At 39.2% G+C, this 144,179-nt stretch overlaps 2 protein-coding genes across 3 annotated transcripts; both read right to left on the bottom strand.

Annotated features, from left to right (window-relative positions):
• Positions 1 to 36,605: 36,605 nt before the first annotated feature.
• On the bottom strand, positions 36,606 to 123,353 carry TMEM245 (transmembrane protein 245). Of its 2 annotated transcripts, XM_049830428.1 has the most exons (18): positions 122,733 to 123,353; positions 112,835 to 112,952; positions 111,512 to 111,613; positions 110,469 to 110,576; positions 104,542 to 104,754; positions 99,161 to 99,330; positions 94,211 to 94,234; positions 87,615 to 87,719; positions 86,242 to 86,324; positions 83,963 to 84,053; positions 83,062 to 83,160; positions 79,677 to 79,808; positions 71,821 to 71,943; positions 65,237 to 65,382; positions 48,638 to 48,738; positions 47,041 to 47,215; positions 44,011 to 44,205; positions 36,606 to 42,996 (listed from the first exon to the last, which is right to left on the bottom strand). In XM_049830428.1, the coding sequence occupies exons 1-18, from the start codon at positions 123,351 to 123,353 to the stop codon at positions 42,951 to 42,953; spliced, it is 2,652 nt and encodes an 883-aa protein (XP_049686385.1). In that variant the 3' UTR covers positions 36,606 to 42,950. The 2 variants fall into 2 exon arrangements, with proteins under 2 accessions (XP_049686385.1, XP_049686386.1); XM_049830429.1 differs by lacking the exon at positions 94,211 to 94,234 and having other exon boundaries at positions 122,733 to 123,312.
• A 9,906-nt stretch (positions 123,354 to 133,259) lies between these two features.
• FRRS1L (ferric chelate reductase 1 like) lies at positions 133,260 to 143,344 on the bottom strand. The gene is made up of 5 exons (XM_049830434.1): positions 143,040 to 143,344; positions 141,180 to 141,264; positions 140,559 to 140,697; positions 137,102 to 137,348; positions 133,260 to 136,634 (listed from the first exon to the last, which is right to left on the bottom strand). Exons 1-5 carry the CDS (start codon positions 143,251 to 143,253, stop codon positions 136,462 to 136,464), a joined length of 858 nt encoding a protein of 285 aa, XP_049686391.1. The 5' UTR covers positions 143,254 to 143,344; the 3' UTR covers positions 133,260 to 136,461.
• Between the last annotated feature and the right edge of the window lie 835 nt (positions 143,345 to 144,179).

Here is a 144,179-nt window from a genome sequence, read left to right as displayed (position 1 = left end):
AAAAAAAAAAAAAAAAAGCCTCTTGGAGTAGTCACTCTGAACATGTACCACACAACAGCAAAAGTATTCCAGCATTAGCTTTCAAATTTTACACTGTCTGCACCTAAGGGAAACCTGGAAAAATAACAGTAGACTTGTTCCTGTCTAAATCACCTACTTAGAAACCAAGACATACAGCAAGGGATGTCTAGGGAACACAACCACATACAATATTTATACGTCATTCATCTAATGAGAACTTATCCGTAAGGAAAAGGGCACATTTTTAGATTATATTTTACCGTGAACTTTGGGCATCTCTGATCCCTTCCAATGTAGGACAGGCTGTTTGCTGGGAATAGAGAAGATTGCTTTCAAATGGAGAAAAATGAATTTGCACACAGATCTGAACATAAAAGGGTGAAGCCCAACAAGGAACATACCCTGAAGAAATTCTTGGGAGTCTATTAAGAAGCCAACCCACCTGGCCTCTTCAAAACCTTTTCGTCCTTCTTGATCTCTGTAGGGAACTCGGATGTCTGCTGGCAAACACCGCTGAAGACCACACTGCCAAGTCTCATAGCTGGCAGCTGTGGGGTTCCTACAGGACCATTAGAATTTGACCCCAAGCTTGCTAAGTGCTGCACAAATGGCCATCAGCTGTCTGACCAGCATATGGGTCACAGGGGCTTCTCATTTTGGGAAGAGAAGAATAAAATTAAATTTTAAAACGTGATCTGCCACAAGGTTTTTGAGGAAACGGCTTCCCTGATGTGCAAATCAGGACTAAAAGGATAGACCTTGTATGTCCTTCTGTTGTACTTGTTCACCGAGAGGACAGATCTGTACCTTGTGAAAGGCATAAGGAGAGCTTTGTAAAGTAATATCAGTGTATTCCCATCTGTCACTAGTATTCAACACCAGTGGTCTAGGCTAACCAAAGGGATGAGCTACTTAATAAGGATTATTTACATAGACTTTTCAGGTATGAGTATGCATCATTTCCCACTGGAAGAACAGCTGCTTCCCTCAAAAATGTCATGTGTGCAGCAAAATGAAACCTCTTAAGAGTTGAATAGCCCTGTTGCACTCTCTCTCTCTCTCTACACAGATCTATATATGCACTATATATGCTGTATATATTTTTATAACTTAAATATGTTGCTTTGTTGTTGAATAGCTACAATAGTACTCCATAGTACTTTTTGGACAACAGACAGGATGATTATCTGTATTTCACAGGCAAGGAGATAAAGCTAAGCATCTGCCCAAGATCATGCACAAAGTCTGTGGCAGGGCTGAGAACTGAACTCTGGGCATAAAAATATCTTTTGCCTGTGGAGGGAAAACCCAGAACGTTCATTTTTCTAACTCTTAGTGAAGAACAGGTGTTTCACTGATGTAGATTTGATAGACCAATCTATGCCAGGAATTACAATAAGATTCAGATCCAGGCCAGGACAAATCATGTCCTGTCTACAGTTGTCAAGGTAACAGCAGCCTTAGGCATTCTAGCTACAGAGGAGCTCCGTTAACTCCAAATTCTTCCCTTCAGGAAGTACTTCTTGGCTGGTTTATGGTCACACTGTGATATACTCACCGATCCTGCTCTGAAGACACCAAGTGCGTTCAATTTGCCAAAGAACAGCAGCACTGTTGGAAAATAATTCACAGAACCTATAGCTCAAATATCCTACATGCTGAAGCCAAGAGCTACATGTATATTTAAGCAGCAGCACGAGGGAGTGCGTTTCTTGGTAGGAAAGCCTGAAGTCCTTTTCTATGTATGGAATGCCAAGGAAGGATCACAAAGCTGACAGAAAAGTTACAAGGCTAGTCTCCTCTGTAGTCAAGGAAGAGAGACGGCTTTCTTTAGAGTATTACTTGGGGGTGGAGGCAGACACTGATGAATGGAGAAATGAAACAAAGGGTAGCAGCACCAGAATACCAAAATAGCCATCGCGTCAGTAACAATATAAACCTAGTACCATTACCAAAGCTCTCAGCTCTTTGAAACAGGAAACTACAGCCTTGACGTCTTTCAAAGGTTCAGTCACCTAAAAGACATGGGACAACACGCTAGGAGAAGAGACCCTCAGGTAAGTGCAAGGTCACCAGATGGTAGAAGAGCCACATTACCAGGTGGTGACTAAGGCACATGCTGTAGCTTCAAAGGATTTCCTTAAGCCTGGATCTTGGAGTGGAGAGACTGCTCCCTAGTCCTACTGCTGCCCTGTGGTCCATTCCTCGTCCCATGACCAGGCGCTGCCGCTCAGCAAAACATAGATCAAACAGCAACTAGCACAGAGCCAGGCTACCGTGCTGCTGTTGACCTTGCAGCAGGATAAAATAAGACCAAGGGCTGACTGTGGGATGATGATGCTCATGCACACCATCTGGCTCATCCAAACCACACGGTGTACGGGAGAGGTCTACTCCACTGATCGGACAGTTCATAGGAGACAGGTTTTTATTCTATAAGCTGCCATATCCCACATTCCCTGACACCCAGACAGTGATGCTGCTGCAGGGTAGCAGTGCTGTTCAAGGCCTGTTACTCTCCAAAGGGGAGTATTTTCTTTCTTTTTTTTTTTTTTTTTCTTCTTTTTAAACTAACTGCATTTCTTTCAGCACAGACACAGAAAATTCATGTCACTTCTGTTTACACTTAACTCTCAACATAAGGTCAGTGCTTTGGGATTTGGGGTTTCATGCAGTCCAGGGAAATGCCTGCATGTTTTGTTTATTTAAAAATGAGAAGATTTTTTTCCTCCATCAGGCTTAGTATTTTTTACAGCTTATTTATACAAGATGTTAATGATGGCTGAGATTTAAGCTGACAATGTCTCCTTAAGTTAAAACTAGGTAATTCTACAGTCTAATAAATTTCAACATTCCTACAAATATATGAGCTTCTCCTTCATACCAGGACTGGCTTGACTTTGGTAGTCTTTGAGAAGGTCATCAGATTCCTTTACAAAGCTGATACAGAAATGGAGAGCCATCCAAAAGCTGGACCACACCTTGAAGGCAGATCTCACTAATATGATGAAAAGGAGCTGCTTTCCAGCTAGCGTCAGTACGAATGTCTTTTCTTCTGTTGCCAATACAATGGAAGTAATACTGGTAATATCATTCTTTAAATGGAGATAGTTCAGCAGGTCAACAGGGAAACTGCTAAAAAAAAAAAAGGCTTAAGAACTAGCGAGAATATGACTGATTAGGAAGACCGAGTTACTAAGATACAGCTGCTGTTTAAATACGCCCAAAGAGAAACTTTCTGGAGAGTACCTTTATGCTGCTGTAATGTTAACAGACTCTCTTAGTTTACCACCATCATCACTGGTGATGGCATTATTGCATTCATCCTTCATCCATGGTTCTTTCACAGAGGAAGAAACTGAGACAGATAGGTCATGCAAGGCCAGCATCAGCAATGTGAACAAACTAAACGCCTTGTGTCCTCACCCTGTTCTCCACCTGCCTGGTACACTCCATGCCACAGGTAAGAGCAAAGAGGGGCCTGAATCTGATACAGGACGCATCGTCTTTCTTTGCATCCAGTCACACAGGGCAGGAAGGCTACCGTTGCCTGTTCCTTCTTGCCAGGTAAATATGGAGATGCTATCCTCGGTTATTTGGGCATAAACTGCTCAGGTGATGGTGCCCTTTGGCCGAGTCCTGATGTTTTTGCGTTCAAATCTGTCATTCCAGTCTAAATCTTACGTGCAGCTGCCTACTTCAGAATGAATGGTCTATTTTAACTTTCCAAAAATAAGTATTCACATCCTTTAAAAACATCTAAGCTATTTGCCCTGCCAAGGTCTTTCCCTGTCTCCTTGACATCTCTTCCTGCATTGGGATGTAGGACGAAATTCTCTGCTCCTTAGAAAGGACTGGGAAGAGCTAAAATGCAACAAGAGGAAGGGGAGCTGCATCTTGCTGCTTTAAAGGAGTGTCCCCCCACTGTCTGTAATTTGTCCTCGAATCTGTCCTTGCTCTTTGCTGCCAGTCCCCTCTGGCTTTAGCAGAGCTCTGCTGGCGAGCTTCCAATCATTTACAGGAATAAGAACTTTAAAAATAAAATAGGAGCTTTGATCAAGAAAGAAGTTCAGCTAGGAAGGAAAAAGGGAAACACAAACACTGACAACTCAGGCGGAAAGCAAGGCAAAAGCAGGTTCATTATGGGCTGACAGACATTTCTATGCCCGCTTGCAAAGCCAAAACCCTCCCTGCTGCTCATTCTTCAAAACGCTCTGCATTAACAGTGAAAACTATGTTTTGTTTTCACCTCTGGCTTCCCTCCATGTGCCAGCATTCTTTGCTTTTTCAATTGCAAAACGTTATTTTGCAGGAGCTGTCAACTGTACTAAACTCTCTGTGTGTGCATGGACACGTGCACATACATGCACATACAAGCATCAGTTCTTCAATTTCTGTTTATTCATAGCCAATTCTTTCTCCCTTTCCTCCATATATTTATGTCTTAGTTTGCTGCTGCTAATGGAGAGATCTCTTGGCTATTTTTCTATTATAAAGGAGGTAACAAATCCGACATGACAAGTTAAGAGTACCAGCCACCTCCCAAATTTTTCATGATACACACAACCTAGCACATTCTGGATGACACATAATCACAAAATCCTCCCTCAAATTCTAAACATCCAAAGCGACGTCCACGCAAGCACCTTGTTTGTGTTTGTGAAATACTCCATACGTGCAGTCTGCATCATTCAGGACGTCCAAAAATATCTGTGCTCAGGGTATTCCCCTGAAATGCAGACAGGGTGAAACACAGAGCAGCTCTGTAGACTGCACTTCCAATAGCTGGGGTATTTATATCGCATTCACTATGTGGGGATGGGTCAACTGGCTGTTGGCAGGAAGGTGGTGAACATCTGGAGCGCAGGTCTGGTGGGGAAACCTTCAGGCCATAGGTAAAAGCACTCCTATCAGTATATATTATTAACAACAAAAATAGAAACAAGGTTATAGTAGTTCTAATCTTCATATTTTCTCAGCTCAAACCAAAAATCTACAAATGAACTCCCAGTGCCCCATCTTGAGCCCTTAAAAAAAAGACAACTCAGTAAAATCACTGCCACATCAATTAAAAACACAAGTGAATCAGAGGAAGATTTTCCTCAAAGTCATAAAACTACAGGGCTCATGTGACTAATTCTTGTGTTTGTTACACTTTCATATTGTGTTTTGATATGGAAAGGAAAAAAGCAGACGTAATCCAAAAAGAACACAGTGCCTTTCAGAATCTCAGTCTTGAGACACTGGAAGGATCCTTGGAAGGGTGCTCTTTCTTCAAATTCAAACACATGATTTGACCTGTGATTATTTTTTTTCTTGTTTTTGTTTTTTTTTACATTATTATGAGAAACCTAAGTTACAAGAAAGGAAAATTACGGCAGAAAAAAAAAATAAAAATCAGTGAAAACAGCTACAGATGCTGGAAACACAGGTGGTTTTAAACCATACCGCATTTACATTTTGACAATTACCTTTATACCCTAAAGTGAATTTTTACTGCATATGCAAATTAAATCAATAAAAATTGCATGTGTCTGCTCCGTACTGTATTTTGGAAAAATTTTAATTATTGTGGAAGTATAACCTACTCGCATACTTCAATATTTACTATTTTAAAATTACTACATACATATATATGGATGAAGGGACCTGTTACGGGCATAGAGCTCATGTATTTTAAAACCAGAAATGACTACTAGATCATTTACTTCAATCTGCTCTACAATAAAAGCCTGTCAGGCCTGCTTCAACCCAACAACTTATATTTTGCTATTGTACATCTTGCAATAGGGCATCACATCCATTCTTGAAAACTTCAAGAGCCTGTCAGTTTATCCCAGTAGTTAATCACTCTCCGTGTTAAAAACACGTGCACTGTTTCCCAAACTCAACCGTTTCTCTCAGATGGAGTTTGTCTGGCTTTAACTTCCAGCCTTTGCTTCTTGTTACGCTTCTCTCTGCAAGATTAAAGGGCCTTTTAAAAGCCCAGCATTTTCTTCTCATTAAAGTACTTGTGAAATTCACTCATCTAGTCACCTCTCTGTGCAATAAAGTTAACAAATGGAGTTCTGGAAGTCCTTCACTGGAAGATGTATCTTACAGTTTTCCAGTCATGCTTTGCAACCCTTTCTCCACTTTTTCAATGTCATTCTTGAAGTGTACGCAGGAGAACCAACCATGCCATAACAATCATCTGAGTGTGAAGCCATTATAATCTTCCATATTTCAATAAACTCCCACCTATTTTAAAAGTAACAAAACCAAGGCACTGAAAAGGATTGGCTCAACTCTTTGAAGAGCAAGTATTACAAGCAGGATACAAGTACAAGAATGATCTGCTCGGAGACCCAATTCTTGTGCCTTATATACGGCTAAAACTCATGCCTCTGCTACAGCAGCTACCAGGTGATCTGGTACAGCGATTCTTTCCAGCATTCGATGGGTCTGTATTAGGGACAGTAGCAAAGAAATCACAGAATTAGAGAGCGAATGACTTTCCCTCCTCCTTGCTAAGCTGCCCAACAGAGAATTTCTTTCTATTCGTGAGAGACAAGCTACATTGGGTTAGAGTTCAGGAGCAGTTAAGACAGGTGGTTAAAACCAGCAGCTCATTCCAACCCCCAGCCTTCCCCCTCTTGTGCACTGCTGAGGAAATCCTCAGCACCTCCACCTTCCTGCTCCCCAAAGCAGCACGAGCTACACCACCCTGTCACGTTCACCTTCACGCCCACACCCCACCAGATTCAGTCATCTATATCTTATCAAGGGACAACCTCCAAGTACAATGAGAACAGACCACTTTCAAGGAGGTGTAAATGGCAGACATTCAAATCTCACCCTTATCTAGATTTACACACAGTACAGAGGAAGTTTTCCTAATAAAAAACCCAACTAAACAAATTAAAATTCAAATATCCAAAAAATACCAAGTAGGAGGCAGGAAATTGTGAATGGGAAAACTTCAGCCTAAATAGTCATCCGTTATAAATAAAAGCGAGGCAGTCACAAAACACCTCACAGACTGTCATTAGATTCAACTGGGTTGCGTCAAAGATTAAGGCGACAAGAAAACTGCATGTGTATAGACGGTTGTAAGCGATCCTGTTTTCTACCCTTATGTGACCACGCAAGGCCCGGTTACGTTCCCAAACTATTTCTTTTGGGGTCGGGTGGCTTCCCCAGGGGGCTGGAGAGCTGCTAGAGGAAGTTCTCACAGCTGAGGGATACCACCCAATTCCCGCACAGAGTTACAGAGGGTTACAGACGTGGTATTTCAGATTCCTAGGGCAATCGCTCTTAATTTTTCACATCTTTCCTTCAGCAGAAAATGATATCGCAAGGTGACAGTGCCCTGGTGCAGGAATAGCCAGTACATCCACCCAGAGCACTGTTGCTTTCCAGTTTTCCGCAGAAATGCTCACACTGAACAGAAATTAGCTGGCAGCTAAGAACATGCATGCCAGTTATAATGTATTAGTTCCTCAAGCGGAGCAGCCCTGATACCAGGGGTTTTGTTTTGTGTTTGTTTTTAAAACAAAACCACACTTGGCCAAGTTTTCATTCCATAACCAATAAAACAAGAAGGCACATAATATTCTCACTACCTTTTTGCTACAGGCACTCACAGCCTGTATTGGTATTTGTGGCTGCAGTGCAGAAATTGCTCCTACAGCTTAACAACCATCCAGCTCCATGGAGAGCTGAGATTCAATTTTCTTTCAGCCCACCCTGTTGGATTCTTTACTCATAGCTATGCTAATTGCTGTGCAAAATCTAGAATGGGTCTTTGCTTCCCTAGATGTCTACTCTACCCTCTCCTTCCCACCCCCCATCCCTGCATCTCTCTGGCACAGAGGGAACATGGTCGAATCCTGCAATTTAGAAAAGGTTATGAAATGGGCTGTAGGGATTGGTTTTTGTGGAAGTGCATCTAAGTGGTAGAGAGAAAGACATTTAGAAAATCATTAGCTTCCTTTTAGGAGTCACAGGGTCATAGCAAAGAATCTTGGGAGTTCACCACTGGCAACCCAGCAATGGGACCAGCACTCCAGGACAACGATACATGTCTTTCTAAGGCAGGACAAGCCACAGGAATTCAACCTTCTGCCAAATGATATGCAAGAAATATTTTCTTATGTGGGTTCAGAGAAGAAAATAAAGCACAGAGAAGAACGTGTCACTGCAACACACTATTCAGCCTCTGAGGAACAAAAGACAACCAATTAAAAAGATAACGTCACGACAATAATGACACGCCGGAGCGTCTCACTTTCAGTTGAAACATCGCCATTTAAGACCTCACCCTGGATGTTCTCTCCTCATTGGTACTTGTTCACAGGGTTCAGTAGTCATAACGCTTGATGGAAGAAAACACCATTTTTCAGAAAAGTTTGAAATTTTCTCCCCAAATAACTGCCTCCAGCCTAGCGAAGAAGCTCTGTATTCTACCCAGTGTACACTACAGACCCGTAAAAAAGCCTCTGTACAGCTCACGGCACTTAGATGAATGAGGGCTTGTATCTCTCTCTGCAATGGTGTCTCACTGACTTTCCCACTCAGACAAGTGAGATGTTGCCCATAGGCACTCCAGGCATACTGGAGACAAATGAGACTCAAATCTAATTACTTTTGCCATATTACTTTCAGAACAAACAAGCCAAGCCTACAGACCTGCATATGCTGCAAGTCTGTGTGTAAGCACTGCTCCAGCCACCACGCTACACCTTGCCAGCAAGTGAAGCTACTGTTCATGATACAGCATTTGAAAATACGCTGGCTACCAGAAACCCTAAACTTAGAGCCAAGGTTTCGATATACAGCCTCTACAGGCACCCCACACGAGAGAGAAACCCTGATCTGTTACCATAGTTACGTTAGCTCAAGAGATAGAAGCCTAGGACAGCTATATTGTGGAAAACATGGTATGTTTTCCTAAAACTAAGGGCTGTGACTACGCAAGTTGATCCATGTTTGTATAGGGATTACACAAGTAACCTTTTCTTTTGCATTCATAGTGTTCAACTACACAATTTCAATGTTTTTTTAAAAGTTACTGGTATTGTCCCAAGGGCACAGCTAATCACCTCAGAGCCAACTGTCTGCACTTTAACCTGTTGGTCAGGATTAAATTCTATTTCCATTCAGGCCGGGTGGTGGCAGGTGTATGCAATGTATTTTATCTGTCTCAAAACTAGCTCATCATTGCACTTGCCAGTAATTAGCACACTGAGCAGAAGAGACCAGACCTACATGGACCATGGAGATTAAACTAATTACTGCTCCTAAGAAAATTCCTTCAGCTTCCCCCTCCCAAAAGGCATGCTTGCACATTTATGTATGACAGTCAATATTTCTAGTTAATCATCTTCCACAGTGCTATCAAAAGGACGTCTCTTACCAGCATTACATCCACTCTGTTAAATAAAAAGGGATGACTGGTGGTGTGTGAGAGAATTATCACTAGCACGAGAAGGGTATTAGCTTCTTATTTTTATACCATTTCACACACAGAGCTGCATAGTAGCTGGCAGCCAAATTACTCCAGGAGTATTATTCTGGGGCTTGCAGTTAAATGAAGAGGTCCCCAAGAGTTCTCTAGGTCTCCCCAAGCAGCTTCAGAGAAGTTCCGATGGGATCTGATCAGCCAGAACCAAAAAAGAGAGGCCATAAGACGATACAAAGGTCAGAAAATACATCACCTGGTAAAGATACATGCTGGAGTTACAGGTTCACCTTACCGGTAAAATCATTGCAGATAGCTTTTCAAAAATTAAAGTTTGGCCCACAAAAAAAACCTGACCCATGTCAGGCTTTGTTTCTTTCATAAGATCAACAAAAGACAGGTCACAGCATTGCAAATATATTAATCTTTCTCTCCAGAAAGTTAGAAACTTTCTAATAGTTAAAAAAAAGAAACTATAGATTGTAAAGAAAATCTCTAAGAACCACCATGTTCTAACCTAATTTATTTCTATGCTCCCTAATCATAAGTTAGGATACCTGCCATCCCACCAGTGATCTTTATTCAGCCTGAAATACTCCAAAGCCTCCAGGAATATATGGTTGTTGTTCTGTATTTAGTTTTTAATCTATCAATTAAGCTGCAAGGTGGCTATGAAAACAAAGAAGTTACATTTCTACTTACAGGTACAAATTGCTTGAAGATGTTGCAACACTTCCAGTACATCCATAACTGCTCTCAGGTAGGCGTGATTTAGACATTCTCTCACTTCCCTTCAACTAAAAGGGAAGTACGTGAGAAAAATCAGCGTACCTCAATAGGTGCTTGGTTGGTGGTTCGCTAAGGGTTGCTGTAGTTAAATTGCAAAAGCTCAGACTTAACTCAAATTTACACATGATAATTGAGAAAGTACACAATATTGATTTTAGCTTAGTATCTTCTTTCCATCAAAGGACAGACAGAAGTGAAACTTGCAACGTTCTGACCAAATCAATTTAATGTAAGTAGCCTTGAAACATCTCTTTGCCGTTGTGATAGCGGGAAAATAAGACTGTAAACCCAAGGCATATAATAGAAAAAGATGGTCATGCAATACAGTTATTTCCATCACAACTAGATACAGCACTCATGCACGCACTTTTTAACAGCCACATGGTTATCTCATCAACCTGTCAGTCCTCTCCAGAAGTGTCACAAATACCTTTAGAAATAGTACAAAAATACCTACAGAGAGCGTTTCTGAAAATTGAGGCCTCACCTGTCAAATTTGGCAAGTCTCAGAAATAAATACTTCTGCACACCTCTTTAAATATATATATAAGACAATAACTTATGTCCCTCATTCTGACCTTGAGAGGAAGCCAATAGTGTCACAGAGCATTATTTTTATGGCAATTAAGCCTTATATAAATGTCTGTAAGCAACTTCCTTGTCGAGCAATTTTTTTTTTTTTAAAAAAAAGGAGAAAACCAGAACATTTAAGCTGAACTGCTCAGAGAAAGTCAAAACAAAATCTTCCCTGATAATTCCAAAATTTTGGGCTAAATAAAATACTTCCCTAATCCAAATGAAGCGTGAAGAAATGAGTAAACAGCTTCTGAGTTATCCACCATGTAACAAAATACACAAGAGTGATGTTTCTGAAGGTGACATCGAGAAGAATTTATTTGGAGTTTTTTGAAAGCTTTTGATAAAATCCTCACAGAAGCTTTATTTGGAAAAGTCAGTCAGTGAAGCCTCCTCTCATTAGCTCACAGTATGGGACAAAAGCAGGAGAGTAACAGGAACCAAACAGATAAACAGACAACTTCTTGAACTTGAGCAAAGTCAACAGCAAGGCACACCAGGATGATTGCGGAGACAAGAGGTAATTCATGTAGTTATTAGTGAATCACAAAGAACACTGAATTAAGTTTTTGGGTGACATCAGTGTTTTCTAGCTGTTAAGCACTGTAAGAAGCTTTGGGAAAAACCCACATTGTATTAAAGAACTGAGAAGGAAAGTGGCAGAAAGTTTGCTTTTTTTATACATTTATAGTAATTAGACACTAGCAAAGAACAAGCACTGTTCTCACGCAAGTTAATGCACTTGGAATTTTCTGACAATCTTCAAGTCATGACTGTGATAGCAGTGAGAACCGTGGACAGCCTTTGCGGCAACAGATGAACACAACTTTACCCTGAAAGCACCTGGGATGCTTAAGTTGGGTAAGTGCACAACCAATGAAGTATCAGTAACAGACATGAGCAACGAAAAGGATGTCACAAAACGTGTTCGTAGGGTTTGTGATAGTGAGCTAACCCTCACTAGGAGAGTGAGATAAAACATGCAAGTAAATAGCACAGGTGAACAAGTCCCATTTTTAACACTTCTAGACTGGATTAGAACATGTTCATACCTAGATGTTGAATAAACAAATAAAGGAAAGAAGTCTGAGGAAGTCTGTCAGCAGAAAAAGCAGCCTCTAAGGTCTGAACAGCAGGAATGATGCTTGTATTGGGAGCTGCTGGCATTTTGTTCAACAGGAAATAAGAATGCATTGTGACAAACACATTAGGGCTCTACAAACATTCAAGACGAGAGACAAGGAAGAGAAAAGCAAGTCACTGTAATTTGGAGTCCCATGAGCTGCCACCAAGTCAGGTAAGTAATACTGAGCACAACTTGCAGAGGAAACAGCAGTTACAAAAAAAAAAAAAAGCCAGACAACTAGAGTACCCTGTAAAGTTGTCATCAAAAAGGGACACATCTGGAGAATCAAGTGACAATCCAAGACGAAAGATATAGGGCTCAAACTCAGAAAGGTCTCAAACAAGCAACAGCCAGATCTTGCGAGCCTGTAAGCAAAGAAAAGCAACACTGCTCTTGCAGGAAAGCCTAACTGATCCATGGAAAAGCATGAGCCGTATACAGATTGAAATACGCTGATTAATTTAAGGACTGCTCTTTATAATGCCTGTATTTTATTAATTGTAATGTTGCTTGTAAATTCTCATTATCATCACTGCCTGGGAAAGGAAGATACACAGAGCTGTGCTTGAAGATGCTCTTTGTAGTCAACTGGAAGCAGCCATTATGCTATGCATATTACCCCGGGTATAGATCAAACATGAAGGCAAAAGTAGATTGCATGGCATATTTACAAACATACAGAGAGGAAGCTCATCACCTAACACAGGTGCCTAAATTACCCAGATCCCCTTAGTCAACTGCTACAAACGTACAGGGCATTTACTATACATATTACCATAATGTTCTACCAAAAGCAGAGGGAGTTTTCAATACCAGTAAGGATACAAGTCAGGCTACTTCTGCACTTGTGGAAAAATCACAACCAATAGTCATTCCATTCTCCCACTCACACATACACTCCTTTTCATCAGTAGGCCATTAAGCACTGCAACACAAAATAAGTATCATTATTCCTATTCTGCAGGTGAAAAAAAAAAAACCCAAACCCTACACATGAAATTGTTTCACCACACCACCTGGCAAGGCAATGGCAGAAATGGAAATTAAATTCAAGTTGAAGGAATCTTAGTAACCAACACAGCGGACACAGAGATGTATGTCACACTGCCAACTTCAAGTGCTTTAAAACATCATTAAACTAATGCAGAATGATTTTCCATTCCTTACCCCAAAGCTGGATTCAATTTACAGCTGCCATTATCTAGGTTCCCTAGGTCACTTTCAAGCACACTCTCAAGCCTTATTTTTTTGTTTTCAGCTTTTTTAAAAAAAAAAACCAAAACCAAAACCCCGACAACCACTGTGACATTACAATCACAAGAATGGGTAACAATGCCTGCCTTTGGAAAGGAAGAAATGCAATTGCTTGGGCTGGATCTTTTCTGACTGACTTTTTTTTTTTTTTTTTTTACCCTTGTATCTGTTACCTTCTACTTCCATGATTATCTCTATTTCTGTCAACTCTATTACAGAGATTTTGTACATACTAGATTTTTTTATTATGAGGTCACAAAATCAATCTGCTCCTGTGACCTCAAAGAGCAGTTTCACAAACCCTCAAAGGCCTTACCCATCCCAAGCTACTGTTGCCTTTGAAGAAGTATATCAAATGCCATCTCATAGCATTCCTCGAGGCATCCAAGTCTTCCTCTTGTACTGAAGTGGAAGACTGAAGCACTGATCACTCCCTATTGCAGATACAATCCTGCAGGCAAGGACTGACCCAAACTCACACCTCCCCTCCCTCTCCTTCTCCCATCAACAACGTTTATATATTCCGAGTCATAGGATACAGTAGTTGTTACATGGATCTACACCACCTTCCCTCCCCTCCTGTTCACAGCAGCAACATAGCTGCGTCCAGCCCTCTATGCTGACTGAAATGCATTTAAATATTGTATTTGGTACTACAACACAAAGAGATACCACAACTGATGACAATTTTTGCTTGAGGTTCAATACTGGTTCCAGAAAGCTCAAAGCCAAGCATTCCTGATGGTCCTAACTCCTCTAGCCTGTAACAGAAAAACATTTTTCCCTACCGTATAAAACAGAGAATTACAAAAGCCAGGTTCTTTTTCACAATGTAATGGTCAGTTTATGCAGTTGCCAGAGATACGAGGCAGCTGCTCCCCTAATAAGACTGGCATGTATGACTACCCTAGATGCATCCTGTAAACTACTAATTCTTGACTCTTATTTGAAGTTTATTGACTTTTCTTCTTTCTCTCCCTCTTTAAAACATATCAGAGTTAACTGATTCTAAACACAGCGTCAGCCTTCCCCTTTCCTCAACCCTCCTCCTGAAAAATTCGGGAACCTTGAAGTTTAGAGATTCACCACACTGAAACTTGCTGTATACAAAACCTGGATTTCACTTCACTCAAAAACCATCTGTATCTCACATGCATCTTAAAGAAATAAACATTTTATTCTGAAGGACATAAAACATCCCACAAACTTTGCCTCTGCTCTTCAATTCTAAAGATAAATCAAAAAGGGTCTGGTATTACAAAATCCACCCCTTTTCCATTTTTCCACTTCTAAATCCTTTATTTGTGTATTGGGTTTGAGTGGCAAGGGTTGTTTGGGTTGGGTTTTTCTTTTTTTGGGGGGGGGGGGGGGGCTACAGGGTTGGCTTCTGTGAGAAGCTGCTGGAAGCTTCCCCTGTGTGCGACAGAGCCGATGCCAGGCGGCTCCAAGACGGACCTGCTGCTGGACGAGGCTGAGCCCATCAGCAACGGTGGTAGTGCCTCTGGGAGAACAGATTTAAAAAGGGGAAAGAAAAAGTTGCTGTGGAACAAAAACTGCAGCTGGGAGAGAGGATTGAGAACATTTGAGAGAACCAGCCCTGCAGCCCCCCAGGTCAGTGCAGAAGGAGGGGAGGAGATGCTCCAGGTGCCAGAGCAGAGATTCCCCTGCAGCCCGTGGGGAAGACCACGGTGAGGCAGGCTGTCCCCCTGCAGCCCAGGGAGGTCCACGGGGGAGCAGATCTCCACCGGGGAGAGAGGACCCCACGCTGGAGCAGGGGGATGCCCGAAGGAGGCTGTGACCCTGTGGGAAGCCCACGCTGGAGCAGGTTTGCCAGCAGGACTAGTGACCCTGCTGAAGCGGTCTGTGCCTGAAGGACTGCAGCCTGGGGAATGGACCCACACTGGAGAAGTTTGTGAAGAACTGCAGCCCGTGGGAAGGACTCACGTTAGAGGAGTTCATGAAGGACTGTCTCCTGTGGGAGGGACCCCATGGTGGAGCAGGGGAAGAGTGCGGAGTCCTCCTCCCCCTGAGGAGGAAGGAGCGGCAGAGACAAGGTGTGATGAACTGACCCCAACCCCCATTCCCTGTTGCCCTGCACTGCTGGCGGGGAGGAGGTGGAGAATTCAGGAGTGGAGTTGAGCCTGGGAAGGAAGAAGGGGTGGGGGGGGAAGGTGTTTTAAGATTTGGTTTTATTTCTCATTACCCTACTCTGGTTGATTGGCAATAAATTAATTTTTCCTAAGTCAAGTCTGTTTTGCCCATAACGGTAATTGGTGAGTGATCTCTCCCCATCCTTATCTCGACCCGCGAGCCTTTTGTTTTATTTTTTCTCCCCTGTCCAGCTGAGGAGGGCAGTGATAGAGCAGCTTTGGTGGGTACCTGGCCTCCAGCCAGGGTCAACCCACCACAGTTTGTCTCTTGCTATGTATCTGTTTCCTCCTTTCCGATCTCCACACCAGTTCCACTTCTCTCTCATCTGGCCGACATGCTGAAAATAATCACATATTGCCCCCTGCCACTGCTGCCACATCACTTTATCCCTCAACTCTATTATCAAAGTGCTTTTGCAACATGCCCAGCCTTAACCACACAGTTGAGGCTCTCCAGTTACACCAGAAGTGTACCAAAACTGGTGTTGCAGAAATCTTTTTAGACGCCACTACATTGACATTTTACTCACCCCTTTCAGTCACAACTCCATGAGGTCTCCCCTGCTGCACGCTTGGGCAGTGGTCCCACCAAGCTTCAGTCCACCTTCCCTCAGATCCCACATACTCACACTCTTTTAAGTCATATTGATCTGAATAGGGGTCATCACAACACCTGGCAGATCAATAGGTTCGGAATGCAAATCAAATAGGGGGTGTTAAATAAAAAAACCCATGCTCAGGCCACTGAGTAACAGCCAATGAACACTGAAAGGGGGTGAACAAAAGAAATGCTTCCTCCTGAGTTTACCTCCATCTCTGCTTTCAGTAACACTGTCCTCACCCTCCTCAAATAAATCGTTGCCTTGTTCCAACTGCACAAAATGGACTGAAGAGGCCTCAGGGGTAGCGCTCACCTTGCATCTGAAAAACATCAAGCAGATCTAGAGTGCAAGAGAAGGCGAGAGTTGACAGAAAAGGATGTACTTCTGTTTAGCTCTAATTTAAGTTTCTTAAGACCAAACTAACACACAAGTCCAAATACACATGCATGATAAACTGAAAAGTCACTCTTCTAAGAAAATCTGTCACCGATCCCTTGTCTGCTGAAAAAGGCAGTCTAAAGTTGAGGCAAGGTCTGTCCGTAATGATTCCTAATTTTTGCCACACATCGTCAGAGCAGCAGCAGACCGGACCTCCAGACCTGAAGGTCTGGCGGTGCTGGAAGAACCTGGCACACAGCTCTGCCATGGGGCATGTCACTCCCTTGCAGAAGCACACTCTGACTCAGTGCTCTCGCAGCCCCTGCTCACAGAGGTGGAGCCTTTTCTGAAAAACAGACCTCGCAGCCTTGTGTTTATACACGGGCTGACATGCTGGGCCCATTTCTCCCAGTTGAGCTGGGGAAGCTGAATTTGCAATCACACCTGAAACAGCGGCAGCCTTTCTCCTGTCAAGGGCAGAATCACCCTGATGGCAGCGGCGCTTGCAGGCTCCAGGGGAGGTACTCAAACACTTCAGATGCTGCAGCCTAAAAAAATTAGAAACACAGCTGATCACAGAGATAGCTCTTTGGTTAAACACTCTTCCTTCACATTCACTGCAGTGCAGAATCACTTCCCCTTGCCTTAAGCTCTTTTATCAAGTGTTTCCCTAAGGAAATATTTCTTATTACCCAAATCAATATCCACTGAAGTGGATTTAGGAATTTTAAAGGCCTTGATGTTTGCTATTAACATCAACTTGGATAGCTACTCTGTTAAACACACATGCTTTCAGTGGCGATTCATCTGCAAGAGTCTGTGTGCCCTGGCTAGTGAATTTATTTTCCATCAGAACATTCTGTACCAGCTTCTAGAAGGTGTCACTAGATTGTCACTGTTTGTGGCAGGGAATTTTTTTATTAGTAACTGAAAGCATTAGGCTTCTTCCACCTAAACTTACCATCACCCTAAGAGTCCTATCTACTTTGGTTGGCACACGATGTTGGCACGAGCAAATCATCCACAGCGCCTATTGGATCATCATGAAGCATTCAGAATAGAGAATAAAGTCACAAACACTTTACGTAAGTTAAATATCACATTTTTCCACATTCCAAATAAAGAAATACCTCAGATTTATGAAAATGTACACTTATTTTCTTTGTAACCTTCTGTTTACGTAACAAACTGGACTTGTGCCTACATTTTCTCAAAAACAAAACGAAGTTTTATAAAAAGTTACAGTGACTCTGCTCCCCAAATTAGTATGTCTATTAACTCTGCACACTTATGTTAATAATACAAAATATGACTAACACCTAACTCTTAAATAGTTTCACATCGTATGTAAGCTGCGTTCACACATTCGTGCATCTTCCTTCACCAGTGAACTAGCCACAGAGGGCTTGACCTTCCGAATGCTAAAAACTCCTGGCTGCTACTGGACTCCCCCAGTTGCAGGTGCTTAAAAGTTCACAGAACTGAGATCTACAGCTGCATAAAGGGTTTTAACAAACAAATGCATTTGCAACAAGTCATCAAAGACTAGCTACATGCAGGCAAGCTCACGCTGAGGCCACTCTATAGCTAGGAAAACTGCATTAAGCTATACGCATGAATACATACTGCTAAAACTAAAAGTACACGTGAAGATTTTTTTCATTTCTTGTGACTCTGCTGCATCCTTTCTCCCACAGTCAAAGGCAAAAAAGCAGGCTGGATGACAGGGCAGCCTGTTGGTTACAGAAGGGCCACCGTGCTGCATTTAGCTCACAGCCCGCTGCATCACGTATCCCAGGCGAAGATGTTTCTGCAGAAAGCCTCTCACGCCTGAACCAAGGCACAACCCAGCCTAATTCTAGAATGTACAAATGGATGGTCACTGGAGTTAGGTACTTCTGAAGACTTTTAAAAATTTTGGTTCTTAAGGCTCACTTGACCAGGGAGAGACCACATCTCAGCTGTCACATACATAAGTCTGAGGGGAAAAAAAAAAAAAGTGGCTAACTATGCAACAAATGCAAAGCCTGTGCCTCACGACAAACAGGCGCAGAGTGTCAAAATACACATGAAGGACTTAACTTACACTTACAGAGCCTCAGAAGTGTAGACAGGCTTGGGGTGTTTCTCTCTGTATTTCTTAAATCTATCAGCTTTAATTGATTCCAAAGAAAACCTTATCAAAATCAAACCTTACTTCCACCCTCATATATACCTCCTCCTTCACAACGTATAGAAAAATCAAGGCTTAAAGACAGTATAGATGCAATTAACCTTACTTCACCTATCTATTCTGGGAAACTGAAGTTGTCTGTTGAGTTGAACGTATTTAAATTGATGGACTCCTATCTGGTTTTAATCTTTCGAAACTTGCTAAGTTGTTCTTAAATGGTAGCTGACTTATTTACTTCAATCTTTATACAAATTCCCGTCTGACAAGTCCTCGTGTAAAAGAAATTGAAGTTTTAAGATTAAGGAATCTGATAATCTATTCCGGATGAAACATACCAGCTGTGGAATGTGTTCATCGTGTACCACAGATGCTGCCACAATAGAGTTTCTAACTCAGCTAAAATTTGCAGAATTTCACATCCTTATGTTTTATGGTGAGGTTTGTGGTAGCGTTTTCTTTGTTTAGGGTTTTTTAAAATTTTTTTTACATTATCGCTTAAGTTACTTTAATCTCAAATTCTTGTTGCATATTCCTTACTTAAATTTTACTGAACATTTTAAAATCAATATTAAATAGTTATTGCACTGTATCTAATTCGGCAAAAACCATCTTTTATACTAAGAGTAAAAATGTCTTTAAATAAGAAAACAGATCTAGTGTTTTTATATAGCCTTAACTATACTTTGCACTTGTATAAAAACCCCAATCTCTAGAGCAAGTTTAACTCTTCATGAAAGACATACTGAACAGTGATTTGGTTTTCTTCCACAGCACCTCCTCAAAAATCCATTCAATCCATTCACAAAAGCAGAGCATGAAATGTTTTCGGATACTTCTCTGATTTGCTACAGTTCTGCTTTCGCACAATTTTTCAGACAGAGCAAGAGGGAAGCCGAGAGAAGTCTATTTGTGTGCCTGATGATTTACTGCACTTCATGGACTCAGAACCATAGTTTGCTAGCTTTATTTCCCTCGTGAGCAAGGTTCATCTTAAGAAACCAGTACCAGCTTCATCTCCCATGGTCCACAAGCCTTTGACTGGAGCAGACAGCAGACAGCATTTACACAGCAGCTAACCTGCACTGAAGCTTTTTGCATCAGGCAATAATTACTAATTTCATCACTAACTAAAAACTCCCTTAATTCATTGATTGCACCTTGAATTCCTCCCTCTCCTTAAAACTGAAAGCTGCTGACCCTCATTTTAGAAGGAAAGGAATTTTTAAGTTCTGTTCTGACACAGTGCTGGTAAATTACTGTGAAAGGATCACTTATATCACAGCTAGCTGACAGGCAGCTTCGCACTCAACAGCTCATCCTAATGGAAATCAAATCAGCTGAGGGAAGAGAAAAGACATTTGAGACATATTCATGACATAAAAGTTTTGAAAATTTACAGCATAGTGGGGAGAAAAAAACAACACAAGAAGTATAAATTAGGGGGATTTCTACCATTTTTCCATTTCTATCAGTTCCATCATATAATCTCTAGTGAAGGGTATTTGTAACTCACTCATAAAATTTTCTCAGAACTAAAATCTTTACATAGAAAATCTCAAAACAAATTTCATTATCTAGATGCAACTTCAATAACTTAAAATTAGGAACAAATCATTCTTCTTCAAATGCATTGTTCTACTTCTTCACTTTAAAACCTGTTCTAAATGAGGAGTCAGGCTATCCAGTAAACAGGTTAAAACAAAATAACAAAGACCCTGGTTGCAAAATATACAGTTTCTGATACCAAAAGTGAAGCTCCCAAGGAAGGGGGGAAAAATTCTGGAGTGATTGTGGAATGATTTCCCCCCACAGAGGAAGAGCAGGACTGAAGTACCTTTTGGCTGACATTTCGTCAGGCAGCATGTAACTCGATTAGCGCAACGACAGCAAACTGCATACTTACGCTCTAAAAATCTACGCTCTTCATTACACTGATTCAAAGGGATGATTACAAATAACCAGTTGTAGGCACTAGCTGCATTCACCGAAATGGAAAAATTTGCAGATGTTTGATAAACACACAGATGTAATTATCACTTCAGATTTTTCAGCTAAAGCTGAAGAAATTCTTTATCCTCTCTGCAATGCAGGCACAAATACACAACAGCTATGATATTCCTTGGATGCTGCCCTCCAGCTGTTTGCTCATCCAATACAAAAAATCACTTTATTATTTTGGATAAACATACTTGATATTTAAAAAATGTTTTCTTATTTATTTCACTGCAAAGAATGCAAAAAAAAAAAGTCATCTGATCCCTGTTGTCCTTAGATCTCTTGCAGTAGCGTAACAAGGCAAGAGGAAACCAAGACAATTTAACATATAATTCAACTGGGTTCTCCTTTCTCCTGCACCTCAGGACACCCCGTTGCTGAAGGCTGAAATCTGTCTTTTCTGAAAGCATTACTGAGACCTCAGGATTATTGCACACAAATGATATATGTTACCAGCTCCAAGTCAAGTCTCACAGGGCATACCGCACAGTTTCTAAATAACAGCATTTAGATTCATGGGGAACACTGCAAACAGTATTTTAAAACCTCTGACTTTTCTAAGTTTTACACTTTTAAAATCTAACTATTACAAAGTAAATCCAGGGGTTTCTTAACTTTGCCCCTTTATTACTGTTAAAACAGAAATTATAATGCAAAGTTACAGCGTAAAACATTTCTATTTCTGTGCTTTGCTATGCATGCAAAATATATTTTTCCCCTGTCTTTTCCAGAGGTGACACCTTAGGGCTCAGACACGCAACCAAGTCACCATGGGTCCTATGAGCACCGAAAATAGCTGATGGGCATGCTCTAATACCAGAGAAAATGCAAGGTAAGGCAACTCTGCGGAAACACCTTTTATTAAATCAACTTCCCTTGCATTTGCCCTGGGGCTAAGAGCACACACAGAGACATGCAGAGATGTCATAACTCGGTCCCAATCCTGAATGCTTGGCCTTGACAGCGCAACTATCAGACAACTCCATGTTAACTGGATTCAGAGACTGAGGAAAAAGGCAAATATCTCTATCCCTGCCCTCCCCCTAAACCCCCATCATCAAACAGGCTGGGGTCTCTGTAGCTACAGAATTTCTCTACCTCTTAAATTAATTGTTAGAGACAAAAGCAGAAATCTGTAGCCTGTGTCTCAAGCACTACCTACCCGCACAAGAACTTCTCCCCCACCACCAGGCTCAAGCATAGGCTAGGACTCTGCTCAGGCTTAGGAAAAGTAATGGTTGAAGAACACCCTTCCTCGTCTCAAGTGGACCTTTCTTCAAGGATACGTACAAACATGCAGTCAATGTTGTGTTTTACATTTCCTTGTTATAAATCCAGCTAAATCACATTTAGACATGTACAATCTTGCTCTGACTCATTTGCCTTACAGGGCCGTCTATAGTCTCTGGATTCCTAACTTGTCTTCCTCAGGACACAGCTAAGCTCTCCAAAGGTAACCAGGGAGTATCCTACTCAAAAGGAAACTTTCCTACACTGTTTCAAAAACGCCTACCAAGCAGTTCATGTCTTCTCTCCCTTGCGTCTCTTCCTTTCTTTTGGCCAAACACAAGACACACAGTATAGACCAGAGCAGTAAAAAGTTACAGCAACAGCTGAAAACCCAATGAAAACAGTTAAGTACCCTTTCTTTGACAGACTTAAGAATGAAACTGGCAGCAGTGTCACATTTTCTATGAAAAATGTACATCTTGGGGGAGAAATGTTCAGCTGCCAAGGGAATATATGTGTCTATATGGAAAGCTGTATAAGAGTAGACTGAACAGCTGCCAGCTCCATTACGTACGTGAAAGCCATAGTTTAGATTTTAAAAATATTTTAAGACAAGAAATAAAAAATGACCCAAATGCACGCCAGCATTATCTGTTAAATGCTGAAGCTTTTAAGTGACCTTTACCTTCAGATGTTAATTACGCATCAGACAACTCAGTCTTCCAAGTTCCTGCTAAGACAAAGCAAATCAATATAGGTACTTTCCCCAAGAAATAACAGCCTTACTTTACATCAGCATAAGTCTGCTGACAGCACGGCATACTAAATTCTGCAATAATCCACTGAAAGTAGCAGTTTCTCCAATACTGTTGGCTTAAGAGTTAGCCAGTAATTGCACCTGATGAGTATAGGATACTCAGCTGTTCACAGGATGAAACAATTTGCTGACACTGAAGATCATGAGATTGTTATTATTTCTCAAGTGTCAATGAGATAAAACTGTAATATATGTAGATGCAACACATCTCTCCCAAGGTATTTACAGTACACGTTAGAAAGATAATACAGTTTCTCAGACCGCAGTGAGTAATTAGATAAACTCACTTCAAATCGGGATCTTTTCCTTGGGAGTTACTGTTTGTTCTAACGATGCAGACAGACCAGTTTTGCAAAGCACACTTCTGAACCAAAGGAACTACCTTTATTTTCTAGGGTCACTGCTGACTCCCTATTTTACCAAAGCTTTTGGATTAAAGAAGTATATTAATTATATAGTAGACTTGGAAATTCCTTGCTTGATAAACTACTACAACAAACAGTATATTTAAATCCATTTTTTTTCAAATCTATTTGTAAGCTAAGGATAGGATCGGTAGCAATGCCTTTATGCAAAAAAACTTCTGTTTACAAAGTTCAAAGCCTATTTGTTACTTTGCTGATCTAGTACCTTTTCACTTCCAAGACGATGTTGGTTTCCCCAGCAGCACCGTTCTGTTAAGGAGAAAAATGTACCACAACTACAAACTAAGGTAGCCTTTGATTAACGTTATCAGAAAGTGATAATATTGACTTGCAGTAAGGACTGTGCACATTAAACACAAGCCTTAAGATAATTATCACAACATCACTTGTATCCCTCTACTTACTGAAGTCTGTGCATATTTCTCAAATACACATTTCTATAACCGATCATATTACACTATTTCATATCAACTATTGCACTAATCATATGCTGTGCCTACAACCTTTGCTTACCAGTACTCCATGTAACACACATAACTAATCATATTTAATTTCTAGTGGGTTTTTTTGGGGGGGTTTGGGGTAGTTTTTTTTTAACAGTTTGCCTAAAAACTTATTTTAGCTACTGTTCCAGACTGGTCTGGAAGGGAAGGTAGTCTTGAATGAATTTGTTGGTTCATAGTACGTTAGGTATTCCTCCTTACTCCTCACTACATTCCAGACTAGCATATTTAAACTCTTTCTGTACTTGACCACACAGTATTAGTCTAGAGTCTTGAAATGTCTGTCTTTCCTCAGAATCTGCTTTAGGCTGTCATTTAAGTATGAAGCTGTATGCAGAGCATCTCTCCCGTGGTGAACAGCCACTATAGCAATACCCAGTAAAACTGCCTGGGGCTGGCATTGGTGCTGTTCCCTGAGCTTACAGGAACATTTCCCTAATGGAGTCATCAGAAGGACACACAAAGAAGATACCCTGAAGATCAACAGACCCAGAATAATTCCTAGGATCTTCCTTATCAGAAAAGACTTCTCAGAGCAGAATCAACGAGGGTTCTGAGTTTCCGCTGCAGGAAACAAGAAGCTTACTAACAAACATTCTTCCACAGCTTTTGTCTGTTGCTGACGATAAGACAAAATTTATATTTCAATCTGGTATGCCCCACAACATGCCAGCAGTACATTTTTCTCTGCTGGATGACTTTGGTTTTTCTTCCTTATCCTCTGAACTTGGGACAACCAAAAATTTTGTGTAGGTAGTAATCCTCCTCTCAGAAGCTTAACTGATTCCCCCCCCCCCCGCCCCCCGGAACGCAACAATTCCCAGCAAACATTTTGGATAACTGGTGAGGAATATTCAAGTGCTAAGTACAGGTTTGTCAACACAAACATTGCTTCAATATTCAGCTTGGGGAAAAAAAGAGTTTCTGAAACTTGGTCAATGACAGATAAAAGCAACTCTAAATTTAGTTTTCAGGAAAAACACATTTTTAGTTTGCCATTTCTGGTGGGAAATTTTTGCATTTTCACTTTGTGCTGTTTTCCTATGGTTTCACTTCCTGTTTTAATTAAAACTTCATTTTGAAACATCAAAAGTCTTTGCAAGACAATTGTCTTTTCCAGAGAACTGGAGCTCCTAGAAAGAACATGGTCATCAGCGCAGCTGCCAACAGCAACATCAGAACCTGCTAAACATGAAGGTCTTGACAAGTTTCTGTTACGTAAGCTGCCAAGTAGATGTTCATTAGGAATTTCATTTTTAACTGTGCAGTCTCACCCCGCTTCAAGATGGTTCACTCTTCCATGAAAATACATCTGCTGCTGAAAATGGGGTATAGTACGCAGCCAATGCTACAATGCCACTGCTTTTCAGAGAAATGGCTATTATTTGAAGAGCAGCATCTGCTTTTCATTAAGTTCTAACCCGTTCAGGAACCTACTAAGCAGATGTTCTGGAAATAGCAAGTTAAATGGACAACTCCTACAGAATTCAGAAGCATGCCCTCAGGTTTTTTTTCTTCCATTCTCCTTCAACACAGACAGACGTTCTCTGAGCACTACCTACTGGACATTTATGGCAAACATACGTTTTACATCCATTTTCACTGGTGCTTAAGCAACCTTGCTTGGTGCGTGGTTTAAGCCCAGCCAGCAGCAAAGCACCATGAAGCTGCCCACTCACTCCTCCCTCTCCGGTGGGATCAGGAGGAGAAAATATAAAGAAAAGCTCGTGGGTCAAGACAGGGACAGGGAGGGATCACTCACCAGTTACGGTCACAGGCAAAAGACAGACTCAACTTGGGGAAAAAAGCCAAATCAATTTAATTTACTACCAGTCAAATCAAAACAAGGATAATGAGAAGTAAAACCAAATCTTAAAACACCTTCCCCCCACCCCTCCCTTCTTCCCAGCCTCAACTCCACTCCCAAATTCTTTACCTTCTCCCCAAAGTAGTGTAGGGGGACAGGGAATGGGGGTTGGGGTCAGTTCATCACACCTTGTCTCTGCCACTCCTTCCTCCTCAGGGGGAGGAGGACTCCTCCTCACTTGGCCCCTGCTTTGCCGTGGGGTCCCTCCCGCGGGAGACCGCCCTTCACCAACTTGTCCAACGCGGATCCTTTCCTCAGGGTGCAGTCCTTCAGTCACAGACTGCCTCAGCGCGGGCTTTACCACAGAGCGGCAGCCATCTTGTGGGGCATCTACTCCCTTCCATGGGCTGGGGGACACAGCCTGCCGCCTCCCCACGGGCTGCGGGGGCACCCCCTCCTCCTTCCCTGCCCTCGGCACCTGCAGAGGGGTTCCTCTCACACCCCACTCCCCTCACTCACTGCAGGTTCCCCTTCTCAAACCTGTTCCCCACAGGTGTTACCGCTCTCACTGATGACTCAGCCTGGGCCAGCGGCGGGTCCCACCTGGGGCCGGGGAAGCTTCTAGAAGCTCCTCACAGGAGCCGGCCCTGCAACCTCTACCCAGCTACCAAAACCCCACCTCACAAACCCAAAACACTTGGCACCTACACAAAATGGGGGCAACGCTCTTTTGGTTTAGGACTAAAAGCTTGGGTCCTTGTCCTAAAAGCATGTTTCTGATGGAGACCAGCAGGGAATAACTCTTTTCTTATAAAGCAGCCAAAACAAAGAGAGTTGCATCCAGCCCATTTTTACCCAACTGTCAAGCGTCTGAACACCTGCCTGAGAGGGTTCAATACTCTTTTCTGCCTACAGAGAATAAAACATTACTCTTTCCTCTCACTGCTTCCTCCATCTAGAGCTAGGAAGGCAGTTACCTTTCTCAGCTGAAGCTGTTCCTTTGCACACCGAGTATTTAGATAGCAATTAAACCAGAGTTGAGCAGCAGCCTCGGTATAAAAACAAGCTCGCTTACTTTGTATGAAGTTGCTAAGAGAGCAGCAACAAGGATCAGTATCCTCTTCCACACCAGCTGCTCTCAGGAAGAAAAGTAAGCTGAACTTGCATCCCCGATGAACATTTAAGCCACCAGGCTAATTTACAAGGGGGGGGAAAAAATAAAATAATCCCATATATAATGCTGAAATTGGCTGTGCTTTAGAATACAATAGCAGTTGCTTCTCTGTTGGCCCAACAGCCCAAATTCAGACATACAGAGTAGGACGTGCACTTAACAGAAGCAGAGGAGCAACACCCAGTTACAGGTTTGGGAGAGCTCCAGCACACATCTGTTCCTGAGCTGCTCAGCTCTTCCAAGCCTCATCCAAGGACAGATTTTGGGGAACACGGTAATAAAAACAGTAGTCCTGCAAAGTTCAGCTGCCTTGAGGATTAAAATGAATTCAACGGTTCGGCATAGCAGTTGTGATATTGGGCATATAGATTCCAATTCCCTTTCCAGATCTGACCTTTAGCCTGCGCCTCCATTTTGTGTCTCTGAGTGGCCGTACACCGACACACAAATAACAGCTTCTGCTCGTCAGTATCTTATACTTGTTGGCAAACAAAAGCAAAGGAAAAGAGAAACGAAACCCAAAATATAATCAACACCATCAGCGGTCAAAATGAGAGCCCCAGGCTTCAAGCATCTGACAGAGCCTGAGGAAACGCTACCGCAGCAGCGCTGCCAGAACCGTCAGCAGAACCGTGGTTACTTTTCAGCCTTTCAGCAGCAAAAAGGCAGCCGCAAATGCAATCTGCAGTGGGCAAAAAAGGATATTCAAAAACCCCACAGAACCCACGAGGGTGCCCCTTGTGCCAAAAGACAAATCCGGAGGAGACCCAGGAGGGAGATGTCCACATTTAATGGCTGTGTGGAGGAGGTGGCCACCACCATGCTTGGGTTTGCCTCTGCTGATTTTAAAAAAGAATTAAAAAAAAATAATGGCAGTATTACACAAAGCTGAAAAGGCTTTAGTAAAAAATTAAAAAAAAAATTTATTGGATATTAGGAGAAATTTCTTTACTGAAAGGGTTGTCAGGTATTGGATCAGGCTGCCCAGGGAAGTGGTGGGCATCGCGGTGTTGGGTTGACGGTTGGACTCGACAGTCTTAAAGGCCTTTTCCAACCTAAACGATTCTGTGATTCTATGAAAATAGTCTGAAGTGAGAGCTCATTAACTAGCCAATTAGTTCAGACAGTGCAAGCAGCCGGGGGAGCCGGGGAGCAGCCCGCTCCTTCACCTCCTGTAACAGGTCTACCCAAATCATCTTACCGCAAATCCACGTTATCCGCAGGAGAGGTAACATCCCGAAGTCTGTTTTGGATGAAGCAGCCTTGGTGGCAGCAGCTACACATAGATGTAGCAGACGCATGATGTATCCTGTATATAGGTAGAGCACGTAAGAAAAACGTGCTCCACACCAAAATCCCTGATCCCTTCTACCACTGTGCCAATGGCTTCCTCCTTCTTCAACGCAAAGCGTGCGGGGTGGGGTTCTTCAAAATCACTTAGTACGCTGGTTTTGACTCCGATGCTGCTGAAGTACCCGATTAAACTCCCGCCATTTGTAGTGAAAGCACAGCTATATCAATACTGTTTAACCCACCTGGCATTTCCCTCTACCTCATTTTATCTGTGAACAATAAACAATTACCAACAGTCTCCCACTTCTCAGGCTGAGATCTGCTCTTGACAAGTTACCCAAACATCCTCATCTGGAAAGAAGTAAAAGAAAAAGAACTGTCTGGCAGTAGGAATATCCATCTTTTTCTACAAAGGACTCCATGCATCAGCAAAAATGTTCCACTGTTGTGGTTTTGAAGATAAAAATTAGTCATGAGCAAACAGTACATGAAAAGGGTCAGTCTCTTAACAAAAACAGCACCAATGCCTCAGTATCACTTAACTCTGCCTGATGAAGAGGCTGCAGCCAGCAACAGTTTACCCAGTTCCTCTTCTGAACCGGATTTCATAGGGAGAAAAAAACCAAAGCCAACAAAAAACCCAGGCAGTGCCAGTGGGACTTTCCTATACTTTTATCAACTTGGCAAAGCCACAAGGTCATTCTCGTGCACCCAAGAGCATTATGGATTAGATTGCTCCTTCACTGAAGAGCAATTAATACTTGGAGGGCGGTGGACACTACATGTCATTCCAGAAAATGTACTGACTCTGGAAGAAAATGAAGCAGCACCTAAGCAATTGAGAAAACTTGACAGCATTTTCCAGCACCACAAGCAACAAACGTTACTGTTAAGAGAGATCAAGGCAAGGCATCTTTTATTTAAAAAAAAAGACAAAAAAAGCAGAATGTGTTTTCACTCAACATCACAGATATCTATTTGAAAAACTTAAAAGCCAACAAGCTAACATCAAAGCAAAGCCACACAGAGCTGAAAAATTTATGTGGCTTCAGCATGACTCATGGACCCATTTCCAACTCCTAAACCCCTAGTAAAATCACTTTTTGCAACCACCATTTTTGTGATATAATAAAAAGATACATGCAAAGACAAAGATCAGTAGAATGCAATGAACTATCACGAAATTTCAGGTGCTGATCTCGCAGCTGCCAAGACAGCAGGCCTTGCTTATCTTTGCAGACAGCTACAGATGCTTTAAGCACATGAAGGGTTTAACTGAATGAACCTATCCCTATTTTAAGCATGCACAGAATTCTGTGACAAAGGGGTTGTTCTAGCCCCTATTTTTCCATCCTACACAACAGAGGCCATAGGATTTTTTCATTCAGAAACTCAGTTGTCCTGGACAGTGTAATGAATGATTTTAAATCCTCGAGGATGATTAATACCTTCATCAGTGAGATTTTTCCATTGGTTAAATTAGTCTTGAAACATGTGCCTTAAGTCTAGTCCAAATTTGTTTAGAATCGGCTTCCAGCCATCTGATATTTTTACCTTCTTGGAAGGAGGACCCTTTGATTTTTAAATTTGCTTTTCCTTAGAGTTTGATCAGTCCACCATCAATAACCCCTTTCTTGGCTAAACCCCGAAGACTGAGTTTCTTTAATCTCTCATTAGAAGGAAAATCTGTCAGGCCTGAATCACCCTTTTCTCTTGTTTCAGAACTTTTTCTACTATCCAACATCCTTTCCAATGCATGAGCCTCAGGACTAGCCCAATTATTTTCTCAGTTCTCCTATTAATGTCATAGGCGTATACCTGGTGCTATCTTTTTTACACATCCAAGGATCGTATTTGTTTTCACCATCATCCAACACCAAGAATTTTCATCCTGTCAGATGACTAAACCGAGCCATAAATGCTCTAAGGAGGCATTGGCTTCCAAATTATAACCCGCATAACAGATAAACAGATACATAATTCTGAATGCATCACCTTACCTTTGGCTCTATTAATGTATACCTTGTTAAAATGAGACCAGTTTGAAAGGTAACCAGGATTTCTCAGAAGGAATTTCTACCTGTCATTGCAAATACTGGGAGTTACTACATTTAACCTTCAAATAATTACAATTTTTCTTCCTATCTTGATATATATCAACAATATTGTGATAGACCAAGAACAGTTTCTCCACAGGAACCTACCGCAATTCTTTCCAGAACAAGTAGTCTCATTTATGCTTTCTATAGTCACTTGACTAGTTTATAATCCACCTATAGTTTCCGTATGTGTTACCAATTTTTTAATCCTGATGTTATTTTGACATGGTGTTTGTCAGCTCTCACAGGAGTCTACCAGGTCAAGGTCAATCAAAATAGAAGTATTTCCTTAGGCAAGACTTGCCATGTGCGTGACTGCCCAGAAGACAGGAATGCCCTTTATCAAAGGATCATTTTGGTTTAACCAAAGAATTATTTTTTATATTTTGTTTAATTTATAGGAATATTCAGAGCACTTCTACTTTGAAAGAAGGACATAACTGTAGAAATAAGCTGCTGTATCTAGGAAGAAGTGAGTGTCTTTGCTTTGTGGCCATGGATATGGTGGATATTTCCCGGCTGGGAGAACTTAACCTCAAAATCATTTTCTTCAAATATTTATTCCTGAGAGATAAAGAGAGTAATGACATTTGAAAGTGCACAGGCAAATCTGATGTTCTTGTACAGGTACTGAAAAATTTCCTTTTAGCTACTTAATAACTACCAGTGCACGGTAGTTCATTCTGACCAGAGAATTAAATCTATTGGAAGTTTTTGTCACCACAGGACATTCATTTGCTCTCATAAGAGAGCAAAAGTGCTTTGAAGGCAAGCTTTTTAATGCTTGTAAACCAGTGGTGATGGCAAGCAGAGAGTTCAAATTAATTGCCATCTCTTGTAAGAACACATAGCCATAAGGCTGACAATTTCTCAGATAAATATGGGTAGGAAAACATATAGGACTTCATCAATTTGGAATAACTGGCAATACTCCAAAGAGAAAATCAAATATATTTCATCCTTGAGACAAAAAAAAAAAAAAAAAAAATCTTTCGTTTAAGTCTCCACAAAGAAATTGGCTTTACAGTGTACAGGCAGCTTATGGTTTGTCAGGATGTACTGAAAAATGGGAGTAGACTAATCACTGCTAGAATGCTTGCAATAGTATAGCAATGACAATCTAGCTACAACTATCTACTAACTGTATTTCATAAAGCAAAGAAATAACTTATTACATGTCAGTTACAGACCACTGAGAAGCATACAAGAAAGTATTTGACATTCCCAGTGTGTAAGCTTCTGAATTCCCCTGCCACAGACTCAGTTCTTGAAAGTCTACAGCAAAACCAGCATTTGATAAAAGCCAGTAGCCTTGCTCTTCACAGAACAGGATTTATTTGAAAAATTCTGTAGATTATTAACTTAAAGAAAAAAAAAAATATCTAAAGCATATCTGATATTGCTGCTTCCTGAGGGGGATATATATACTGGTTATAGTCTTTTACTGAGGCATCTGAACAGGAAGCTGTGATTTTTTTTTACCTGGTTGAACTGAAATGAGTAGAACTGAATCCAAGAAAAAGTTCTGGAACACCTCAGGGAAAGATGACTTTTTTTTAGGACCTTTCTTTGACAGGGATCTAAGCAACTATTTCCTTTGATAAAAAATCAGATCTAGATTCCCTTTCTGAATTGTACAGACTGTTTTTTTGAAACGCATCACATTTAAGCAAACTCTTACAACAGAAGCCCATAACACATAGTCCTCCTGGAGCATTGTACTGTTCTCACTGCAAGACCGATATCCCCATTGTCACAAAATACTGTAGCAAACTCCCAACCAGCGAACATAAAATAATGAAGTTACCCTTTAATTATCAATCAATATTACTCAACTCTTTTGTCCTATTTTTGGAGATCCACAGACTCGTAACCTGTATGTGGACACCCTCTGGACACATGTTATCTTGACATCTAGCCTATAAAGCCTTCCTGTCATCAGTCCTATGCCAAAATCCCTGGGATGGTTCTGGCTAGCAGAGCTACCATCTCCTAACTTTTCCATCATTAATTTGCATTCTGAAGCTACTGAGGCTAGGTCTTTTCTTGAAAATCCCCCTAGTTAGATAAACCTACCTGGATAAAGTCTCCCTTAAATAGTAATTATAAACCAATACATCATTACAACTCATTAACTGTGGCATGTTAGAAAAGATTTATTATTTAAACTGTAATGGGTCAGTTGTTACCTCTGTTGGTAAAACAGAGGTAGAAGAGACTTACGTGGAAATGTGTCTTTGCCACAGTGCTGCTTGTTAATCTGGTGATCGTGAAACTGTTTGTACCATTAGTTACTCATTAATTGCTAAATCTCTGTATCAAATGCTCTTAGCCTTTCAATCCATAATCCCAGACTGGGGGCAGCAAGTTTAACTCACCAGCAAAAGGGTGAATGCCCCAAGAAACTGCTAAAGTTCAAACAAGCCAAATTTTCCAAAGTATGCCTTTTCTAAACAAGCCCAATTACATACACAGCCCTGACAATGAAGAGAAATTTTTTTACTTCTGAAAACTGAGAAACACGGACTGAGATGCAAAATTTGTAACCTAACCTCTCTCCAGTTCTTAGTGCGATCACAGTGTGTAGTCAGCAACAGCAGCACTTTAAAAAAGATGTGGTCAGTAGGGTCATGCAAAGGTTTTAAATCAAACATTTTTCTCCCATTTAAGAAGAAAAAAAAAAAAAAAAGGCCTTAAGTCAGGCCAGCCAAGGTTATGTGTGAGTTTCTCTAAAACTTCAGACAGCTTCAGCTAAAAGATACTTATCAACAAATTATGAAAGCACCAGAGGTTCTTAAAATTTTATCACAATGGTCTTTTCTCTGCTGTTCGTCTCCTTAAGTAAACAAAAGCAGGTTTTTGCCCAGATAATTTTGGTTTTATTTTTTATTAATAAAAAGATTAGATTCTGCTAAGAAAGGCAAAGTCAAAGCAAAGAGCCTGTTTTCGTTATCTAAGGCATAAGGATTTGATTCCACCTGTGAACCAAGAATGCAAGTCTGTGCGCTGTTCTAGGTCTACAAGAAAAAAACCCCACCAAACAAAAATCACAAACAAAACCCACCCCACGCAGCTGTTGGTACACACTTGGGACTCCAGCTTTCACCTGCATGCATTGCAAGTACCTTCACTGTTTAAAACCAAGTTATACTGAAGGGAAGAGGAACTAGCTGAGGGAGTGGATGGAGATTTTTATAGCTATTACTACAACAATGGTGTAGAAACAGTGGAAGAGTCTAGTGTGCTTCATTTTGGTTGTGAATTGAACAGGGGACCGATGCATTATTCCTGCCAGGCAGACTATCAGCTCTACCGCGTGTGGTCACGAACACAGTTTTGGATGGGGTGACAGCGAGGGCAACATCTCCATTAGCAGCTTTCAATAATTGCTGCTGCTTCCAGGCATTTCCAGCTACTCAGCCTGGTCTCGGTGCTACTCGTGTGTATTCTCGGCTTCCTGCTGCGCTTTGGGACTGTGCTCCTATCCTACACACCTACGCTCAAGCTTATTCTAGCCTTAGCACTTGGGGACCTGGCAGAAATTAAGAATATAAAATAAGGAGCCTAAAAGACCAGTGAGGGAATTTGGGAAACAAATAAAAGTTACGTTATTCCTTTGCTTCATGGCTCCCATCCTATCTTTTTCTCCGCTCTTCTGTGCCCCAAGGCAGCAAAACCCCATGCAACACATTACAAGACAGGGCTCTGGAGGACCTAGAACAGCTGGGGCTTTGTTTGCTTGAGACAGATCGTTTAAGCCCCACATGAAGCTATGCGCTCCACTACAGCCACCAAAACAGTAACCCTTGTGGCAGGTTCTAAGTTTGAGAAATATACCCCTCTTCAGTCAAGCAGAGCCATGAATTAGCTGTCTTCTGCCATTACACACCTGCAAAATGCATTTCTCGTGTCTTCCTTAAAGCAACTTGCAGCCACCAACTTGACCAAAACACTTGCAAGCGTGCATGCTCACAAATTCAGGGAACTGGAACCTCAAAGAAGTTGTCAGGGTCCACCACAGCACAAATAGTGGCAGCATTAATACTGTAATTCTAAAGATTACCTCATATAAAGAAAAAAAAAAGGAACTACATGCTATGATGTGAAACATGAACTTCCTTGTGCCAAGTCATCAGCATGGAGTAGTTTCTGATTTGGGACAGTAGAAGAAAGCTATTAATTGTTTGATACAAAGCTATGTGAAAGGACTTAAACATCCTTCAGTCAAAGGTAAGAATAAACTTAATGTTTCATGTGGAAGCTCAATTCTTTTTACATTTGATATGTTAGGATTACATTATGTATTTCAGTTGCAGCATGAAATTTTATATGGCAGCATGAGATACCATGTTGGTGTTCTTCCAAACTTTCATTCTTCATACTATTTTCTTTGTTATCATTCATTGTGTGTTTGGATTTATGACAACTAGACATACTTGAATGTCTAAGGTATTTTTTTCTTAAAATGCCAATTGCTACTTTTATGAGTAGTAAAGCCAAAAGACTGCAATTGCCTTGTGAACAAGGGACTTTAAAGTTCATGAGATTAAAAAAAAATTTAAAAAAATTTAAAAATCCTACCAACTATTACTTTTCAGCGCAGTTTAATTAAAAAGCAAAACTTAAGTGTATCACTACAGCCTTCTGAAGCAGTAAGAATAAAAACAGTTGAAAAGAATCTTTGGAAAATTTACCAGTGTTCAGTGAAAGTTTCGATCTGATTTTTCAAATGGAAGGCATTTGCTGTGTCTATTTACTGTCTAGGAAGATACTCCAACCTTACAAAGCAAACATCTTTACAGCTAATTGTCCAGACCTGAAGTTTCATAAAACTGTCTCTTACCATCATCAATCTACTCAAAATAAATGCACCTGAACTATATGCTTTGAGTGTACATACACACAAACATCCACGGAGAGGGCATTTTGATATAGGCAGACATGGCGTTGCGTACAGCAGTCATTGGCTTTGGCCTCACTAAAAAGGGAGAGGAAATATTCAAGAATAGATTAGAAACCAACTTAAGAGAAAATTTTGTTCCAATTTATAACACATACAACAACAATTATTTCAGAATGGATGAGAAAATGCAATATATGGTAAAGGCTACTCTTCCAGCTTTAGTTCCCACCAGTACCCAAAACCTGACAGATTTATCTTCCAAGTAGCAACCACCTACTTGCTGGAGGTTTCTTCTCACATTTTAATTAAATGCTAGGAGCTGAAACCATCTGATGGAGGGGCTTTTACCACCCCTTCCCGAGCAATTTTTTTTTAATGCTGAACAAATTGCAACAAGCAGAACTGAGGAGGGAATGGAGAAGGTGTAAGGCCTTCAGAGGCTTGCATATATTCAGTACATGTCCTCCTCAAAAGCGACAGAGGCATTGTAACAAATACTGCAGCCCTGAGTAGGCAAAGCTCTGTTCTGAGGTTGAAAGAGAGTTGGTTTTGTTTTTTTTTTTAAAAAAGGCCATCAGTATGTGAAAGAAATTATTCTCCAAGGCAATCTACTAGAATATAAATTACTGTACCAGAAGATCTTTGCTTAGATTAACAAGCCAATTGAATTCTCCAAAGAAGAAATTTTTAGTTTGGAAGTGATGATGACTTCTTACAATGAAACAATTATCTCTTTTAAATTAAATGTCTGGTCAAGCTCAAAAATACATCGGTAACATATTTCTTTCAGCACATTTTTTGCCAACGTATCTGTCTGATAACTCGTATTCTCTACCCTCCCACCCCCAAAATATTAATGAACAATATTGGACACGTACCTCCTGAACTACTTTAAAGGAACAGTTGAGACTGAGCAATCAGGCTGCTTCACTGGTGCTACATCATTATAAAGCTTTATCTGCTATGAGTGCTGAACAGAACTACTTATTTTCACTTAATAAAAACAAACACTGTATCTACACATTAAAACCACTAAAAAAAACCTAAACGAGAGCTAAGGAGCTCTCGCAGAAGTGCATGTGCTTTGGGCTGCCCGATTAGAGGCTTGTGTCTTGGTTCCAACTTTAAAGGAATTCTGAGCATCTTGGAAGTCTTGCCCCGATTTTCAAAAAAATCATTATGATGTTACTAGCATCAATTGTTAAAAAACCCCACCTTGTACGCACTAAACTAAACGCAGTTTGATCCCTTCAGCGAACTAAAAAGCTATTAGCTAAAATTGACTGTGCTGTATGAATTACTTCAAGTCAATGAGTCTGGTCACAGAACAGTGAGAGGGATGGAAAGTGGAACATCAGCCATACCTCTTTTCAAAAGGTGTGAGCAGTCATGCAGGGAGGATTTGATCACTTTTGCTTTACGGTCAATAGAATGATCTAAAATAATGCTTAGACATTTCCATTTCAGAGGGTAAGCCATAATGGAAGTAACTTGAATCACCTACAGCTGCTGAACGTAAGCTTCTGTAGTGTCCGGACGCGTGGCTGTGTTACTGCAGGCAGCGTAGCCAGTTGCCAGGTGTCAGCTGAACCACAGTTACTGTTGTAGGCACGTCCTTCCTTACCCTGTGGAAAATGTGAAACAAAAAAAAAAGAGAAGTACGGCTTCTCTCAGTGAAATGAAATTATGCTCAGGGACTGCAGATCCACTGCGGTTCGTCTCCGGCAAACCTGTTATTTCATCAGATTAACTGCCACCTTTGTGGCTCATTCCAAAGATTCCATCATCCAAATCAAACTCAGTTTTCTTTACATTAACAGCATTTTATTTCAAAATATATTAACCATTCTGTGCTTACAAAGGACTGCAGTGTGAATACAATATTAAGTTAAAAGCTTCTTAATCCTGCTACAAAAAACTTTTTTATTAGGAAGAGGACTGGTGCATACAATCAAAATTATTTATTTCAAATACCTCTGCAGTCTACATGAGTACTTCTCAATCTTAACTCACACATTTTGTTCTGCCACAGATGGACACAGGGGTCATATTTTCAATATTATACATGCAAAACCAGGTACTGTACCAAAACCAACTATGATAACATTAGTTTAGAACATAGTTCCTTTCTGAAGATATATCACATGTACATTTACAGACAACACTTGCATCAACAGACAATAGAAGTTATTGCTCCAAATCCCCACTGGTTCTGGGTAGGAATGCACGCTTTAGAACAACCCACGCTCTGTAACGCAAAAGATCTGCTGTAAGGTTTGAGTAGCATCTAGCCAGTCTTAGGACCTGATGTCAAAAGTTTCTTTGGATTTGGTTTGGTGAAATTTACCAAAGGGAAAAAGCTTTAAAACCGTCATGCTGAAAACTCTTCAGATATATACACGGATGCTAGAGCACTCACTCTGCCTTTATTACCTTGCAAATGCATCCTGCTGCAAGCAGATACACCCTGGTTCTAACACAAACCTAGCTTTGGTATCGCCACATAGTGCTATATTCAAAGAATAATCTCTAATTCAGTGCAACATGAATTACGTTTGTCCTAGTCCATCCATGTGCAGAGCACATCAAGGATGCATTTACTCGCCAATTAGCAATTCCTTCCTGAACTGGACACACAATTTCAGTATGGACATTCAAAGCATGCCCTTCAGGTCCTGGAATCGATCCCAAAAAGAGGATGAAGCAATACTCTCATGTACTAAACCAGATTCAAAACAAGATACCAGACAAAGCGTGGAGGAGGTTAACAGACTAGGGAACTGAAGACGTATTTCACGACCTATTAATTTTGGCAGCTCTTCAGTAAATGTATGCAAATACTTCCAGGAACAGTAATCTCTTAGCAATGTATTACTAGATGGAAGAACAGCTTTTCCCAACTTTGTATTACAACAAAACAGTTCTAGCCACCCTACCAATATTTGCTTGGCTCCTCCCCAACCTTTATCAAGTAAACATTAATTCTAGAAAATGCTGCTTGTTTTCACTATATACAGGCACTATTTTGTTCTTAGGTATCTTAAGAAAAAAGATAGGACAAAATGTCAGTAAAAGTCTGAATAGGACAGACACTGCTTGTATTTATATAATGCTGCATATCAATATATATACATTTACAAACCCAGTGTAGAATCCCTGAATATGCTCATTACTTCTGGCATTGTTTCTGGTTTTGAAATACCAAGTTCGTTTTCCACATTGCAATTTCTTTTTTTTTTTTTAAATTTCCAATTTTATCACGTAAAAGCAATTTTGGAGAATTTTACCATAAAGCATTAAGATATTTTATTAAAAGTAACAGATAAACAGTATCAGGTTAAAGGTCAAGCCTCCCTAACGTTTTTTAAGAGTTTCAGGCAATTCCAGTTTTGTAGAAATAGAAATAAGAAAGGAATTGCCAAAGTATGCTTCACCACAAAGCATAAGAAATAAGAAACCTTTTGAAGTACAAGCCAAGATAGAGTTTATGAAGATGATGCATCCATGGATTTAAGAGATGCCAGCTGTCACTCAATAAAGATTATTTAATTGGGAAATCAATTTTCTCTTGTAAAATTGCACATTTCAAGGCAAACAACTGCATCCCTAGAAGAATGCTACCTCCATTGTGAAACATAACGAATACTAACTCCAATCCCAACAGCTTTCAGCACCTTCTGAAGGAAGTTGTAGCTGTTTCCAGAGGTAGTATCCATAAAGTTGGCACTATCTGCAGTGATAAACTTAAGCCAATACCATATAAACACAATGTTTGAATAAAGGCAATGTGGGAGCATCTTCTACCACTGATGCAAAGCTATAGAGCCTCAGTAGAGCAATGGTATTTTCCCATCCTTAGTTTATCAGGTCCGTAGGAAAGGCAGCACTCTGCAGTATTCTGTCACCAGTACTATGGATTAGCAGCATAGCAATTCTGCTGCTGCTTTTACTGGGGAACAATTTTATCCAGTTTTGTATTTTCAGGCTTTCTGGAAAACGATGTTTAACACTGCAGCCATATACCTATTTCAGAAGTTACACCAATACCCACAATGTGTAATACTGGAGACAGCATCCAATCTTCCTTACACAATGCTTTTTTTCTTCTTTTGTTTAATTAAAGAGATTATGGGTTTCCTAATCCAATAATCACTGACAAAATACACATATCTTTCTCCCCAAAGCCTCGAAGAGAAGCCACATAGTCCTTGAAATCAGACAAGCCTAAATGTACCCTAGATGAGCTGCGAATACATACCGTTGCGCATGGAAATATCTGACTGCTGTCTCCATTAATTAGATACGTGGATATCAACTTAATTTCTGAAAAATGTATATCATATGTATGACTATAATGTTAAACTTTAAAAAAAAAAAAAAAAAAAGCAATCTTTCAAAATAAGTCATTACTGCTCCCAACTGGTCACAGCATCTGTGTGCTGAAAGTCACCATATTGTAGTAAGGCTGGCAAGATGAATATGTGCCAGATTCTTGCCCATTGCAGTTTGTTGCTTCATGTATTAAATTAAGCCAGTATTTACAGTGACCTGAAGCTAACATGCTGGGCTGTAAACTGGCACACACTCACTTCTGCTAGCTCTGCTACAGCACAGTAATGCTCAGCTAAGGTACAGGAAGGGGAGGAACGGCTAACTTAGTTCAAGAAACAGTTATCGCTAGCCCTTTGGCACTATACTTACTTAAAACAAGCTTGATTTGCTAGAAGAGGATGATAAAAACCAGCACAGTTGTATTTTACAATACCATGAGACCATACTGTTATGGTTTACTCCAATCATTCCCTTCTGAATTCCAAATTGTTTTTGTTCGAATTGAATACTAAATGTACTAAACACAAGTAAATACCTGCTCCTGGAATGATTGTTTACAGTAAAGCTAAAGGCCATCAACTTCTTGCATATAAGCATTATGAAAAAGATGGTCTCTCCCAAGAAAACTTAATGCCGCTAAAGAAACAGGCATGTGAGGAATTCCTGCCCCCCCCCTCTTTTTTTTTTGAAACCCACAAGCCATCTAAAAGTTTATCCCACTTATCCCACAGAGCTGCTGCTTGCTTATGCAGATGAGGCAGTATAACCAGGAACTGGTACAGTACAATGACCAGGAGTCAAAATGACCAGTTTGATTATTTTCACATTAATGTGAGAGTGATCTAAACTAAAGTGTTCTTAAAGAGGCTGTCTCTTTTCAGAAAAGAATATAGATTGTTAAATATGCAAGGACAAGTTCTTGTATTTCTACTGGTAATCAGACACTAAAGATAAACCCTAAATAATCAAGGTACGCTTTTTCATAATGTGGTGTTTTGTTTTGTTTTTCTAAACATGGCAAAATTCAGTGAATATTTCATATTCTAAGAAGGTATTATTGGAGGTTTCGTTTCTTTTCTTTTTGGCAGTATACTGTTACTGTACCACCACGGAACCATACAATTGGTTCCTCAGTCAGGCATGGCACATAGCATGAGCTCCTTAAACTACATTTACTGAGAAAGACTGTACCACGGAGAGTTCTTCATAGCAAGTCCTAGCTGAATTTGAAACAGGAAGCATCGATATGAAGCCTCATTTCAAAGGAGGACAAACTAACAAGACTACATCAGATATGAATTCTCTACACAGAACTATTTTTCTTCATGTTGGGAAAGAAACATTTCAAAATAGCAACAGAACTTCTCAGCTGATTTGGCTGATTGGCCATTATTGAAGATAACTGTGTCTGAAATACCATTTTAATCTTCACAGCAGAGGTCTAAAGGGGTTGGGTAAAGGGAGAGGGGGAAGAATGACTCTTTAAAATTACTTAGTTGAGTACCATAGGAATCTGAAAGATTGTCTCAGAAATAACTGGGATAGCAAATGCGGTCAACAGAAATGCCTTGACCAGTGAGCAAAGAGGAGCAATGGGAAACTGGAAATACATTAAAGATGCGTATTTCTTGCTAGTAATCTTCTTCAAATGCTCTCTACAAGAAGCTATAAGTGAGAACACAACATATCAGTGCAAAACTGTGAACTAAAAAAAAGTAATATAATAAAGAAGTTTCCCAAGTATCATGGTGGTCTCATTCAAGCTGGTTAGAATGTTGCAGGAGTACCTGGGGACAGCCTCAGGTTCTTTGTTGTCCTCCACCCCAGCCAGCAACAATTATAAAAAAGTGTTGCATTAAAGATTTGATGTGAGCCACAAAACCAAGGAAATAAAAGTACAGAATGGTTAATTCAAGCAATACATCCTTCTTATTCAGTTAGTTGGAATTGATGTGTAAGTCTTTCAGAACTTAAACTATTAAATGGGATGTTTCTGTATTTCAATGAACTTGAGTCAAACCACTAAATTAAGCTTGAGTCTGTCCTCCAAACACATACCCGCAAGTTTGAAAGTGTAAAACCAGCATCCTTGAAACGCCTCATTTAAGCATAAAATTTCATCTGTAAAATTGCAGCAGCTAATTTTGAGAATCTGAGGAGTAGGCTATTTGTGTCTTAATAGGCAGCCTGTTTATTGCAAACCTATAGCAGGACTTTTTTGCTTAGTATCAGAGTACCTTCCAATCACTTTCTATGGCAATGTATTTTTAGAAACCATATAAAAATACATGCAATACTGGGGAAATACGAGCCTTCCCACATCTATCAGCACTTCTGCAACTTGAGTAAAACAAACATCGATGTTACAGAGAGCTGTTTGTATACAAATCTTAGATATCCTTATCGCTAGATAAGAACAGATTTTTGTTGCAACAGTTGCATTACCGTCAACAATAAATGCAAGGCATGCCTGTATTTTGTATAACTCATTATCAAACTTACAAGAAACTGAAAGGTGGTTCTTTGGTTAAGCACGTGCATCTGCTACTTTGTACCCAGGGCCTCACCGTATTTGTGGAAAAGCTGTTCAAGTATGAAATTTCTACCAAAAATCCCGCTTCCTATTTATAAAAAGGATCCATTTATAAAGATCCATTGTGTCAAAATATTTCAACAGTCAATACAAAAGGCCTTAAATATCACCAAACCTGCAATTTAAGCAAAATTACATACGGAAGAAAAACACTAGAGGAGTTGGATGCTGTGACCTAGGCAACACACCATTTCAGGCATTTAAGAACTGTTTATTATTAAGATATATCTTAATTTATAAGATATATTTTATAACTTATTAAGATATTTCTCCAGAGGCTTACAGGGGAAAAACACCCAAAATAAACCAAACCAAACCAAAATCCATGCTCTCTCCCCTTCCTCTTTGGAAATAAACTTAAATTTGTTTGAAAAGTTAATTCAACTCAGCCACAGCACTTGAAAACCAACACTGAACAACCCCCATTCAACTTCTTCCTATTACTGGAAGTAGACATGACAATCATACATTCCCTCTGCCTGAATACGCTTAAGGCCTTTGATTAAATTTAGTTGACAAGATGACTCCACTGGGATGGAGGGTAAACAGCAAAATACTATCACATTTCACTGCAAACGAGGGCAAGATTTAAACAAGTCCTCCTATTTCAATAGGAGGAAAACCTACATTTAACAAGTTGCATGTTTACTAATTTCAGGAAGATACTAGAAATACCAGTCTCCAACAACATTAAATTTCAGTGCATATAAGACAGTAATATTTAAGTGTTGTTATTATGAGTTACAGATGATGGTCAAAGGCTCTAAAGAAATACTTTGAGGAGCAGCAAATAAGTATATTCTACCTTCATTTCATGAGTGGTTTACACCTTTTTTCCCACCAGATCAACTGAGAATAAATATCTTGGAATTAGCTTTCTTTAAAGTTACTACAATTTAATAACACAAATAACCCAATAAATAAAAGCCAAGTTAGTTATTTCAGCAGATAAGATAACGACTCCAGTGGATATAGCTGTCCTCTTCACTCTTCTCTTTATGAAGACATAAGGTCTTCAACAAGGCAGTTGAACTGTGTTTTAGTATGCAAAGCCATGGGAAGTAGACATTCTCTCTTGAAGAGGCAAAGTGCACAATAATGTAAGGCCAGCAGACGTTCGAGAAGTGGTTTCTCCTAAAGCCTAAGCTATGCTTCCCTGTGAGCTGCCCCTAGGCACAGCTGGAAGGGGACAGAAGGCCATGGCTGTTATGAACTCAAGACAGAAGACGGATTCTCTAGTGTCGAACAGGTGTGGCACAGCACCTTCATCACTCTGCAGCCATTTTCATCTCCTCAGGACTCTCTCTAGATGACCTGTGGGTGGGGCGGGGGGAGAGAAAAAAAAGTAAGACTCAGATCTGTTGAGTGATTACAAATATCTAGTTTCCTACACGTTAAACAGGAAACAAACACGCATGCAGGTTTTTGCGCGTGCTGTGGGAAGCTCTATCTACAGCATAAACAGAAAGTTTTGGAACATAACAAGTCAGAGACTACAGACAGGTCCAATTAGTGGACCTTTTCTCCTAAGTTACCCATATGAAGGTTGACAACATTATTCATGTGAATGAAGCAAAGGATTATTTCTGACAAGCACAGAATCCTCTGTAAGATATATGTGTGATGAGCTAACCTATGTAATTGAACAAGACAGTAGAGACATTAAAGTGGCTACTGTCATTAATAACTTCACAGTGATTTCCAACTCTAAGTATTCAATTAGGAGTTTATTCATCCCATTCCTTAACCGTACAGTTTAAAGATACGTTTCTATATTCCACGTTCAGTAACTTCAATAAAGAGATTAATCAAAATCACACTTTTAATGGAATAATGGCATATAATGTTACCTCATTTTTTGAATTCAAGTATGTTTATTTATATTTTGCAGTACTGTACAGTAACACACAACAATGCAATATTTGCAGGCAGGCCTCTTATTAAGGACAATGAACACTGACTATTAGGTATACGTGAATAACAGTCCAGAAAAATGAATGTTCAATCATCTCCGAGCGTAACGGCAACATATAAATTATAGGATGCAAAGGTATTATCGGTCAATTTTCTGAAAGAGCCTTCTGTAAGAAGCTGAGAGACATTAAACAAACATTTCAAGTTTTCAAGTTCCAGTGAGTATTTTACTTTACCATAATTTTTATTTCTAGAATACTGGATAGCTGAATCCTCTCCAAAAACTTCAATATGCATGCAGGTGTGTATGCACACTCATATATAAGCCTCATACACACATTCTCTATAACTATGCATACATACACTTATCCATGTAAAAACCTTACACATACATGTAAGACACATAAAACTTACCGGTAAATCTGTAATGGCCACGCTGCTTGTGATGGAGTGGGCACTGAATTTGTTGGACTCACCAACATGGCACTATATATGTTGGAAGCAACCACAAGTATACAAAGTAGAATTGGTCCTATGATGGCTCCTTCCAGTCCCAGGTAATATGCTCCACCAGCTACCGCAAGCCCTGTCAGGTAAGGATGACCACCTCTGGAATTATGGCACAAGCAGAATAAAATAGAATTAAGAACAACAAACAACAATACTATCAATTATAAAATGTGAATTGTTAATCATTAAGTTTTATTAATCTTAGAAAATGACATAGCTAGCTACCGATACCCATATTTACACTATAAACTGCTGTTTGAGTGACTGCACAAATATTCCAAGCTGTATTCTGCGCTGTATTTGCACAAGAGATGAAACAATGTATTGTGGCATATAACGCTGGTAATATCCACAATGGAGTAGCTACTTTCTAGACATCTGCTGAAGAATGTCTGAAGGACTTAATGGCAAAAACATTTCCGTTTTGAAAATGGAAAGATGATTGATTACAAAGACTGTTCATGCTTTATGGTCAAGAATTGTTAAATTTTAAGACAACTAGCAATACGTACTATGAGAGCCCCTGAGCAAAGACATTAATTTACACAATGATAACAACTTGCATTGCATCTTTCAGAGAACCGATAGCATATATTCTTTGAATAAATAGTCATGTCTTCTCATTTTGTTATAAAACAACCCCTCAGACTGAGTGTTTGTTATCATTAGCTTTTAAAGTTTTTAGATGAAAAACCAAACCAGTTTTTTATGAACATATTAATATTTCTGTAAAGTTGGGGCCAGTGGAGCTTTTGATAAGAGCTATTATGGCAGCAAGTAAGCCATGCCATTTTTCTTTTCCATGTTTCAGTTCAGGTGCACAACATGAATCCTATCAACAGCATTTACACAAAACCTGCTCATCATGCTTAATCTTTATAGCTAAAATAATGATGGTGATATGGAATTATAGAAGAAAAGCTACAGTTGAAACTGAGCTCCCAATTTTGAGGAAGCTGCTCTAAATTCTGAGTGTAATAGAGTGAAAATACCAGCTAGTCAGTTTAGAGCTCCAGCAGCTTCTGCCAGGTTTCTGCTATGGTCCTGACTTCCACCCAACTCCCACATTGGCAGTCTTTGCCTTCATCACAACTGTGTGCAGAATGAGACCATGAAACATGACCTATTACATCATACACACCTCAGTCATGTCTTACCTAGATCACACATAACCCACTGGTAGGGTCAGATTGTTTTTCTGAGGGGACAGATTTGACCTTAAAGTTTTATGTTTCTCCAACAGTAGACACATGATTCATTTCTAAGCCTCTAAAAAGTTCAAATAGTTTTTTTTCCAGCATCTGCATCAGTTTAAACGTTCTTCTGGCTAGTTTGCTAAATTAAACAACAGATCACCTGATGAAATAGGACTACAGTCTGCATTTAATGCATTTGGCTAACCCTGCATAACCTAGTTATAGATATTTCAAATAGATTTAATCTAATCTGCAAGACAGAACGATGCTTACTGTTCTATTTAATGGGAAGAATACAATTTTGCTCCACTGTCAGAAAATCTATTCCTGCCACATATTTTCTGGACAGTAAACAGAGCCTGCATCCCCTACAGTCAAAAAATGTATTCTAATAAGTGGAAGACTTATTGGCTGGTTATATAGCTACTAGCCTTGAATTTATCCATGATTTATTGTTGTATACAACAACAACAACAACAAAAAAGTAATTTGATTATACTTCACCTGTTAACTTTAATTCATGCAAAATAATTAATGCCACAGTCCATGAAAATTATTATTAATATTGTGCGTATTATCATTAGGTTCTCTCTGTTCAGTGTAATTATATTTGGTGAACAAAAATATTAATTTCTAACTTAACACAGAACTGAAACACTTAATGTCCTTATTCTACATTAACTCTACTATAATAAACATCAGCACAAATGAGGGACTAGTACCAGCATGTAACTAAGTCTGGACCGTGAAGTCCTCAATTCAAAGAGTTTACTAGGATTGTTTCTGATGATGAGGACTGAAGCAGTAACTAGAAGAGTGCAGCTTTTTTATCTATATTGTACATGGTTGTGAACACGTCTTGCGCATATGAAACTTGGCAGTTCACGTCTTTGCCAGCTCTGTTAGACAGTGCTGCTTTGTCTTCTAGTCTGAACTGCATAAAGGGATTCACTAGATATTTTAGCAGCAGAAAATGTCAGTGGACATTTCAGTTGCACTCAGATACAACTGCAAACGTTGACTTTGTCTTCATAGTCTGAGTTTGTTTCTCCATGTACAAACTCAGAGCTGAAACCAGGAGACACTTCAAGTCAAGAGAGGCAGCCAAACACCTAGCAAGATTTTTCAAGAAATATCTGCCTGCCTCCCACAACACAGCATTGGCTACTGTCTCAGTAGAAGCCTATCTCCAGTTTTGCAGTTTCATCTGTCTCAACATATTTAAAGATCAATCCGTAATCAATAGATTTTTACACTGCGGTATGGTGACACAACACAAAGGCTGCCTTCAAAAAAATCCTAAAATTCTCACAATCCATTCTGAAAAAATTAAAGTATTTTTTTCAGGTCCCTAACTAGCTCATGGATTTCTTGTTTGTTCTGCAGCATCATCTGGCATTAGGTGATGTAAAGGAAAATGCGACACATCTTTAGTCAGTGATTAGATAAAACACAAAGGTACTCTTAGAATTACTTTACCAATTGAAACAGTTGATTTTGCCGACTTTGAGAATGAGTTCAAGACCTTTGGAGTGACAAAGTTCACAGTAAAGAGGGCCGGGAAAGTAAAGGCACTTAGGCCAGTAAGACTTCTTACTATGAGGTGATACCACTACACCTGTTCCTGTGCTTCAAGATACTGTTCTGCATGCTTCCGAAAAGTAAGTTCAATTAAAGGCATCAATGATCATTAAGCATTTTTACAATACTACCTTTAAAAAGTCTTCAATGTACTTACCCTGATATATCTGAATAAATTGCTGTATCTACAAAATAGGTTGGCAAGAGGTGAAAAACCAAGAGCAAAATGGCTTTGCATCCTTGTCCTTGCACAAGCCACAAATCTAGAACTGCAGGGATGGCTGCCCAGTATGTCCCCAGAAACGGCACTGCTCCAAGGATTGCTGCTAATGCTAGTGCACACAAAAGCCAAGGTGAGAAAAAGACCAGAGAAACATACTTCACAAGCATATTTACAGTTAAGTTCTGACAATTTTGCCACACCAGTAGTCCCACTTCTATCAACTCTTATAAATAAGACACTGAAGAAATGCCACATAAGGGTCTTGGTGTTTTATAGCTGTGCTTTGGGAAAAAAAGAAAATTACGCTATTCCCCATACAGAAAAGCTTCACCAACTGTCAGTCATAAGGAGTTACTTCCAAAAGAGACCAATTCAGAAAAATTTAAAGTTATACCGATCATGCACATTTCAAACTTTTACATAACTACAAATTAGCCACTGTGTGCAAGAAAGTATACAAGCAAAAGTCTCATTGTAACTTACTGGATCTCCTGCAGTCAACCGTAATAATGTAGGTAGCACTGTGAGAAACCAGGCGAATAAAAAAATCCATGACTTACGTATTTCTGTCTGCACATGTGCACACACAGGTGTACACCCTTCTGATTATACAAATACCTGCTGTAATCTAAAGTGATGCAGTACTGCTGTCATTTTAATGCAACAGGAATGACCATAATACAAAAAATAATTTAAGGTTTTTTTTCTCTTTCTTGGCCTCATTAACTAGAAAGCAAAAACTTTTAAGATTTTGCATGTAGCTGAAAAAAAAAGAACGATTACCTTCTAGTAGGTCTAATGATTCCCAATTCCTTTAAGATAGGTGTACTTTAGAATACATTCTATTATATCTGTTATATTATTATATCTATTCTATTATTCATTTTCTATTATATTGGGTTTTGTTGTTTTATAGCTTCCCCTTTTGTTTCCTCGTACAGGAATGTACAACATTTTTTTAATTACTGTTGTTATTATTATTATTTTTAGGGAAAGAGGGGCAAAAAAGGAACAGAGGAGAAGATTGTTTCGGTGAAAACTGTTCAGCCATTCCCAAAGCTATGATTAAAGAATTAGAGAAAACCGGAGGCTGGTAATACAGTCAGGCAACAGTACTGAGAATAAGAAGCATGCCTCTATCGTGCCTTTTCATGATACCAAAGCCTCCTGCATTTAAGCATCTTGAAAAATCAGCATCTGGCAACTATGGAAGAAACAAAAGCCATGGCAGGCAGAATGAAGTTAAAACCTGGAAAGACTTGGACTGAATAGAAGGAAGAAAGAATTACATCCACCAAAAGAAAAAGACAGGAGAAGTAAAAACAGCTGGCAGGGGATGTGTTATGAAAATAGAAAAAGGGAAGGCTCAGAGGTAAGGGAGCAATCACAGGGACTTCACCCTACCCACGGCCATTCTCTAAAAATAACTTCAAGACTAATTTTATCAGCAACATTTAATCCTACTGATCTTGCACAATGCATAATTATGTAACATTATCTATAAATAGATTATAATTGTTCAAATTCTTACCAGATGGTATGAAGACTATGTTAATCCCAAATATAGTGTGAGTCAGCCAAGTGTAGAGTCCATAGAACCCAGCCATTTTGAGGGAAGCATCAAATACACCTCTAAAACAATCAAAGAAATTCTGTTAAACTTTATTGGCAATAGGATTCTGGGAACTATAAAGATATACACAAGCTGCTTTGAAAAACTGCAAAGCCATTAGTGCCACAAATAACATAACTCAAAATGTAACACCAAACCCTTTATGCATTTGTTCCCTATGAAAAGAATAAGCATCCATCACATCTGTCATTTAAGGCATTTAGACACAAAAACCCCAGACTGTTCTTTACTGTACAATGGGTTCCAGGCACAAACTCATTGAAAGAAACTGCTCGAGCGTCAGACTACATCCTCCATCAAAAATAACCTTTTATCTGTGAAAAGCAGTACCATTCTACATATGAACTACTTTTTCTTTGCCCTTTTCCACTTCTACCTGTTCGCTCGTTTATCTGCTTACATTTCTATACCTGCTCATTCTCATCGGATTAAAACCACTGGTCTGTGAAGTGAAATAGGCTCTTTACTTTCCTACATACTTACATGGCTTTCCAGATGAAAATAACTGACCACCTCATATTCACTACTGGATTTTAGCCTGAATACCTTTATATTCCTAGCTTTTAGGTTGCTTACTAGGTTACATTACTAAAAATAAAATAGAAAGTCTGGTAATCTAATTCATTCCTGCTGAATCTACATCCAACATGCTGGACACAAAACAAAGTTCTCCTCTCTTAAGTATGACCACCGCTTCATGAGACAGCAAACAGGCAACTAAGTGCTGTATCATTTTTACAGCACTAGTGCACTTAGACATGTGGCGTATCCTATAACTGAACGGAAAACCTGTGCCTTAGGACTATAGTCACAAAAACTATACTCTAAAACTGGTATGTCTCACTATTGATTATGCCAGGTTTTCACCCTTATTTGAGAAAGGCATGAAGTTTCCTGAAACCGCTATTTCAGCTTGGATCTAGGTAACCAAACTACCCCTGAGTTCCTCTCCTCAGACCAGTCCTAACAGTTACATCACTGCAGAACTGGTGGCACACGCACCCTCTTAGCAAAGATAATTGCAAAGTTTGCTGATGTTAACTTCCTATTCTACATTTCATGCTTTTAATTACACTGCTTGTGTCTCTGCAGTTTGGGGAACTCTGGCAGGAGGGCAGAGAGGACAGGAAGACATGCAACAGAAATCATGGAGCCAGATGCTTAGTGGAAAGGTTTTCATTGCACTTTGAAGAAGAACACAGTCTGCACAGAAAACGGCCCTTTCTGGAACTAAAGCCTCTAAGAGCACAGGTTTTTTCCTCTGTTGAGTCAGTAAAGCCTCCTAGAAAAGAAATCTTCTTTGCTATTTAACTACTAAGTAGAATCTTCTCTTCTGAACTACCAGCAAGAATTCCAAGACTCCCAGTTTTTGCTTCTTTGGGGACCATCTTCATTATTATTTCCATGGACAGTTTGCATATTTTTGCCCTCCTTTACCACATAAAGGCACGCATAGATTCCCAAATGACTGCTGAATCAAAATTATCTTATTTTAAATTCAGCCACTGGAAGTTATGAGTGCCTAATAAACCTCACACATCAACACTGTTGTTCAAAATGTGAGATCTCTTAACAGATTAAGTAGGAACAGCTGTTGTCAGCCATCTCCCCCCCCAAAAAAGAGGGAAAGGGAAAACATGGAAAAAAGCAAGCTTTAAAGAATGACCTGAAATAACAACTCCAACCTTTGACAGGCAAATATTATGTGCTGGGTGAAGAAGGGGAAGGAATATTTACAAATACATGGTGGCCTTGGTGAAAAGAACCTGAATGCTCTGCAGTTTATCTAAACTTCTATAATACTAAAATGAGAAATCACAGACCAAAATATATAGAATCTACAGATTTTGAAGAGTGAAACACTCACCTGTATTTTAGTTATAAAAGTAAGCTTCTGACATATTAAAAAAAAAAAAAAGACGAGGAGAGAAGACCCCAAAACCTAAAGACACAGTAAGAATGCTAAATGTGAGTTTGCATTAAAAACTCGAGATGTTTTCATACTTTAGCTACTCAAAAGTCTTAATTTTTTGCATTTTCTCTGACTTTTAATTCATCTCTGCTCTTTCTGAGGATATCAAAGGAGCATAATATTTTTATTACAAGAACCTGTTTATTAATTGAAACTGATTCTGTCAGCCATGAAGTATAAAAATCATATTAAAAAGGAGGGAAAAATAGTCAATCTATTAACATTTTAAGGACACCTTACAGAAACAGAGGGCTAAATACCACTTTAATCCATACATGCAAGTCATCTGTGGTTAGATGTTAAGAAATTAGAACACAAACAATTACAACTGGGTCTTTCACAATGGAAGCCTCCGGGCTCCTGGAGAGATGAAGTGCTATCTGTACGGCAACAATCGCGAGGGTGCAACAAAAAACCCCATCACTTCTCCTGGTTGCACTGAAGATACATTTGTTTGCACTAAACCCTTGTGCTTTTGTCAAACCAACTTCCTCAGCCTTGTTGGTCCCCTAAATCTTAGACCTGTCCCATAGAAAACCCTTTGCACTATAAAGAAGGTATCTCACCATTTCTGAAACTCTTCCCTGGTGACACAAAGTTTTCAACTTTTTTTAACGCCATTTGCCAGAGGTCCTTCCGAAACAAAACCAAAAAGCCCCAACATACCCAGAACAATTTGTTAAAAGCAAGCATTAAATCGGAATATTTAATAGCATCTATGAGAATCCAGATTTTCACATGCTATAATTAAATCTTTGAGTAAATCTTTTTCCTATCAATCAAACAGGAACTGTGGCAAAAATACATCTCAGTTGTCAACAATATTTTAAAACTTTCCTTGAAATATCTCCTTATTTTTCCCATAAAGATGTTTTCTGTACTGTAGTAAAATTAACAAGGTATTAACAACTTCTGTAAGTATGCCCAAAACCTACATTTCAGCATACAGGAGGCGAGGCCAGCCTCTGGCTTGAGGGAAATATCTGAAGTATCAACCCTACTTGAAATTAAAATATCCATCTACAAGTACAGGAAAGACACACTTTTTAAACAAACAGGCATTTTAGATTTTCCCACAGAGACTACAAAAGAAGGGAAGACAGTTTTATTATGGTAACCAAAAGAAAGACAACCACCCAGAAAAATGATTCCAACAGCTAGAATTAATTGCTGTAAATTTAACTATGTTAGGGTGTAACTGTAGAACTGTTTCTCATTCATAAGAAAGCATCCAAAACTGCCATTCTAATTTACACAGTTTTAGCATTTCAGTTCAAGCACAACTGTTATCCTCAGATTAATTTTATTCAAATTTAAATTCAAGTTCTGCCATCGTTTTGCTGCTGTAGTCATGCAGCTTGTGAGAAAATTTTACAGTTAAGTCCACTACTCATTACAGATGCAGTAGTAGAATAACAGAAAAGTTAATCATGGACCAACAGGTATGTCCTGGTCTGATGTCATTCTGCAAGTTGATATATAATATATTTCAACAGCACAATAGTATACACCCCTAAAAGACTGTAAAACAGTACAGCATCTATCTAGCTTCTTGCATCTAGCACACACAACTAATAAACTGAAAGAAGGCATCACACAGTGCTGAGCAGCTGTGAGGTGCCAGTGGTCAAGCGGGAAGCAAGAGGAGGTTGTACCTAATCTCATTCTCCTCCTCTGCTGCTCCTTTGTGTCTGCCTCAACTAGTCAGAAAAAAGCACAGGGGATCCTACTTTGTGGCAAGTGTGGCCCAGAACTCTAAAGTATCTGAAGACTCGTGTTCGTTACTTCTGTCAGAAAAACCAAGAACCATATCTTAAAGTCTCTAGAAATTCATATCCATTTGACTTCACGGTTAAGGCAGCTAAAAAAAAATAATGCCGAAAACACTAGCCAGAATCTTCATCAACAGTATGTTTCAGCTACTCTGCATCTGTGATACCAGATCTTAAAGATGATGTGGTATGCTAGTGCAAATGCTGAATAAATTTATTACCATCTGTAAAATGCAGACCTTCCTGGTAAAATTATGACAGTAAATTAATTTCATCTCTTAATACATTATTGGCATACATACATTTTCCTTTTACATACATAAGAGTAACTGTATGTTTCAGAAATCAGAAAATCCAATTGCTGCTCATGTCTCACTTTTGGCACTTTTGTATCTGGATGAACCACTTTACCTGGAAGAGCTTTCATCTGCAAATGTGTAATTTATGAGCACTTCATGGCAATTTGGTGTAAGGCATACTTAGACATACATATTCCGTTTTACTGAGCTTTGAAAAGCATGTAAAATTAAAAAAAAAAAAAAAAAAAAAAGAAATCAGGGGAGATGGGTCTTACTTCACGTGATTCAGATTAAAAATGAAGAAACTTCTGTCAAATTGTCAAATGTTTCTGCATAGCTGGCCTAAATATTTTTTGTGTGAAAGTTCTTTCTACTTAACTGAAAAGCTAGGGAATTTGCTTGTAGATTTCACAAGGGAAAGTGCTACCTTTTCATTTTATGGGGTTTGTGGGGTTTAGTGGTGTTTTTTTTTTTTCTCTTTTACTGATTTGCCACAAAAAGTCTACAGCTTCCCCTCTGCTTCTATTGAAGTTTACATTAAATGTATGTCCACCTGAATTCAGGTTCACTTCACAAAGCCTGCAGGTAAGGTCTGTTCACCATTAGAGACACAGTAGAATTTCAAGATTTTCAACCTAATGCTACAACAACCCCAGCTGAAAGGAAAGATGTAGAAAAGTGAAGACTCCTGGGATGCAGAACATACCTCAAGCTTCAACTCAGAGCATCCATTTTTTGACCTCAGAGTTAATTTGATTTTCTAGATCTCTCTGTCCCCAGAGCACTGGAGGAAAGAAGAGCATATGGGCTGAAAAGATGAGAATTGGAGTTTCCAGGAAGATTAGAGTAAGTATCTAGTAAGGTCAGGAGAGAGATTTACTGGTTACTATACTAAATTTATAATGAAGCCACTGGCCACTGAATGGGTGCAAGAGTAAAGACTAGACAAAAGTGATATTTGTCTTTGGAAACATTTGCAAGGATTAGCATTTCCCTAAATACTTTACAAAACACTTTATAAGCTGTACAGTGGTTTACAACCCAATTAAAATGCAAGTTTGATAAAAGGAACAGCCTAAGCCAAAAATAATACTAGAAAAAGACAGTATCACTCTTCCGTCATCTTCTTTACACCACTGATGTTTGGTATTTTCCCATATTCTCTAAGTAGACATTACAAGGACTGTACTGCATCTTTGTCGCAAAATCTTCCTGTATACAGAGCTGACTAATTCAAAATGACACTTTAAGAAACTACAGCTACTCAAATTTCTTTTGCGAATACAACCTTTACATCTTGAAAGTAGAAGGTTCAAGGTATAAAAGCAAATGCAATGCATTCCAACCTTCACAGCAGGTTCACAATTCATTTCAAATCAGGTTAACTCAGAACTGCAAGAAAAGAGCCCTCCCGTTCCCCTGTTCTCAAGCATTTATTTCTGCCCCATCCTTCCTCTGTCTACCTGCCAGCACATTCTCTTTTACATGCCACAACAGTTTGTACAATGAATTCAGCTAATACTTTTTTTTTTCTGGGTTAGTTTTAACTAACTAGCTCAGCTCTCTACTCCCCATCCAACTCATAGGGCAGTAGCATAAATAGCTGCGTTCACACCAGGAAAGAAGCCAGCACTCCCGCAGCTGGAGGGCAGGAACTCTTCTTTGCACAGTGTTGTCTTATCCCAGCTGAAACTAACAGCCGCTGTCACCGTAACTTTAAAGCCAAATAACTCATTTTCTTCCTTCTGACACTACCAAGATCTGTTGCAAAAAAGACAAGCTACCAGTGACAACCAAAGGACAGCTATTATCTTAAAAAGGACTTAAGTATTCTACAATGATCCCCCAAATTTCAAGTGATCGCCGGGAGAACACTGAAGAATGAAATGACTCAAAGAAGTTCTTTTGCAAAAAAAAAATCTTAAGCTGTTCTTTGACTTCTTTTAAGGGTTTTGTTCTTTTAGGAATAAAAAAGACCCTCATCATTTTTTAGTTTCAAATTACACATGAAAATAAGCAAAGAGCACGAAGATATATTCCAGCTATGAACGAAGCAGAAGTGGCAGTTAAGTGTTTCTTGACAGAATACGATCATCTCAGGAGCAATATAAATATGCAAACGATTTTCAGAGACAACTCCATGACAAGATTTCAACAGTTTTGCTGTTGAAATGACTTTCTCCTTGGGAATGATACAATTGAACAAAGAGATGTAACAGCTCCAACATATGGAGGCTAGTAATGACACTAATTACATAAAGTGGAATTGTCTAGAACAAAGCACAGGTCCTTGAAATGGTGTAACATGCAAATATTGCACCTCTCAAGGCAGGACAAGGCTCCAGTGACTGCATCAAAACTTCAGACTTTTAAATAGTGGTAACTAGTCTGAAGGACACAGCAGCAAACAGACTTTCTTCTCTAACAGAGAAATGGCTATACGCTCTGAAAAAGAACAATTAACATTTAGTCCAACCTCCAAGAAATTCTAGATCTGATTACTTTTTTGCAATACTTTTGTATTCGTAATAGTCATTAAAAAATAATTATGAATATTTTGGCCTGTTTTAGTCACATATACCACGTAAACTCAGAATTATTCTTCTGAGAAGCACATTTGAGAGCATTAGTGATTTCTGAATCAACTATTTCTAACATTTCCAGATTTTTATCATGAGCAGACCACAATGCTTACTAAGTGCAATACCTAACTATTCTCAATATGGATCATGGAACATAACATATAAAAAGGCAAACTAGTTCAGACTAAATTTCTGTCTAGCCAGCACCCGATCTCCAGTAGAGGCCAGAAGCAGATGCTCAGGGAACAAAATAGTACAAACTTAGTTAACAAGACCCCTGAACATTTTTTCCAGCCTCTATTTCCACCTCAGGGTATATCATGAACCTCATGCAGGCTGTCTATTTAGTAATCCTCAATTAATATCTATACTTAGCCCTGTCTAATCCTGCAAGTTGCTGCAGCTCCAACATTCTTTGGCAAGACCTTCCCCATGTCTACTGCCTGCCGCATCTTTCTTATTTTTTGAAACACATCTTTCATGTTTTACTGCAACACATCTTTCTTATTTTTTGAAACTGCCTGCTTGCTTTTTGATGATCCCAAGATTTTATGTTGGAAGAGACCATGAGCAGTCCAGCCGAGGCATCCTTTCCACACCGGCTCTGACTCTGCAAACCTCAATTGTGCAATGTCCTTTTTCAAGGCTGGAGAGTCCTAACTAGCTCAGTCACGCCTCATACAGAAACTGATGCATACGTTCATTCCTCTAATCAGTCTTGTTGCCCTCCTAGTAGTTTTCTGAGATGCAGGAACCAGAATGGCACAATAATTCAGGGTATAGGCAAACCGCAGACTCGTACAATGGCAGTAATATTCTGTGGTTCTGTTGTCTATGTCTGTTGTAACAAATCTAAATGATTGATATGCCTGGCAGATGTCTTTAAGTATTACAAAGCACTGAGCTAGCATGCCTACCTGAAAATACAGCTCTCGAGTGGTAACAGTCAGCACAGAGGGCATCAGTTTATGTGTCAAGTTAGGACTGGTTTTCACCTGCATGCATCACTTTCATCTACACTACATTTCATCAGTCATTTTATTCCCCAGACACTGCTGTCTTCTAACTGAGTTTGTCTACAATCCTGCTGCAATTCCACAATCAGGCCTCATCCTTACTAGCCCAAATAGTTTTGCAGCATCAGTGAGGTGTCCCTCTCTACTTCTTTTCCAGGACAATTATGAATAGATGGGATAGTAGAAGTCCCTACCTCAACACTGTTATTTACTCCTTCCCTGTGTTTCATATCTTTTTAACTGACTATTTATCCATGCAGAAACCTTCTCTATTATCTTATCGCTACTTAATTTCCTTGAAAGTCTTTGGAAAGAGATGCTGTAAAAAGCCTTTATGAAACTTCAGTAGAACACAGCAGCCAGATCAACTTATTAATGGTCTTGCTTGCTGACCACTTCAAAAAACATGAAGAGTAAGCCAGAACTTCTCTCTGTGAAAACTCGATTGATTCTTTGCAACTAAATCATACTCACCAGGTGCTGGTATGTCCTTAACTTCAGTTCCTACTAAGCTGCACAGTACTGATGTCCAGCTTACATGTCTGTACTTCCTGGGTTCCCTGGAACTTTCTTTTTTAATTTTTATTATGCCCTTGAGTTTTCTTTGGTGAGTTAGTATCATCCACTCTTAGCAATTTGCTATTGCTCATTTTGTCCATTCCTTCTACAGCTTCTTCTACAGTTACTAATTTCTGAGAGACTCTGCTGCAGCTCGCCCATAAGAAGGGTTTTACAATGTGACCCCCTCCACTTACCTTCACAGCAATGAACAACACAGCATCAATTTACCTCCCCCCTGCAACAGCCTGCAGCAGCCTTGTTGTTGCGGAGTACTCCTTGTCATGCCCCAGCCCCCCCCGCGAGCGCTTCTTGCTTCTGCTGCATATGAGAAATGGTATTTTGGTTTAACAGAATTTTGTGGAGCTTTGAGTAAATGAATGAAACTCCCCCCAACCCCTGCTTGAGGCCTATTTCTATCTGCTAAAGTTTATGATCCTTTTGTTTTCTTCATTTAGCTAAAACTTTAGCTTTTTAAAGGGTAGTTTATCATTTCCTCGGCCTTTGTTACTTTGCTGTTCAGCTATGCAGTCAGTCTTCCCTTTAACGTTACTCAAGCCTTTCTTAGCTGTTAGCATGCACTGGCACTGTACAATGAGCATTTATTATTCTCCACACCACTTGTAAGGATGTAATTCTTTTAGATCCCCATTTTAGCTTGAAAAGTTCATCAGTGAGACCAACAGCTAGCTGGACTCAATAAAGCTCAAGATCCACTACATTCTTATATTAAGAAACTCCCGGTCTGTATAGAATATTACCGTTATAAAATTATGAATCACAAGCATAGAGAAGAGGGTATTTTGATTGCTTATGCTGGTAGAGAGAATAAATAATGGCTAGACCTTATAATTCAACCTAATAAGACAAAAAGCAAAAAGGTAAAGCTGTGATGTTAAATCTCTGAAATGTTGGGAAATCCTGAAGTTTTATATCAGCCTTCATGCTGTCTTCTTACATTCCAATAAATCTGTATTTTAAATAGCAGAAATCTAAACAAGGTTATAATAATATACACTGCAACCTTAAATACACACATAAAGAATTATCAGATATGCAACCATAAAATCCTGCAATATATTACACTAAAAATAATTCTTAATAGTATCCCTTTATTCTTAGAAATGCCTAATAGAACATGTCTTCCCTATACTTTTAATAAGTATGTCACCAACCCTTGTCTTTCCATCCCTCCCAGTTAGCTACTAGGCCTGCCTTAGAAGCAAAGAGAAAAACTAACTGGCTGACCTGAATTCCAGATGCAAGTTAAGTGTGAGTGTTTTTACTGATACAGCCTATGTCACATACCAATCAAAAAAGTTGGTGTTGTAGAAAAAGCAGCGCATATACATAATTACATAAGTGCAATAAGTAATTGAAGGACTAGTATCTAAGATGTAATGTAGTTACATTATTCTTAAAGACTGCGTGCAAACCTGCTTATGTGCTTTAATATGTGCACACACACAAATAACCCACATCTATGTGTTTACAGATATCTTCAGTGTTAAACAAACTGGATAGTCACAGAACTGCAAACTACAAAAATGCACTAAGAGAAATTGCTGTTAGAACATATAGAATTTGCCATCTGGAATATTAAAGAATGGCAGCGAATTGGCACTGCCTGATATAGAACACAGAAGCCCTCAGTAACCTGTCAAATGTGTTTGAAAATACACTATGCCAGTCTGCATGGTGCAAAGAAGTGAACTGTTTGTTTCAGCATCAGATTATGCCCTTAAATAATCTCATGAATTAGGGATACTAAACTGTAAAATTCCTACAGGCTTTGTGACATACTTGACCCAAATTATGTGTGTACAATAATGAACATCTTTTCATAGTTTCAGGTAAATTTGGAAAAGGAGTACATGAGCAAATAAATTATTTTCTGAAATTTTATTTTTTGAGTATCTGTTTGTATTATTCTTTGAATAACTTTTTAAAATCATGTGTACGTAAAGCAATATACAGAAAGCTGTGTTTAATAAGAACAGGAATTTTTGATATAAAAGAAACAGAGGTAAAGACAAATCCCTTTTTTTTGCATATGAGAGAATACTTAAGACTAAAATAGTGGTATGAGCAAGTCACATGGTTATTGCTACTAAAACAATCAGCCGATAAATACTACTATCTAGCCCACTAGGATAATAAGGTTACAGTTACTGTCAGTTTGGTTCCACAAACGTACTGAAACATTGCAGCATCTCGTCTAGATTTATAGAATACATTCTACTTTTTTTTCAGGAACTCAACTGAAGCTTTCCTTTCTTCCATGTAATTTAAAATAGTACCTGTTATTCCCAGTTTTAGACTAGAAAATTATTTTATTAAGACAGAATCATTTTCAACTCTATTCCCATCTTGTAACATACACCAGGAGAGCTTATAATGTTTCAGTGAGGTACTGTTAAATGCATTCCTGTAACAAAAAAGATTTCTGCTAGAGATACTCCTGCTACTAAAGAACATATATTGCATGCAAAAATTCAGTCAAAACATAATCAGTTAACAGTTGTCTTTGAAAAATTAATCTGAAAAACATTATTAATGTTGCAGTAAAATAAACAAGATCACACATTTTGCTTTTTCTAAGCATTAGCTTAACATGCTGGAAGATTATTGTTTTCTGTGGGAATTGTATCACCATCTCATTTTCTCCATCATTACTGCCAGGATGCCACAGCAAACCAGCTAGATGTTTAAATAGCTGAGATTTGTTTGGTTGTTTGTTTGCATGGTGGCTCATTTCAGATCTCTTTAAATGTTAATAAATAAAAGTTGAAAAATCAGTAAGAACCTATTTCAGCCATCAAGGCATTATAGGTTGTCTTCATATCAAATCTCTCTTTGACTTTCTGCCAAATTTCAATTAGGGAAATGATTACTATTTCCTCTTTAGAAACACCTAATATTTTAAGTAAGTTTTATATAACAAATGAAAAATCTGATCAAATTTGAGGTGTACGTGGCAAATGAAGAAAATGAAACAAATAATGATAACCGTTCTCAAATTGAAAACAAACAGTACTCATCTTCCTGGCATTACAGAACAAACGTCCACTAACACGTTTCAAGGCATCACTCAAAATCCTGATCTGGGTTTAAGACCATTTCACAATGTAATTAGGCCCCACCAAAATTGAAAGCTGCAGTAACTTTAAGCCACAGCCATACCCGTGTGCATGCACTCATGTGAAAGTATCGCACACACTAAATTGCACTGAGGCCGTGACAACATGCAACTTAGTAATGTGCAATATCTCCACCAGAGCAAGCAGAATGGGAGCTTCAGGGAAGAAGGGTATGGTGCATTCAGGAAGAGAACGACATGCTGCTCAGGGAAAGGAAAATGGTTCAGGCAAAGGTGTGCATGCTACTACTTTGGAGACCTGTGAATTGGAGAATTACTGCTTCATCCATTTGGAGGGGCAGGGGGGCGGGGGAGATGGGGGTGGAAATCCAGGCAAGAGCACCACCTCCCTATTTAAGGGGTAAAGGACGTAATTTTCCTACTTACGCAGTGAGGTAGGTGACTTAAGAACTGACTTGATTTTACAGAACCCTTCTGAACAAAGATAATCTCACATCGATATGTGCAGATCATTTCCCCCTGACCCTCAAAATACTTCTTCGTTAATATAATTATAATTATAGTGAAAAATTTCACTAATATCAAAACCTAAAATTATCTAAATACACTAGACTGGTCCAAGTGGTTCTCACATTTCTAAAGCAAGTCATCTTCCTAACCCTGACTGAGACTGCTGCCAAAAGAATTCCTGCAGCTCAACCTACTCTGGCATAACCCTTCTGCCGCAGTTGCCAGTCCCTTCTCTACTCCCCTTTCTCCACTGGTTCCTGTAGCTGACTTTCAGTAGTTTCAGTGAAAGAAAAACGTGTATTTACTATATTCACAGGCTACTAAACACCACTGCCAGCCAAGGAAGATTCTTGCACACGATGAAGGTGCAATACTACCTTCATATTTCATCACATTTTTGTGCTGATCCCCACTTATGTAATATGGAAAACAGGGGAAAAAAAAAAAAAGAAAAAAGAAAAAAAGGACAGAATGCCAGAAGGGACAAAAGGCAAAGGGCAAATGAAGCATTTATCAAGAAGAAGAAATAGTAATGAAGTATTGCCACACCAATAAAGTTAAAACTTGAGTGAGACAGACCTGAGATTGATTGCAAACCAAAGAAAAGAGAAACAGATAAACCAACTGGTCACAAAAGACCAAAACTATGAGAGAACAGAAACTATTTTGCTACTGAGACATTAGCAGTATTCAGGATTATTACCAGTTTCCTGAATTTTTATTTCCCACCTCATTTGCAGGCAATGACATGGGAAATTCCAGCATGGAATTTGGCACTGTGAATTTTGAATTAGTTGCTTTATTTGAAGTCGCACCAGTACTTCATACATCAGTCAGAAAACCCTGTGGTCATACATGCCTTTGGTAGTGATCTTCCTCCCAGACTTTTTACTGCTTTTTACGGAATCATCAAGCAAATATTGATCTTTCCTCTCCCTCTGCAGATTAAATGCTGCCTTCCCCAAAACACAAATGATCAGAAGGAGCAAAGGCCGTATATGGCAACAAAGAACATACAAGTGCTTACTCTAATCAAAGTTACTCAAAATTGGGAAAACTGATTTATGAATAGTTTGCAAAACTGTATTTGTTCTAAAGTCCAAACACTGTCGGTCCCCTTCTGAAGGATTGCTTGGAGGCTGGCTGTGACAACTGGGACAACTCCATCAAAGGGAGATACCTGGCGCAAAGGCAAACGCCCAGCTTATAAAGAGAATCACATTTGCAACACGGGGAAAGACCAAACCACCAGGAGGCTATCCCTTGTGTTTCCCTTTCCCTCCTCGTCGTGGGAGAAGCCTAGAAAGACTGAATTATGATCCCAGGCTTAGAAGGTCCACACTGAGCAATGGCGCTTCTTGCACGCCCCCCCTCTCCTCTCGGTGTCTAAACTCGTAGAAAAGCTGCCCAACTACCACCCAGGCCCGTACTTCAGACGATCCCTAGCATCAGCCCCACCACCGACCTGAGGCACACTGACCCTAGCAGCTGCCCCATGTGTGGGATTTGTCCTGCTGAAGCACAAGGCAGTGGTCCTCACACCATACAGGAGTTCCCTCCTCCTCTCCATGCCTCAAACATCTGGATGCCGTGCTCACAGGCCTTGCTCAAGTCAGGGTAAATGGCAATCACTGCTCTTTCCTTGTCCCACTACGACAGTCACCTCCTCAAAGCAAGACTCATGTTGGTCCCATGGGGAAGTTTCATCCCATGGCTTGTAGCAGGTAACTCTTGGATTCCCTTCAAATTCTTTAAAACTCCTGCTTTGTTATGACAGCTGAATTTATTTTTTTTTCCCCCCACTAGTGAAGTGCAAGTTTAACATCTGTGGTATTGTGACAGAAACAGTTAGATTCAACACTTGGCTCAAAATAGGCTGGAAAGCAGTTCTTACCTCAATACAGCTCATAAATCAATCCCTATGAACAGAGATCTGTCACTGTCTTTGCAATCTCATCACCAAGGGAGTTCGAAAAATACTTGTAAGATCTATAGCTACTTATAGTCCAGACAATAAAAATCACAACACAGCTCTGATGAGAGAAACTGTAATGGGAAAAGGTCTTGGTTTGATTCTGTGCTTGTTGGATAACAGTTTCAAGTTAAGGGATTTCTTGAGCTACAGAAACCACTCGCTGACTGCCCTCCTCCTTTCCCCCTTCCACTTCTCACAAATAAATAACAACGGACCCAAAGGAACAGACTTCCTTGATTGTATCCAAGTTCCCTAGTACTTTTTACAAACATATTTATAAGTAAAAGAGCAACAGAAGTGACTGACAACATGGAAGAAGAGTATTTTCATGTCATTTGGCCCATCAGCAACAGTGATGTAACTGCATGTCTTGCCAGAAGGATCGCTACCCTCTGACAGGACTAGTCAGATGCGCTCTTAGCTTTGTGCATGTGCTGTGTCCTGCTGAAGAGTGATGGGATCTGGAACACAGCTGGTGACTTTCAATATTTATAACCTGATCTTTCTACACTTTTGGTCAACTTGAGTGCATATTTTGAGGCTGAATTCATATTGTGTAATGCTGTCACAGTCTAATGACAGAAGTGACTACAGAAGTTTCATTAGTTGATAATTCATAATACAAATGGAGCCTCTTCCTCCCATCTTACCACCAAGCATTAACATCCATTTTGCATGCCTTTTATAGATGAAGTGAACAAGCCATTTTCACATTTCTACCCCTCTAGCAACAACTCATCTTCAAAAACAAGACAGCTGCTACTTTGTCACGAAAGAAATGGTTTGCAGTGGCAATTGTTTTTCATATGGCAACAAATTGGGCATGCATAAACTCATGGGAGTTTGTTACTATAATCTTCATATTTACATACTGAAGATCACAGTAAGAATGGAGTGGAATGCAAGCTAATCTAGAAGCATTATGATAAATCCTTAGGTACAACCGAGCAAGACAGAGAAACTTTGAAAGCATTCCAAAGAATTCAAATAAGGCACCAAGTACAGGCTACTCCAAACAAACAAATATGACTGACTGATTCAGGCTACCGTAGTGAACACACAGACTAAGTTCCCTCGCGTATGACAAACAGCTTCACATGCCACATTCTCCCGACACTGGCTTTTGCAGTTACTGACGCATGGTGGCTCTTTCCTACTCATTTTCCTGTGGCTTCTCTAACATTATTTTCTTTCTTTCCACCATTCCAAACTCTGTCAAATATCTTGGGTCACCTGTGTGACAGACCTATAAACTTAAAATTGCATTTAATACAATCCTCCTTGCAGAGTATCCATGCCCAGAGAAGCCATATCCTGGCTTCTGACACTGTTCCCCTCTACCAAGGGCTAAAGAGAACAATTCGTGAGACAAGTTTCAGTTTCTAAATCTGCTCACATTCTTCAGAAGAGACAGAACTGAGATATTAACCACATGATCAATGAAAACTCAATAGCAGTCACTCAAGAGAAGGGCTATTAGCTTTTCGGCAGACTTCCAAATTTGTGGCTGGATTGCCCCTTCATTTCAAATGACTATAGCAGTTATCATCGTTGTTCAAGATCTTACACAGCATGATATAACCTTCTTATTGTTAAAATGTACCCTGAAACAGCTTAATTCCAATAACAGATAACAACACTCACTTGTAAAGTACACCTAAGAACAATGGCAAACATTCGGCAATGAGCCTGGAAAGCAGTTTTAATACATCTCCTGTTTAAAGTCTATTCATGTTTTGTATATATGTGCAGGATGACACAGAAAGCAGTGGTGTAAGAAACAATGGCTGTATAGGATTTAGCATGGAGTCTGTTGACTTTGCCCAGTCCATCAACCTTTTTGAAAAAGTGAGCTATGACTTAAACACCTTATTTAAATTCCATTTATCACATTACCAACATGTTCGTGTTTCAAGCTGCTCACAGGTGAAAGTTGACAGTTTCAGTCATCTGTGATGAATGAAATACGTTACTGTACCACCCCAAAAATTGCTTTATTGTGAGATCTCAGTGAACCATATTTAAAAACACAAAAAATTCTCCTTCAATTACTGTAGTGGTTTAGAGGTGAAACATAAGAACGGTAATTAAGCATGAAACACTGTGGATGCACTCTGGAGATGCAGTACAGTAGTGTTAAGTGGGATAAGGAGAGCTCTCCCCTGTTGTTCCCTTTGGTGTAATTTGGTTCATGGAGATCATGAACTAGATTTCTCTCAGATGAAAATGAACTGGAAAATGCACACCAGGAGCATATATAATACACTCCAGCTGCAAATGGGTACTTAGTCCCCAAGATTAGACTAAAAATAGTTCAAACTAAATAACTCCGAAATGTGTACAGCACAGATGTCAGGTCCTCCATTTCAACTGTTTTGCTGTATGAATCTGCTACTACTGAGCTGCACCAGCTGTTAATGCCAACATAGCTGCAAACACACTGCTTCCGGATACGTTAGGGATGTCACGTGTGTATCAGTTTCATAAAATACTAGTATACACTACAGACCTCTGAAATTTGTTTTAGGCAAGTCCACTCAAATTGCTCTTTTAACAATCAAGCGGGAAAAGTCATCAATGCTAGCTTCTTGAAAATCTGAGGGATTTGCAACACATACTTCAAACATGAGCTGCTGCAATTGCTAAGTATTTGTAGTTGAACATCAAATTAAAAAAAGAATTTTCCAGAAAGGGCAAGAAATCAACAACATACCTTATTGCTTCCTCCACCGATTGGCCAACTATATTTGAGGAGGGACCTGGCTGAGACAGAGGTGTCAGGCTTATCACCCACTTCACTGGCTTGTAGTACTCATCACTGGAACTCAACAGGTAGAACAGCGTGGTCAGAAAAATCACCTGCAAAACACATTCAAGTTTTAAATTAGAAGGCAATAAATACTTTCCAGAACTACAGCATGCAGCTATGCTTCAGGTATTGAACTTCATCGGAAAGGCACAAAATACTATTCCACAAGCTTGGATTTAGAGAAACACACAGAGCTACAAGAATAACTTTCTCTCCTCTTCCACAAAGAACTTAACAGTTACAGCTAAACTTTATAAAACTTCTAGCCCTGTTCAGCCTCTTCCCAAAGTCACATCTAGATCCAACAACTAGAATGTTGTTGATCAATTTTTTCCCCAGCATGTTTAGCAGATCAAAGAATTACTGAATAGTAATATCTATTCTTAAAAAAAACCCGAACAACCCACCACCAAAACACCACTAAATAAATCTGAGTTGTCTCAAGAGTCATTATGCAGCTGGATATCAGATATCAATTAAACAAAAACTCACAAACAGAAAATTTATAATATTTATTAGGCTGGCAATCCTGATTCATTACTCCTGTGAGTTTGAAAACGAGTCTCAGCAGAAGTGATGGCAGTTCCACTGTTTCAGTTTAAAGACAAAAAAAATACAATCAAATTATATTAGCTTCCTGGACATTGCAGTCCACTATGTTTTCCTTATTTTCCTGCCAGTGGGCTCAGCAACTCCTTGGGCTAAGCATACATCACAGAAATGTGTCCATCCACATCTTAATCTTTTGATAAGCCAAACAGCCTGACCTCCACGAGTCTCTTATGTTCAAGCATTTTACCCAGTCTGCAGACACCTCATGCTCTTTTCCTGCTTTCTCTCTGAACACGCTCAGAAAAAAAAACCACAGACGGCACAACATCACCAGTACCATTACCAGTCTCAAGAATGACATCCATTTGTCGCTGTTCCTAATTCCTTTCCACTCAGTGAAATGTTACTACTACTTCCCCTGACCCTCCCAGCCTTTAACTTGAAAGTCACACTCAGCTGTTCACCTACTCTGACCCCTTTCCAAAATATCATACATAGGTTTAGGCTGTATTCCATCTTCCCAGGCGTGTAACTTCTGCCTTGGGTGATAAACCAACCTATCTACTAAAACAAGTCATTACATCAGTACATTTAAACAGTATACTGTTAACATTCATTTTGAAATCATAAAAACAAACAAACACACACACACACACAACCAAATCTCCAAAACCCCAACCCTGAATTAGGCCTTGGTTTAACGGGAAATAATCCAGTGCCAGTAGCAACATCAGCTATGTTTTGTTACAATTTCAAATGAGTAAATCTTAAAGCCTGAATCAGATTTTAGCATCCTCTGTAATGCTGCAATTACGGTTATTTTCTCCTTGATAGGGCCTGCCATTTCTCCAAAGCTACTGTAGTATTTCCTAATTTTGCTACAAAACTCCCTATACTGAAACAGGCATCCAGGTGGTGTTTTGTCTTCCTTCCACTGGGATCTGGCTACAGATCCTTCTTGCAGTGCAGTTTTCAGCACAGATAGCAGCATATTGCTTTAAGTACAATCTCCACTCATCCTGACACTCTCTGAAAGCAAAGTGAAAAACAGCTTCACTGGATCTTGTTTTATTAGGACTGCCTCAGTTAACTTCTGAAGATGTTGCCTCTTGAAAAGAATACAGCAGCCAGGGAACGAGCTAATGAACTGCAGCAAACAGGCAAAGCTTGATTCCCTGTGGTATGAGAAACCTACAGGGCTGACTTGAGACAGGCTACGAATAAGAGCTTAGGGATTAGTTCAAGTGGCAACATGCACAGCACCTGTACCGACTTGAAAAGCTGTTCTTCCCCAGTGTTCACAGAAGAAACTTGCTTTCTTAGGTAGTAACAGCACACAAAACATACACATACCTATCTGAACTGTAGAAGCCAAAGTGACAGCTGAGGATGAACAGCAATGGAATAAGGTGATGTTAAACTGAACTACAAGCTAGGAAAAAATACAAACCTAACTCCTTTTGTTAAGACAAGATGCATGTAACCACAGCACCATACAAAATCAACTGAATTTTAGATTACCTGCATTTTGAGAAATCAACATATTTGCTTTAGCTCAACAGGTATGGAAATGCAAAAAGAAGCAGTAGTCACAGAATATAATAATTTACCATCAAGTGGCTTGCTGGCTCTTCAAACAAGTAGAATAGCTTCAACAGTACATTCAGCAGGAAAAAGATATGTCCATATCAACTGGAGTCTGAAAGTTTTCAGACCTCTTTTGCAAGGTGTCTGAGATTTCAGATATTACCTAAACTGTTTCCTAAGCAACAATTCAAGATCCTGCTGATGACTATGAGGAGGAATTCACCAAAGATAAAATAGTAAGATCTCTCCATTGTTAAACAATTGATGGATTACTATTTCTTGCAGTAGAATTTGTTCTGTAGCCCAAAATGTTGAATACTCTAATTTGAGTGGGGATAGACTGAATTCAAGGAGAAAGCTACAAGTAAACACTCTATACTAAAATGGTAATTCAGCATTTCCATATATATCAAGAAAACACATGGCTTAATTGCTTGTGCATTGGGTCCATAGACTTGGGAAATATTTTTGTATCTGCCTTTCATACTCAATTTTCTGCCCAAAAGCTTTGGTCTTGGGTTCTTTTTTTTTTTCTTCTTTTTTTACAGCATCAAAAAAATTGTGTGTTCCCCACAGGACTGTGGATACCCATCAGCCAAATGGAGCTTTTCTCTTCTGATCTTTGTAACAGAGTATGAGCAGAGTGTGAATATATACACGCACACACAAAGGCATACATAGACATCCATGTGCATGTGCGGATAGGATCTCGTATTCAGAAGTGAAATAGAAGTGGCAGTCTTGTAACTAATGATGAGTTTTCAAACGTCTGTTGAGGATCCGAATACAGTCTTATTGGATCATGGATGGATATGCTGCACAGATTACTTGCTACTGAATGTTCTGATGGAAGATGTATTTTTCAAAATGGAGGTTTGAACAAAGTGTCTATTATTACTGTTCCAAAGTGCAATATTTTAAACCATTTATCAAAATAAAACTCACTATTTAAATTTTTATTCAAGATGACTAAAACTGGACTGAAATGTAATCAGTTGAAAAGCTAACCACTTCAGGAATTGTCTTGTTGGAAAATTTAAATGAGTTTGTGCCACTTCAAACTAGTAAAAACTATTCTGGAGCAACTCAGAATCCTGCAAAATGAAAAAAAAGTAAGAGCACAGTTAAAGCTGGAGTAGTGCTTTCTTTTAAACACAGCTCTACCTAGACATAATTTAAAAGAATTCCTTCTGTTTCACATTTAGGGAAAAATCCCCCAACAAACAACCAAACCAAACCTCCCTCAGTAGCCCATTAAATACATCTTTCGCCAAAACACAGACATGGCATTTTCAAGAGTCAGCTTTTTCAGCTGACACTACTGGCTGGGCCACAGCAACACACAAAATGTGCTCAAATGCTGCCTACCTAGCTTTAGGGTTCAGTCCATTCAAAATGTAAAAAATCCATTCCAAAACTGCCTTAAAAAAAGGAGATGGGGAAAGGATATTGGGCCAGGTAGCAGTCAAAGATGCAGCAACTGAAGTAAAACAATCAAAAACTCTGAAACTATTTGCCCTCACATTCAAAATGAACTTTATACAAAAGCTCTTTTGCGTTACTGGAGAATAGTGAGTTTTCCCAGGAAACCATGAACTTCTTAATTCAAGACTTTCCAAAAGAGAGCAAAAACCAGCTCACACTGAAATCTCAGCTTAAAGAAAAACTAAACTGTTAAAGATAACCACCCCTGGAAAGTAAATTATTGAAAAAAACCTTGCTACAGCAAAAAATGTAAGTATGCCTTGAGACCTCAGAAGAACAAGAACTGTTAAGGTCACACTTCTGGTCTCCTCCTCCTCACCTGGAAGGTATTTTTCTTTAGCTCTGAAGGAAGGAACATGAATAGCAGGTAAATCTAACAATGACATAATACCAAATGGGATTCAGTAACAATGCACATCACAAAAGTTAAGAAAGCTGCAGTGATTTATCCTAGGGTCACATCTGGATTTTTTCTGCTTATTGCATTAAGCTGTTGCAGGAGGGAAAGACAAAAAAAAAAAGGCACAAGGAAAAATTAAGAAGCAGTTATACTATTTCTACATGAACTCCATGACAGTTCATTAAGTTATCTTAAAAAGTACTTTAAGGTTCAATTAAATTCTCACAACAACTAGCATTTTCATTTACTTGCTGCCCCAAATAATGGACTGTATTAATCTTTATTTAGTGCAGGCTATTTACTGAATATCCTAGATTGAAGTCCTTTCTCTTTCAGTCATAAGCTGTTAACAAACCCAAACTAAACCCTACTAAAACAAGTTCCATTAATTTATCTTTTTGTGTTTTAAGAAAATCTGTTTAGTTTTTACAGCAAGAACCTTTGCGAAAGACTTTCATAAAGATGAGAAACCATGCCTCTGAATAGACACAACAGCCTATGAAACATACAGTGCAAACAAGACTAAGTTATAGCAGTCTCCCACAGTGTTTAACAGCATTAGTAACTACTCTCCAGGTACGCATGCAAATTTTAGATGCCTTCAAAAGAGGTAGTTCATACAGTTACAAGAACACCAACACTTAACATGACATTTTCTGTGCACAGAAATGGAGGCGGGTATATCCCTTTACCTTAGTGTATTTGAAGTACAGTTAACAGGACAAAGTTGTTCAGGGATTGTTTTGCCTTATTTCTTAAAAGTTGAAGTATTTCTAATTTATCAGTTCTGCTGTTTGCATTTCAAAGGCTGCCATTATCAAGAATCTACAGAAAGAACCTATACGTGTATTGAAACAAATCTTTCCTATATATGGAAGAGCACTAGGAGTGCAAAAATGGAAGCTCGTGGTCAAATCCAAGAAACCAAGAGTGCAGGACTGATGTGTTTTGGTTGGGAAAGCCTTATATGACCTTTTTCAGCTAACGTGTTCAACGTACAACAGAAGTGGAGGAAATAGAGTAGCCTTTAGGGCATCTAAGCTTTAAAAGTTTCCAACACAGCAATATCCCAACTAGCTCTGCTAAACCAGCTGACTGCACAGTGCCCCAGCAAGTGGCGGGACCCTTCTGACAGACAAAAAGGCAGGATCATGCATCACAGCAACAGCATGTAATGAACGTGGTATAGGCCATCGGGCATCTGGAGCTATATTTTGTGTGTGAGCAATGAGTGCGTTGAAATTATCTGCAATTATTATCCAAACTTGTCATTTTTAAGTATGCTGACTTCTCAGATGCTGTTTTCAATGTGTCATCATGGGTGAATTGTGAGCTAAGGAGAAGAAATGAAATATTCCCATGCAATCTTTTCTTTACTAACTGAAAGATAACTAGAGAACAACAAAATTAAGTGGCAGTGATTTTCTTCAGTTCAAGACAGCCATTCAATTAAGTCTTATTGTGATCTTAAGTACTGAAAAGAATCTACATTGGTGCCTTGAAATGGCATTATTTCAATTTTGCAGCTTTGACTACAAAGACCTCCCTCCTGAGCAAGCATCGACAAAGGCAATGAAGTTAAACTGGCAAAATGGTTTGTTTTCTAACAAATGGTTTTGTATCCTGAACTAAAAGTGAGGACACGGATTTCAGTCAAGCTTCCAAGATCAGTATCTGTTTAGTTAAACCAGGAAAAAGTCCCAGGCTAGCGTTTTAGGAGATTTTTACTTTAAGTAACAGCTGTCATAGCAAATAAGAAAGAAGTTACCTCTCATTATAAATTATTCCACACAGCTGTGACATTTACAAACAAAAGAAATTATAAACATCTAGCTCACGTAATACACTAAAAAGTAATAGATCTGTTAAAGAAAACACCTTTAATAAAAAGGTTTCAGAGACTACTACTCAGTGTGGGCAATAACATTATTAAAGAATGAACTTTGTGTAGAAAGTGTTCTGTGAAGAACTCACATAGGTTAAATAAAAAAAACGCAACCACCCCCTCACACAGATTTGTTGAAGACACTTCATTAAAAGAGGGAATATAAGGTAATCCTTGTGAAATAAATACTTTGGCTGACATTTCCCTGTAACAATTTTTCCTCGAGAGCATTGGCTTGTTTAAGGATATGCTTATGAGGACATGCCATAAGATTTCAGCAGTTATATATGATAACACAAGTTACAGCTCAGTATCTTCAAGGCCAGAAAAAGAAGTTTTCCATGAATAGAATGACAGGAGGACTGCCAGCTCCTTAATGTGCAAGTTACACAAATCTTGCCCTTTGCCTAGAATACACCCCAAACAAGAGATAAAGTTGCAAAATCTTAAGGAATTTTGTTATTATATAAGATTGGATGATGTTTTCAATGCTTTAGGTTTGATTTTTCTTTGTTACAACATGTGCAATTAGGCTCCTTCAGCAAAACAGACCATGTAAACCGATGACATACTACTTACCACCGAAAGCACAAAATTGAGAAGAGCTGTCCCACTATGGAAAAGGATTGTCACTAATGTTGTAACTGTAGTAAACAACAGGCTCACATTGCGACTCATCACTATCCACAGAGACTCCAGGATCTGGAACAGGAGGGGGAAGAGAAGACAGTCAGGCACCAGATAGTACTAGCTAGGACAGAGAACTGCTTACAGTGATCCATCTCCATCAAGCTGTACAAAGAAGACATTTTTTTTAAAAAAACCATCTTCCCTCACTCCAGAATTACAGCACATAATGTCAAGTGAAAACATCTGCTTTACCAAAGACAAGTTTCTAGGTAGAAGGCTACAAGGTTTTAGAATTTTCCTCCCAGTGCTCAAAATTATTTCACCATGCTAAACTGCAAAAAATCTAGATGCGGCAATACTTGTTTATTGCAATTAACATCACCATCAGTTGAAAGCAGATCTTGTCTTAGGAGAGAAAACTCACCTTTTCAAAAGCAGAAATGCTAAAACACAAAGAAGAAGGAGTAAAACCACAAGCTGGAAATAAATCTGAAGACAGCTTCAAGTCAAACATCACTAGTTTAATAAATTTGTTCTAAAAAATTTTTTATGGTAATGAGATACAATTTTTATGTCTGCAGACAACTACACAACTTGTGATTTCAAGGAGGGATGCACCATTTAGTCAAGTCAACCACAGATTTATTTGTGGAAAATAAATCAAGCAATGCTAGACAATCTATTGAATTTTGTACTGGCTTGGGGAAGTGACTGCTGATTAGTTACAGACAGTAAAGAGCAGTTTTGAGACATGCCTTTAAACACAGAATACCCATGACAGCCAAATTAGTTTATGTACTGATGCAGACACATCAATCTGAATAAGGCAGCAACTTCATGAGACATTAAGGACATAAAGGCATGGCATGGCGCATGGAGGCATCCTAAACACAAGGCACAGTAGTTTCATAACAAATATTTCATTCAGAAGGAGTACGCTAAGACTGTATTAGTGAAAGTGATTCAAATATATAAAAGAAGCAAGGTTACAAACAAAAAGCCATACCTTCTTTCAGACTAACTAATATAACTGGAAAAAAATGTAAAAGCTCTGACACAAAGCCCTTCTCAAGGTTCAAAGCTACAAGTGAAGACTTCAATACTAGCAACAATTACTCTTGGTTTAATGAGTATCTTAATCAATTAGACTGAATTAAAACCAAAAAAAGCCAAAACCCCAAAACAACAACAAAACAACCCCAACAGCAGCTGGCTTTTGCAGAGCAGACAAAGAAGTGTGAGCTATGTGATTGCCTCTCCTTTGGAACTGAGTGAAAGATAGGGAAAATAATTTATTAAGCATAAACTTGGGAGGGAATAAGTGCTGGGGAAGTGAAAGGGAATTACAACACATAGTAAAACCAGAAAGATCTGCTTGGTTCATGCTTCTTGCTATTTAATGAGAATTATGAATTTTAAGGCTCATCATTTGAACAGGTTTTATCAGTCTCTCTTGAGAATTCAAGTGAGGTTAGAAGTGAAGAGGATATTCTGCTGAAAAATGTTCTTCCACTGGTACTTGTCCCCTTCCTTCTTCTATGGATTAAGAATTCATTCTGGGGGTGCAGCAGTGGTATAACTTCATGCAGCCGCCAGGTAACTTTATTAAATGTACATTACACTATGAGAACTGTAAACACAGAGTGCAGTGATTTTTGAGGGAATTGTTCACGGCTAAAGCAGAGGCCTTTCAGTTGGTAGTCAGTAAAACTAGTACTGCCATTGCTAGTAACAGGCTGTAAGTTGTAAGCTAACTGTGCAAGGTTCCAGTCCCAGATGTTTAAGCCTGTTACAACTCTGTGACCAGGAGCTTGGTGCCACAGGTCTCCTTTTATGTTGTGGAGTTCAATCACAGAAAAATAGGGACGCAGGTTGAAGACAAGGGCCCCCGAAACACAAGCAGTTCATCAAGGAAGAAGGCATTGGAAAACGTACAATCTTAAGAGCTAGCAAAAGACTGCTTTTGCTTTAAGGAAATGCAGTAGCAACTAAGGAAGGGGAAAAAAAAAAAAAATAAAACCAAACAGGCAAGCAACAGGACAAGTCACGTGCCTTGTCTTGGAAAAGTAATGCTTCTCCAAACATCACACAGCATGTAGTCCACGGCAGAGGTCAAGGGGTGGAAGTTGTCCAGAAAAAGAAACACCTTATAAAATGACAAGCTCCTTAATTGAAGGTAAGGAGATGTGCATTTCAGTTCCAGCTTTCTTACTTAAGAGCTCTTGAGCCTGCTTGCTTTGACTTCTGTAACTCGGACCATCAAGGATAGAGGCTATTGCTGACAACTACCCAGCGTCACCAGATGGTATTCTATCCTCACAGCCCATGTAGGACACGATTGTTTAGGACCTACCACTTTGAATATGTAATGATAACAATTAGTAGATTGTAAAACAAACCATTAGCATGAAGTGTGTTGTTAAAGAAAGTTGGTCTAATAAAGTTTTCAAGATTAAAATTAGCCTGATTTATCAGTCTTCTAAATACTCATCACAGCAATCATTAATTCCTTCCCTAGCACACCATCACTTGCAACACATCAGCTAAGCTGATATTGGCGAGCGGTCCACAAGGACAGGGGCTTATTCCATCTGCTACAAGACAGTGTACATCTAGTGGGGGCTGTTTCCTTCAAAATAGTACATTCCTCCAGTATAGGTTGTATTTGTTTAACACTTTCCCTAGAAGCTTTAGCCTAAGGAGCTGATAACCAGGAGTATACAACTGCAGTTAGTTTGAAGGCTGTTAACAGGTGGTTCAATCACTATCAGGAATGGTTCTCCCAGAAGAACATCCTTGTTAGGTAGAGTCACTGGTTGGAACTGTTGTACTAGTTATCACTAGCATTTGCTTTAGACTAAGTGCAGATAGTGCCTTTCGTTCAGCTTCAGTGTCTTACAAAAGCAAGTGCTTCTTTTAGGACTCATCTCCAGCCACAGAGTAAGTTCCTCGTTATGCTTATGTACCATTAAAATTTCAAGACACATGCTTCTCATTGTGAGGATGAGAAAACAGACAGAGCAGACATTAATCACTACTGAATACAGTATCAGAAAGTGCTCAAATACTTCACTAACAGTCACAAAATCAAAATACCTGCACCTAAGAAGAGTTCATGATGCAGTTTGATTCCCAGAGCATACTGCAGCTGAGTTAATGAGCTCAGTTACTATGCAGAAACAATTTCTAACACCTTGCCAGCTGAGATGAGTTCTCTAAAACACAACTGTCAACATTTATGCAATAATGACACTTTCAATATTACTGGGACTCAATAACTGAAAAACACACCTCCTTCCCCAAAACTCCGCTTTGTAAGTAGCCTTAAGAGATCAGGAGCTATGAAGCTGTACAGAATTCAAGACTCCCTTATGCATGACACCATGATGTGCCACCGTCAGCATCAGTTGCTACGCCCTTCCAATCTGTAACAGGCAAGAAATCAAAATTGCACTTAACGTTCTTAGCCATCTAAGGCGTCCTATTGGCCACTTAAACTGGCCAATACTTGAAAGCAAGGTTTAAAAGGAATTTGATCAAAACAAGTTATTTGCTGAGAACTTCCAAGTCAACAAACTTCCAGAAGCCAGGTAAATTCATGTACCTAATTTGATTATAGAGATCATTAACAGATTTATAAAGGGAATAAAACTGGACACAAAGAGGGATTAGGAAAAAATCTGTCCTTCTGTATACTTTTAAATTTTTTTCTGCTCAGAAAGATGTATCATCCTGACAACTCCAAAATGACAGCAACAGAACAAGTCAGTAAACCTTTAAGGTAAAAGACAAACAATGGACTTTGTGAAGAACAATACAGTATGCACAAGATCAAAGGCTTCCTGCTCCAGTTAAAAGCTGATTTCCAAACAAATGTTTACCCATAAAGTCCTGGGATAACCCTTTAGGGCTCAACAGCTTATTTTTGAAAAAACATCTTTGCTTGACCTTTACGTGAAACAGAGACAAAACAGCAACAGAAAAAGGACCATCCTACCATCCTCCAGCATTATGTCTTTGTCTTTCTGATTGTAAAGAAATCAACTCCTCCTCTAAAAATATGCATCACATTGAATTTCACCTACCCTGAAAAAAACAACACCCATTATGATGAGAACGCAAAACCTCTGAATGCTTACCTTACCGGAAAAAAAAAAAAAAAGAAAAAAAAGCATATGGTAGTTGAATTATTACTGAAGAGTGGACTGTATTAGCTATAAACTTAGGAGATTACTTGAAGAAATTCTCAGGGCCAGAGAAAACATTAGGATATGTGGTAACTCAGTGAAAGTATTTGAGAAAGTGACTTGATTTGGCACACACGGATCAGCCATGCTAGAGGCACGGATAGAGAAACCTAACTGAGCTGAAGCTTGCTGTGTACGTCTTAATGGAAGGTCTTCCGTCTTCCTGTCTGGGAAATCTCTGAATGAGATACTGGCTGCTGGTGGAATGATGCATATTCTTGTGCAAGAAGCAAAAAGATCAGTTTAAGGAGACATTACTAATGTCTCATATACCATCAAGGGAGTTCTGAGTGATCATTCACAGATTTAGACAGCAGGAATTTACTTTTTCAAGGTTTCAAGCCTTCAAGAAATGGAGGAAAAAGGTATGAATGGAAAAGCAAGTGAGTGGGGAAGGAATGAGGCTTTTTTATTTTTCAGAAATTAAATCCTAGTAGTCCAGCTATATATTGCTTATTTCATTCACCTGGAAAATTACCTTAGAACAGACCATGGGGTGCAAAATTCAAGGCATAAGTGAGGATCTACTCTAGTTCTCTCCCCAAAATAAGAACAGGATGAAGTAAACTCCACTTCAGAAACACATCACTGGATGAACTGGTTTAGAACACTACTGTTTCTAAAGAATACCAGAAAAATCTGAAGCTGAAAGGCAGCAGTGCTGCTAACACCAAAGCTTTTAGAAAAAGGCAAACTGATGATCTGGAAGAGCTTATCTTCATATTAAATCTTCAGGCAATTTACATGTTTATATAGTGAATTACTTTAAAATAATTAAGGTCTGTCTACATCAAACTAGAGCTAAGCGTAACTGCTATAATGAACAGCACATTTTGAGGAGGGTACAGAAGTCTTCTGTGCTTTATCTAATATTCAAAGTACTGAATCGATGCATATTGTTACAAATTAAATGAATGACAGTAATTCCCCAGCACAGCTATACCAGTGATTTAATTATATGCTTTCAACTCTAATATGAAAGTTTGTTCCACTATGGAAAAAGCCTGAAGTGAAACACTTGCATCTGCCATCTTTTAACATTTTTCTTACAGCAAACGCTCCTTCTCTTACTAAAGAGGATGAACACTTCCTATGATTTCCATCAATGGAAAAGAGCTTATCTGCTTGTGATTGCAATATGACACTGTCAAACAGCTGTATTTTCAGAGAATACAGAGTCATCTGTACTATTCTGAAATATTTCAGAAAGCCAAGGGGGCAGCAAGGCAGTTATTCTATGGTAAACACTAGCCTCAATCTATGCGTAAGTACTTATTATGTGCAAGTGGTGTAATCTTAGTTTACTCTTCTCTAAAGGTAGAGGAAATCTCACTATAGCTGCATATCCACACACACTTCTTTACAGTTATTTCATTGTCTTTAAACGTGTTGTGTTTTAAAAAACTGTCAAAGCAGTTTTGGGACTGCACTGTGTCTTGCTATATCCTTACCTGCATGCTAGCATTGATTTCAAGTCTCCACATGCAGAAACATCCTGCAGTTTGAATTATAGCTAACCTATTTAAATCCCCCCACCAATCCATCCTACAATCCCCACCACACACAACACACTCAACCAAAAAGAAAATAAAATAATCCCACCCAAAGTCCCACAAAACACAAAAAACCCAAACAAAAAAAGCCAAAAAATCCCCAAACCAAACACAAACAAAATCCACCCAAAATAAGAAAGGAACCCCCAAAACCAATACCCCTCAAAAGCACCCACTTAATTTAAAATATTGATCCTTCCCAATTCAGTATGCCATTCTAATAACTCATGGTTCCTCTTCAAAATACCAAGAGAAAGATTTTCATGCTCTGATAAAAACATAAATCCCAAATACAGTAAGCTTCCACTGTACCCTAGGGTAGGTAAGCAACTTGCTTAGAAACACCAAACTTAAGTCAAAATTATTCTTATTTTCATCATCTCCCAAGTTTTAATGACCTAAACAAGCACAGAAATCAGACTTTCAATCAATCTTAATTTGAAATATCAGTGAGTAATGTTTATGCAATGCACTGTGGATGAGCAAGCCAGCAAAGAAAATGCTGCCCAGTAAGGATGTGAAATCAGAATTTAGAGCTATATACTGTGCTGACTGGTTTACAGTCTGTCATTAAGGATGTGAGTGTAAGGAGAAAAAGGACAGGTGTTTCCCAACAGCTGACGAGTAATGAGTTCATGGAAATAAACAGGAAAGCAAGTCAACTGCTGGCACTTTTTTTCCCTGAACTTCTAAACCAGATTTTAGAAGTAAAGCAAAGCATGCTAGCTAGATGTAAATTTTAATATTAATGTATTTCAGTCTTCAATATTTATTCTCTTTAAACTATTTCCTGCATTATTCTAGCCTATTTCGACTACTGAAGCACACTTATCATCATGGTTTCTAAGCACTGTGCAGCAATGCTGTAAATGACATCGCTAGCACCTATCGTGTAGTTTCTCCTCCTTCTCTCCCTCTTGCCTAGAAGGAAACTCCATATTGATTTTAAATGACGATGTGTTGTGCATTTTTATAACTCTGCCTCAAGCATGCACGGTCAACTTTCAGAAAGTATTAAGCAAATTTCACTATTAACTGCAAAAAGGTTCACTGCAATAAAAAGTTTCTCACAACTTTTTCTTGACTCACATCTTCTGTGATAGAAACTGTAACCATTTAAGCAGCAGTTGAGGGAGTACAGAAAAAGCACACAGGCCCACCAGTTAAACCAAGAACTGCCTCCAGGCAAATACTAGCTTTAATTGTATCCACACTTTAATTGTATCCACAGAAACATTATGTTGCGAGTTAGGCATAAATAGTATTCTTCCAAGATGGATAAATAGTAATCTGAAGATACTTCTCATTTGTAACAGCTCAAGTCAAAGATGAACTGTATCAGGCATTGACTCTGTATAAAAAATGCTAAGTCTGAAATGCTTAATAGAGAAATGTAGTTGCTTCAGTTTGGATTGCTTTCAATGCTTTTTTCTTTTTCTCCTCATGAGGTAAAAGGTCCAGCGCATTAATTGAGGAATTCACACAGTGTAAAATATTAATTTCATTCTCCACAGAACTTTCATAAAAGAAGAGAGAAATAAGCTGCTTTCAACCCAATGAATAATAATTTGAGAGAAAAAAAGTAAGACTACAAAAAAATATTTTGCTTTCACAACCTCTTGGTCAATAGTTTCCTCAATTATAACCTAGACAAATTGGTCTCTCTTTAAAAAAGACAAAACTACATAATATAAAGCATTTAAAACCAACTTGTAGGTGACACAGGTAATCCTACAGTAACAATCTCCCTCAGGAAGAATTCTGGGAAGCTAGTATTAATGAAGATGCTGAAATCAGGAGGGCTTCTTCATTGTAACCACTTCTGTTTGTAGTGTGGTTATATCCTAAGTAGGCTTACAATAATTGCTTAGGTAATTAATTGTAAGTAACCCTGTTTCCATAGTTTTCCATGTACTTGAATCCATAACCTTAGTGGTAGTCCTAGGAGGAATTCTTATCAGTTAAAAATGAGACCAAGTTGGTAATAAGGGCAAAAAATACATACTGAAAGAAATGTTTCAATGTTATCATGAACAAATGATGCGACATCTTGCCAGTCCAGAATATCACCAAGCCAGCTGTTTTGACGGTTTATGTGCCATTTGTGTCCTTTGTGTCTTCCAGAGTGTGTTACATTCTTAAAGAGAGACAAAGACATAAAGAAAACAGACATTTGAATAACTTACAGATATGAGAAAGCCAAAGACTAACATTTTCTTAATGAGGAACAGAGCCAATATGCATCTAAATACTTAGAGCTGCTTTAATTGGCATCCTCAAAAAATATCTGGAAGCTCTCTGTACACTGGGAAAATTAAAAACTGACAGAAAAAAAATCATAGTTAATTATCCCATGTAATTACTCTTCAGTATATTGTACTGATTCACCTCAGTCAAACATTAGCTTTACAGCTTCACTGATACAATGGTATCCATCTTGCTTTTTATGAAAGCACACAAGAAAAAAGTAATATTTTAGTTACCACCTACATAATTTACTGTTTGCAACATACAACTTCTCCCAGGTACAACCCACAAATGAAAATACAAGAAGAAACCAAAACAAGTAGTTTTCTCACAGTCAGCATCTACTTCTGCACTGGCAATGTTCAGTCATGCAAAAGCTAAAAGCTAAACTAGAAGCATGGAGAATTTCTTCCGACTACACAGCTTTGTAACTGCAACACAGCGAGACAACAGGAAACGGCCATAACCACAACAGCTAATTCCTTAAGTGGCTTCACCCTAATTATGAAGTTGCCTATTGTCCAGCTGAATGACACCTGATTACTGTCTGGCATGAGACTATTTGACTCAGTCTGGGACTGGGACAACTGTTTCAGAGAAGGGTGCCAAAATTCCACTGCAAGCAAGTCCGAGGAAACCCGTTGACTACAACAGACCTCATCCTAATCTTTAATAGCAAAAGACTTCTCAAGTTCTCAAACTCTGATGTTTATATAAGCGTCCCACTACTTCTGTTAGAATTTTCCAAAATCTTTTAACCTTACCAGCCTGCATTCAAAATGACAGTATCTTTTTTGGCATACATGGCAAGTAGTATTCCAAGTGTAGCCCCTGCACTGATTTATCTAGGAGCATTACATTTTCTGCTTATTACCAATTCTCCCTAGATGCATTGTTACACTTTACAATGCACAATTAGCAACATTCTTTAACAATCCAGAGCAACACAGAAATCTTTTTTCTGAGCTGGCAGTTTATTTAGAGCAGAAACATGAGTGGTCAAAAATCTCCCTCCAATAGGCCTTCTGTATTTGCAAACTGTATCAAGAACCGATTTTCTGTTCATCTAGTTCTTTTTTCAAAGACAGCTCTCACCATTAACTAGCAGAATCTGGCATCATTTACAAATTTTGTAACATTGTTATTCATACACATCAAGTTAATTGTTATTCAGCAACTATACTATTCTAGCACCCAAGGCCTCAGGTGTTGATAAATAAGGGATTCGAAGAAAATGTCAACTGGTTCCTCTTCAACAAATTCACTAGATCTTAGAACCAAAACAAATCCTCACACCTGAATGGACTAGGAAGAGGAGATTCTTGCCCTTGAAAAAGACACCTTGATTGCAGTGTTATGCCATCATCTTCCAAGTGGTTTATACTCTGCCACTGTTTTACTTCATTGAGTACAAAGACACAATGGTGACTGATCTATCGCAACATCTCTAGAACCTTTTAAAATACACACCATTTGCTACCTACTGATCTTCTCAGAAAGTAGCAGTTAATGCTTGAACCCATATTTCGTCACAATTCTTCCTCAACTCTACAGCTTTCATGAAAGAGTTATCACCTGAGCCTGGGTTCTTCAGGTACCTACAGATTGTTTGAAAGTTGTATTGAGTTAAGAGATGGTACAGATGTCCTCCATGCTGCACTATCATCTAGTTTACCAGTTTTCAGATAGACTAGAAGGACCACACAAGGCTATTGTAATATTACAGAAGGAAATAGCCAGGTGGAAAGCTCCCAGATGAGACATCTACATGGAGATGGAGTGTGACAGAAGGGGCAAGATTAGAAATAGACTCTGGAGGAGGTTACCTGCAGCCTGCAGATAACCAGCTGCAGCCCAGCATGCCAATGGTAACATAGGGTGTCTAGTATGCAAACAGCAGTCAGGGGACCAGACTCCAAGATTGTAGGCAGCAACCACCAGTGTGTTCCCGAAGCTCTTTCTGCCATTTTGATTGCTAGGAAAGCTGTTTCTTACCCTACCAGAAGAGCATCTACATGAAAGAAGCCTCATCGTATTCCCTCAAATAACAACTGCAGGAAAGAAATCATGTAACGCAAAGAACACAGACATAACCTGTGCTGCATACTGCAGCAACAAAAATATTCCTACTGCACATGTAGTGACACAGAGCTCTGCTGAACCATACAGTGCTACGGACCACCTGACACACAGCCTGTATTAGTAAAAGCAACACCTTTATCACTGTAACTGTATCAAAAATTAACACTGAATACTCCCAAGTGCTTAAGTCCAGCCAAAATCTATTTTAGATACAGCTTTAATTTCTCCTCAGTGGTCCCATATTCCTCAACAGCATCATGTTATCCCTCCACATGCTCTTCTACAGCATTATCTTGTCAGAAGAAGAAACTGATGCTTTCCCCGCCTATTTTGACTACTATACTGAAACTCTTAAACTTATTTTAATACAGAGATCTTGGAACTTTAGAGGTATTTTAAAAACAACTGTATAAAGAAAGTGTTTGTATACTATAATAGCAATTATTTAAATATACAGAAGTATTTCAGGGGTATGACTTCTCGATTTTGATATTTCCATTGCTCCACAGCTAATGAATTGCTTTTTCCTTTAAAAGGCAAACAGCATCGGCAGCATGAAAAACATTTAACTCTTATGAACTTTTCAAGGTTCAGTGTGCAGACCCCATTATAGGAAGGCTAGTACAGTTGGCAAAAATGCATCATAAGAAACTTAGGGAAAGGACAATTTCTTTCACAAAATTTCAAAATTAATTCAAGTTACACAAATCATGCAGAATACCAGTTTGCTTTACCTAAGCCCTCAAGACCACAAAAATTCAACAGAAAGCTCTAAACTATGAAATACTAAATATAAAAAGTGAGCAAAGTGTAAATTAAACGGCATACATAACAACACACATAACTACTTGAGTGAAGGACATAGCTCTGGCTGTACTCAACCTGTGACTGCAGAATGATCTATCTTATACACTTGAAATTTTTACCAACTTTTCATTATTATGACCCTTACTCAGCATTCCAACTTTTTGCCAATCTCTTTCTCAGACGCATAATTAGCATAATTATCTCAAAGCACTAAGCGATAGTTTATATAAATAAAATTTAAACAAGTTACCCACCTTCACAAACCAAGAATGATAAAGCCTGTCCCAGAGCTCTAGCACTTGTTTTTCAATCACAGCGGTGTTATTTACTTTTTCTCCTAAAATCTTATGGAGCTAAAACATACAGAAATCTTTTATTATACAGGACAGAATAAAGCTGGCATCTAGTGACGAACTCTAAGATAGATGAATCACATAAGATTGTCAGTAAAGGCATGGCTCAAACCCAAATGATTAGAAATGCTGAGTATCAGTATGGAATACGTACTTCAGACAACATAGTTCACAACATGAGGATTTTGTCTGTAAAAAAAACAACATTCTGCTGCATTAAGCTGAGGACTTCTTTCTGCACTGAAAAACCAATGCCGTCTCTAAAATGCTTAATCCAAAATCCTTGATCATCTTGAGAGTAAATGTTTCAAATAATTTGAGATGTGTGCTAGATATCAAAATGTATAAATAAGAATCTTGGCAAATTCTCCTGAGGAAACTTAATTTAAATAAATGAATTGTAATTTAAAAAAAAAAAATCCAACCTACCACACCCAGCCCACATAAAATCAAAGTACTGGTGGGGAAAAAATAAAGTCTACATTGCCTACATCTGGACAGATAAAGCCAGATGAAAAAAATTACTCATCTTTATTTGATGCATTTTCACCAGCAATCTCATTAAAATGATGACAGATTTTTCAGCTCTTAAAAATAAATATTCCTCTGAGCAGAAAACACTACTGAAGTCGCTCCCACCCTGCTTTCAACTCACAAACTACAGAGTGGAAAGAACAGATCTGTCAACAAAATGGTTAACCGCACAGAAAAGAATCACTGACAAAAATATTTTTACTTCTTTTTACTTTTATGATATACAACAAGTGAAAACATTAAAAAAAGTGGGAGAGCTCACTCTTACCTTATGTGTAATCCATTCTCGGCCATATTGGTACACGTTATTAGCTGCTGAATTGAGTGCCTTCTGAATAACCTGGGCTTCTGGCAGCCAGCTAGTTGTTTTTAAAGAAGGAAAACAAAGTTAACTGCTACCTATTTTACCCATTTCATTACACCCAAAACACATTACAGATTAACATTATGGAACAACAACAAACAGTTAAGGTTAAATACATATAAACTTAATACAACTAGAATATTTCCTTCTACATATCAAGGAACAGACTTTCTCATAACCAAAGCACAATTAAATCTAGGGCACGTCATTGCATTTGGAATTCTCCAAGGTTCCTGAAACCTTAGTTAAATTGGTATCTCAACTTTTTCAAAAGAGATCTGCTCTTCAATCTGTATGCACGCTATTCACACTACATTCTTAGAAATTTTCCTAGTGCTCTAGTTTTTTGAAAATACTACATGAAGCAGTCTCGTCTAGCTGCAAAGACAACATTATGAATTATGAGCTGAATGTAAACCATTAACGTAGTTTCCCTTTAAAAGTGACCAGATGAAGCAACAGGTTTGAGCACCAGTTACTTCTAAGTCCCCACTAAACTATCTGCTCAGGAATTTCTTCAGGGATTCATGTCGCCTTCAAGCTATGGACCTACAGAGTTGCCAGCAATTCAACACTCGTGAATACAGGGCACACATTCTCTGCTTTGACTTTCTTTCTACATCTTGATTCAATGGCACATGTTGGAGCCCTTCCAAAACAAGAAAGTATTCAGCAAATAAAACTGCCGCATTTGTTCACCTGACCGAAGATCAACATGGAAGTTTTTCTGTCCGTATAACCCTTCAGAAATGTTGTTCAGAAATGAATTCCCTTCAGTGGAATTCCAACACATTTCAGTCACTCAGCTCTAAACATAATGTGAGGAACAAGCTCTGAAAGCTAGTGAAGCTTGATGGATTTGGCAAGAGGTATACTTACTCCTAATGAATTAAAAGATAGTGTTTTCGATGCTTCAAATTTGGATGCAAACACTGGAAGTAAAAATTTTAGCTAAAATTCTGCTAATTACTCAACTGGTACTCCAGTACTTTCATTATGTGAATAAGCTTCTGACAGTCAAATTTCCATTTTCATTAGTCCTACTTATTTCCATCGTATGGCAAAATGGAAAGGCCAAACAACACAGGAGATGCCATGAAGGAATACACAAACACATTTTAAAGTGCTTTCTGTTCTCTTGATTGTGATTACTTAAGTATTGCTAAAGCACATATTACTATAACAATTATTAACGATATCATTTTAGTTTTGTTTTTGAAAATTTCTCTCACTCTTATAATACCGCACACACTTTATTTCAATCCTGTTAAACCATCATCACTTTTGTTTAAAAATTGCCCTTGAAAGAAGTCAACCATTCTTGTCCAGGAGACAATTCTTTTTTTCCTGATAAGTGCCTGGACTCACCTTTACTCAATGTCTGTTTAGCTGAAGCAGAATGAAAGCAAACTGGAACATCCTCCCCTCAAAATCATACTCTTCAGTCTTACCTATTTCCCCTCTGGCATTCATGCAACCACTTCTTTGCTCACCAGTTTGCCCTTGTTTTTCTCTATATGCATTTCTCTCAAAATCTTCTCTCTCCCTTAATATTTGTCTTGGTGTTTGCTTTAATCATTACATAGACTGTATCTTACAAATTTCCCACTGCGTACACAATACACTTCTACTCTTAACAGGAACAGCCCTTCCCAACTGATTCATACCAGAACTCTCCCCATCCACCATTCTTTCTACCCTCAAACTCTTCTTCAGTTCACTCCAAAAACATTTTCATCAACTCCTATTCTCTCAAAGGCATTCTGCAGCCAGCTCTCCATGTTGAAAAAAATAATTTAGCTCTCATCTCACAACCTTCTACAGAGAGCATTCTTTGCCATTACTTTTCTTTTGCAGGTAAAAGGGAAAAGAATATTGACCTCTTTATTCTCTGCACTATACAAGTTTTCCCTCCAAAACTGTAACTAGAGAAGTTTATACAGCTGTCCTTCTCCACCAATGTCCAATCAGTCCTCAGATGAGATACCAGATTGACAGTCCTCCAGAGTAACGCATAAATACTACTGCTACCTGAGAGTTTAGCTTTTACATCTGCCTGCAACAGTCACTCCCATTTCTGTTCACCTATGGGGTTTTTTTTTTTACATTAAAAACTATGCATAAGAGCACCTGGAAGCTTGTTCATCCACCCTATACTATTCGCTTAACTTCAGCATTCTTACTTTGCCCATTCTGGGTGACTGGCTACTGTCTCATTGATCAAGCTGCTTGTGACTTGAATCATGTGAACACTCTCTTGATGTACCTAAATTAAATATAGAGAGAGGAAATGTTATGCAATGCAAACTAGAACTCTTCCTATGTATGACAGAGAGGCTTTTTTTGTTGGGGTGAGGGGGTGGCTGGGTGACCAGTTTGTAAATTTAAAGTATAATTCTTCCAACGCAAACAACCCATTACGAAGAACAAAAGTGACATTAACTCAAAAAAGCAGTCCATACAATAATCATCAGTCTGTTCTGACAATTTTGGTCACACACTGTGTGACTGGTAATAGCAAATGGAAATTTAAACCTTATCGCACCAGTGGAAAAAATTTTAACGATACAGCAGTGCTGTCAAGGGAAGTACTAAAATACAAACCACAGTTTCAGATACATCTTTTTAAGCCACGGATCAAAGTGTAAAAATTAATGAATGCTCAGCTCTAACATGACCAACCATGCTATGAAGTGCCGCACCAAATTAATTCTTCAATAAGACTGATAAAAGACACCTTTTATAAATATCTTAATGTTCCTTTTATGAATATAAGGAAGCTTTAGGCATGAATGTTTGCACAACTTTTAAAGCTTTGAATTTTAAGTACTCAATATTATATAAGCCTACATTTTAGAAAAAGGAGATTGACATCAGAATCCATCGATTTTTGTTCCGTAACTGTATTCAAGTCAAACATTCAATCTCCATTGACTGTTTCAAGTATGAACACAGCTCCATTAAAAAAAAAAAAAAAAAAGAAAAGAAAAGAAAAGAAAAGAAAAACAGTACATGAGTGACCTCTTCTGGTGAGCAAAAAAACCCCAACCACAAACCAAAAATCAATTTCAGAGAACATCTGATCATGAATCTCAGCACATTTAAACTCAGAACAGGATACCATGAGGTTATTACAGGCAATTACACAAACAAATTGACAAATACACCTTAAGCATTTTGCAAATAAGTTTCTCATGCAAGGTAAATTAAAAAGAAAAAATTCTAAGTGGCTCTGCTGTTGACAAGAAATGTGTTAACAGGATGAAAACCAAATCTGTTCCTGTAATATATAAGCTAGTAATTCTTTTACTAGAATAAATGTCGTATTTCCAAATCTCTGTATATTTGTTTTCTCATATGTAAATAAACATTTAAATGCAATATATAGATTATTATATATTAGAAGTCTTGGAATGGCAACAAGTTCAACTACAGAGCATTTAGTTGCTTAATTTTTCAAAAAATTCTTTAAGCTACACAATTTTGCATAAATATCAGCAACTTTCATTCAGCATTTAAAATGAGCTCTATGATTACATTCCTTAGCACACTGTACCTTTGCAGTAAGGAGCAGGGCTAGCAGAAGGGTTCCTATCACTAGCAAAAATATTATGAAAATGCTGATTATTTTATCTAGCATTTTCTCCAACCACACGATCATCTGTACAGAAAAAAGAAAAAAAAATCATAGCACATAAATCAATCTTTAATGAAAGCAATGCTATATACTATATGACAGTATTGTTAGCTTTATTTACAATCACAGTGCAAAATCAGGCTCTAATCAAACAGCATTTATGCCCAAGCTTGGAGATGAACAATTAACAAGCGATGTTAGCATGATTAAGGTCATGATATGACATGTGATTTTGCAAACAACATTGACACATTACCACAAGACACAGCAAGCTCTCTGCAAAGCGAGCAGTAATTCAACGTTTACTTACTAGACCTAAAGAAGCTAGCATTCATGTTGGCTATGAACCTAGAAATTTGTCTTTGTTTCTTGTCCTCCAGCAACTTGGAATCTTACAGATGCTATCTGCACAGGACTTGGAAGCTATCAAGGTATACTGTAAAGTACAACCATGACTTTCAAACTTCAATAGCTAGTAACCATCTAAATGACAAATGAGGTGTTTCTGCAAGTAACCAAATTTTTTCAAGCTGCTCATCACCTCCTGAACTGACTGGGCCTGGAGGTTTTCTACGTTATTGAACATCAGGCCAATTATTCAGCACTGACTATTTCTATCCACTACCAATCTCGAAAGGATGCTCAGCATTAAATATGCATCAGCTAAACCTACTGATACAGGAAACAGGCATGTATGGTTTTCTGTCAGTTTATGGAAAGGCCCATTCTATATATGTCCACAAACAAATGGTGATACCCATTAGGATTAGAGAAATTCTGATAATGTCATTCCAAACAGTAAAACTGCTCAGCCCTGTGACTATGCAGAGTGCTCTAGAACAGTGCAAGCTGAGCTTTGTCTCATACACGAATTGACTGTTTACATAAAAAAACCTGTGAAAGCCAATGCAAGTAGGTCCAAATACATTTTTCTAGCTTCTATGGTTCAAATACCAAGGCTATTTCTACTCCATCTGGCATTACTGCAGGAAAAAGCAGCAGCAGAAGGCCAGCTGTAAAATTTGTGCTTTAAGAAAACTGAGGTCAAAGCCAATATGCAGTAAATGAAAGTATTTCCAAGTAAGTACAAGTTATATATTCAGTGACTGGGCCAGTAACTTTTTAGTTAGAGATCTTACAAAACTATTAATAAGCCTGCTGATGGTTTACATTAGTTCTTTCTTCATTATTTAACCTATCCCTACACGTGAAACTGGGCCTGGAACAACTAAATTCTACAGACTGCTGTGTGATGATTGAATTGGTTAACGCTGAAGTTCTAACTCCTATTTGAAAAAAAGTAAGGATTTTTTTTGGTGCTTATCCTGTAGCACCTGAGCAGTTCATGTACATTAAGCAATCATTTTTAAACTTCAAGTTCTTTTACAACCAGCTTCTTGTTTGATCTATATTAACGCAAGGATTGTATTCAGCATTTTAGGACTGTTGTTCAAAATGATGAAGAAAAGTGGAAGAAAGCAGAATCCTTTTAAAAGAAACAAGGTGTTGAGCCAGCAAGTTTTTGTAACAAAATCTGCATGATACTATGACCTGCAGAAAGGAATTCAGAGAACCTGAAGGAATCTGCAAAATCTTTAGTCTTAGATATTTTTAACATTTTTCAGCACTGCTGAAATATTTCAGACATCAGAAATGCCTTGCCAAGTGCTAGAGGGAGGTTACCTGCCTGCCTGCAGCTTTCTGAAAAATTCTGAGTAGCCTCTACCTGGGGCTGTTACCTCTTTGGAAATACGATTAAAAACAGGATTTGCTGTGCTCTTCCAAGCCTCACATACATTTATGGATTATGCAAGAGAAGCAAGAAATAAAAGTCCCTGTTTTAAAGGTCAGAAATAAAAAATATCACTGAAAAACACTGGATGGCCAGGGTATGGAAATTTTATAGCATGGGCTTCAAAATGAAGCTATTAAAAATTAAAGCTGCCCTTGTTATTTCTTAGTTAAAGTTCAAACTAATTACTATTTAATTTCTAACTTAGAGATAAAGGAAATCCGCTAGCTAGTCATATATATAGCACCTTAATCAGACTCACTGAATCCAAGAAATTGGAGGTACTGTCCGAGATTTTTAAAAACGCTAGCCTCAATGACTACGTGAGTGGTATCCAGTAGATGAAATCTCAGTGCAGCTGAAGCTGGACACTTTAGATGTTTCACCATGCCAGCAACTACTGGAAGATCAAGCTCCAAAAGATCAGGATGAAGACTCTCTCTGAACTGGAACGTGAACGAACAGGGGATCTTTTCTTGACACTCCTTACTGTGGGTTAGAGTATGCCTACACTGCCACTGAGGTGCGTCTGCGGCACTTGTAAAGCCTGAATTACCCTTAATCTAGTTAGTAAAGTAATGGCAGCACTGGTCTTGTACCAGTACAGGCAGCAGCCTCAGCCATGCAAGCCCACCTTGTGTTTATTTACTTGGGCAGGTAGCCCAAACAAGCTAGATGAAAGCCAGCTCTGGTATGCCTACAGGTACTGCAATTATATCTCTCACCACAGTCTTAAGGAGACCCAAGTTATACAACTGGTACACAGACATATATCACAGGAGAAGACTGAATTGGATTGAGTATTGTAGAAGGAAAAGCAGATGCACAGCATTCACGTAGGGCTATATTTACTCCTTCTCCTTTAATTTGCTTGCTATTAAACCTCCCTTCCTTTCTCTACATTTACCCACAATATCTCCTTAGGAAGCACTCACCTTTGCACACTCATGCTAGATAACGCATAGGTGCTATGTTACTGCAGGTAAACTAGACTGTTAAATCCCTGTGTGCTTGTACTTACCACTGCATCGGGTCCAGACTTCGTTCTTACCCCAACAACCCCTTACTCCCTTCACGACCTTCCTGTAAACCACTGGCATGCACGCAAAGACAAACATATATTGACTAAACACTAGTCATTAGCCAGAGATCATAAAGTTTTAAACTCAGTTCTAAGCTTCTAATTTAAAGTTAGTCAACAGCAGGAAGCTGATGCTGCCACAACATACAAAATTACGCAACAAAAGGAAAGCCAGGCTCCTAAGCTACAGAAGGTCACACTTTCAAACCCAAACTGAAATGGTACTGATTTGTGATAGACTGTCCACAAAAAACTATCCTTAATTGTCACAGTTTTGAAGGGAAAGGTATGAATTTTTTAAACTTTTTTTTTTTTTTTAAATTAAGCTCCCTGTAAAAAAAAGTTTTAAGATGAGATGCATTCTGTTAAAATGCTTCTCAATAATTTGCAAGTACTCCCTGCTTTCAACTTTTGGGTGATGGTACAAACCAAATTATACCCAGCTGCAGCAGAACTACAGTTCATGCTTAACAATTGCGAATCCTACTATCTAGACAGGTTCTCCATATTATGCAATATAATACATCATCCATGAATTCATATTTTCATGTTTCACACTGCATAGCTATCAGAACACTAGTTTTTCTAGTATGGTTTATTTACTGCATTGCCCACAGAGTGAAGCATGCCTGGACATCTACTTCTTTTTCAATTAAATCTACATAAAATTACCAAAAGGACTATTTTTTTTTTTTTCTTTAAACAGCTTCACTATCTATCACAATTTTTTCCAAGACATTTCTTAGACTTGTTGACATTTCCCTTTCATTCAGTTAATATCTGAGGCTATCATTTTATTAATATCATCCGATATGAATAAGGGGAAACCTGTAATCAGGAGACATCTCAGGGTTATGTTGAAATGAGGCAGATGAGAAGTTAGAAAAGACAGAGAATGGGCTATATGAGGTCTCAAGTCTACTTACACCAGTGTCCCACCAACACCAACTGCAGAATTTAGCAATTCTTTCTAGAGTCTCCTGCCATAGACAACGTTATAAAGAACAAATCATGCTAGCCCAACTGAACCTATTCTGTACTTTGGGCTATATACTATGTTAAACTATGTGATTATATACTATTCTTGTTGCCCTCCCCCCCGCAAAAAAAAAAAAAAAAAAAAAAAAAAAAAAAGGTTTCAAGCAGCTCTGACACGCTCTCAGAACAGGAAGAAAAAAATAAGGTTTATCACTAGCAGCCATAATCAACCATCATTTCAAACTCTGCCACCTCTAGGTGGTGTATTTTTAGTTTCTTGGTGGATTATTAGAAATTTATCTTGGTGTTCTCACAAGTACTTCCCTTCAAAGACAGGCAAAAAAGAGAAAGGTGCAAAGGAAGCAACCTTTTAACTGCATCCAGTGTTCTGTATTACAAATCTCCTCCTTTGCCTCTGGTAGAGTATGATTTTTTGGTTTTAAATGTAGTTATTAAAAACAAACAAACAAATAAAAAAAACCCCAACACAACGAAACAAACCCACAAGAACCTGATACAGTTTGCACAGTATTTTTTTTGCCTTTTTTTCATCTTGATTATATTATTACAGCTTGCTTATGCACAGGCATCAGCACTGCATGTAACACTACAGGACTTTCAGGATCTCTTCCTATGAAACTATAAAGTAAAACAGTATTTTTCAAAAATAGCTCCAAGGAACTAAAAAAAAAACCAAACCTCTGTTAAACTATATCCATAGGGTTTTGCCCAATAATGCAAATCTCTAAACTAAAAATAAAATCCAGACATTTTAGAGTTCAAGGCAATTACAGTTAAATTATTTTTGCAACCTATCAATATTAAGGAAAAAATTGATCCACATACATGAATTTTCAAACAAGCAAATGACAAACTCAGAGCCAGAAAAAAGTAGTTGAGACTAGACTTTGAGCTATGGCTCAACTGAACTCAGCTCTTCACCTTAAGTGCACTAACAAACCAATACCTAATAAAAAAATTTTTTATGAAGGGTTATGCTTGCATATTTACTACTTATAAATCACTCAAATAACACAAACATTTCAAGGTCAAGAAATAAAAACGTAATTTTAAAACATCCAAACTATGTTCGAGGGCAAAAGTACATTCAAAAATTCCCCTCTTAGTGGACAATTATAACTGAATCATAAAGCGAGCAACCCTACCCCCTTGTTCAGAAACACAGAAAGCCCCCCATCATATGACCCTGAGTTCACTGATTAAATACTGAAGATCAAACTTTCTAACTTCACTATAGCTGCTCAGTCTGGACTACTGCTACACGCAGCATTATTCCCCATCTGCCACCCACAGCAGATACCAGCTGTGCAGCCCCATTTCATTGTTTACAAGAACCTTTTAGAGAGTTGTGCCAGTGCCACTGTGGCCTCCATGCTCTACTCTGTTCCGATTGTTTTCAACAGCATCCAGAACAACAGTATTTTAGGTGTCTTTCACAACATGCAAGGCAGACCTATGGCTTCTACTGTAATAGCTACTGAATGGAAAGGATGGGTGGTTGTTTATAAAACCATAGTAAACATTCTGACTCTCCCACTACTACTGAAGTGGTACGTGAGGATAAAAGTTGCTGCTGGAAGCATAACCCATTTCCAGATATAGTATTTGATTTTTTCCTATTTCACTTAATTACTTGGTTTTCATATATTTTATCACCTACTAGATTTTCACCTTTAAAACTCGGAGGTCCTGCAGAAGTACACATGCTACAGGCATCCCTCTCCAGCTCTGCACTTGTCTGAAGTCACGACACAGCCAAAGTCCCAGAGAGATACCACTGCACTGAGGAGTTGTCCAGATTTCAGTCACACAAGGCAAAACACGGACTGAATCAGTTTTAACTTCTCGAGATAACAGCTCCCCAAAGAACAATAGTTAACCCTAGTTGACTAAGATGAACCAAGGGAACTGAGGAGTACATTTCTTATAAAACACATCACACACTTTTAGAAGCCACACACATACACGCAAAATGAGTATTTTAGCTATACCAACTGCTTTAATTATATTTTGGAGTTTTTTTACTAGCCCTCAGTTCCCTTAAGACTGTCGCTAGCTTCAGCAGTTCTGAGATCGTGAGCTTTCTCATTCCTCTCCTGCTGCACCAAATACCACTGAGTATACAGGCCAGTTTGACACTTCCAAAGTAAAAGATTAACAGCACTGACTGAAGCCAGTCAATGTGCTGTTTGCAAGCGCTTACCTTCATAGCTTTACAACTGTGCTTCGCCCTTAACCACTCCCGTGTTAATTCAGTTAACTAATGCTTTCTCTGAGCAGAGAACAGCTCTCCAGTCCAGGAGAGAACTGGTGGTGTTATGCATACAAGTGGGGACCAGGTAGAGATCAACTGTTCTTAAATAAAAGTGCCACTAAATCATACTACCCTCGAAAGGCTAATGCAATATTCTGCTGTACAAAACATTTAACTATGTGCATTCATTTTAGTAGAAGACAAGAGATCAGGTAGAATTATATGACCTTCAGTAGCTTATATTAAGAGCTGGAAAAAAGACACTTGGGAGAGAAAACTAAGAAGCAAGGCATGTTAAGGAGTGTTCATGCTGTGAAAAAAAAACCCAACAAACCTCCCCAAAACCACAGAATCCATTAGTTGGAATCACAATTTTTCTGTTTGTTTACCTTCTTATTAAGCCAGTGCCACAGCTTGTCAGTGGCAGGGGGAAATGGAAGAAAAGGGAAAAAAAGACAAGAACACAGTGGAAAATTATTGAAAAATGCAGTAACAGAGAAGGAAAAAAAGCAACAAAAGGCAAAGTCATCCACAGAATGAAAATGAAATTGTTCCAGACACAAAGGTAAATTGCAATAGGAAGAAAAGATCATAACAACTTCTAATGCAAGAATCTAGATTTTACTATTAACACGCACTTTTTGAAACAAAGAGGGATATAGCAAATAAGAACAACTTTAATGATATTAACAGAGCTATCAGCATAATCTGGGCAATTCCAGTTTAATTATACTGAGAGCTAACATCTCAGATTTTAGGGCAGGACTTCTAAAAGTACTCTGAGAAGGGCACTTTACTGAAACACCAAAACTTAACATGAGATTCTTGTTTATTGCATTAATACTCCCATTCAGGCAGTTTCCTACGTATTTCAAAACACTCCTATTATGTCAACTACCATTAAACAAATTTTGTATCTTTTTTAGTACCACATTCATATTAAAACAGTCACATTCAATGGCACATCAAATACATAATTAAATCTGATACACACACAACACCAAATTGTAGATCAAATAAATGTATGGATTTCATATAATTTCACTGGTTGTGCAGAAGGTTCTTTGCACTTCTCAACAGTAAAATTTCTCCTTTTGTACTACAGTTATTTTTCCTTACTAATTCTCAACACTGCTCAAGTACACCCATTTCAGGACCTAGTTTATGTAGGACTATACTCTTAATTCTAGCCATTAGTAATCAGTTAGCAGCATAATCACAACAGTGAAAAGCTTTAACGTTACGATTCATCCTATGTTAGAGGTTAAGTAGGTGAAGTTTGTTTCTGCCTGAAAACAAGATCATTGAATGCTCAATAAATCCAGTGTTTTCACCAGTTGCCAGAAATTATATTAGCTCCCAATGAAAACAAAATGTAAGACTACTTCAAATTAAAAAAATCTCAGAATGTTAATTAAGTTACATCAGAAGCAAGAAGCAGATTTACAAAGAAACATGAACATCACGAAACATGAAAATAAAATATGTCACAAAGCACCCACTTTTACTAGCTTTTACTACTCATGGAAAGAATCACAGTAATGGAAAGCAATGACAGAACTTCAAAAGCCTCAAATTGACACCGTAGATTTTATTTCTATTTTACCTCTGCACCTATGGAATAATTTATCAGTGAAAAAAGGTAAAGTTGTTTACTGATTCAACAACATACTTCTGCCTTTAACTTTACTTCTGCATATTAAAACCCACTATACATTAGGTTCATTTTGGAAAAAACGTAGATCTCATGACTGTATTTCTCCACTTTGCAACTCCAATATAACAAAAGCTAGAGCTCTATTGTTAGCCTGAAATTTTAGCAGAATGTGAAGTCTTTGGTATTTTTCTGTAATTTCAGCCTCCTGGAATTGGATGATAAATTTAATAACCAGGAAATAACATTCTATGTCAAAAATAACAATCATTTTTTTATAAGTGTTTAAGACAATATCTGGGAGGTTCTACCTGCCTACTATTTTACCAATACTGATGTTCCAGTAGTTCTACAAACGTAATCAATCCACATTTAAAAACAGACTACAGCTTATTTCTAATCTTCAAGCAATCCACAATTAATAAAGCAACAGCCACTTTTCCAGTATTTTACTGGAAAACTATTTATGCAAGATCTTACATGTCTATGGTAATATCTCCTACAATAATATATGGATTGGTAGAGGTTCTGCCTGTTTTCTGTGCTCGCTTTAACTATGTGCTGAACTTGGTACCAGAAGAGCCAAACCTTGACTTTACCCAACGTCCAAACAATCTATTACAGGCCTCCATACATAAAATTCTAGGACATTATCCTGAGAAAAAGCATGTAATAACTCCATGATTCACTGAAGACTACCAGAAAGCATGCATGCCAAGTACTAGCACATTGTAACTAATAAGTCTAGTGCATGCAGTTGAGCAACCACCTGTGCTGAACTCCCTCACAAACTCTAACCAAAATAAAACCAGTCACCATATTAAAAGACAAAAGTTTTCTTTAAAAAAAATTTAAAAAAAAAATTAAAAAAATCAGTGAAGCAAATTACTAGTTCTTGACTGCTGGTAAGAACATGCATGATACCATACCTATTAAGTTTTAAGATGACTTGATGGATGACAACAGATACCTCCCTAATCTTCCCTCCAGGAAGTCTCTCATATCTGAACCGCTCTATCTGTTGGCTCCATGGGGCAAATGCACAACCAGGGACTAAAGAATACAGTAGGAACATCTTATTTCCATAGTCCATATTTAAAGCAGACCTGCACATACAGGCACAGCTTGACCTACTGTTTATGAAGAAAATGAAAAGCAATGCCCTACTTTCTTTCCTCTTAATCAGAACTTCTCTTCAGTTCAAATTTATCTGCATTTCCAGGATAACAAGAGGTTGATGAGCAGTGGGAAAGTAGAAGAGCAGTTCTTTTCTTACTGCTTTTATTTAAGAAACAGACATAATCAGTAAAGCTCAAAGATTTGCATGCATGAGCAGTACTCTCTCATAATTTCTCACAATAGGCTATTTTCCAGACCATCTACACTAGCCTCCTAAACTCTGTTTGGGAGAAAAAGACATGCCACTGGTCTATCTCATCCTCACCACCTTTTATTCAAAAATGGAACTATTTCCTAATTAGGCATAGCACTTTAGAAAGACCAGGTAGTACAACTAGATATTTGTGTGAAACAGACCTTGTTAATGGCTTCTTGTACCTACCTAAGAGCCCCAATAGATCCTGATGCTGAGATTCAGCCTCCAAATAATTCAGTATACAAAACCCAAAACCAAACCAAATCAAACATCACTAAGCAGCTTCAGCTGCCAGGAAAAGAAAGTACAAATAAAATATTAAAAAAGTAAACATCTCATTGCAAAGGAAATGATCCTTCAATCTTGGTTTCCCCCACACACACAGAAAAGGTATGCTGTAACAATTCACTCTGTGAGTTTCTATTTTTGCATATTTTTACTTCCTCTTCAACAGTGCCTACTGAAGCCAAAATGTTTGGTAATCCAACTTAAATGCAGCTCATCCATCCTTTCTAAAAAAACTTGCAAGGATGTCAATTTCATTCCTCTCCTTTCCCTATCTGCACAAAAAATATAATTGCCAATATCCTATGGCATTGCTTCCCAAGTTCTCAGAGATGCATCCATGATCCTACAATGCACAGAATAAGCACATCCAGTAGAACTTCAAAGATATGAAAGCATTAGTGTGATAAGCATTGGAAGACCACATATAATTCCAGCCACCCATGATAAAGCCAGGTGAACTGTAATTAGAATAGCCACAAACAAGAACAACAGAATCATGCAGAGTATCAAATGTCCTTCTTATAATGGCTAGAAGAGCTTGAATTGCTTTAATACACTCAGCACAGCCTCAGAAGGAATATGACTGCCATCTAAAAAATGGTGGGGAGAAGGGAGATGGAGAAATGAGTTGTGCCAACACTGTTCTTTTGCTTAGACAAGAACAACACGTATATAAACTGACCTTCAATACATTTAAGCTGAAGAGTGGGAAGTTCTGCTGCACATTATGACAAAAGCCCTACCTTCTTTAAGGAGAAAAGACTTAGTGGAATTAGGAAGGATGCTATATCATATAGTTATGCAATACAAGGATACTAATCTTGGCTACTCATGAAATACAATACATATGATATTGTGTCTAGAGAGTCTTCTTACTTACAAAACAAAAGCTTTTAATGAAAAGCTTTGTATAATGTAAGCTTTTATGCCAAGACGTTAATACTTTCCACTACCTTTGAAGAACCCCTTTATTTTTTTCATAATTGTATTCTGAAAGGCTTTTCCTTTTTCAGATTCTTTGTCAATGAATCCTGTGAAACCGTTACTTATTTCCTACAGCCATTTTAATGCTTTTGTTGACCTTTTGACATCCATTTACCCATTAGATCTGGCTCAAGCTCTTCCTTTTCCTGTAGGAATTCAGAGCTATAAACTGCAGACAGATCTGCCAAGGTACAGATGCTCTGACAAGTATACTTACAGGGTTCAGCTCTTCAGTTACAGAAACTCTGAGGTAACGGCTTTTTCTGAAGCAGAGAATACTTCAACAACACAGTTACAGAAAGCACATTCTTACACACTGGCATAGATTATTTTCTTTGTAATAGCTATCAGGTTAAGTCAAAACTTACAATTCTGAATGGAGGAGCCTTCATAAATTTTACGGAGCTTTCCAACTCTGCAATTTGCAATGCAAATGTGGGCACATTTTGAGCAGAGGAGAAGGGAGGGGGGCACAGAAGCCTTATTCTATGGCACTTCCCGAATACCTTATCTCACATGTTTCTTCTCTAACATTGGGAAGCCTCCCTTATGTACCACCTTGCCACTGTGTTCAACAACTATACTTCCACACAGTATAAACGAATGTGTTCAAACTAGCTCAGGCCCTACTTAGAGAGTAAAACAGGTTGCTTTTTAAATTAAGTTTTCTCAACAGAAGTAGGAATGTCTCAACGTTCAGACTAAAGCTCATTAACTTCAAAATCTTTGTAAACAGGTGACTGAATCACAAGAAGTTTGCCTTACTCAGAGAAGGAATCTTCTGAAGCTAACTCAACATTTAAAAAGTGACTTCTGTCAAGCTTTGCATGTAATCGTTTAACGAAGTTTAAATGTGTACTTAAGTGTGAATAGTGACAGAAGAGACATGGTTTAAAGTACACCATAAAACATACAGTTTTACGTGAGAGACATGTCCATTAGTGACAGACATTTATTTTAGAATTAAAGCATCTCAGCATACAGTGAACAGAGAATAAAACAAACTTTCAGGTTTCTTAAGGAAATAAGTAGGAATACCTTACTGTCAAGCTTTAGCATGACTCTTCCGAGCCCTCTGATGGGCCTGGGAGCAAGAGCTTCCTGACGTTCCTTCACAAAATTTTCAACAAGTTGCCACCAACTTTTGCAACGGTTTGCCACGAAGTTCAAAACTCCAAAATGAACCACGAGCTTTTTAAGTGCCCAAACTGTAACCACAAGAAGGAAATCAAGTGTTAAAGACTTCAGAGGAGCACCACAAGTCTACACATCCATTCCATTCTGAAAGACCTACGAAAAAGAAAGAAAAAGATCCTTGAGTTTTATTTCCCATTAGAAATTCCTTTCAGAACTTTCAAGTGGTTTTAGTACTAATCTCCTCATCTGCTTTACAGCCACGCTCATATGGAATTTAGATGGCAGCAGAAGAAAGGTGCCTGCGTACTGCTCGATTATGCAGCTAACAGACTTGAGCAAGGCCTGGGATAAGAAGGTGCCATTCCATGATTCCAGTACAGTGGATTTATCACATTTTCATACATATACACCACTCCAGACAACTACACATAAAATACTACATTCGGAACTTAACAGCATGTTACACATAAAAGAAAATTTTCAGCCTCAATTCTTCGGTTTTAGGCCTTCAATATCATTAAAGCTGTATCTTTCCTTTAAGGACTGACAGCAGATCATGCATAATTTCACAGTAAAGAAGTGCTCATTTAAACCTTCAACTGAAATATAACTACTGATTAATTTTGCCTTTAAACATCAAAACCACTACTTTCAGATCAGCTTTTTATCTTGGCTTGAAGATGATCACACAAAGCTTCACAAAAATCCATACTGATCTTCAAAAACAGACAACAGAAGAACTATTTTACAACTTTTTTCCCCCAAAAACCCAGCATTTTGCTACCACAAACAGCTTTTCTGTAACACTCCTAAACATATATCCACTGTAAAATAAAGAGCTTCTTAACAACACTAGAAATGTTTAGCATTACAGTTACAGAACTAAAACCTCATGTCCATTTACTTGCCATGAAATAAATCCCACAGACTTTTGCATAAGGCTTATTGTTCCAATCCTGCAATGGCACTGCCCTCCCTCACTGAGTATACATGCAAAATTTGTGAATCATCACAATCAGGAACGTAAAAGCAAAAAAGCATGATACATATGAAAACTTCCTTTGAAACTAATAAAACTTTAATAGTCATGAAATATTTGCCATATTCCTTTTTTATTCAGCAAAATGTTACACCACTCAAATTTCCTGTCTTATCACTGAAAAAAAGAAAAGTGACTTATCTTCCAAAGCTACTAGCAAATTTAACATCAGAACAGAGGAGTTAATTAATTCATGCTATAAACAAAGATTTGTATTACAACTGACTTTACTGGAGTATTGATGCAAACATACTGGTCACAAAAACATCATTACAAGATACATCAACTTAAAGGATCATAATTATTATATGTAGCAGTAACAGACCAGCAGATCTTGCAACCCAGTCCTGCCATGAACTACTGATACACAAATCTCTAAACAGAACTATACTGCATCCCCATACTGAAAACTATGGTTCTAAAGGAAAACAAAACGAAACTATTAGCAACAAAACCACATAATTCTCCTAATTTCTCCCTAATTTTTTTAAACCAGAATTCAGTAACAGTGAACGTCACATGTAGATCAAAAACTAGCCAGTGTTACAAATTCTACTCACACAGTAAAATAACCTTCTGTGAAAACACTAGCAGCACTCCTCTAATTATATCGTATTCCTCTAATTATATCATATTTCTAGCAACATTTGATACTGAATTCCCCATCATTACATTCGTGTGTACTTTTAATAAAGCCGGTTTTTATTACGAAGGATATTCTCCAAACTAGATTCATTACTTACTGCCATACATCAACACCACAATAATTGCCTCGTCCTCAAAAATTCACATCATGCTTCTACTTGGAGATGTGTAAAATGACACATATAGCTGAAAAGGTTAACTTTTAATATCCACAGGGCACTTCTCAAAGTTCCAGAAGAGTCTATTGTCTGTAAGCGACTTGTGTAATAGTTTACATTCTTGTTCGTGGAAACCTCAACTCAATTTGCTGACATTTGGTTTACTTACCCTCTGGCACCACCATGTGGCAAACATGGGATTTATTCTCTTGAAGAAATAGAATGATCTCATAATCTTTCTACTAAAGATCATGTGGCAAACATATACAAAAAAGGAGAAAATACAGTGCGAATGCCAGCACCTAACTTGCAGCTTCAAGTTTTGTATGATGAAATGCAACTCATGGTCAATACACAAACTGCTGCTCAGCAAAACATTGCAAGTTTGCATTTTACAAGGTGAACAACATACCTGAAATGGCATTTTAACCTTCTGCTATTATTTAAAAATAACTGTTTAAATATTATCTTCTAAAATAACTGAGTGTGCACTCATTGCAAAGGTGATGCCAGGAGGTGCTGCAGTCAATCACATGGCTGTAATTGTATTAGGTTAAGAAGAGGCAAGAGAGAAAAAGCTAAAGGAGGGCTGTTATTAGAAAGATGTGAGCAGGAGAAAGGCTGCATAATAAGAAATTCCAAACGTCTCCAGGAAGCAGAAAGCGACCTGAAAACAAAAACAGAACTAAAAAAAAAAAAAAAAAAAAAGATGCAACAGAACAAGTAAGGAAGTAAATGAAAGATCTTAAAAAGGCAATAACAGGATTCCCAAGCTCACATCACTGAACAAAATGCTAGAAGTGTTCCACAACCTGGCTTATTGCTTAGATTTCGAATTCAAAAGTCATTTTTGCACCTTTTCATTTTATGGTATAATCACGGTATAGTTTTCCCACCCTCTACATTAAAGAATTTTAAAAGAGCATCACATTCCACCAAAGTACAAATGCATTCAAGGAAAAATGGTAATGCTACCAACAAACTTCTCATAATCTAAATGCTTCTTCATGTAAGTCCTGTCCACCACTATAAGAAACTCTGGTGAAATTAACACCTTCCTATTTAAGGTTTTAGGGGTGGGTTTTTTGTTTGGGTTTTTTTGTTGTTTGTTTGGGGTTTTTTTTAACATACTAGAAGCATTCTCCTTAAGGTCTCAGAAGTGCTTAAAGTTGCACGAAAACTTGCTTTATAAGTCTTCCCATTTTCCACTACTAAATATTTTTAATACCATCTCTCTTTTAACAATCCAGGTTCATTGACCTTCTGACACTTAACGTGATCCACTGTTCTAAATTTGGCTCTGTTCATCATTATACTGCCTTTTCATAATATTTTTGTGGTGATCTAGTTATATTCAGTTATATGCCCAGAAAAAGTACTTAATGGCCCCGTGTCACTGCTAAGGCAACAGGTCACAAATACTCTCAAAATTGATTTCTATTTTGGCATGAGTTTATTGTTCAGGTAGTTAATTTAGACCTAGTCACTGGCAGCAGGAGTATTCATCCATTTCAGTTATGGATGTGCACTTTAATCCAGATTTATCTGGCTCAAGCTTAAAACCAGTTGTTGTCTGTCTAACTGCAAAACTATTGCACCCATTTTTCCTCCCACCCAAGTAGGTGTTTCTAAACAAGTGGTTAAGTCATTCCTTTACTTTTCTCTCCAATAAAATAAGCCACGTAAGCTCTGCTTCTCGTAAGTGTAAAATTTATTTTCTAATCCCTTTATCATTTTTATGATGCATTTATGAGCTACATCCAACCTGACATCACCATTTCCCGTGATGCCCACACACCAGAACTGGGCAGTTTCTTCCACAGCAACTACACTGGGATGAAAAAAAAAATCAAACCCGTCTCCTTTTACCCTGTATTCAGCCACTTATACGAATAACAATCTCATTAATACAATAACAATCGCATTACCCTTTAGCTGCTGCTTCAGCATCACAGCCAAACATGCAGCTGTTCCTTTTGCCATGCCTCTCAGCGTTCAGAGCCCCTCGAATCCATAAGCATGGCCCCACAGTCATGACTTCCAAATGTACAACTGGACAGTTTATAAAGGCTTTGCGTATTGGGTATAAATGGCAAGGTTTTGGTAGCAGGGTGACCGCTGGGGTGGCCTCCACGGGGAAAGACCACGGGCTGCCCTGTGCCAGACACAGTCAGTTCCAGCTGGCTCCACAGCGGACCCACCACAGGCCAAAGCTGACCCCCTTAAGGCATGGGGGTGGTAACTCTGTGAAAATATACTGAAGAAAGGGCAGAAAACACTAGAGGGGGAGAAGAGGAGGGAACACCGAGAGAACCAGTGAACAGAAAGGAAGACAGAACGGAGGGATGAACAGAGGGAATAAAAATGCCAGGGGAGAAGTGGTGCTCCATGGTGGAGCAGGAGTACCATTCAGGGCAACCACAGCCCGTGGAGAACCCACGCCAGAGCAGTTACACCTCTTGACGGGACTGTGGCCTAGGGACGAGGAGATGCCTGAGCCGGTACCTCCCAAAAGGGACTGCAGCTCATGGATGAGCCCACACTGGAAAAGAAGAAAAGAGCGAGTGGCTCTGTGGGTACTGGGCCACTAGCTGGGGCCAATCCACCACACTTGCTAAAAGGGAAAATAGCTACCTTAAAGTGTTAGATACATGGAAAAATGCTGACAATTTGCATTTTGACTGAAGTTTAGAGAAAACCCAAGCAAATTAGGAAACTCACTTTGCTTATGGGAGGGGAACAGGAGAAAATGCCTTCAGATTCTTAGTAGCTCATGCGTATTTCCAGACTTCCCATCTTCCCTATTCACCCCCACAAAAGAGTACTGGAAAAAGTGGCATTCAGTTTTAAAATAACCTCTTTAGATAGCTAGCATAACTAGTCCATTCTTGCTTGATATACAAGACAACAGACGCATGTAAATGTGAAGTAACAAAGCTAATTAACCTCAGAGCTAAAATTAGAATCAAATTTATCTTGCGACTTGTCCACAGAGCTTAGCAACCCATTTTTAATGGGAGTTAAAAGCTAGCTTGAGCTGTACTTCAGTATTGAATAACAGCTAAAATATTCTCTATCTATAAGTGCAAAAATGTGAAAGACAAGACATCAAGAGGAAGAAAAACAAAGTACTCTAAACCCAAAGTATTCTTACAATGAAAGATATGGCACTAAACTATTCCAGGTAGTCAACAGGCAAAGCCATTTTACAGAGTCGTCCACTACATGATAACGGACAGTGCCTATCAATCTGCCGATTTGAAGCCACAATTCATCATGAACATTATTATGTTATTGAAGTTCTTAAGAAAAAAATCTTTAAAAAGTTTTCATTTAAAACTCATACAAGCCTGCAAGCCTTTCCTTCTATTTTATTTAACACAAAGCCTAAGGCTATCCAAAGTCATCATTTAACATATTTCTAATAACTGGAATATTACCTGCAAAAGGCACCGGCAATAGCTGCACAATCCAGAAATTTAGCCAGATCTGGACAATGACAATGGCCCACACTAGTGTAACAAAGTAAATATCACTAGTTTTCTTTTTTCTAAGAAAAGATCCAATCTCAGGTCTTTGTCTGCTCCCAGAAGAGGATGAAGATGAGGAGAAAGATGATGAAGCATGTGGAGACTGATCACCTTCTGTTGCTCCTAAAACAAACAAATGCAAACAAAGAGATGGAAATTATCACATTAATGTTCACCACAACAGAATATGCTCCCTAGTCCCAAAATAACCTTTTTTTGTTGGGTTTTGCTTGGTTGGTTTTTTTTGTTTGTTTTGGGTTTTTTTAATTTCTCTAAAAGACAGAGACAGCCTTAGCACTAATCTGAATTTTGAAAAAAAAATAGAACAGGGCTGTGTAAGCTCTCCCACATCATGCAACACCATGCCAAGCAGTGCCAGGAGAGAAGAAAAGATGCTATGGCCTATAAGACGCCTTCTGTCACTGCAGGTAAGTTACAAGCCAAATATATCTTACCAAAGAACCATAAAACCCTGAAAAACACAAAGTGTAATTAACTTCTAAAACAAAAATCTAAAGTCTTAAAAGAAATCTTTGATTTCTCTTCACTTAAGTACTCAAAAAGAAATCTTAGATTTGCTCAAAGCTCTTTTAAACAAAACAAAAAAACCACAGCATACATTGAAGAGGAAGCTTGTATCTTAAAAATTTCTTACTACACTTTTTCTGTTCCTGAACACTCACATTACAAACATAGCACTTACACTGTGATCCTAAATTACTTGCTTGTGTAACATATTGTAACAAGAGCAAACATAAACCAGTGGATAACAAACGTCGTCATTCTCTCCTTCTAAGTTAGTAAACATGAAATTCAATTCAAAAATGTGAACTGATGTGTTAAAGGCACTTACAAATAAACAGTAAATACTCATTTCAGGCAAAAATATGTCCGAATTAAAAGTCTTGTATAGAGAACAGAGTAATTTATTTTATTTACTTATTCAACTTTTTAGCTGGTACATCTGCCTAGTATCAGACTAGTATGGATGACACCAATCCCATTTTCAGTCACTGTTATGCAGTAGAATCTCTTCCTGAGAACACCAGTATTAACGTTTACTGAGGCCTCATGCTGATGGCGAAATGCACACACTTCCCACACACCATTACTTGAGAAAAATTTGCAGCCATGGTAGAAGAATGCACACACAAGAAAACCTGAAAAGTTACTCTATGCTGAAGAATAAAAAGCAGTATGTTATGCTGGTGCATACTGCAGCAGGTAAGCAATGAACACAACTCCCTTCACTTGACTTGTGTCACATCAGCACCAATCACTTTCCTCCCACGGAGAAAAACTGCTGTAAAAACTGTATTACAATATACTACAATGCGTATCAGTCAAACAACTCATGTTCCACACATGCAGTTTTAGCTGCAATGTGTCATTAAAGCCATTCTTTGCCTGAAGCATGACAGCTAGAATGTACGAAAAGACAAGACGGATTTGTCATACGTGTACAGTAGTGGTAAGTGACAAATTCTGCAGCCTCACACACTGGATGAACGGTCTTCTTTTGCTGTAGAAATCTGCACTGGTGTTCTACAAGTAAGGGGAACTACTTTTAGAGCTTATAAACACTTCCCCACCACACTAATACAATAAGGCATATCAATTGATTCTCCCAACTGATAGACACTGGGACAACGAGAGAAACATCAGCTGGTTGCTGGTAACGTATTTGGTGGAACTTCAGAACATTCCCAAAGGAATTACAGCATGCGAACTGAAAGAAGGAACTCTGCAAGCAGCTAAACACAGCCAAAGCTTCTGGTGGAGTGCTTCTTGGCAAATCAGTTCACGGCTCAAAGGGATGAAGGCCAGCCCCATCATATACAAACTACACTTCAGAGAAAAAGACACAAGTTAATTTTCCATAAGTGGAGAGAAAGTTACCTGCGAACAGAAGTTTTCCTAAAAAGACAAAGTGTTTTTGTCATAAGAAATAGAGGGTCTATCATTCCCCTGTACTTCTCAGTCTATTTTTAATGAAGCAGAAGAGCAGTAATAGAAAAAAATGGATCCAGCTTACGATGCACTAAAGGAACACAAATTTCAAAGCACTATATCCATAATTGAGAATTCTCCCCTATCAATTCAATTTACTCAACACTTTGCTTTTTGCTTTTTTTTGCTCCAAAATTAATATAATAAACATAAGAAGTAACATGACAGGCAGCAGAGACTCAAGTATTTATTAAAGGGAAGGAAGTGCTAGAAGTCAAAATAGAAAAACCAAAGGCATTTAATATGCTTAAGTCTATGCCTCAAGATAAAATTATCTGACACTTTTTGCCCCCAAAGCCCTTAGTAGAGTCACTTTTATGAAAGAAAAAAGAATATTCCTTCTTTTGGTAATGAAAAATCTGATCAACATATTTTTGCAATGAAGAAAACCTTAATTAAATAACAGCAACAATAACGTTAAGAGTAGTACAAATTAGACTGCCTCATTCTCTTACAGTTTTCCTATTAACTTAAGCAGACTGTACGTAGAATGCAAAGTACAGATGGGAAAGAGCTGACAGGGAAAAAAAAGAAAAATAATTAAAAAAAACAAAACAGGAAAAAAAAATTAAAACCCCTAGGGGATTCCAAGACAAGAAAGTTTTTTCACAATGCAGTTCCGCACCACTTTAAGCCAAACTAAATTGGCATTGCCAACGACCCACTATTCTCCCCATGCTAAAAAACACACAGACTCCTTAGCATCAGAACTGCCATTCAGATGACTGTAGCGTAAGTCAGTTCACAAAGCTGATCCACTCAAAAATCCCACCAAACTTTGCAAATGAAAAAAAAAAATTCACATTTTGTTGGCAAGATATGCTCTGCAAACCAAGGCATGAGTGCCTTGTCAACACAAGCAGGAAAAAAAGGACTACCAGAATAAAGGACTATCAGAATACTGATTTAGAGCAACTTCAAGTTCTGTAAAACCCCTCTTAGTGTGCTTCATAGTAATTTTAGAGATGAAATGTGAAAAACACCTTTCTGTCTTCTAACTAATGAACGTATCACAGTCTTTCCCAACCAGTTAACATAATATCCAGTAAAGAATTCTAGCAAAATCAGAATGTATGGTATTTATTTGAATACAAGAAAAACAACAAAAAAAGTCAAGTTTTCCAGGCTGTCTTAAGACATGTTCTTTTCTTTACACAGTAAGTTCTTTGTCAAGTCAACTTCTTGCTGCTATAGTGTTTTGAATTATTCTCCTCCCATTCCTTAAATAAAAGGAAAAGGAACAGCAGCATACAGAAAGGCAAATATCTGTATCTCTATGGAGCAGGGTATCAGAAAAAATCTTCAGTTAGATGAAACAGTGATTTTATTATCATTAATGAAAAAGTATTTCAGAACAACAGGATGAAGGCACCCCTTCATGAATAACCACATTTTTCTGTAACTTCAAAAGAAAAAGATTTTATTTTTTTTAAGAAAACAAAGAAGGGGGGAGGGAGGATAAGAGGCAAGATTACACTTAAGGATTTCAGTATTTATCATATTCAAAGCCAACACGACAATAGAATCTTGCCTACAAGGCAGCTAACAAAATACTGCAGTGGTATTTGCTCCTTAAGTTGCGGACTTCTCATTTGCTGCATACTCTGGAAATTCTTGGGGTACCAGGAAGGATAACAAGTCAGACCACCTTCACTGCTGTCATTAAATTCCTCACTCCAACACTAAATACTGGTATTCAACAACAAAATAAGGAAAAACATGAGTGGTCAGAAAAAACTGTAAAATCAATTTCCCCTTCTGTTGTTTTCATGAACAAATTTAAGCGTAAGGAGAACAGTAAAAACATGAAGCATTGATTGTTCTATAATTGATTTAATACAGTATAAGCTTTGTTATTGATACTAGCAATTAATCAACCTTGACAACCACTGACATATTTAGACTAGATATGAGGAAGATCTCCTGCAATGTGCTATCTACCTGGCTGAAGATGTGAAAACTTTCAAAATCTTAAACTTCTCATAAAATAGATGTGTGTTACATTACAAGTTCCAAAGCAAGATAACAGAACATCTAAAAATCACTGGAGAGGAAAAACAAAAGAGTTGCAGTTTCTTAACCCTGCAGGTAAAACCTGTTGCTGTACAAGAATAATGTTTCATCACCATTCACACAGAACATTCAAACCAAAGATGACCAAAAGGATGCTTAACACGTGCCACAGACTATAATGCTAACTCCCAACAGATTGTTGGAAAATTATCTGAACTACTGTTAGGAGTCAACAGGAAACTCCATATTTGTTCTTCTCCTGCTGTGAAGGAAAACAACAGAATTTGAAAGACAAAAAAAGTCTGGTTAACTGTCTCAAGAAAATAAGTCAAAAAACATTCACTGCAAAAAGACATCTTTATAAAACCACTGTAGGAGGGGTTTTTTGGCCATGAGACGTTACAACTTGAAAAAAGAGAAAAAAACCTTAAAGAAGAGAAAAAAATTAAAACTGTTGTGCAAATGGAAAAAAAAAACAAAACAAAAAACAACACAAGCAACAAACAAGAACACAACCACTGACATAGCACATTTGTGGGAGACTGTTGCTTGACTGGGTGTTCAAAAATCCAGCTAAAAAAATCTCATTTCCAAAATTCAAGATTAGAGACAGCAATGCAAGAGAACTGTTACAATGATGCTCCATTCTCAAATTTCAGGGCATATGTCCATAGGGTTCTATATTGATTTTGATGATAGTCATGTAAAATGTAGAAACAAAGATAAGAAAAGGGTAAGTTGTCTAAAGCTGCCCTTTCTATATTTAAAATTAAGCATATTTTCAAGTACCGCCTACACTGACATATTTAAAATTAGGAAGTGTTTACATTTCATCAAAAGATTTCTGAAGATCTTGTTCTACACCATTTCACCTAGTGGCTGAAATAACTTTTTAGTTTCATGAATGGTAACTTTTAGATAGATGGTTTTAATGCCACATGCTCAAAGCATTCTCTCCTGCACAATCACTATGTTTCCTCCTCTGGAACACAATTTACACATTACAGACAATATTAAGAACATACAGAAGACAACTCTTAGATACAGCCAATTTCAAAATGAAGTTTTGGAAGTTCACATTCTGTCAAGTTGAATGACCTGTTTTGTCTGCTTGCAGGAAATGGATGAAACCTTTCCATTTCCAGAGATCTCCGTAATAGCTTATTTTTCTAGTATCGCATTCCATCAAAGGCCTACCTGGAAAAATGATGGTAAAGTTCAAAACCAGTGATGGACATCTAAACACCTTCTTTGCAACTCTTTCAAGCCATTACTTGCAGATTTCTAGTTGTGTTATTCTAAGTGAAAGTATCGTGACTCAAGCTACAATGTCAAGTAAACTCACTACAGGAAAGACTTTGAGCATGCCATAGTTAAACAGAGAACAACGGGGTTTTTGTCACTGTGATGTATACAAAAATTATTCCAGTCTATCTGTATCTGGTCCAGAAATCCAGTTTTATCTCGTAACTGCCAAGAAATCAAAAGAAGGCTAAGGAAAATTAAAAAAATTAATAATAAAGAACAGAAAAAAAGCCATGCCTTCATTCTGGGAGAAAAAAAGAAAATTATTCTAGTCAGGCCATCTAAACGTACAGAAAGCCATGTAAACTATAATTTAAAAGACAGCTTTTATATTATTGTCTTGTTAACATTTTTAAAAACAGATAAACCTGTTTCACAAGGTAAGTATAAATGTGGTATTTTGGACAGAATGAAGAGGATAGGGACTATTTTGAAATTTGTTCTTAATTCCCTCCAATTTCATGCCTTTAAAGCAAATTCAAATGTCTTCTTACAGAGTATTCAGTCACCTGAGGGTTGTGAGGAACTTTCATTATTGGACTCATCTTCTGTCATTGAAATTGCCATGGCAATTGTTGAAGCAGCAATGGAAATCATCTGACCAGGAAGCTCTGCCCCTGTAAAATACATATGTGTATGTAAATAAAGAAAAGCTTAAGTCTTAAAATGTTTTATTTGTTGCTTGATAGCCATGGATGCTGTCAAGCAACAGAAATTATATGGATAGACACTGTCAGTTTTTAATATGTATTATATGTAGTCAATACGATCAAACAGGAACAAGTGCTATTAATTTTAGTATTACAATACACCTGGAGCCAAAACACAAAACCAAGTTACTTGCTTAGCATTTTCCTTGCTAATGAACTGTCACTGATCAAGTCACTCACAGCTGCTGGCAGTTTGATTAATCTAAAAATCTCTATACCAGATAATCAATTTTACTAACCAAGATTACGATGACTTTCAAGAAAACTAAACCAGCAAGACAGGAAAAGAGTTTCCCCAAATAATCATACAGCTAGTACTAGAAAAGAACACCTGACATTGGATTTTGTGCAAAATTGACTCGCAACAGGCAGAACCGATTTTTCTCAAAGTCTGAACACAAACCATAGTTTTAAGAAACTGGTATTTTAACAATGAATGATTTGCTGGATGGAGTTGTCTCAGTTTCTCTCATGATGAGCGTTAGAGTGGCTACTAAACCCACAATGCTCATTTCTTTCAAAATTAGCCTCTGATTTCAAATTTCCTGGGCTTGCTTTATGCTTGAAACTACACACAGGTTTCTGTAAACTTAAGCAATCGGGCTTGACAATGAGAGTCAGTACTTTGCTATGGAAAACAAACATCAGTCCATTGCAAAGATCTTCTGTAAGATCACTTCAGCATGCGTAAACCACTTTGAAACAAACATACTAAAAATCTTAGGGTAAATTCTTGCAATCCATCTGGTATTGAATTTAGAGTAATACGGTCCAGATTCTTTCACTTGACTTTACACAACTTTTGCCTCCAACAATAAAAGAAATAGCAACTGATTTCTTACCAGAAGAATCCTTTCCATTCTGCTGTTCATGCAACACGCCTACAGTCATCAGAACAACTATGACCAGAAACACAGGAATCCTCCAGGAACCTGCCACCGAAGCTGAAAGATACAGGGTTGGTTTTTTAACAAGAAAAATTACGCCATTAATAAACTCTACATTTAGCAAAACCAAGAAAGGCACCACATCAACCAAGAACAATCTGGGCAGAAACTAAGAAGTGTCATAAAGCAAACAAATTTTCTACATTCATGGAAAGAAGAATAGAAAAAACAGGTGAACCAGTTTCTCAATGAATAAACCAAGCTGTTACCATTCCTAACTTCAATGACTTTAAAATATGCGATATATTCTTTAGAGAACAATTTTTAAAACAACGTGCAAAATTACGTGAAAATACACACAAAACATTTTAGATATCAGAAGCAAATTAAGTTCCCAAAAAAATCTGCATTTATGTTAGATCTCCAGAGAGTGGTGGCATCAAGCAGTGCCTTCTTGGGCTTTGGCTTTTCAGCTAGTACTTCCAACAAATACAAGACTGTCAAAATGTAAGCAGATGCAAAGCCATTATGTGTAGCTTAAAACCTCAGGAACGTGTCCCCACATGGTCAGAACAACCCTTGAAACCTGCTGCTAAAGCAAAGTAAATCATTAAATATGCTGTGAAAGCTTCCATCATGATAGTCTTCTATTATTTGCATGATACTTCCAGCATAAACTCTGATATGATAATATAATCTGATGTTATATTAAATATGTAAAAAAAATTTTAATACTAATAGATTACTATAATCTTACAATTGTATTAACAGATTATACAGACTAGTGGCAAATTTATTTGGTATTGTTGATATATCAACATGCTTGTTGACTACTGAGAGAAAATTTTTTTGTTTTACTTCTATTACATGCATTTTACAGCCTCAGCCTTGGTTAATGGCAGGCTCTCAAGAAAACAATAATATTAAAAATTATCACAAGTGAAAAATCTAAATCCACCCACATGTGACCCCAGCCCTTCCCCACTATCAGGGAGTCAGTATCAGGTCTGGAGCAAAGTAAGGGAAAACCATGGGAAGTACAAACTGAGGAGGAGGAGTGGAAGACAAATGTTGCTCAGCATGTTGATGCCTTCCCATTTCCTACTCCAACTCTCTCTCCTGGCCACATGCAGTCAGAATTTCTGAGCAGAGAAATCAGCCTGCATCTTGGCTAAGACTCCATTATAAAGACTTATCAGAAGAGGAAGCAAGTAGCTTTGTTTGCAAGACAACAGAATCCGAGCCAACGCATTAGAATAGTAATTTCTTGTTACTCACCTAAGTGAAAGAGCAGCATAATCCAGACAGGGACAGAGATTGCTTTTAAGTAACGTTCAGTGCTTATATTCCACTTGAATGAAACCATCAGCAGATAACCAACTACCAAGGTCCATATCTTTAAGAAAAAGATACACACAGGTATGTATACATACACAAGGACAAATATTTTGATGTGTGCTTATATGCACAAACATGCACCCCTACCTGCCCTATCAAGAGAACTGAAATCAGGTTCTAATCCTTTGAGAAGCCTACATTTCCAAACTGTCAATCAATTACAGGAGTTTTTGCTCCATGTAAGAGAAGCGTAAAGTTTGTGTGAAGTGTAAGGGCAGGCTAGACATGACTTCGGTTTGCCTTCGGTATGGTTCTAATGTGAGGCAGTATACATGCTTTGCTGGACGCAAATCCTGAGGGAAGATGGTTTTGCCCCCGAGACCAAACAATTACTCTGGAACTGCTACTGAAAAGGTGAGAACCTAAATGAAATGCAGCCACCAGCGGAGCTACAGGGAGACAGAGCCAGCAGAGCACCACACATTCCAGCACAGAGCAGCTTGCCAGCTCCCGTGTTCCAGTCCCAAGAGACAAAGGGGGCTTTATGCCAAAGACAGCCATTAGAAAGCACAACAAAATCTGCTGTTCCTCAGCAGTGTTGGTCCACAAAACAGTCATGCCTTTAAATGACTTGTGACACGTAATTTGGCCAAATGTGGACTCAAGACAAACATCTAAAACCAACAGAACCCTTAGATATTAAGACTAAAGTTATAAACAAACAAACAAAAATTTGATCTGAAATGCACGGCAGCACTCTTTGAACAGCATAGGTTCATAACAAATTCACAAGGCATATTACAGCACAACTGTAATTGCAAGACACAACTCGGCATGAAGATGCTATCCTACTCCCTAACATCAGCCACATAACACCTTTGTATGACAGATGTTCCAGCATCAAGCCAACTTTTCTCTTTAGCTTTTAAATTTAATGATAAATTACAAATAGGAGACTCAGTAAGTTCAATAAATTAAACTTTCTGATTAAAAATATGCCACAAGTAGGAGGCTAAGAGGTCATAAGCCTATGTTTAACAGCCAACAAAGTAGAACATGTTGCATTGCTTTTAGCCATGCAGGTAGCTGAACTAAAAGCCAGCATTTCAGGGTTTAGGTATTCAATAATTTTTTGTAAGTTATAATAATTCATCAATTCTCATTTCTAAAAGCTTAGCAAATGACCCAAGTAAAAGTATTTCTTCTTTCAATTAAATAGAAAGAAATAGCTTATTTTAAAATAAACAAGTCATCTTGTTTCGGACATCAAACAATAACAATCTAGAAGCCCTGTAAAAAACCTTGTCAACTGACTGGTGCAAGAGGTTTCATTTCAGTGACACCATGGAGTAATAGTTCTTTATCGGTTAATGTTATGGCCAAGCACTTCCCTACGCTGCAAGAAATAATACTGCACGGGAACTAGGGTAGCCTACTTCTCTAAGTTGGGTAAGCCTACTTCCAACAATTCACAGCTGAAAGCAACTGACAAAACAAATTAACTTAAACTGACAGAGACTAGGATTTCAACCCATACTAACTTGGCAACAGCCTAATTCCCCCCCCTGCCCTTAACCCTTTAAAGGCATGTTATATCCTTTCCCACTTTTCCTGATTGGTCTCCAAAGGTTTTGGCTACAAGAGTGTGAGAATATTACTAGCCTCTTTACTATTACATGTCCATCTCAACAACTGACATCATAGAAATGAAGAATAAAAGATACTGCCTACTTTCATTAAAATTAAGCTACTGTCATTATTGCACTAAAACTAGAATGGATGCAAGTTCCATGCTAAGCCAAAATGCCTATAAATTTGATCTATAAGAGTATACAGCTAACCAGGTAACTAACATACATACTTCAGATATTGCAGAATGTCTTAGCTACCATGAACTATTTATCAAGCTGAAGTCAGTTGCAGATGCCCAACTTTCACCATGTACTCTGAGATTTTAAATGCCTGTTCAATTACAATTAATATTTACAGACATGCACAACTCCCACATATCACAATTTTAGGATGGCTTAATCCTGTAAGGTTTCCTTCTTCCTTCCCTCACTTATCTTCATTGTCTGAGCAGAGAGCAAGGACCTTATTTCTCACACATCCTTTGCATTTTGTAGCACCCCTAACAAACTGAATAAAATGTTGTTTTGCCTTCAGACATATAAAGTAAAACAGCCTGCTTCCCTGAATAAACTGCTGTAGGACTGCAGCGTAACTTCTTGGATTTCAGCACCCACTTTCGGGTTACACTGGTAATTTTAAAAGGCCAGATTTAGACAAGCCTAGGCAAGTCTGAAGGGCTTCAGTTCTCTTTAAATTGCCAACTGGAGGCAAAATTACACCATACAAAGATGCAGCTTTTATGTTAAGTTCAAGCACCTGCTTCAGTGTTTTGATTTTTCTTTTAAATTTAAGTGTTGGAAAGTCTAGGATTTATCAGCATGACCATATCACCAATGTTACTGAAAGTCTGTTCACAGTTCCAGTGAAAGTTGAGAGAATTCGAAAATCTGAGACGCTTTTGGCTTTGCCATAGTTTTTTTGATAACAAACTCTTTCTTACTACTCAACTCTTGACAACATTTATATTGAAGAGTAAAATTATTTACATAGTTCACTCCCTTTTTTCCTATCAGCAATTTAATGTCTAAGGGAGAGGTTTTACAGATGCTTATTTAATAGCTCATTGCTACTGAAGGCGGCAGTTCATTCTCTCCCACTGCCAGTCAGACAGTCCCACCTCTTCTACACACTAGCTTCAACGTTCAGCCAGCCAGCTCAAGCTCCCTAAGCTGATAATAAACTATCTGGAAAAAAGCCCACGAGTTTATAATCTAATTCAGTTATAGCTAAACAGGCTCACAGAGGTAAGACAGGTACCAACAACAGGGCAACTGAAGCATATGTCTGAAGTGGGGTAAGCAAGAACAGCTCCTCATTGGCAGCAAAGCTGTCGGAACGACTCAGCTTTCCTTGGGAGTGTTGCCCCAACAACTCAACATCCAGCAGGAACACATTTCCTACCTGCTTCACGTAAGCCACCCCCCACTAAACACAACAGTGAAGACTGAGTAGAATAACAAACAGTTACTTCTTTTGATATATGCTCTGCCAACCTTCCAAAAGTTTTCAGTTTTTAACAAGTCAGATGGCACTTTTGCAAACTTAAAACAGTGCTGCACTGAGTAAAGCTGGTTGAAGAAGTGATTTTTTTTTTAACAGCAGTGCATTATTTCTACGTCTTCTCCTCAGTGGCGATGCAGACTGGCAAAGGAAAATGAACCTACCGCAAAAGCTGAGCCGAATACTGTTGGACTTGAAAAATGAAGCGACACAAGGCATTAAATGCACCACTAAAAGCCAAACTGTGTTTGCCAGCATGAACATCACAGTGTTTTCTCTATCTGTCTGTTCATTTGAAAATGGTTTTCTAAACAATAAAAAAGATAATAAGGACACAACTGAGCAATTACAAAAATGTCATTTTGATTCCAGTTTTCAGAACCAAAATTATTTTCAGGTAGCTTTACTGTATATTCCACAGTACACAAGAGAAAATGCACCACAACGTGCACAGTTTGGCAGAATGAAGAAAGTATAACTGCCCTTCATTTAGCATGGAGACAGTCTTTGTCAAACAGATACAAAACTAAAAAAGCCCCAAACCAACTAATCACACATATAATACTACTGGCCACCTCAAAGCAAACTCAACCACCTTTTCCATTCACTAAGGAAGGCATCATTTACCTAAGCAGGTAAATAACATCCTGATTTTTTCTTCCCCCTAAGTGAACACAAGTAAGCATAAATCTGACAGACTAAATTATTCCTTGTCCTAAGCCCAAAGGACTAGAACAGCATACCAGTTCTGTTTCTTCTAGAACCCCGAAGCGTGACATATATCCACGTAGATATGTTTGACATTGACACACAGATTGCTAAACCACGTGAAACAGAAGCCTGGTGTTTAGCAAGACTACCCTTTTTTGAAGGGACAAAATTATGAACTTATAACTAGAATCCTGGGGCATGGGGGAACTGACCATCAAAATCAACACTGCCATACATGGGTTAGAAGTATTTTCAATGTGTCCTGCAACATTTCCTACACTATGAATTTAAGAAAATCCTTTATATCCAAGATATGCAGAAGACTGCAGGTATGGATGTTGAAAATGCTCCTCCTTTAGTTCACTTTTCCTGTCTTAACACAAAAGTTATTTATGAGAAACTCCATTAAGAGAAACACTACTCAGAAATCAAACTTTTCAAGATTCACTTGTGAAAAGAGCTTTTTCAGAGCACATCAAATTCCCTGAAGACAGAACACCACTCCTCTGACATGCTTCACGATGACACTTTCACAAGAGATGGCTCCTCAAGGTATGCAACTTCACCTTCTTTATTAGAGAAATCACAGTTAAAATTTTGCTGGACAGTTACATAGCAAGCATTCCTTTCAGAGGTGGTAGAAAAAGAAGTATCATTGTGTTCAAATAGTACATATAAATACCAAACACCCCCCCCTAACTTTACATAGCATATATCATCAGGCTCAAGGCTAGTGTCAGCTTAGTGCCTGGGGCTGCAGTTCATGCTCATAAATCTAAACAAGTTCACAAGCCTTTTCAAGAAAGGTATCCTACAGCAGGTTCTCCCGAAACTGAGCGTGGGTGTGGAAGGGAAAAACAAAGGTGGAAAAGAAAACATTATCAACATCTCAGTCTTTCCCTGCCCTCCCCATCCTGTTTTTAAACAGGCCACATGTGGTCTCTACACAGTTGATCTCCACCAAGTTGTGAAAACAAACCCAAAACTGTGGTTTTGGCAAGATGTGTTTACAGTCAGTACCTGGCTGCATGATTTATGACTCATGATACCAAATAATGAAAGGATTATTATAAACAGCAGAAAGAATACTTAAGGGCTTTTTCAGGTGGCGGGGGGAGGGGGGAGGGGTATGCTGGGCAAGTTTTAAAGGCCTGCTCTAAGAAGAAAGGGAAGGGGGGGGAAAAAAACCAACCCCCCAAAAACAACCCTATCTGAAACACTCGAAAAATAGGAAATATATGCAACTCAAAAATCAGAACTGTAATTTATAGTTATTCCAACATTATAGTCAACCTTAACCCTTTCCTTTGCTAGAAGAGAAGTTGCCCCATCTTAACAAAACACAGATGCTTTTTTGCCTCCACGGGTGATATTCAACAGCACTGTGGAAACCAAGCTTCTTGGAACCTGTGACCCAAAACATTTGCCAAGAAGCACATTTGAGAATTTCAGTCTGCAAGGGTTACCTTAGAGGCTGCTGACATCTAGTGCCAACACAAATGGAGGTTTCCCTGGCAAATGCCTTTGATCGATTCCCTGACAGGGAGCAGCAGACAGTCGACCAGCCAGAACAGACACCACCTACTTTGACAATATTGCAATGCAGTGGTCATGGCAAAAGGTCTTTCCAGATTTGCCCAGCACTGTAGAGAGGAAAGCGTTGATTAGGTCCTCTAACTGCATGCTAACCACTAGAACAAAATAAGTTGCACCTAGTACAGTCAGAGATATAAAAATACACTGACACACATACATATATGAGTGCACAGTTTTGACCCTGACCAATAACTTGTGACAAACCAAGGAAGAAAGACTGGCCATGGGAGAAAGATTTTGACAGCCCTGTAACCAAGTTCACTCCAGAGAATTCTGCCAATTATGATTATATCATATTTAATTTATTAAGATGAACTTCAGAGTCAATGTAGAACAGCTGTACAATTCATTTCATCTGCCCAGATCTACAAACTATTTTCTAAATAAATATGAGCATGTGAACCCTGCTGGGGGGAAAAAAAAAAAAAAATACAACCAATAGTGGGCCATATATTACTGTAAGTGTAAAATGCCAGGCTAAAGTAGTTTGAACTCTTGCCATGAAGCAGAAGAATTTCTCATACTTTAAATACAGTGATGGATACCAGCATACTTCCTACAAAACTAGGATGACAAGGCAGTCCAAGTCCAAGTCCAATCAGCCTTCAGAAGGTATGCTAACTGCATAGGTAACCATGCTGAAATTGCCATAGCATATAAATGTGTAAAGGTTATATTCAGTCTGCTATGAGACAAACTCCCCTCCTTTTCAAGAGGGAAAAAAAAAAAAAAAAAGATAGAGAAAAACATTCCCCTTCCCTATTACATGTAACTGAAGTTCAAGTAGAGTCTGTGTCCTCTACGTAAGACTTCTGCAAGCAACCCATAGAGAAGGCTGGAGTCAGAGCAAGGAACTCATATGGAATTTATAACCAGCTCCCAGCTTTAAGGTCCAGCAGCCTACTACATTTTTTGAGCAAGCTTCTTCAAAGCTGATGCAGGAACTGTAGAGCATGAAGGGAAAGAAAAGGAGATGGTAGGAACAAGATGCTTGTAGACTAGCCTAAGATCTTGGACTCGGTCTTCAAATGCAGTGTTTTGCAATCACCTATCAAACAGTGCTACCATGGAGGTATCTATGATTCCTAATTCAAATTGCAGGTGTGACTTAAGAACCACAGACAGGAATATAGCCAATTCCAAATCTTCACTCATCAGCACGATGAATGGCTTTCCCAGATTTGAGGACAACAGTGGCAACAGTACAAGAAAGCTCTGTAACATACTGGTGCCAAGATACAGTTTACTACGTCATTATCACATGCAATTGCTGCGTTTGGAGAACATATTTTTCTGGAACCAAAGAGAATTTCTGTCACTGTATCACAGCCTAGTAGATACCATGAAACTGCCTTTAGTTAGAGAACATCAAATTGGTATCCCAAAACCCCATAGTTGTTCTCAGTCAAATTCTAATGATAGGCATCTATCTTCTCACTTCTCTAGCACAACAGAGGGAATCAGAAAGGGAGAAGACAACCAGGCATGGTTTTATTCTCTGTAAGCAGCAGGGCCATCCAGATGGGGCAAAGCTCCAAATGAGAATAAAAACACTGTATTGTATAAATACACTGTATTACTTTGCAGCCTAAGACAGAATTGTTGGTGGCTGGAGCACAGACACAAGATGAAACTTACCATAAACAAATGTACTATGCTAGTCAGTTACTGGTCTCGCACTTAAAACAAGCCATGCTCGCTCGTCTCTTTTATGCTTTTAATACATGATTTATGTATCATATTCTTGGCAAGACAGTATTCCTTGCTGTCTAAGTGGAAAATTTACTTATTTTATGTTAATTAAGTTATTCCGTATCAAAATATTTCAAAACACAGAAGTCTAGATTGGCTTAGTGGACTGCTACAAGAAACAGTGCAAGAAATGAAATTACCATTACTTTTGCTTATCACATAGAGTATCTACAAACAAAAATGGTTGTAATCTTCATGCAAGACAACATACAGAAGGAACCATGGAGGATTCAGATCCCAGAGAAGAACAGTACAATGGAGAAAACTGACTCGTAATATCCAAAATTTCTGTGCAGCTAACAAGCAGACGGTACATGTGTAAACAGAGTCCTACAATACAACGTGGCAATTAAACGGCTTTAAAATGCTTAACTGAAGTTAAAGCAGATACTACGAACTGATCCAGCTCAAGGCTCCTCAGCAGCATGGATAAAATTAAGTTATCCTGCTACAGCTCTGAGATAATACAAATCAGATAGCAGCACAATTCAAGAAAATGGAATAGGAAAACACTGTAAAGTGTATAGATGATGCCAGGCTGAGTTGAGGTTACTTACAAAGGGAAGCCCCAGAGTTTTCTCACATAGGGCCCCAAAAAAAGACACAGGCCACTTGCATAGAAAGCTATGTTTGCTTAAGGAAGTCCATGGTTAGTTATTTTGACATGAACCCAAAATCTTCCCAAAGAACTCAAGTGAGGAGAGTCCTGGGAGCTTACTACCTTTTGGCCAGTTAAAATCTTATAGCACTTCAATGAACACAAGTGTCATATCAGAAACACCGGTGCAAAACAAAGCATCAGAGACTGCTAACAAAACTGCACTGAGCACGCACAGACATCCAGCAGTGCATTACGACCATAGTTATGAGGTTATATCGGTGCAACTTCCCTCAGTACCCTTATACGTATCCACTGTAAGTAAAGCTTAATTAACTAAGTTTGATAAGGGACTGGACTTAGCCAAGTCGGTTAGTGTAGCAATATCGCTGATTTGTTAAAAATAAAATGGGTAGGCCAGTGCAAAGGAAAGTCTTAAGCTTATCGGGTAAATTGTGTGGCAACTAATCAAAACTTCCCATCAGTATCAAGCCATGCTTACGTTCTCCACCACTTAGTTAAAAATGGTTGTATCTTGCCTTTTCTTAAAAACAGAGTGACTGTCTATCTACTCAGTCTTAATTATACTTCTGAGGACAAAACAGACCAGAAACACATCTCCCCTGACGTTTTCCAGCATATGACAACACTTCAGAATAGAAAGCCCAGAAAATCTCTTCTTCCAATGTTCACCTTCAAGAGACAAAACACATTCTCCAGTCCATCCTATTCACACTAGAAATGGCTCAAATATCCCTCATTAGTACATTCAGGAGAACTATGACTTTTTTGTTTCTGATATGTATCTCCGAAGTTGTGTTTGAGATAGCAGCATGCACCAGCTCCACCAAAGGAATAAAACTTGTATTCAAAGAACATGTGTAATTCAAAATCAGAAGCCTGGACAAGCTCGGTGGCTTGTTTCCTTTCTTGACAGTTTCTCTCTCTTGCCCACATAAGATCAGTTTTACATAGTTTCTCAGTTCTATCTCCACGTATATGCCCATTAAACCAACTGTGCATGTCACTTTCCACCCAAGGTGGCGGTGGGGGGCATGGTTGTTTTGTTTGTTTGTTTAAAAAACTAGAGCAGCCTAAAAAAAGCCTTTGACACTAGGCAATCTGAGCATGCCAACTGTACATCAGTATCTAATAATTACAAGTTACTGATCTTCCGTGCTTCCACACACCTATTTACTTGAGATTATGTAGTATTTCTTGCATTTTCAATTATAACTTACAAAGTGAAGTTGAGTTCTGCCAGAGGTTTTAACTAGTCTACCTACTGAAAACACAAGAAAAAAGCCTCCCAGAATCTTTATTACCATAAGAGAAATTTGTAAGTTAAACCGACAGCGTTACTTTTTTTCCTGTTTGAACTTTGTTTGCACCGTATGATACTTCAAGAAGGAAAAAAAAAAAAAAAAAGAAAAAGAAAAGAACAGTACACCGAGAAACAAGCCTTAAGACGCCTTTCCCCCGCAAGTCACTTGCGGAGCTGAAGTGCTGTTTCACAACACTGAGGACACATCTCCCAGCTCAGAGCCGATGTTTGCCCAAGACCTCACCTGGATTACCTTTGACTTCACAGTCCCTCAAAGCTGGGGCATGACTGAACTACGGACATGAAACACCGCCAGAGAAAACAAACCCGTCTGCTTCTGCTGCACCCCCCTGGATGATCCAGGGCACCTCCCCACGCCGCGGGTTATCACTCGGGACCTTTTCCGAAGCTATTTTCCACACGGTTTTATAGCGAAGGCAAGGTTCGCCCGCCGCGATGCCCTGACAGCCGGCGGTTTGCTCCGGCTCCCCCCCCGTCCCGCCCCGCCACAGCCCGCTGCTGTGAGGAGAATGAACTCCTGCGCCCTTTAGCGTGGCGGCGGGGAAGAAAGAAGAGAAAACGGCAAACGGCGGCTTCAAACAGGCGATTTTACACGTTCGCCTCCACAGAGCCGCCGCCGCCCCGCAACAAGTGAGATGGCGGCCGGCGCCGCGCCTCAGCCCGCGCTCCCCCAACCGCCCTTCCCGCCCGCGGCGGGCACTCACCCACTGGCTGCTGAAGTAATCCAGCCCCTGGCAGATGAGGCAGGCGGCCTGGGCCAGCAGCACCTGCACGCCCAGGGAGCTGCCCAGGCAGTGGAGCCCGTAGAGCAGCGGTCCCCCGGCACCCAGGAGCAGCAGGAGCCGCCGCCGCCGCAGCACCTGCTCCCCCAGCGCCTCCACCCCGTAGTTGGCGAAGCAGATGGGGAGGAGGAGGGCGGCCAGCAGGACGGGAGTGCGGGAGCGGTGCAGGCGGCCGAGCCAGCGGCGGCCCAGCGCCGTCAGGGAGCTCTTGAAGGGGTGCAGGAAGGTGCCGCAGAGCACGGCCCAGAGCAGGGGCCGCAGGAAGGCCTCCAGGATGAAGTAAACCAGGACGGCGGCGCCGCAGCACAGCCCCGCGAAGAGCAGCGCTCCCGTGTTGTAGAAGGCCTGCTTGATCGGCTTCTCCAGCCGCGGCAGCGACATCCCCGCCGCCCCGCCCGGGCCGCCCAGCGGCAGCCTCGGCACGGCCGCTGCTGCCGCCGCCGTGCCCTCCGCCCCGGAGGAGCCGCCCGGCCGCCGCTTCTGCGCCGGCGAGCCCGGAGGGACCTCGGCGGGAGCCGCCGGGGGCTCTCCGCTGTCAGCCATAGCGCCCGCTCTCTCCCGCCCAGCGCCGGGGCAACGGGCCGCCGCTGACGGGACCCGGCGCGCAGCTGCTGCCGCCGCCGATCGCCGACCGCCGCCGCCTCAGGCGAGGGGTAGGGAGCCGGGGCTGCTGGGGGCTGTAGTACCGCCGAGCGGCTCCGGGCACGGCCGTACGCCCGGCCCGGTGGGGAAGGGTGCTGGGAAATGTAGTTCTGCGGCGAGGAGAGCCGGCGGCCGGGCTCCTCCCCGCGGCGGGCGGGGTGTGTGTGCGTGTGTGTGTGTGTGTGGTGGAGGCCCCTTTATCCCGCGTGGGTTATCGCCGAGGCTTCCCAGCGCCTTCGTGGCTTTTCCTGAAGGAGGCTGCCAAGGGCTGGAGCTTGAAAGAGCCCGGCAGCTTGCTCCGTGCGTTCCTCATCCCCACTCCAGCAGGGCAGACCTTGTTGCGGCTCTGTTAAAGGCTCTCCCGTCCCTCCCGCGGCTTTCGTCTCTGGAAACGCGAAATACTCGGAAATTTGCAGCGTCATTGCGCGGTGGAGAGCGAGACCAGTTAGACCAGGCGGAGAATTTTGTCTTGTTTGAACACGCTCTGGCATCGAATTGTTTAACAAGGAAGCATCTGCGCTTTTACCGGGAATTAGGCCCATGGAAAAAAGTAGTTGCTCTGGGTAGTTTTTTTTTTTTTTTTTAGACCTGGCATTTGTGACCTTATGTTGCACCAAATGTTTCTTGCAAATAATCTAGGGAGAAGCTAATTTCCTGCATCTGGCATACACCAGACCTCCGTGTCCTTGCATGGGGGTGATGGCTAACATTTTACAGGTGCCCTAAGTGCCTCTATAATAAATATGCTCCATCTGAGCAAGTTTTGTGAGGGCTGGAATCCCCGACATTTGAGCTAGCTCAGTGCTGCCACTGTGCTACTCAAACAGTTGTCCTTTCACAGCTGAACACAACCCCTGAGCAGGTACTAAAGCTGTTGGTAATGCTGCCGTAGACCCCGCAGAGGAATCTTCCTCTTTCTTCTGAAAGAGAGATGCAGCATATCCTCTACAACATCTTACAGAGGTTGCATACCTCTGAACACGTAAAAAACGCATAGATACTGGAACTTGATTTGTTTTCTCCTCCTTTTTAGGATTTACACACAAGTTTAACATTATGCAACTCCATGGTAGATTTGTGTCCGCCAGGACTTCAGTGAAGCGTTTCTTGCACGATGCAGATGTCTAAAAGCTGAAATTACCCTGAGCACAATTGTTTTTAACTTGCAAAACAGCAATACAACTGTTCATAGCCCAACTTTTGAAAAGGCAGAGCAATCCAAAGGCAACAGACTATAGGTGAGACCTATCCCTATCATCATCCCGAGGAGGAAAGGTAAAGGTTTTTCAACACAGTTCCTGTAACCATGTTGCATCCTATGGCTGTAGATGGGACTGGGCCCAGACAGTTTCCTAGAGATTTTGCACTGCAGTCCTGACTTGTCCGTGCTGCAAAGCCTTCCCTGCCAGTTACACACACATTTGTACTTACAAAGGTCTCCCTTGGCTCCTGCAGCACCTTGTTTTCCTTTGCTGAACAGATCACGTGCAGGTTCAACAGAGTGCTTTAATTTCATGCAGTGGAGGCATTTATAGACCTACAGGTATCTCATTTGATCCTGATGGTGATGAGGCATTATGAGCAGTTGTCCATGAGAGAAGCTTTTATTGCACCTTAAAACGATACTGTCACTTACTGCTCTTTGATCAGATAGATCTGCCTCCTGGCAGGGTGTTGAAATAGGTAACAAGCATGCATCGCCATCTGAACCTTTTCTCTTCAGTTCCTGCAGAGAGGAGGAAGCATGCCAAAAAAAAGAGACTCTAATGGCTCATTATAATACATTTATTGTATTAAAGTTCAATTAGCAAGTGTCAATTAAGATTTACACTGGGGGGGGGGGGGGGGGGGGGGGAGTTGAGAGTACAAATCCTCCTGTTAGATAAACAGAGATGCCAGCAAATCAAATCTTCATAGGTACATCCTTATTCCTTTGATTTTTCTTAACAGACTCAGGCAGTCACTTTCTTCAGAAATAGAAATTAATGTCACCTCTTTGACTTGAGTGAAGCTATAAATACTGATTTACATAAACTGAAGATTTGGTCCCTACTGTAGAAAACCTTTTCTTTCCAGTTCTGTGTTTCACTATTCATTATAAACAACTAAACATATCAGAAATAAAATTAAAAACAACAACAAAAAGCACCCAACCCCCAAACAACAAACCCACAACACAGTAAAGATTTCTAACTAACTCCTGTATTACCACAACATGAACACTTAAGAACAGGGACATGACCATAAACATCAGAAAACAATCTCCAAGGAAACAGCTGAGGAAGGATACGTGATCTTCACAAAACACACCTCAAGATCTGAAGACTTAATTCCACAACAGATCTCAAATGGTGACTGCAGCCTTAACAGCTGGTTTTGTCAAGACTTGAAAAGTTATGTGATTTTAGATTAGATGCCCATTTAGGTATAAACTGCACTGATAAATTGTGGTTTAGGCATTTTTATGGCTGTAGGTAAATAGGGCACCTCAGGGTCCTATACTACCAGAAATTCTCCAACAGTCCCTTTGGATGTAGTTTTGCTACCAGTAATTCTTCAAGGGTGAAGAGGGCAGCAAAGGAATGCTTTTGTGTCAATGTAGAAAACGTGTGTGTGCCTAAAAGTACACATGTGCTAAGTATTGACAGTCCTCAGTGGTCTCCTATGTAGAGGGAAATATAAAATGAGGCATAACTAGTAAGAGAGAAGCTCCTAACTGCTGTCTGCTGCTGCACTAGCACCCGTGATTTTGAGCACTGAACTGAATCTGTCCGAGTCCCCTTCAAGAGCTCCCAGACACCCTAGTTCTTATTCACTCGATGTGCAGCCAACACAGCCCAAAGCTGTCTTACATGTGATACCAAAATACTGGGTACTGAGGTGGCGAGGAAGCAGAGGAGACAGACAACGCTGGCAACAGCAAGTTCATCGTGATTTACACCCGAAATAAGCACATGAAACTACGAAATAACTTGGTCACGAAGCCACAAGGTGTCAGCACTGGCCTGTGTATTTAGAAAATAACTCTACCCCTGTTGGAGAAACTTCTTGTTTGTTTGTTTTAACCTGTGCTACTGAACATTTGTGAACGTTCTGTTGAGGTTAATCTCACTTCATTAGCTCACCTCAGTTTAATATCCTCTTCAGATGAATGAAAAATACTCAACGTAAATGACTATAGTTTCAACAGTAGCAGGACCAAATTAAAAAAAGATGTCATCTTTAAAGTTCATCATTAAGATATAAACTTTAGGTCATCACCACATACCTTTGTATTTTGGGCTAAAGAAAAAAATTAATCTGTTACGCAGATCAACTGCTAATTTAATCCAAATACATGTAATTTACAAAATAGTGGTAAAAAGAAAATGAAAAACAGCTCTTGGGAATACCGGCTCTGTACCCACTGATTAATTATAGCAGTGACTGACTTTACTGCAGAAACAACTTGTTCAATATCTCAGTTAAAGTATATGGTATTATCAGCAGTGCTATACTTGAATGATTCATATAGACGACTATTAATTTTGTTCAGTTCACAAGGTGAATGAAATGCATGGTTGTAAGGCACAGCAGTCAATAGCACCAAACACAAAGATGTTCACTCAGTGGACCAGCATGCAAAACACAGCACCAGTAAGACCTTGGGATGAACAAAATCCAGAGCACTATCTCACAGGGTTTAGCCCACATGGCAGCTGCGTGCGTGGAACAAGAGCTGGATATACAGAGATCTGAGTAACAGAAGAATATTTTGGCTTCGTCAGGCTTGTGACAAAATGCCTTACCAACCTGTCAAATGTTATGTGGCACAAGACAAACAGAATATATTTTAAGCCCCCTGTTGAGTCTGAGGCCTCTATTGGTCATGATCCCTTGGATAGTGCACAAGTAGCTGACACACACAAGATGCGACCTTTCTTGCAGCCTGCAACTGCAGGGTAGCAATACTACAAACACAAAAAACAGAGCACACAGCGTAAAAGCAATACATTTCTTGGTGCCTTGAGCTAACTGTTCCTCTCAGTCTACCAGCAAGGAGCTAAAATACCTGCTCAAACCTGAGAGATCTCAGAAGTTGAAGCACCCCTGTTTGAGAGACTTCTACAGCTGCTTTCGCTCACTGAGTATCATGGGACCTCCTCCTCTCTGTTATCAATCTCTAATATAAATTCATTTTCTTCTTTTCTGTAAAAGGCCCTTCTGACTGCTTCAGGAGCTGCTCTGCCTGGCCAAGCAATAGGGCAGCAATGACAGTAGATAAAGAACACCCAAATTTGTAATATTGGCAGCTTGATTATAGTTGCATCAAATAGGTCACAAAAAACACAGCATAGAGGTCACCACAGGAACCTCTACATGCTACTTACTACATGACAATTGGGTTAATACTTTGTTAACACACAGATTATTAGATTTATTTACAGCTTCACTGTGATTCTGATGGTGAAAGAAAAAAAAGAAAGTAATCCCCCACATCTGTTAATTCACTACTCTGACCAGCCTCACTGACTTAAACAGAATTACTCAGGGTAATCAATTCAAGCCAATGGCACAGGAAGGAATTGTTAACACAAGGAAACAATAGAGACTTCTTTAGCCTCAGAGAGACCTTTTTTCCCCCTTTTATAAAGGCCATACCACACATTTTCTTAGACTAAAAAGGCATTTATTGTAACAGGTTTATAAATATTGTTGTCTGTCACTGTCAAATATCTAACAAGGCTCACTTGAACACCAACATTTAGTATAAAACAGATGTTACAAAGCAGTATTTTAGGGCATGCACTGATTGTAAAGGAGACCCGTAGGTCGTCATAATTTCATTATGTATTCATTCAGTGTTATTTTTCTGAAAAGACTAGTGCATAAATACAAAGAAGTTTGATGATTACTTCTGGACTACAAAACCCCAATCCTGTGCTCCTACCCGACCAAATGCTCATTCACTTCACATGGATGCTGGGTATTGGCATACAGAATGGAGCCTAGCATAAAGAACGCAGAACACCACTTAATGCTATAGTTACAAGTTGCTTATTTGTATGTTTTAACTATGTATTAGTCTTGAGAACGCTGAACAAAGTCAAAAGGTAGAGATGACATTTCAGGTTCAACCATTACATTTCATGTAATACAAAACAAGTAGCAAGAGTTAACATAGTTACGACAGCCTGCTTACTTGCAAAGAGGTTAAAGCAAGCTAGACCTCAGGATATATTAATCAGAAAAAACAAGGCATACTAGGCATCTCTTTTAACCTAAAAAGAACTCATGATACTTCAAATATGCTAACAAAATGTATCTGTCTAAAAGGCTGGGGATGTGACACATAAATATCAGGGTCCCATCGTTTCATTTTTCTAATGAGTTAATAGGTTTGAAATTTAATCTTTGAGACTCTGTGTCAAGATTTGAATGATACTTCCAGATTTAGAGAAAATCTATTGGGGTAGTTTTTTCTATTTCAGTGTTTATCACTAACTGTGCAAAACTGAAAAAGAAATCATTGCCTTATATGTGAGCAGTCCAATACTTCAGACGCAGATATCATATTTGGGGCTTAAATAAGGGGTTTTTTCCTTCTAGATTTAAATATGGCATCTGTGCTTCTGTTCCTATTATCCTAATACTCTATACGACACTATTTTCTTGACTTACTGAACTTATCCTCCAGTTTGGAAAAAAATTGAAAATAACACTGTAAAAAGACTAACGTGAGGCTAATTTTTGTACCAAAGAAGGTGACAGAAGGTTAGTATATAAACACTGCAAACATAATACCCTAGTGGGTAACATCTTGGGTTTCTATATATTCTGGATCATTCTGCCTATCAAAAATCAGCTAGGAGTCACAGAACATGTAGGATTCTGTGTTTTGTCTTCTTTTGTCCCCAAAGCAGAGTCTAGCCTTTTGCTTTTAAACTCTCTTGTATAATTCTCAGACTTACACACACCACACACACACACAATACCTTCAGCGAAATTGCATTGCCTAAATATTAATTATGGGAAGAATATTTTTCATTAATCTAAACTTTGCAGATCACTGTTGTAAAAATTTGGCAAGAATATTTTTATTCCTTGGCACACAACTTAAGTGAATTGTTCCCTTATTTAGTCTTCTACTAACACCTTCTTATGAAATTGAACTCGGTGATGTCAAGCTTAAGAGAGAGATGTGAAACTATATTGGGCAACACGTTGCAATCACTATTTGCCATAAAATGTTCACTGCCCTGAGCAGGCATTGGAGCCATAAAAGATTTGCAGCTGCTTGGCACTTTTTAAAAAATCCAATTACTTCTTTAAAAATGTAAACATGAATTTAAGTAAGTATCACTTAGAAACAGCTCAGAAGAGTACTGCTGCCAGCTAATTCTGTAACACTCTAGTCTATAAAGTGCACAACACCTTTACAGACAGTTTCTTAAGAGCACCATATAAAAGTTCACCTTGTAAGGACATCCCTAAATAGCCTCTCACTGCAGATCAAAATGAGCCTATACGGAGCAGCAGCTATTCTAAAACAGGGGCCATGAAGTCCTGCACGTATTCCAACCTCGCATCGGTTTGCAAGAACATTCCTACTTAGATAAGAAACACAGAAGTAGGACAAAAGCCACAGTTGTGAATGACTGCGAAACTGCGGTGGGGGCAGTTCAGATGGGACATTAGGAAAAGGTTCTTCACCGAGAGGGTGGTCGGTCCCTGGAGCAGGCTCCCCGGGGAAGCGGTCATGGCACCAAGCCTGTCAGAGTTCAAGGAGCGTCTCGACGACGCTCTTAGGCATATGGTTTAGTTTTAGGTAGTCCTGCATGGAGCAGGGAGCTGGACTCAGTGATCCTTATGGGTCCCTTCCTACTTCAGATATTCTATGAATGCAATTCAAACTACTTAGCAACCCAAGGACAAAAAAAAAATCTGCCCCTTTCCTTACAGCAGATTCATTGCTATTGCCAACTCAAATCACAGATTTTCAAAGCAAGTAATGTCTTTTCAGCCTGCTTTTTCACACTTATCAGCTCCACAAGCTGCATACGTCCTTCCTGACATTTAGAAATTACACTGGTTTTGCCTATCTGAGCCCAAATTAGATAAGTTAAATAACCAAGTTCAAGCATACATAATTTTAGCAAACCCACTGTAAATATTAAAAAAAATAAAATAGAAGTTACATAAGTGATTATTTCATACTAATAAAACAGGTTTAGAAAAGGAAGGTTTACCTAGATCTTACTCTGTATCTGCAAAAATCAGATACCTCAACATGTAAAATGCATAGAAATAACTAGATACGAAATAAAGATGTGGTGAAAAGTTGACATACTGTCAATAAATATAAATTCTTCTGTTTTGATTAGTTTTTGTACTCAGGAAAGTGAGATTTTCTTTAAAACTTTCCAGTTAGTTCCATATCTATGTGGGGCACGCTGTGGGAGAGCTACATTAGGCCCTAACACATTGCTACAGAAATACTGATACTGAAATTTTAATTAGGGAAATGGACAATGAAAGCTATTAAGAAAAGATGTAGAGCCTCCATCTTTTGATAGTCCAACTGCTGCGGCAGTAGTTTGTAAAATGGCCAGCGAGCAGGTATGTGCACAGCAGCCCACTGTCATTACTGTCTACAGGGTCTTGCCAGGTTTTCGTACCTCCAAAGGAAAGATCAAGCCTCTAGCTCTTACCCTGGAGTTTCATGGGAGTACTCATCTTGAGGCACAGTCTGACCTTGTGCTCACGTGAGCCCTTACGCAGCTAAGACCCGCATAAAAGCTAAAGTCTCATTAAAGTCAGACTGTTCCTTCTATTCCCATCAAATCATATTTGCTTGTGATGAAAAGCGCCAGACGTGTTCTGCCACATGTAAACTCGTGCAAAAATAGGAAGTATGCCAAAACCATTAGTCATTCCTTGTCCTTCAGCCTTACTACCAGTCTCTCCACGCTTCTATCCCAAACTGTTTGAGGTCACCTCAAACCTCGCTGTGTAGCATCCAAGCAGACTGCTTTGCCAGTTCATTATAGACGTGGAGTCAGAGTTGAAGCAGAGGATGCCAATTCATGGAGGTTATGCATGTACACAGCTCCGTGAAGCACTGAAACAACCATAATATTTAAATGTGTTTCCACTTCTATCATAAATCTAAGGCTCTGTATGAAGTTATACTTCGTATAAAATACTAGAACTCTCACAATGGATATCTCTGAAAATAAGTGATTGTAGACCCTTTTGTAACTCTGTGAAATACACGTTTCCTTCTCCTAAAGCTATTACCAAGTACTTCTCTTTGGGGAAATATTTGAAGATGTTTTTTAAAAAAAAAAAAAAAAAAAGAAAAGAAAAGCGGGGGAAGTACACCTGCTACACATCTTTCTGTCAAACCAAGAAGTCACAAAATGCAATTTAAATGCTGATAAAAGTTATGAAGTTTGTTTACAATCTTTAATTCTGCTTCTAGAATATGGCATGGTGCAAACTTCCAGTGGGCACTGAAGGGATCAGAAAGACCAGACAGAAGGTCTATTCCCTAAAAGGTGAATAATTTCCTTCTTTATAAACGTCTGATGCACTGGATGGATGGGTAAGTAAGAAGACAGACAAAAAAACAGGGAGACCTGTTTCTTCCCTTAAACTTATAGCAGTCATTTACTTGCAGATAACTGGAGTATCACCAATGACACAGATTTCTAACCTGGATAATCATGAAGACAGCTGTGTGTCAGTCCTCCTTACCCACTAACTCCTCTTCACAGCTGGGCTAAGACTTCCCAGGATCACCTCCCTAAATAGCATAAGGCATCTGTGGAAACAGCGACAGGACATAGGCTACTGACAAGAAGCATGGTACTTTTCTGAGGAAGACTAGACATAAAACACAGTAAGAACACCATCCACAGTTTGGCAAAAGAAGATATACATATTTAAGGGATTTGGTGATGTACACCATGCTCCAGTCATTCTCTTAATCCCTACATTGAAGACTGGAAATGTCAGTGCCAAACACAGCTTTGACAACTTTTAACCCAATGTGGGGGTTCCTCAGATTAGGGAGGCCACAAGTGTTTATTTTCTTGCTATCCAAGTATTGCAGAACCAATCAAGAAGGACAAGGCCACAGAGGGATTTCAATTTTTTCTCATCAATATGTTCTTTTTCAAAACCAGAGTATTTCCCTTGTAATAATAGAATTCTGAAGAAAGCATCACCCTGTATCCAATGACATTATCAAATCAGCTAGGCTTTTTTGGGGAGGAATCAATTAGCATTTAGGAGTATCTCACATATACATAAAAATAGTTATTTGATTCCAGCAAAGAAAAAAATGACTTTCTGAAAGTCTGTCCTCTCCACTTATCTTTCTCTTTCCTATCCTACTTATTATTAATGTCATTTCAGGCCTAGCTTATTATTTGTAGCAGCGTAGCAGTCAGACACTACAGTCAAAAAAAAGGGTACCTTTGCGATAGGCACTGTCACAAGTATAAGCAGCTGATTTCCCTTTCAACTAACTTATAAAATTTAGATATAAAACATTCTAGATAAGACGGAGAGAGCGAGCAGAGGGTGATAACATGGTTAACGTAACAAGCAATGGTCACAAGTGACTTTCGTTCTGCATGGAAAGAACATATTCAAGAAAGTTAATTAATGCCTTATGGTCTTTGTCAGTCCTATCTTCCTAACTAATAATCAGAGTTGAATTTCCAAAGGACACCATACTCTAAACATGCACTTTCTAAACTCTGTGCCTCTGTATTAGGACATCCTGCAGCAGGTAATTCTCAAAATAAAAGCAGAAACTAAGAATAATTTGATTTGGAGAAAGAAGTGTCTGCCGCCTTTTCCAAAGGAGACCTTTTCCTCTAATTTGTGTTGGTACCTGTTAATTAGAAAAATCCAAAACCTATTTGAAATGCCATAATCACTTAAAAGTTACTTTGAAGAAAGTTATTTTGTAGTAACTTCATGTAACAGGGATCAATCCTGCTTTTCAACATTAAAAAAACCAAAACAAACCATATGAAAACCAAAATGCCTTCCATGACAAGTTACTACACTCAAATGTTAAGACTTACCAAGTATTATACAAAGTTAAACACCACCGAGGTAAAGCCTTTTCATTTCTCTAATAGTCTTTTTCTTCTCATATTTCTTCATAACTAGTAATTTCTAAACACTTGTACCTTCTTTGTTTGTCAACTTGAATCTCATATTCCTGCTTTTCCCACTCTGAAGAGCAACTCTCAGACAAACTCTGTGCTAAACTCAACCCTCAGTTGAAATAGGTTGTTTTGCTGCTTCTTGAGGCCTTTTATTTCCACCCCTTTGATTAGAAATACTTAATTAGTGCTAATTAAGTACTTGGAAGCTTGGGTGAAATTTTTAATAGAAGTGAACGTTTCTGCTAATACTTCAACAAGAGAAAAATACAATGACAAAACCACCATACAGCACACTGACAAGTAAACTGAAAAAGGAAAAAAAAAAAGTACTTTTTTACCCTAATTGAGAACTTGGGTACAGCTGAAGACTGAAGCAGTTCGTACTTTGCAGCAGACATAGCCTTAAGCAGCTGTGCCTCTGCTCTGAATTTGCTGTAGAGCCTGAACTTTAAACATGTCTGACTCCATATAAGTGGGAAGCAGCTCTATGGGTGTTGCACATTTGCCTTGGTATTATTATTGTTGTCTTTAACATACCTCTGTGCTCCGGTCCAGCCAGCCTATCCTAAATCCAGCACTGTATTAAAGAAGAAAAGAGGAGCCAAAATGGGTTTCTATCCTACTTCAGTACCTTTCAATTATTAGGTTAGCCCTTTAGTGGGTAATCAGGTAAATGCCTGAAACTAAAATAGTAAATACAAGGCCATAAACTAAAGCAACCCTGAGGCTACTTTAAATAGCTGTGATCTCTGGGAAGGAACTGCACTCAGTTCCCTACAAATTAGCACAAAGGAGAAGGAATTTGCTCTAATGATTTCTTCACTTCACCTGGTTGCTGAATATAAAACTCATTATCCAGGCTTCAGCCATCTGCTTCAGCCAATCTTAAAACTAAATTTTACAGTCATGGTGGACCAAAGCAGATCTTCCTTATTGGGTGCTCTCCACTATATATTTCATCAGACGATGAGTAGGCTATCCAACTTGAGTGAAATAATTTATAGGAAATAAAGCTACTATATGCACTTTTAAAGTTCACTTCATTCTGAATTTCTCTTCCCCGCCCCCCTCCCCCCCCCCCCCCCCCGAACTCTAGTCCAGTAACTTTAAGTGAACAAATCCTTAAAGACATCAATGAAAATATATATTACTACACAATCTTTCTTTTGAAACAGGGATAAAGTGTTTGCAATGGAACATTCGGATTCATTTTCAATCTAATTCATATACTTTAAGCACAGGTTTGAAGAATGCCGAGCCTAAGAAAAATTAATTTACAAACTTCAGTCTGTGAATAACAATGCAAACCCAGCAAAGCTAGTTAATCTTTTTACGCCCTGTGCAGCAATGAGTATAGAAAGGAGGTCCATCACACACGTTACCAGATCCTACGTTACAGAGTCCTCAAGCATACCTCATTAGATAAAACTTTGGCACAATTAAAATTTTAATTCCATTGAAATGGAATTTTAATGCAAGTTGGGAAGTGAATGAGCAACCTTATCTAAGCGCATTTGACTGCTCCATGTAGCTATGTGTCATACACTTCCTATTACGCAAAGAACAGAAATTGTCCACAAGAACTCAGTTTTTCGTAATATTCTGTGGCTCATAAATACATTTTGACACTTTCCATTTCTGTGATATTTAGCTTTGTAATATTTTTGGTGACAAAAAAAATCTAGTGTATTTCCTCTTTAGCTCATCTTTTTCCACAGTAACTACATTTTAGCAGTGGTTTGATGAAACTAAAGATACTGCTCTTCTTATTGATCCCTATCTTTCCTTACAAATAATCTCAATTATATTTCCATGTCTTTGTAAGTTAACACCAGCGGCCCATATTCACCTTTAACATGAACAGGATGTACAGGCATACAACACAGAAAAACAGACTACTTCATACTACTACACAGCTGCTTAAAAACGTATTTACATGTCACCAAAATTACTGGCTTTTTCATAAAAAGAGAAGAATTGATTTAATCTATTGGGAGGACATCCTATGGCTTGTTGGAACTTCTATATTCTGTATGTTTTACGCTTGTTTTTCCTATGTATGGAGAATTTACATTACTGTATTCTCCCCTCCCCTTGTTTAAATAACTTGATATCTCACTCATAAAGTAGCCATTTCTTTCAAGAAGGTTGTTGAAACTCTACTATTATAAAGAAAGACATTCATCACCTCTTTTCCATTGGAAAAAAACAACCCCAAAACAACCCACGTTAATGCTTGATTATGCAAGTTTAGTTTTGGAAAGTACCAGAGCAAGTAAACCTTGATAAATATATATTAAAAAAAAATTAGGGAGAACTGTCCGTTACTGAAGGGCAGGTTTTATACTGCTGTGTCGGTATCCGGATCTTAAGTTCAGAAACTGCACTTGGAGTTGTGCTGTCTGCTCCAGAAGTACCAAACAGCATTATAATGTTTTCCCAAATTTGCTTTTTGGGAGCAATTTGGAAGGCAATTTTGTTATTTGATAAGGTGTCCATCACTAAATTCGCCTAAACACACATACACACAGACACCCCTCCCAAACACACACACACGCACACACATTGATTTTACAAAAGTCTCCTTTTCTTTAAGCAAGTAGTCACAACACTGAAAATATTCTCCTATGTGTTCAGTGATTATTCTTAAATGATTTGTCACCACTCTGCCACTCAAAGGAGATGGTTATTTCATTCTCCTGAGAAGCTAACTATGTTCAAAAGCAGCTAGATGAGGATGGTGGTGTGATATAAATTCCAATAGAAAAACGCATCGTCCATCCGTATAGCCGTCCATCCTGAGAAACTTCCACTGACAAATTCTTGCTATCTTCCATCGGTCATGGGGTTCCCATCAATAAATAGAAGGTCAGTGCAACAATGAGGAGTAAGCAGAATGGAGAAGAGAAGGTTTGATAGGCAGCCGATGGCATGAAAATATCTTCATACTTGTAAATACTGACAACACGCTCTGATACGGGTGGTGAGTCTATATCATGACGAGTTATAGAACCTTTAACAGGTAAGGGCAAAAAGAAATAACGTCAGATGCATTTTTTCTATAAGTCTACCAAAGAAACAGGTAGACAGCTGAGGAATTTTCAAACCTACAGGAGCATGCAATATTACACTGTCAGTGAGTAAGGTGATTTCTCTGCTTTCTGAAATTAAACTTCCAAATAAGACAAATGAAATTCAAGTAAACAATAAACATCCTTCAAAGGAAATCAGAACTTCTAGTTATGAAGTTCTTCTAAATTCAGCTTTGGGGAGTGGGAGTAAAAATGATGTAGCCGAGAAAACACAACATGTAGGACTCTGTTATTTAGCTTGTCTTCCTTTTTATCTGTTTTTAAGCCTCACGCTGCCAGAATTTTAGTTCATTAGAAAAAAAGGGGGCTCTAGTAAGACTAATGTAATTGAAAGACATTTATCCATTTTGGCACCTCAGTTCTGTCAGTAACACAGAAATCAACTTACCCTGAATTGCTGGACCCCAAGCAAACAGATAGTACCAACTCAAGTGCAGATCTACGATGGTTTCCTCTCGGGGAACATATACAGGACGCTTGAATCGACATGTTACACGATTGTTTTCAAAAACCCCTTCTTCATCTCTAGCAGGATTTCTCTGGATTTCTTTAGCCCACTGACCGACATTATAGAAGTGCTGTATTCGGACTCTTCCGTTATCATCATGAACACAAGCCATGACATCATCTCCTCCCTATACCGTAAAAGCATATTGGTAGAAGGAAAACAAAAGTGTCACAAAGCATTTCCTCATTTAGGTATATAATTTTAATTATTAAAAACTAATCAAGACCTCAGGCTCTCATTCCTTCTTTCAAAGTTATATATACACAAATACTTGTTTCCCTAACCATGTGTCTTCAATCAGATTGAAAAGCACAAAGTGGATAGTAATATTTACTTACCCTTATTAACTCTGAATTCTTTTGGATCTTTCCAAGAGTTATTTTACCTAACAGATATAACATGTTTGTAAGACATGGTATCACCCTGACATCACATAATTAATTGATCAGTGGAAGGCTGTTTTCTTTTGTAATTTGTGAAGTTCTGGGACCCTGCTTTATAAAAACTGGCAGTCTTGAATCCCTGATGTGTACAAAACCTACTGCATCAAATCATGGACAGAAAACCTATATAATTTAGTAAAATAGAAGAGATGAATCTACTAAATATGGGAAAATAATAGCATAAATTGCAGTCTGCCTTTTCTAATCTCTTCTCACGTTCACTTAAGGGAACACCACTTCTTATATCTCTTAAGAGAAAATGAAAACTGTTCAGCGTGTAGTAAGAGAATACAGAACACCATAAGATACAAGAAAAAAAGTAATCAGTATGTGCTTCTTCACACAGCATAAAAAGCTGCCGAGCATTCCAATCAAGCAAAGAAACAACGGACAGAAGGAAGAAGTGTGAGACAACTGTTTGTAGAGGTCATTTGTAGAAATATTAAAGCAGCTACTAGAACTATTCCTCAAGGTCACTGCCAAAGTGGTAGAGCACTGCATCACTCAGGGATTAGCATTAATTTTAGGGGTACTATCTCATAGAAGCTTTAGTATCAAGAACCATTAAAACGCTGTGCAAATTGGATGAATGGCATTTTACTGAACACCACTGCCACAGGTGGTATGAAACACAGAGCCATATTACATACAGGCCCCACTTCTCCAATACTAATCTTTCTGATATGTCGTGCTGATGATAGACATGATGCTTGCTAGCACGATCATCTCTCAGTTCTTTATTATAGGGAAAGGAGAGAAAAAGGGTGCATTTCAGCTCTCCGGGAACATTGCTGTGTGGATTTGTAAAAGATGTGCCAGAAGTGTGGGAAAAAGGGGACAACTAGGTAAAAACACATGCTTGAACAGTTTCTGCACCTCGGTGCTGCTGCAGGCAACCTTTCCAGCTTCTGTCTTGAGCCTATCCTTGCTCTCCATTTTCCAAGTTTAACTTTTATACATCTGAGCACAAATCCCTCATTCTTAAGTACAAAGGGGCAAAAATAAAGCTGTTTTCTCATAGAAAAAAATTTAAAGGAAAGAAAAAAACATTCCGAATCTCAATTAACAGAATGACATTACCAAATCCTGCCTAGGCACAAAAGCCTGCAAGTGGAAAAGCATGTTATTTGAGACAAAGAAATAGGTCACAGGAGTTTAAAAAAATAAAATCTATTGAGGACACAAAATAGTTTTTTTCTCCTGAACTTCTGTATCTATCCAGGCCACACCATTTTGATTAGGGGCTCCAAAGCACAGCCTGCTTCTCACAGCTAAGCTGTTTTGACCCAGAGCCATTTTACCATTAGAGTCTGCACATCCCAGGACACCAAAACATCCTGGAAGTTAAGAAAAAGGATGAAGTCAGCAGGAGAACAAGAGAGGAAGACAGATGCTAGCTGGTTTAGTCCAGCTGACTGATGGGCATTAGATTACCTTCACAGCAAATTTGGAAGCAAATCCATTTACTTTACACTTACTTTATTCTTCTTACCAGAAGCTGAGACTTAACATGCTGCTTGGTGTGCCTGGGATGAAAGGTAACGCCTGCTTTCCAAGTGGCTGATGAATTGCAGGCAGTGGGACCCTGGGACCTACTTGCCAGTATATCAGAGTTACAAACCGGTACCATGATCTTTGATAGCTTGGGGCCAAATACTTAAATAGTGCTGAGCTGCTTTGAAAACACCGCTGAGTACATGCATTTCCAGGCATCTAAACTCTGCCCAAAATTTGGCTGTAAAACTGTTCCTCACAACATTGAAAAGATGAACTGTTTCTTGTGATGTGAGCTGTTCTTTAGGACACAAAGACTTCTACCTTTATTGTGTTTATTTACAGTGTCATATTAAAACATATATGGTAATGACTGAAAAGCACCTGCCCTCACATTTTCTTTCTATTTCTCATTTTGGGTCTGATAAAAACACTGTTACGTCAGCGTGAGTCTTCCCGTTCATTTTTGTGGGTCCCAGCCCAGGACGTCTAGATTCTGTATTTTTTCAGACTACTGCTTAGAGCTGTACAAGAAAGAGTCCTGTCCTCTGGCTTGTGATTAGGACATAGGCTCCGTATTGTTTTATATGCTCAGGCGTGTTTCTGTATGCAAACACCTACATTATGAACTGCATTTTAATCCTAAACATTTTACCAAGGACCACGGACAAAACATCTTTGCATAAGTCGTCTGTTGCTCAGGTTTTTTAAACTTCGCACAGTACATGCTCCTGTTTTGCTTACTGAAACACAATGGAAAGTGAAGCTTTTGAATGAGAAAGTAAGTACAGGGATAAGCATAAAACCAAACCCAATAAAATCCAGGAGAGATAGAAGAAGAAATTTTAACAAGACTGCTTGCTAGGGTATGTATGTTTAAATTAGCAGGAGTCATTTTGTCACACGTTTGTGGCTTCCCTGGAACAGCACACACGTATGAAAGAAAAAAAAAAGATTTCCAAAGTTTAACCATGAAAGCCATATTTATATCACTGGAAGTCAGCTGATTTACTGAAGAATAAAATTATTTGCTATTTAGTTTCTGATGTGCCTTTTGGCCAAGTAACACTGACATAAAGCACAACAGGACATTTCCAGGTGAATTGGCTCATCCCTGAGGGCAAAAAGCTGGTAACTTTCAGACATTCAGAGCTGAACCGAAATACTGTTTTAATGCTCAGAGAGGAAGGTAAAGGACACATTAGGAAGGATGAGGCAGTTTTTCTGGGAGGCAGCGGGCCTGGCTTCTGCCTCCAACGTGGCTACCGAATGGTGCTGTGTTTTCAGCAAGTCATTTTCTCCTTATATGCTCTGTTTCTGACAGAACAAATATAAATGATTTATATCCTAGCCTGTAAAAGTGCGCACACTGTCAACATGAAGAACTGTACATGTCTTACCATTTTCTTGTCTGAGGAAAATCCCACTGCCACCCAGCCATCAGTATCGGCACTCAACTCAAATTCAACATCAGCTCCTATTCTACGGTAACTTAGAAAGTAGTCACAAGTCTCTGCATTGCATCCAGGTTTGCCGTACCTAAATGGAATTGGAATACATGTAACTTTTCCTCACAGTTTCCTGCTATGGAACTTCATTACGTTTCTGCAAGAAAAAAACTAAAAGAATGCATTTTGGTATAATGGCAGTAAAACATAATATAATATGCTATACACAAAGTACCACTAATTAAGTGTTAGCAATTATTACTCTTTCAGTGTAAGAATGTATAGCATTTAAACAGTACGGCAAGCAATTAATTACACACAGTGTTACTCTGTTGACCTTCCTAGCCCTGCTTTTCCAAAAGTGCTTCATGAAAATACAAGAATCATGAAATAGCTGTAGGTCCAGAACTATGATGTATATCCTTAAATAATCTAGTTTCCTCAAATAGTATAGTCCATAACTACAAAGTATGTTCTTAAATAATGAACATTTATTACAATGAATATAGTCTCCAGTATAATCAGTCAGCATTTGCAAACAGAAAGGTATCTGCGCTCTTATCTCAGACTGACCTGAAGCATCCCTTGGTTTTTCCACAGTCATCCACTCTTATTTTTGCGAATGGATCCACAGGAGGAGCAGTAGGGAAAGGGTAACCTGTATGATCAGAATAAATCATTACTAAATAAAATACAAGGAATAAAAAGCAGTAATACTAAAGAGAAAGGGTTCCAATAGCATTTACTTTGTCTGCTGATAACCGAGCTGTTCAGATGAGGGACTACTTTGTCACGTGCACAATCCCTTGCTCAGATGGTCCTGGATCCAGATATCAAAGTAACACCGATAACTGAAAACAAAAATTTTCTCAGGTTTCCTACATTTGTCAAGAAGGGAGAAGGATGCCAGCGGATGGCTTTGCTACACTGAGGGCAAAAGTTAACTTAAGGCAGCAGGAACATGGAGTAGTGCAGTCAACTAACAATTAGGGATCTCCGCTCACTGCACTCTTTGTGCTCATTCTTAGTCCCCTCAGGAAGTTCGTAAGGGAACTAAATCTGACTCCTTCGCCATAAATGACAGTATTAAGTATAAATGCAGGGCACCAGGTTTGGAGCTGTAGGAGTGGATACCGAAAGGCCCTTATAATACACCCTCCATTAAGAAGTAAAATAAAACACACATGGCAATAAAAGGTAAGAGAGTATCAAAACAGGGAATTGCCTGCAGGTATGACCTGCAATCACTTGTAAAGGAAGACCCAGAAGAGCCGGACAATGAAAGTCATGATTCCGAGCAATCCCCTGTCTGCTGTACGATAGTGCACCAAAGAGAAAGTGCAAACATTTGCAAACAGTCCTTTTCTGTCTCGGCTTGTAGAAGTTCGTGTCTGTTGCATGACCACAGGTATTTTAATAGGATGTTCTTTTACTTAGCCTGCTGAAACCCAAAGTGCTAGTTGTGAAACTAGGAAGACCTCTGAAAGTGCTTCATTGAATAGGAAACAAACACTCCAGCTAGTTACAGCATCTGCAAACAGACATTTAACCTACACAACTTTAGCGTTTGGGAGCCCCGATTCGCTTCCCCAGGTTTCTGACAATGCCAACAGAGAGAGAAAGTATGCTGTAAACTGCAAATTACAGCCCCCATTGACCGTATCGGGGGGCCTGGGTAAATTACCCAGCATGAATGTATTTAGTTGGCAAAATTTCACAGCACCCTGTGGCAGAGCATCACTGAAAGACCGGTGGCGGGACATCCCATCTTCTCACTTCTTCCTTTTTTTTCTTGAATGCATCAAACAACCGGTCGTCAATGCAGCCTAGCCACAAAATTGGAGTTCTAACATTCTGCCGTTCGTAGATTCAAAATAAAACCCCCAAACAACCAAACAAACCCACCCCAAACCCCACGACCGCTACGTTTCTCACCACTCAGGACATCACAGGGCATTTCGACACCCCCCCCCCCCCCCCGCCCCCCAAACCCAGCACTCCTTTTAACTCAGCACCCCGGCAAGCTTTTCCCCAGCGGCTTTGCACCATCGCAAGGCGACCCACCGTCCGCCGGGACGAAGCCCGGACCCCCGGACCCCTCCCGGGCCGCCTTCCCCCCTTCCCCCTGCCTCCCGGCGTGGGCTGCCCGGGCCCCCCGCCCGGTTTGAAGACTCCCGGAGAGGGTTACCGCTCCGCCGCAGCCCTGCGGGAGAACCCGGCCGTCGGGCAGGGCAGCCGGGGCTCCCCTCCGCTCCCGGCCCCCTGAGGTGGAGGAGGAGGAAGAGGAGGAGGCCAGGCCCGCGGAAAATGGCGGCGGGCGCTGGCCTTCGTGCTGAACAACGCCGCCTCCACAGCCCGCCCGGCCCTCCCTTCCCTCCGCGGCGGACTCCGCTCCCCGCCGGCTTCCCCCCCCCCCCCCCCCGTTGACCGCACCCTCCTCGGAGAGGTAGCGCAGGTCGTAAAACTCGCTGGCGAAGGTGCCGTACGAAGAATCGTGGTGAGGCCGAGCCGCTTCTTCGCCGTGCTCCCCGCCGCCCGCCGCTTCCCTCCTCCCGCCGCCTTCCTCCGCCGGGCTGGCGGCGGAGCCCGCCAGCAGCACCAGCACCAGCAGCCGCCGCCTCCAAGCGCCGCGGCTCCGCACCGACATGGCGGCCGGGCGGCCGGGCGGGCGGCGGCCGAACGCGCCTTCCTACGCGGTCGCCCGCGGGCTCCTGCGCCGCCGCGGCCGGCGGCGGAGCGAGGGGAGGCGGCCCCGGGGAGGGCGGGCGGTGCGCGGAGGGACCGCGGGGGTGGGCGAGGGGACGGCGTGTGGGAGCGGGTTTTGGGCGGGAAAAGGTGAGGGGAGGCGGCGGCGGCGGCCCCCAGCCCTGTCACCGGTAAAAAACCCCTGTCAGCGCTGAGCCCTCCCCGGCCTCGATTCGCCAAAACCTCTCAGCGTGTGGGCTTCGAGAGGACGTGATTAATCCTGCTCGCTAATTGCCGGGCAAGCTCACCCCTCGTATATATATAATTTTTTTTATTTTTTTTCTATTTTCGATGACTTTCTGAGGTGGGACTGAAGGCACCACGCGACTTAGCCCTCGTCTCAGGTAAAAAAAAACCAAACCAACCCACGCCGGCGAGCGCTGGCTGTCGGATTGCGTGTTCTTTGTATTGTACGCCATGTAATGGCAGCTGATGCAAATACGCTGAAAAACTGGCAGAACTGAAAGAAAACCCCGCTTGTGTCGTCCCCCCCCAAATTTGCTTGGGCTCTTGGAACCGACGCCGGGCTCGCAGCTAGGCGTTACGGAGACGGTCGCGGTGTCGCTGTGCCGTGGTACCCGCGGGTTGGTGGTGGAGCGATGGCATTTCGTCCCCTGCGTTCGCCCAGGCGGCTCTTTTCTTGGGTTTGCTTTGCCGTCTTCTGGTTACAACTATAATTTCTTTTTTATATTGTTATGTATGGTTATACTCCCTCCTCTGAGAGTCTGGAAGAAAATTCATCAAAACGTCAGGGGGGAGGGAGGGAGAGAGAAGAAGACGCAGCGGTCGGCGATATTCTGAAGATTGAAATAACCCTCGATTTAAATC

Source organism: Accipiter gentilis, chromosome 27, assembly GCF_929443795.1.
Source record: "Accipiter gentilis chromosome 27, bAccGen1.1, whole genome shotgun sequence".
NCBI lineage: Eukaryota > Metazoa > Chordata > Aves > Accipitriformes > Accipitridae > Astur > Astur gentilis.
This window is presented reverse-complemented; position numbering and strand designations above follow the sequence as displayed.

What these genes read in the sequence shown, in the direction of transcription:
- TMEM245 (XM_049830428.1), bottom strand. Translation starts at nt 123,353, where the DNA reads ATGGCTGACAGCGGAGAGCCCCCGGCGGCTCCCGCCGAGGTCCCTCCG. An exon ending in AGTCACCCAGAATGGGCAAA is followed by an intron (nt 84,054 to 86,241) that starts GTAAGAATGCTG and finishes AAAAACAACTAG; the next exon opens with CTGGCTGCCAGAAGCCCAGG. An exon ending in TCGGTGGAGGAAGCAATAAG is followed by an intron (nt 48,739 to 65,236) that starts GTATGTTGTTGA and finishes TGATTGTTTTAG; the next exon opens with AGGTGTATTTGATGCTTCCC.
- FRRS1L (XM_049830434.1), bottom strand. Translation starts at nt 143,253, where the DNA reads ATGTCGGTGCGGAGCCGCGGCGCTTGGAGGCGGCGGCTGCTGGTGCTG. An exon ending in AAAACCAAGGGATGCTTCAG is followed by an intron (nt 140,698 to 141,179) that starts GTCAGTCTGAGA and finishes AATTCCATTTAG; the next exon opens with GTACGGCAAACCTGGATGCA. An exon ending in TTTCCTCAGACAAGAAAATG is followed by an intron (nt 137,349 to 140,558) that starts GTAAGACATGTA and finishes TTTACGGTATAG; the next exon opens with GGAGGAGATGATGTCATGGC.